General features: G+C 41.9%; 2 protein-coding genes across 2 annotated transcripts; one reads left to right on the forward strand and one right to left on the reverse strand.

Moving 5' to 3' along the window:
- Positions 1-19,114: 19,114 nt before the first annotated feature.
- LOC127226707 (activating transcription factor 7-interacting protein 2-like) lies at positions 19,115-59,580 on the forward strand. Its single transcript, XM_051191181.1, is given in 14 exon segments — positions 19,115-19,242; positions 21,294-21,385; positions 27,333-27,490; positions 29,774-29,895; positions 32,141-32,224; positions 32,226-32,276; positions 34,036-34,134; positions 35,663-35,817; positions 50,011-50,084; positions 51,562-51,614; positions 52,194-52,260; positions 57,512-57,597; positions 58,546-58,635; positions 58,637-59,580. Coding segments are annotated over 12 exon segments (1,350 nt in total). The 5' UTR covers positions 19,115-19,242; positions 21,294-21,385; positions 27,333-27,342; the 3' UTR covers positions 58,958-59,580.
- A 44,633-nt stretch (positions 59,581-104,213) lies between these two features.
- LOC127227531 (epithelial membrane protein 2-like) lies at positions 104,214-105,639 on the reverse strand (the record flags this gene model as incomplete). The annotated part of the gene is made up of 2 exons (XM_051192193.1): positions 104,214-104,362; positions 105,534-105,639. Coding segments are annotated over 2 exons (255 nt in total), but the record flags the coding sequence as incomplete, so codon positions are not given.
- Positions 105,640-107,302: the final 1,663 nt, after the last annotated feature.

The raw sequence follows: 107,302 nt of genomic DNA on the forward strand, positions 1-107,302 counted from the left end.
GACTGGGGTAGGCTGAAGCATTTTCAAATATATTCATGACTACACAAGTGAATCTCTGAATGACCCCAGATCCATAACATTTTCTTTTCCCCCAAGTTATGTTTTTAGCATTCTTTATCGGATATTAAATAGTTTAACTATGTATTAAACTACTTAATATAAGGAATCTAAAATGGCTGAAAGACACTTAAGAAAGTTCTCAACATCCTTAACCATCAGGGAAATGCAAGTCAAAACAACTCTGAGATACCATCTTGCTCCTGAAAGAATGGCTAAAATCAAAAACACCAATAACAGTTTACTGGAGAGGATATAAAGAAAGGGGAACACTCCTCCAGCTGGTGGGAGTACAAATTCATACAACCACTTTGGAAATCAGTATGGGCGGTTCCTCAGGGAAAATGGGAATCAGTCTGTCTCAAGACTGAGCAATTCCACTCTTAGGCATATACCCAAAGGATGCACATTCATACCACAAGGGCATCTGTTCAACTATGTTCATAGCAGCATTATTTGTAATAGCAAGAACCTGGAAGCAACCTAGATGCCTCCTATATGGTCCCCCCAGAGAAGGGAAAAGGGATAAAATCTCCTGAGCAAAATTGGGGAGCACTAGTAGGAAAGGAGAGAGAATTACGATAAGAAGAGAAGGGGGGAAAGAGGAGGGGAAAGGGAGGACATGGAGGAAGCAGGGGGTGGGTATAGGAGAACAAGAAAAGAAGTATCATAATAGAGGGAACTATTAAAGGCCTAAAGAGAAATCTGGTACTAGAGAAATGTCCAAAGATCTAGAAGGATGACCCCAACTAAGAATCTAGCGATAGTGGAGAGGCTACCTAAATGTCCTTCTCCTATAATGAGATTGAAGACTATGTTACATGCCATCCTAGAGCATTCATCTAGTAGCTGATGGAAGCAGAAGCAGGCACCCACAGCAAAACACTGAGCTGAACTCCTGGAATCCAGTTGCAGAGAGGGAGGAATGATGAGCAAAGGGGTCAAGACTAGGCTGAAGAAACCCACAGAAATAGCTGACCTGAACAAAGGGGAGCTCATGAACTCTAGACTGATAGCTGGGAAACCAGCATAGGTCTAACTCAGACCCTCTCAACGTAGAGTGTCAGTTAGGAGGACTAGGCAGTCTATAGGGCCTCTCGTACTGGATCAGTATTTCTCCCTAGTGTACTAATGGACTTTGGGAGCCCATTCCATATAGTTATAGCCTCTCAGCCCCACACACACAGGGGAGAGCCTAGTCCCTGCTCCAAATGATGTGACAGACTTTTAAGACTCCCCATGGTAGGCCTTACCCTCCCTGGGGAGTGAGAAAGGGGATAAGATAGGGGGTCAGTGGGGGACAGGGGAGAGAGGGGGAACTGGAATTGACATGTAAAAGAAGATTGTTTGCAATATAAATAAAAAATTTATTCAGTCCCTGTAAAATAGCCAATCTCTTTTAAAATCCAAAGTTAACTATGGAAAAAACTATTTAATATATAAAATATTCATATTTAATATAAATGTGTTCATATTTGGATCTTCCATTCTGTTTCATTTGTCTACATGTCTGTTTTTGTGCCAGATCTGCAATGCTGTTTTTTTTTCCTTTTTTATTTCTTTTGAGACAGACTCTCTCTATGTAGCCTGGTTGCCCTGGGAACACACTGCGGAGGCCAGGGTTGGGACCTCAAAAGCACACAGTTCTGCCTGTCTCCTGAGTGCAAGTCCTGGGTTTAAAGGTGGGTGCCACCATTCCTAGCTTCTGTGATATATCCTGAATCCCAGAATGGTAATCTTGCTAGCATTTTAGATTTTTTTTTTCCTCAAGGATTGCTTTGGTTATGTGATGTTCTTTGTAGTCCCAAGTGATTTTTAAATTGTTTTTTGTCTTTTTCCATTTCTATGAAAACAATTGGATTGCAATGAATCTATAAATGGCTTTTGGTAGAGTGGTCATTTTCACAACATTAATTGTATCAATCCAAGCGCATGGATGTAGTCACATTTTCTAGTGTCTTTCTCAGCCTCTTTGGCCTGAACCAGAAGGCTCTTTTTCAATGACATGTTCTTGAGAGGAAGGACCAGGGGTAAGAAATGATAAAGAACACAAGAAGGTTTAGGTTCAGAAAGTTTTGTACATGCTGGCTCATACAAACAAGTTTATTGAAAAAATCCAGCACCTTAGGAGCAGAGGGGGTCTAAGAGACTTTCTAAATTAGTAAGGCTATTGTTGCTGCTGGTGGTTGCTGTAAGACCCTAATTTCGGGGTCCTCATGGGCCAATGGGTGAGCCACTTGACACAAAACACCAAAACCAGGAGGATGTAACAAGCAAGAGGAGTTTATTGAACAGAGTGGACTCGGGGTGTCAGGAATCTCGGGAAAGCTGCACACCCTCAAAGGGTTCAGGCTCTTTTATACAGAAAAACTGCAAAATCAGCATACATGCATGGGGCACAAGGAGATTGATTACAAAGTATGATCTCATGTTTGAGAGATCACCCAGGTGTGACCTGTTTTTCTTAAAGGAAAAACCACAGAATGTACCTTGGAAAGTCCCCGGACAGTTGGCCAGGTGTGACCCAGACAGGGCTGTTCATCTGGAACCATTTGTTCCAGGGTTGGGGCCTATTTCCTTGCTGTGGGCCAAGATTTGTGGGAAACTTCAATTATTCCACAAAGGTTTAATGATTCAGTAACTAGCCCTCTTTAACAAGATCAGTCCAGCATATAACCACTAGTCCCATCACCATAGTAACCTTTCTTGTTCTCATAATTCCTGATCTTTCCACCCATGTCAATGTCCATTCTTTGTGATTTTCTATATTCTGCTTGCAAGAACTATTCTTCTTACCTCCTCCTGCCCCTTTTCTACATCCTTGCCTCTACAGACTAAAGTCTTTCAGTTGCCTCACAGAGGTAGAAGTTAAATAAATCTGGACCTTAGGGTTTTGCTTGCTGTGAATAGATGCCATGAATGAACATCTGGAAGAATATAGAACACTTTGGGATATTGCATTAGAAAAATGATTGAACACTTTGGGGGGTCCTTATGGGAGACACTAGTAGGAGCAGGGAAGACAGTGGTGATGGGGATGGTTTGGAACTGGGGAGTGGGGAGTGGCTTTGAAGTTTCAGGTGCTCAATTCAGGGTCAGTGTTGCTTTACTTCCTGCTACTTGAGGAGTAAGATATAGAGTTCCCAAACCCTCTCTAGAACCATGTCTGTCTATACCCTGACTGCCTCCCTCTGCCATGATGATAATGGAATAAATCTCTGAACTGTGTTTATATCCAGCTCTCAATTAAATATTTTTCTTTTTAAGAGTTGCTGTGGATCTGGGGAGGGTGGTGGCACACACCGTCAATCCCAGCACTGGAAAGACAGAGGCAGGAAGATCTCTGTGAGTTCAAGGTCAGCCTGATTTACAGAGTGAATTTGGGGACAGGATCCAAAGCTACACAGAGAAACCCTCTCTCAAAACACCAAAAGAAAAAAATAATGAAAAAAAGAAAAAGAAAAAAAAAAAGAGTTTCTGTGGTCATGGTGTCTCTATTGCTAAAGATATCATATACTCTGGCTCTGGACCTATACACCTCCTCCCTAAAAATCCCTTCCACAGTGCAGAATGGGAAGAAGTTTCCTGCCCTACCTGGTTGTGATGCCTGAGGAAGCAGAGCAGTGACCATCATGGCAAGATCCCTGTAAATGTGTAATAGTACCCCGTGTCTTGGTAACAACCAACTGCTCAGCTCAGGAAATATCAGCCTTTCTCCTTACACTGAACTAGATCACTTTTGTGTATAGAAAGAAAAGTTTATTTGAGAAATTAAACAGCTGGGCTGTCTCTCAGGGGGCAGAAAACAGCAAGCAGTGGGAAAAGCCCCTTGTCAGTTTTTAAGGTGGTAGGTAGAAGCTGGAGAGGAGAGTAAAAAGGCCAGGACAGCCTGGGAATTAGTGTGGACTGGGTTAATCATGAATTAGTTGCCCTTGTCTGAGATAGTTCACCATTTGGGTTACTGTTTTAGTTAGTAATTTATTGCTGTGAAGAGACTCCATGACCACAACCCGCTGTGTTTGGGCGGCATTTGTTTGTTTGTTTGTTTGGTGTGTGTGTGTGTGTGTGTGTGTGTGTGTGTGTGTGTGTCTGTGTGTGTGTGTGTTGGTGTTTTGCCTGTATGTATGTCTAGGTGAGGGTGTTGGGTTGCCTGAAACTGGAGTTATAGTTGTGAGCTGCCTTGTAATTGCTGCAAATTGAACGTGGGTTCTCTGGAAGAGCAACCAGTGTTCTTAATTATTGAGACATTTTCCATAGCCCCTATCCAAGACAACTCTTATAAAGAAAAACATTTAATTGGGGCTGGCTACAGTTTCAGAGATTTAGTACATTATCACTATCAAGGGAAACATGGTGGCACTCCAGGCAGATACGGTACTGGAGAAGAAAGGATCTGAGAGTTCTACCTTTTGATCTTCAGGCAGCAAAAAGAGGAGACTGTGTGTCACACTTGGTGTAACTTGAGCATAAGACCTGAAAGTCTTGCTCTAACAGTGACACATTTCCCCCAACAAAGGCCACACCTACTCTAAAAGGGCCACACCTCCTAATAATGCCACTTCCCTATGACCAAGCATGCAAAACATGAGTCTATGGGAGCTCTAACCTACTCAAACAACTAGAGGTATATGAGGGAAGTAGAGTCTTACCTGTTAAAACAGAGATCTACCTTACTCATATTCTTAAGAATGCTGAAAGGAGCCTTCTGTTTATCCAATAACAATCCTGCTTCTGTTACAGAGGCGTTTAGGACATTGTCATCAGCATTGCCATTTGGAAGACCAATTTGAACCTAAAACTGCTCTGTATACTCAGATATCCTGAGTGCATACTTAAATAGAAATTTATCTGAATTTGATCATTTCAGGGATTGGGAAAACGCTTATGCCATTGTTCAGGGATGGAAGTGGGTTGCTAGGTTCATTGTTAAGAGGATTGGGAGTATGTGCATGTAGGACACACATGTTAAGGAAATGGGTTGCAAAATACATTAGTACAAGGAAGTGGGTATTACAGGCTCTGGACCTTAGCACAACCTGACTCCATGATGGAAGCAGCATTCAGGTTGTGAAACTCAGTACACCTAGGACAGCACCACTGCAAAAAAAAAAAAAAAAAAAAAAAAAAAAAAACATAAACAAAACAAAGACCTAATCCAGAACTATGGACTTTAAAAATGTACTAACTTTGCCTTTTGGATTCTGTTGCTCTGCTTCTGGCTAACTGTTCTTGTTAGCTAATATGTCAACCCAAAATAAGAATTGAATGCTTAAAAGCTCACCCTAAGAAAGGGTTAGGGCTACAGTGGAACCAGAACACCCAGTTTAGTCACCAGCTGTCTAATAAAGACTTTTTATTGACCTAAATCTGTGTTCCATAAATCTTCTTTGGTGGATACCCCACCACAGGGGTTGTTTGTGACTATTGGGAAGAGAAGGCCCTTAAGTGTTGGATCAGGAATGAGCTGTGACAATGTGGGAAAGAAACAAAACACAACTGCAACATCAAAAGAAGCAGAGTGAGTGAGTGAGTGAGTGAGTGAGTGAGTGAGTGAGTGAGTGAGTGAATGAGAGTAACTACCTGATTTCGGCACCAAAATGTAAGTCATTGTGAGTGTTACAGCTGTTACTGCAAAGGTGTCCTGACTTGTAGGGAAGCCAGGCTACCTGAAAGCTCTGGAGTCTGGAGCTGCAACAGGACAGCTCAGCCCTAGATAAAAAGGGAGTCCTGACTTTTCAGGAAGCCAGACTACCTGAAGCTGGGTGTTCCTCTCCTGGAGACAGCCATGACAGATGAGCTCTGCTCTGTTTCTCTAAGGGAACATTCTATCAGAGCCAACCACTTTCTAGGCCCAAGATGTTACTTCTTCAGCTATAGTCTGCTAAAGGGGAAACCCCAGCAGAAATGTACCAATCTCCTGCTCCAGTAAAAGTTGTTACTTATCTCTGCTACAGCCTTGCTCCAATCCCTCTAAGGAATATCCCAACAAGTTTCTTCTGTTTCTGTTATCCTTGCTCAGTTCCCCTAACTGAATCTTCATCCAAGACTCTTTTGAGAAAGATTTATTTGGAAAAGCCGGGCATTGGTGGCACACAACTTTAATCCCAGCACTAAGAAGGCAGAGGCAGGCAGATCTCGTGAGATCGAGGCCAGCCTGGTCTACAAGACCCAGTTCCAGGACAGCCTCCAAAACAATACAGAGCAACCTGAGAGAGAGAGAGAGAGAGAGAGAGAGAGAGAGAGAGAGAGAGAGAGAGAGAGAGAGAGAGAGAGATTTGAGAAGGAGGAGCCTCTGTCAGGATGGGAAAGGACAGCCAGCAATGGAAGCAGCAGGAGGAGCTTATAGGGATTCTTAGGTGCAGTTTTCCAAGGGGAGTTTTTTTCTGCTCAGGGGGTGGTTAGTTTTTCCTGCTCAGGGATTGGTTAGTTTAGTGGGTCACAGGCATAGATGGCTCTTATTTCATGGCAAACTGTGTTTCTTTCACTGGTCCTTTTTAGCTTTTTGGCTCTGGTTTTAAAGACAGGGGTGTATTTCACTGGCTCTGATTCTAGGGAGGGACAAGACAAAGTGAGCTTCTTTGGCACTGGTTCAAAGTCAGGGTGTTTTTCTTTGGTTATGGGTCCAGGGACAAAGTGCTTCTTTTACTGCCTCTGGGTTCAAAGTTAGGGTGCTCAGGGGTTGGGTTGTGAAAGACCCCAAGAGTTCGGAGTCTGTCGGGGAGGCCTTTCCCCAAGAGACGAGACCAGCCCACTGGATGCAAATGCAAGAGGTTGTTCATTGCTCACACAGGTACCTGTGGATGCTTCAGTCTTTTGGGGGACTGAGCGTGCTGAGGTTAAAAACTCAGGCAGTTTATATAGGGTTGGGGTGGCAAGAAGCAGGCTTACAGAAGCAGAAGCATGTTACAGGGATTTCATTGGTCCATTTAATTCAGGCAATTAGGGTCAACCAAGAACAGAGTTGCTTATTCGGGTTGGGCACAAAGAATACAAAGAATTCAGTTATGACTATCTCAGTACCTGGTGGTCTCAATAGAATGCTCCCAGGACCTTCTGTTCCCAGATATCATCCTGCTGACCTTGCTTTGGTCCAAGCTGCAGACCACAGATATCTGGTAGGCATCAGAGGAGAAGAACATCTGGTTCCCTCCTGTACTTTCCCATAACTTGACCTTGGCAAGTTAGCAAGAGCAGCTCAAACAGGCAATATGCATAGTGGGGGTCTTTCAGTTGGTTTTGTGCTTATGTTGGCTCTGGGGCAAAGTTGGCTCTTGTGTCAGAGGTCTTGCCCAGACCTTTTACCCTACAGACTGTCCCTAATAGAGACAAAGAACCGCAACAAGCTATTCAAGGGAATGGAGGATTGCACTGTGGCACATGGGGTGCAGGGGGCGGGGGGTATAGGGGGTGTGAAATCAGAAATGCCTATGGTGTGGGGCCAGTGGAAAATGTATTGGCTTTGGTTCCTGTGGAGAACCTCAGAGCAAAGTTAGCATCTTAATAGCTATCTTTCCTACTACTCTCTTTAGATACTAACATACTGGTAATTTTCCATTCTCCTATGACTGTTTTCCTGTTAAGCATATGATGCAGCCTGACCCTGAAAGAGTCCCAGCTGCAGACTTATAGCAACTTATTTTATAGCAGGACACCTCACATCCTCCCTTTGGCCCATTCCCTCATTTCTCCACTACTTAAACCCTGAGGGTATATTCATTAATTCATTAAACGGGACTTGATCAGAATACTGTCTCTTGTCTCAAGTCTCTTGTCCCCCCCCCCCCCCCCCCCATTCTCCCTCCCTCCCTCAGGGTTCCCGTTGACTGACCCCGAGGGTCAGGGCAGGTTCCACCCTGCAGTTTCAGGTAAGGAGTATTTATGCTGAAAGGTATCTCTGAGCACAGGGGTCGTGGTTTCAGATAGGAACCATCTGGGCAAGCAGGTATCCTTGAGTGTGGAAGCTTCCATGTCAGGAACTGCCAAACAGAGAGATATGTTTGCCCATTAACAAAGGCCAGTTTATGTTTAGACAACATGATGCTGATGTGTCTGTCTGATGCAAGTGAGCTAAAACATGCTGACACTGAATGCAAGAGGCACACAAATCAGAAAAACAAACAAACAAAAAAACCTGACACATGTCCAGGGAGCCCCCAAATCAATACTGATGATCTGTTGCAGAACTACTCTTGGCAGAATGCCACTTTTATGTGGGTTCTATATAAATATGGGCATGAGGTCAGATGCCTTGGCCTGATTCTTTACCAGTTGCTACGATTAACCGTAGGCATGGCCTATACACTTGGCTTTGATGTGTGATTTCACTTTTTGAAGCAGGGTTTCTTGTGTCCCAGGTTGGCCTGGACCTTTCTATGTGGCCATGGGGTGAATTTGAACTTCTTTTTCTCTACCTTTTACCTCTCAAGTGTTAGGGTTATGGACAAGAGTCACCACGGCACATGATGTTATTTCTAACCATTGTCATGTCTGCAACCTCTTATCTGCCAACTAGTAAAAATTGAGTCTTAGCCGGGCAGGCAGTGGTGGTGCACTTTAATCCCAGCACTGGGGGAGGTAGAGGCAGGCAGATCTCTGTGAGTTTGAGGCCAGCCTGGTCTACAGATGAAGTTCCAGGGACAGGCAAGGCAACACAGCGAAACCCTTTCTCGAAAAAATCAAAACATAAAAATAAATAAAATAAAAAATAATTTCTTTTGAGTCTTAAGGGTGAAGAGTAGTATTCCGGTAACACTGGAGAGATGGCACTTCTACCCTGCACCACAGCATCTGCAGTTTCTGGATCCTGAGCTCCTGTGGCATTAATAATTTAACTGTCATCCTGGGCAGATCAACAAGAGCATACCATTCTGTTGCGCATCCACCTTATTGTCACCACGACTCAACCCATTCCAACCCAGGGCTCTCGTCTGCCTGATGTTGACGCTGCAGAATTTGCCTAGTCTGCGCCTGCGTACTTACGACATCCAACGCCTCTTCCTGAACACGAGGCCAGACCGGATTTCCGGTGGCCGCCATTATTCTAACTGTCACGCTGGAAGCGTTTGGGTACCTGTCCAGGGCTCCCGCTGTGCAGCGCTCGCAGGTGGGTAGGGTGGACTCAGGGCTGCTGGGTGGTCGCGGGCCGTGGCCTGGGCCGCACCTGAGCCACTGCCTCAGCTGTGCGGCTCAAGGCCTGTGCCTCCCTGCAAAACTATTTTTGTCTTCCGGCCCTTTTTATTCTAGGAAACCTGGTAGAGTTGGACGCTCAACTTGTGTCTACACCCTGCACACTCAGTGGAGGTAAGAGGAAACAGTGTTTCTCATATATCTATATATGCCCAAGAACTTCCTTTTTAGTTCTTGGTAACATTCTCTTAAATAGGTAAGTTTCATTAACATATTGGACTTTTATTACCTGAGTTCAGGTTGTAGTCCCCTGATCTTCCTGACTCAACTTTCCAAGTATGGGGATTACAGACCAAGTCAGTATAGGAAATAATATTTAGATGGTGTTTTAGTCACTGTTCTGTTGTTATGAAGAGACACGGTGACCACGGCAGCTATTACAAAAGAAAGCATTTAATTGGGAGTTTGCCTATACTTTCTGAGGCATCGTCCATTATCATCATGGCAGGGGGCATGCAGTTTGCAGGCAGGCACTGGAGAAGCAGTGAGAGCTACAACCAGATCCATAGGCAGAGACACAGACACTGGTTCTGTCATGGGCTTTTGAAAACTCAAAGACCTTCCTAATCCTTTTCAAAATAGTGCTACTCCCTGATGACTAAGCATTCAATTAGATGAGTCTGGGGGAGGGGAACATTCTTAGTCAAACCACTACAGATGGCACTTTAGTACAAGTTTTAAGAGATAAAATAGTTCATGATGAGTTCAGTGTATAGGAAAGTTATTTGGATGAAAGCATTTTTATGATGGAGAATTTCAGCTCCTCTATCTTTTTTAACTTTAATTTTTAGATTTTTCTTTATGTGTATGAGTGTTTGTGTGTGTATATACCATGTGTGTGTCTGGTTCCCACATTGGTTAGAAAAGGGCATCCGATCCCTTGAAACTGGCTTTAAAGATGTTTGTCAGCTGCCATGTAGATGCTAGGAACTGAACTGGAGCCCTGCAGAGAAGAACACATATTTTCAACTCCAGCTCTCTCTGGAGTTGTCTCTACTCTTAAAATATGCTTTACACTGTTAAATTAATTTTTCTTTTCCCTCACTGGCTAGATGACTGAACTTGATCAATAGAGAGCTTCTTGCCTCTTGGGACAGCCTCTTGAAAACTGAGATTAACAGCATGCACTGCCATGCCTGACTCATCTTTTCATTTCATAGCATACATGAATTATTCAAATAAAATTGAACCATTGCATATTTTCTTACTTTTTGTTTGTTTTTTGGTCTAGTTAAAACTATTTTTGGTACAAGAAAGTAAAAAGAACAGTAGTTGATAATTTTAGCACTCAAAATATTTTAAGCTACCAGCCAACGTTTATACACACATGCAAGGTAATACTGTTTGAGAAAGAATTTTAAATGCCCTAAGAATGAGGTTATGAAATTTTAACCCATGAGGCATGAGACTGTTAGCTGCCTAACACAACTGTTTGATACATGACGACTTAGTGAAAACCTTTTACCAGTTAGCAGAGTCTTCAGTGGAATGAATCAACTTGTAGAGCCTGCCCACTCTCTGTTTGTTTTCGTTGTTTTGTTTTTTTAAAGCAGGGTAGGATATAGCTCTGGTTGGCCTTGAGAACTGTATATTCAGTCATTGGTTGGATTCTTTTTGGTGATTGACACCAGTTTCTTGATCAACTTATGCTTGCTCCACTTGCTTTTCCTTTGAGTGCCTCCTTCATCATCATTTTCTGTTTTGTCTGAAAACAGGGTTTCTCTGTGTAACAGCCCCCAACTGTTGTGAGCGAAACCTGCCTTGTAGACCAGGCTGGCCTCAAACTCGCAGAGATCTGCCTGCCTCTGCCTCCTGAGTGCTGGATTAAAGTTGTGTACTACTATACCTGGGTACCATCTTTGTCTTTTGTTAACAACTAGAAGTTTTTGCCTTTCTCCTCTCTCACACAGTGTGTGCCTGTTGACTTTGTTCTTCACTATGGCTTCTCACAAGACATTCAGGATCAAGCGATTCCTGGCTAAGAAACAAAAGCAAAATCGTCCCATTCCACAATGGATTCAGATGAAAACTGGCAACAAAATCATGTACAACTCCAAGAAAAGACACTGGAGAAGAACCAAACTGGGTCTATAAGGAACTACACATATTTATGCTGTTTGAAGGACACCATTATCTTACTGTATCAAGTTTAAAACATTACCATTGTCTGGACACCTAAGTATGTTTATTGGGAGTATGAGTTTCCCCTTTGTTTCTGTGCTCTTGTGTTCATTCAGTAGTTCAGTAATAAATATGTGAAACCTTGTGTTTGGAAGAACAATGTTTGCAGTGTCTTACAACTTGTTTTGTGGTTCTGGAGAGCAAACTACAACCATTTCCATAATAGACGAGTAGTCTGTCGGTGAGCTCCATCTCTGGCTCTTTTCGGGAAGTTGAGGGTTGATACATTGCCTTCAAACTCACAATTCTCCTTTCTCAGCCTCTGAATGCTTGGAGGACTCCAGCAAACCTAAGTGACAGAAGTTGTAAAAAGAAACTTATTTGTTAAGACTCATTTATCATTACACATGACTGTTGAAATTAGATGACTTTTTTTTTTCAAACAATAGTTGCATTCTGGTCCTTTATATGTGTCTCATTTAACAAATGATAAAAAGTGGTTGTTGCCACACTTATTTCCAGCACACAGGAGGCAGAGGCAGGTGGATCTCAGTGAGTTCAAGGCCAATCTGGCCTAGCCAATTCTGGCAATTGAGGGCTACAATGAGACTATCTCCAAAAAGGGGGAGAGGGCTTTAAATCCCTCTGCATGTTTCTGACTTTCCTGTCTCTGTAAATGGTTTCGCTGCTTCCGGTGCTCTTTAATACCTTAGCAATTTTTTTTTCTGAGTGTTGCCAGTAGAAGTGTTTGTCCTACTTTTTTTTTTTTTTTCTTTAGAAGACTTTCTAGCACCTATGTATGGCTTCTGTTATACAGTTGCAGACTGTGTGTATATTTAAGGGTTAATGACCTAAAGCCTCTGGATTGAGAACTCTGGACAAGAAAAGTTGACTGATACCCACGGGTACATTTGTTATGGAGATCTACAAACCTCCTGGTATCTACCACTTCCAGACTGCAAGGGAACTGACCTGCACCCCTCATCCTTCATCCAAGGTTTCCCTTTTCTGTCCTGTTAGGAGACCACTGAGGAGACCTGAATAAGTCAAATGGTAAGGAGCCTGGACCTCCCAGTTTGAGCTTTTTAAAGGCAAAAACCTCAACTGTGTGATGTACTCAGGCAGCTGTGGACATCTGTAGCAAGTCAGCATTGTTTACAGAAGTAGAAAGATAGCAGTAAGCATCAGGCTGTTCTCAAAATGAGTTAGGGTTATAGTGTACAGAAATTTATGACTGATCTATGTGATCAGTGACCAGTTCATACAAGATAATTTTAGTTTTTCTAAAGAATGCTTTGACAAGATACTATAACTATAATTCAGTAACCCCTGCAGCTTGGATGGAAAAGTATTCTGGCAACTGGGAGCCAAGGAATACCACAAAATCACTGTAAGTACAGTAGCTTACAACCCTACCCCCAGGGAAAGGTTTCCCCAGTATAACAGCTCTGCCCCAGCAGGGGAGGGTTTCCCCAGCCCAGTTGTTACAGCTCTGCTCAGGTCCCACAGAGTGAACAATTCTGCTCTGCTAGTGCAAGGTTTCCCAAGTGAAAGTGTTACAGTCTTGCCTTCTGCTCCCCCCCCCCCCCCCCCCAAGCTCTGTCTCTGCACTGGTGAAAGAAGTGTGTCACCCAAACATTTAAGAGATTTATTGGGCCAGGCGATGGTGGCACATGCCTTTAATCCCAGAACTCAGGAGGCAGATCTCTGAGTTCCAGGCCACCCTGGTCTACAGAGCTAGTTCCAGGGCAGGCTCCAAAAGCAAAGAGAAATCCTGTCTCAAAAAAACAACAAAAGAAAACAGTCAATATGACGGAGGAATCCAGGAGAGTGGCTGCTTTATGCCAAAGGCAGCAGCAAACTGAACAGGCATAGGGCTTATATAGTGATTTTTAGGGGTGGAGTTTTTCCAGGGTGGAGATTTTCAGGATTAGAATTGGTCAAATTTCAATTCCCTTGCGTTTTCACAAGCTCAGATTGTCTAGATTTTGTGCTCAGGGATTGGTTGGTTTTATGCTCAGTTGATCAGGGTCAGCTTTGGCTCTCGTTTCAGGGCCAACATGTTTCACTGGCCCTTTTTAGCCATTTTGCTCTAGTTTTGGGGAGAGGGGTGTGTTTCTTTTACTGACACTGGCTCCAAGGCCAAGGTGTGGTTTGTTTTTGTTTTTAGCCCTGGTTTTAGGGTCAGGGTATGTTTATTTGGCTCTGGTTACAGGGTCAAAATATGTTTCTTTGACTGGCCCTTTTTCCCTACACTATATATCCCCAAGAACCCAATGCCATGTAGGCATTGCCTCTGCTATGGAGTGACTGCAACTAAAAGTTGTTCTGATTAAAGGAATGATTCTACTTCTGGAGATGCCTATCTTCTTTTTTCTATTTCCAAGTTGCCTCCATCAATCCAACATGTGTGAATAAACATGTTCTGTTATAATAAATTTTATTTACCAAAATTGGTGGTCATCCCTGGATTGTATTTTACCATACATGGAAGTCCTTATGAATCTTTTACACCTTCCTGTCAATACTTCCTACTCTGCATCCTTTGGTGTAAATACTGCCTATCAAGCATTTCATAACAAGCAATTTCTAATAGCCAGTTGTTATCTGATTGATAACACATTATGGGCTTTTACCAAAGAGATGTAAACAAAAGTCTTCTCATTCCACACAGGGCACCAACAATGAAAACAAACACCCCCTTAACTGGAATTACTTACAAAAGCACAGTGACTTTTGTGCATCTATACCACTAAAGAAAAACACCTCCCAGCAACTGTCAACTGTCACAATCCTTACAATGGAGTGGAGGCCTTCTAAGCTCTCCCTGCCCCCCTCCCTCACCCCCCATCCCAACTGTTAATTAACTGCCATATATCTTCAGGAAGGGGAGGGGCCTCAGGAATCCCTCTCCCCTAGCAACTGTTACTTGTATCTTGAGAAGGAGTATGGCCTTGTGAACTTGCCCAGTCTTCTACAGACTTTCTGCATGGCAGCAGCCATATCATACTTGGAGGACAATATACAAGATAGTGAGATCCATTATAACAAGATAGTAAAAAGAGGCTTGTATTTCTGGATACAACTGGATTTATCTAGGGCAAAGGTTCAGATCAGTCTTATCCCTTTACCTGCAATAGTCATTTATAAAATGACAGTTACCTTTACTTAGTTATTTAGAATTCTATCAGTTAATATATCCCAAAGAGTGTTAGTAAGATGGCTCAGTGTTACATGAGATTCTTGCCCGACTGGTCCTGAGGCCCTTGAGCCCCAAATAAATAAATGGATGCTATATTAGTTATAAAATTGTTGGCTGGTGGCTAGAGCTTCTTATTGGCTAGCTCTGCCTTAATTATTAACCCATTAATATTAATCTAAGTATTTCCATGTGGCTTACTGGAGAATTCCAGCTGCATCCTCTCTTGCCGGGCTCACATTCTCTCTTCCTCTGGTAACCCAAACTATCCATCCTGGTCACTAGCCACACAGTGCTTTATTCATCAACCAATAAGAGAAACATATACACATACAGTGGGTCTTTCCCCATCAGCTCAGTGAGTAAAGGCATTGTACTTCAAAAGTCTGAAGAGATGATAACCATAGGTTGTAAATCTATATAGTACTTCCATAGTAATATATGGATACCATAATTTTATTAACATAAAATTAACCACATTAGCCATAGCAATTATACTTTATTTCTATTCCATAATTTAATGCAATATTTATAAGGCCCTTGTAAGCTAGAAACATGAATGCTGGAACATAAAATTAACCATAATAATCATACATTGTTCTATTGCTGTCACTGTTCTATTGCTGTGAAAAGACACCATAACCAAGGCAACTCTTACAAAAGGAAGCATTTAAGTGGGGGATTGTTTACAGTTTCAGAGGGTTAGTCCATGATCATCATGGCAGGAAAATGACAGGTATGGTGCTAGAGCAGTAGCTGAGAGCTTTACATCCTGATCCATAGGCAGACAGAGAACTTGGGTCTGGCATCACAAAGCCCCACCCACAGTGATACACTTCCTTCAATAAGGCCATACTGCCTAATCCTTTTAATCCTATCAAAGAGTTCTACTCCCTGGTAACTAAGCATTCAACTATATGAGGGCATTCAGTTTCAAACCAACTCTTCATTTTGTCATATCATTTAATGTTGAACTCATTACAGTCTGTAAGCCTGTACATGGGTGCTGGGGAGTAAACTTGGGTCCTTTAGAAGGGCAATAGAACTTTTACTGAGTACCAGTTATATATAGGAAAACAGAAACAGGTACTATGTAAGGGATAATGGAAAAGGTATGGATGTAAGAGGGTGGTGGTAATTGTATTTGTGATAACTGAGCTACTGATTAATACTTTTGGGGTTTTTGCAGTTATGTTCAGCTAGTGGCTGAGGACTTTCAGCTTTTATTGCTTATTCTGATAAGACCTAGAAAATCTGGTCAGTTTTTAGAGACTTCCTGAAACTATTTTGATTTACCTTCCTGTTTAAGGAGCTTCTCTACAGGATGGAATCTTTCAATATGGGGAGGAAACTCTCATACAACAACTTGGCGGCAGGCCATAAGGCATGTCCTTCCCCAAAAGGACATTGTTAAGTACCAGGCTTCACCAAATATGACTCCACCTAGGGTAACAGATATTTGGGACTATGTAGAGAGCTTAAGTAAAATGTCAGGGTGCTAGGACTGACCAGCCTGTCTGGCAAGAACAAATATATTTTAGAAAGACACTTAAACTACAGTCTTTGGTTATACCACCCTGTGAAAGAATGGAACCCAAGAAATTAGAATTAAATCAGGGATGCGCTGGAAGAGAAAGGACTGGAGCTCCAGGGGGCATCCAGAAAATGTGCTTGTCTCCTGAAGAAACAATTGTCAGATGTACTACAATAGACAGAGATCACACTGTGGCCAGACTATTTCAGTTTAAACTCTATTGAGGAGACTAGGAGTTAGGCAGACTCCCTGATAGACACACAGATAGGGGGAGAGGCCATGACTGAGTAATAAAGGTGGTGAATTTACAAGATGGCCTGGGACAGGCTTCCTAAGGGCTCTCTCAGGGAAAGGCAGTGAGCACGAAAGGACCTGTTCAGCATCAAGTATAAAGGGAAGATAATACAAACAATACGAGGATTCTGAGCAGACTCTCAGGATCTGTCTGTCCCTTCTCCCAATTTTGGTTTTCTTAGTTGGCTTATTGAGGACGAGTGGCAAAACCCAGCTTGTTGCAGCGCACGGAATGATCCCTAAGGCTTTTATAGCAGGATCATGTTTTAAATATGCATATAGTTAAATGTGTATCCCTCCATGAATTTGTGTGCATCACGTGCACATAAGTGACCTCGGAAGCCAGAGGGAAGGGGTTGGATCCCTTGGAATTGGAATTATAAGCAGTTGTGAGTGAGCTGCCTGATGTGGGTGGAGCGCTGGGAACTGAATTCTCTATATGAGGGCATATGCTATAAATTGCAGAGCCATTTAATTCTTCGGTCCACAGGGCCACTCAACATAGCAAACTTTAAGGGACAGACATCTGAAAATTCAGTAATAAGGACACGTGTTACTGTACTGCGATATTTATTTATTTTGACTATCTATCTATCTATCTATCTATCTATCTATCTATCTATCTATCTGACATTGGTGGTTTGGAGTTCATTCAGACTTGCATTTAATCCACATAGATCGGCTAGGCCCTGCCTCAGGCTTGCTGAAATTAAAGGAGTGGGCCACCAGGTGTAGCAAACAAGACTTTCCCATAGTGGGCTATGGGCTGTGTGAGAAAGAGGAATTTGGAAGATAATCCTCCCCCACCTTAGCAATGCAGAGTAGCCGCTTAAGGACATTTTGCAAACAGCCCCCATTGGTCATGAGACCTTGTGTCTCCAGAGCACATCTGTTGAAAGTGATGAGAAATACTGTTTTTCGTGATTTCTCGGCCCTTTCTCTTCAGAGGCGCCACAGAACGTCAGTAAAGGCTCGCTGGAGCAGCAAAGCCTCAGTCCCCTGTGGTATCTCGAATTTACAGGTCTCTGGAGGATCACCATCCCGGGTTCTAACCCAAATCTATAACCCTTTTTCTCTGGGACTTGCTTTTGCGAACAAAGTTTCGTTAGTAAGAACTTCCTAAACACCACTGAAATCTTTGCGCAAGGCGGGCCCTCGCCCGCGCGCTCGCCCGCACGCCCGCCTCAGGAGCCGCGCTGAGGCCCCGGGCCAGCCCCAATCGCGGGATCGTGCGTCCGCGGCGCGCCTCCAGTCAGTTTACTTTCCCCTCAGCCGCTCTGCTCCCCGCCCACCGTCTCCGTGATTGGCTGGGTTCCCTGCCCTTCGCGCGGTCATTGGCTGGCAGCGGCCGGGGGGCGGAGGGGAAAGAGATTTAGTCTGGCTCCCGCTCCGCCGCGGGTCATTTCGTCTGAGGTGGCGGCTCACTTCTCCGTGGAAGCCGTCGGGGAGCGGCGCCCCGCCGCGGGGTACGTTGCGGGCGGCGGTGGCTCCGTGCGGGCGGCGGTTAGAGGGCCGGCTGGCTTCATGGCGGCGCTCGCCCCGCGGAGGCCGGCCCCGACCTGGAGGGAACCGGCCCTGAGGAGCGCAGGCTCGGCCGCGGGCGGGAGCGGCCGCCCGGGGCGGCGGCGGGGGGTGGGGGGAGGTGAGGGTCGCCGCGGCGGGAATGGCTGGTGCTGTGCACTCGGTGTGGGGCAGGTGAACTGATGATGCAGCAAATGTCCGCGTCGGCGTCTGTATCCGCTGGTCAGGGTCAGAGATGCGGTCGGCCTGTTGTAAAACACACAGGTGCCAGAAGAATTACCTGGAGCTCGCCTTGTGGTCTTGATCTGTGGTGGGCGGGCAGACCAGGAGGGAGAGTCACATCTGCTGACCAATTTGCTAAAAGAGACTGGCACCTGGAGCAAGCCCTTGGCGCCTTGAGCTTGCAGCTCCATAGTGTCATGGGGTACCTGTATAAACCCCCCGCCCCCCCCTCCATAACTCTAATTATGTGGAGTCCTTATTCACCACCGGCAGGGCTGTCTAACGCAGAGTAGCTGGAGCATCCCCACCCTTCAATTTGTATTAAAAATTTAAAAGTACTGTTTCGAAAGCAGCTATGGGTATCTGCAGGGAGCAAGCATTGTTTGCAGAAAGGAAATAAAATGGCAGTTAAGACCTCAGGCTGTTCTCATAACCTTAAGGTCAAAGTCACATTGCATAGAAATATATGATAGAAATATATGGTTGGTCTACATGACCAGTAACCAGTTTATCCAAGATAACTCAAAATTTTTACTTTAATTATTATTGTTGTTGGGTTTTTTTGGTTTTTTGTTTATTTTTTGTTTGTTTGGTTTTTTTTGTTTTGTTTTTTTGTTTTGTTTTGGGTTTTTTTTGGTTTTTTTTTTTTTTTTTTTTTTTTTGGAGACAGTGTTTCTCTGTAGGTTTTGGAGACTGTCCTGGAACTCTCTTTGAAGATCATGCTGGCCTTGAACTCAGAGTTCTGCCTGCCTTAGATGAGATCAAAGGCTTTTGTCACCACTGCCCTGCTCAAAATTTTTCTTAATTCTTTCACGAATTGTCACAACTACAGTGTTCAGTACTCCACTACAAATAGGACTCTGTGATTGAAGCTGAACACCATTCAGATAGAGGTTGATTTTAGTGACTCCTGAAAAAGACAAAAACAATTAACAGTTTCTTATTCATCTTTTTCCAGGTTTAGCAAACAAGTTAAAGAATGTGTCTCAACAAAGGAAGCAACAATGGCCTCTCTGCTTAAAATTCTTAAGGAAACTGACTTTTGTCTGGTGTAGTGGGGCACAGTTTAAATCCCAGCATTTGGGAAGCAGAGGCAGGAGCATCTCTTGTGAGTTTCCAAGGCCAGTCAGTGTGACCCTGTCTTAGTAAATAAATAAATGTGAAAAGGAGTGAAATGATTAATTACATCGTTGAATTTAGGTCTTATGAATGTTGCTTTTTATGTTAGTTGGTTTATCCCTCAATTTTTTTTAAAGAGAGGTTGAATCTAACCTTAATGAAATTTGTCTCCATAACTCAGTACAGATGTAGATGAGCTACATATTAACTTCTGTACAACAGAAATATGTAAGCAGTGCATTTAAAAAATACTTAGCAGCTAATGCAATTTAGCTACCACTTGAATTTTTTGGCTTTACTTTATCGACTCTGTACTTGTGTCAGTCTTGAATCTCTACTGTTTTCTTACTACTAAGTGTTTGGAATTTTGATATGGAACTTAAAACCGTCCCTTGATTTCTGCTTGCCTTTATATCATAATTCTCTGATGTATGTATAATGATAAAATTATTTTATTGTGTGGCATGTATATGCTCCTCCATTGGGTTCTAGAATTAGGCTTCCATGGCAAGTTCTTTTACCTACTGAGCTATCTTACTCTCTGAGGCTTAAATAAACCTGGACCCCTACTATAACACATAGCAATAATCTTGGATAACTCTTTAATCTTTATAATTACAGGTAAAGCATTCTGTACTTAAGCATTATCTAAAGAGAAAACAATGAGTTTTATAGCATTGAGGCTGTGCTAAGGGTGAGCCAGTAGGGTCACAACTTAAAGGCCTACAAAGGTGGTTCAAGGCCAGCTTCAGCATCTTTAGTGAGGTTTTGTCTCAAAATAGAGTAGAAAAAGGGCTTAGTGGTAGAGTAATTGCCTAGCATGAATGAGGCCATGGATTCAATGCCCAGTAGTATATAAACACTCTCTCCGAATTAAAAAAAAAATGAGATAATCATATACAATTTTAAAATTTGAATGTGAACCATTACAAATGTGAGTGAGGTTTATGGTTATAAATCTAGCCACCAGCTGGATAGAGCACTCATATTTTTACTGAAATCAGAACTCCAGCACTAATAAATGTCAGTACAGTGTGAGGATGTTTCTATAATCTCAGCAGCACCTGGGAGGTATAGACTGGATTCCAGGAGCAAGTAAGACTAGCCAAATTGGTGAGCTGAGAATTCATTGAGAGATCTTGCCTTAATATCTGTGATAGAGAGTGATACAGAGAGATGCTTAAAGTTAACCTCCCAAATTTGAACAAACACATGTGTATTCATACAAAGCTAAAAAACAAAAATCCACAGGCTTGGCAAGATAGCACCATGGGTACTTGCTGTTCAATTGACTCTGCAATTCCATCCCCTGGATCTACCTCCTAAAGGGAAAGGACCAACTCTCACAAGTTGTCCTCTGACCTCCCAATCCAAGACACACACACACAAACACATACTTAGGACATGTGTGACTCCCTCATATATCAGACAAAATCTTTTTCTTTTTAAATCCAGGCACTCTCTTTGTAGTCCTGGCTAGCCTGGAACTTGGTATGGCGACCAAACTGGCCTCTAACTCACAGAGATCTTCCTATCTCTGCCTTCTGAGTGCTGGAACTAAAGGTCTGAACCACTTAATCCCAGCATTTGGAATGCAGAGGCAGGCATATCTTGGAGGCCAGCCTGATGTACAGATTGCATTTTGTGAAGTTTTGCTTTTGTTTTTTCAAGACAGGATTTCACTATGTAGTCCTGGTTGCCCTGGAACTCACTCTAGGCAAGGCTGGCCTCTGCCTTCCCAGTGGTAGAATTAAAGGCATATACCCCCACTTAAATTGCACTTAAAAGAACCTAACTTGAATGCTGTTGAAGGGTTTCCGTTCTTGAAAACAACCTACTAAGAAAGTACTTCCTCAGAGAGTCACACCAAAGAAAACAGAGGCGACTACAGGTTTGGTACGGAGGAACTTTGCATTTCAAAGTGGTAGCAGAATGTGACAGTGTGGCATAAATGGTACTGATTTTGCAGGCATGTTGGGGTCATGTAGTCATAAGGCATGGTTAAAGAAAGTAACCTGTTTGTGTTGTTTTGTTTTGTAGGAATCCACAATTAAGAGATTGACTTGAGCTGGACATGTTGGTACAGCAGAGGCAGGTGGATCTCTGAGTTCAAGATCAGACTGGTCTACGTAGTGAGTTCCACATCGGTCAGGGCTACATAGTAAGATCTTGTCTCAAACAAAAGACAGATTGGCTTCAGTCTCAGAAGAGATTTGGACTTTGAAACAGTTTTTGAACTGTTAAAGACTATGGGATTTTAAAATACATATTGTATTATGAAATGGCCATAAACCTGTGGGTCAGGCAATGAGTGTTGCCATTTGAAATGTGAAATGTCCCTTATAGCAGTGGTTCTCAATCTTCATAATGCTGTGATCCTCTTACCTCCATGCCTTCCTTGACACAGTCTGCATCCTCTAAAACAGTAAGCCAAAGTAGCACTTTCCTTCCTTAAATTGTTTCTTATCAAGTACAGATTATAGCAACAAAAAAGTAACTAATTCAGACTCATTACTTGGCAAGAATAGAGGGGCATCAGGCACATGAGTGGTGGTGCACAGACATAGATTCAGGCAAAACACTCATAGAAAATTTAAAATTTTTTGAAAATATTTTCATGAAATACCACAGAATAATACAGGTATGTGCTATGCTATTACATGAAATAGGAAAACAAAAACAAAATTGAGACAAATTACTAAAACATTAGAAAAAAGCAAACCTGTGTAGGGCTCTAGCAATGGATGAGATTGAATTAGGAGAAGAGAGCCCAAATCAAATTATTTCATTGAAAAGTTTTACTATACCTCTTCCCGTTTGTTAAAGAAGAGATCTAACTATGGTCATTAAGTTGTATAGACTCAGTTTTTGTGTATGATATTTCCTTAGCAATGATCTCATGGCTTTGACACTTTAATATCCTGGAGTCTCCAGTGCACTCAGGCTTCCCTTTCACAGATTTTATGAAATGGTCCTCAGGGCCTCCATGTAGGTCTCCTTTGCCACATACCTGGACTCGTTGTTCTCTTTATAGCAGAGGAAGATTACACAACCTCCTTGTCTTAGTTAGGGTTTTAGTGCTATGTAGAGATACCATGACCACAGAAACTTTTTAAATGTTTTTATTGAGCTATACATTTTCCTTACTGCCCTCTCCTCCCCTCACCCCGTTTACCCTCCCCTTTAACACCCAGGCTCCCATATCTTGTTTCTCCTTAGGCAGATCCATATGTGTCTCGCTTAGGGTCCTCTTTATTACCTAGCTTCTCTGGGGTTGTGGCCTGTAAGCTGGTTGTCTTTTGCTTTATGTCTAATATCCACTTATGAGTGAGTACATATTATATTAGTCTTTCTGAGTCTGGGTTACCTTAGTTCTGTCCATTTGCCTGCAAATTTTAAGATGTCATTGTTTTTTTACTGCTGAGTAGTATACCTTTGTGTAAATGTACCGCATCTTCCTTATCCATTCTTTAGTTGAGAGGCATCTAGGTTGTTTCCAGGTTCTGGCTATTACAAATAATGCTGCTTTTGTGGTAAGTGTGCATCCTTTGGGCATATTCCCAAAAATGATATTGCTGGGTCTTGAGGTAGATCTATTCCCAATTTTCTGAGAAATCACCATACTAATATACTGATTTCCAGACGGACTATACAAGTTTGCACTCCCATCAGCAATGGAAGAATGTTTCCCTTACTGCACATCCTCTCCAGCCTAACTTTTCCTGTAGTGTTTTTGATTTTAGCCATTCTGACAGGTATAAAAAGGTATCTCAGAGTTGTTTTGATTTGTATTTCTCTGATGACTAAGGGGGTTGAACATTTTCTTAAGTGTCTTTCAGCCATTTGAGATTCCTCCGTTGAGAGTTCTCTGTTTAAATTTGTACCCATTTTTTTTAATTGGATTATTTGGTATTTTGATGCATAGTTTCTTGAGTTCTTGGTGTATTTTGGAGATCAGTCCTATGTCATATGTAATGTTGGTAAAATCTCCCATTCTGTAAGCTGCCATTTTGTCTTGTTGACCATGCCCTGGGTTTCAGAAGGTCCCTTTTATTGATTGTTGCTTTCAGTGTCTGTGCTACTGGTGTTAATACAGGAAATGATCTCCTGTGCCAGTGTGTTCAAGGCTACTTACTTCTCACTTCTATGAGGTTCAGTGGATCAAGGCAACTCTTACATGGGAAAACATTTAATTGTGGCTGGCTTACAATTGAGATGTTTAGACTGTTATCATGGCATGAGCATGGTGGCATTCAGGCAGACATGGTACTGGAGAAGGAGCTGAGAGTTCTACATCTTGATACATAGGCAGCAGGAAAAGAATGCCACTAACATTACTTGAACTGAGACCTCAGAACCCACCCTTAGTGATATACTGCCTCCAACAAGGCCACACCTAATTGTGCCATTCCTTGTGGGTCTATGAGGGCCATTTTCTTTCAAACCACTGCACCCCTTATCTCATGTTTCCTTCATGGCTCCAAAGCCAGAACCATATGGCCAGCACTGCCAAGTTCAGCTGCCTGCTTAAGGTGAATAATGGGCCCCTCCTTGAATTACTTTGCATAAGCTTTGGTTTGTTGTTGCTTTTTGAAGCAGAAAAAAAAAAAAAAAAAACAAAAAAACCCTCAGTCCTTTTCCTTTTACAAGTTGCAATATTAGATGGATGGGGTCATAACCTGAAGAGGGTAGTAGGACTATTCATAGTAGACTATTTTTCAGCTAATCCTTGGCTCCAAAATTCAATTTTCTGGTGCTCTTTTTGATTAACACTGTACATTTTTTTCCTTTTTACTCTGTTTGTGTGCTTTCATTGTGTAACCTGTATAAAAGTGATTACTGGTAACCACTGAACAGTTACTATTAAGCTGTCATGTAATCTTCTCGGCCAAAGAAATTAATCTAGAGCTCTCCAGTTTGGTCTCAGGCAGATACTTAGGACATGAACAAGAAGCAGCCACATTTTTAATCGTTGTATCACAAGAGTGGTCTCTGATCCAGGGCTAGTATTGGTCTCTGAAACCTCATCATCTGAACCTCCAGTAGTCCACATTGATGTCAGCACTACTGCCTTCCAAGATCCTACTAGGATATTTTGATAAGCCCTACTTAAAGCATTCACCTACCTTCTTGTTCCAAAGTCCTCCAAAGAGCAGCATGATAGGCCTGTATCATCAGTACCCCACTCCTGGTACCAACTTTTCTTAGTTGCTTCTCTGTTGCTATGGTAAGAAACAATAATAACCAAGGCAGTTTATCAAAGAAAGTGTTTGGGGAGTCCTTATAGTTTCAGAAGTTTAGAGTCCGTGACAGTCATGGTGGGAAAGCATGGGAGCCTGCAGGCAGGAATTGCACTAGAAGAGGCGAGAGAGGCCTATATGGAAATGTTTTGGACTTTTGAAACCCCAAAGCCCATCCCCAGTGACATATCTCTTCCAATAAGACTACACATAAGCATTTCCACCACCTGGGTACCAACTATTCAGACATACAAGCCTGTCGGGGCCATTCTTGTTCAAACTGCCACTCAGGTTTTTGGTGGTTTTTTTTTTTTTTTTTTTTTTGCCTCTTTTATTCAACAAAGGATCTTATGTGGATAGTTACATCTGAAAGTAAACTAAGAGAGATTAGAATAAATGTAAAACTTTTAGTCTTTTAAAAATAAGAACTAGTAAGTACACAATTATGAGAAATCCATAAAAATGACTGAAGAACAAATTAAGATCATCAAAATTAAAAGATAAAAGATTAGCATATAAAAAATAAGTCTGCAGTGATTGAGCTTAAATCCTCTTTTAAGTTTACACTGGATTTGTTGGTCAGCTTTAATCCAACATGGTAGCACAAACAAAACCCTGAGAATCTTGGGTTTGATCACTGGCACCTCCTAAAACTGGGTGTCTAGTAAATATCTGGAGTCTTAGAATTGAGATAAAGGCAGGAAGATCAGGAATGAGCTCCATAGTGAGTTTAAGGCGAGTGTGACTATATCAGTTTCTTTCTCAAAAAGTCAAGAAATGAAAAAAATTTGGCAGCTTTAAAAGTGAGCTTACTTGGTATATTAATTGCATTATAACTAGGGTTTATCAGAATATAACCCCATTCATTGTGGAACATCAGAACTTTAAATGAGTCCAAAAAGAAAAGAGCTTGTGTATAATAGTATCAAAAAGCAGTACAAGGCAGGAAGAATGGCTCAGTTGCTAACTTATTTCACTAAGACCTTAGTTCAACCCCCAGCTCTCATGTGAAAACGAAAGCAGTTGCCATGGACTGACCCAGTTAGGGATCTCTAGTAATCAGGTCGGTAAGGTAAGGATTTGGCAAGTGACAGACACAACACAAAGAGAAGTGGTTTGAATCTGTTGTAAGTTTACTCTAGTGAGAGAGCATCAGATATATACACATGATTTAGGAACTAAGATTTGACCCCATGTCAGGTTATACATAGTCACATCTAATGAGTGGTTACATGTTGACAACTTATCTTGAAACTAAAAGAACAGAGCAGAAAGTACCCTTTGAGTACCATCTGGCCTCTAGACAGTGGTTAATAGCCTCAGACCTGAGGTCAATTTTATTCTTAAAATTTTGTTGAGCTGCCTCCTATATAAAAAATGTAGAAGTTTGTAAAGCTTAATATATTTATGATCAGTCTGGCCAATTTGGCTCTTTTTGAAGCCCCCCCATCCAACTTTGGGGGAGGTGAGCATATAGTTTTTGTAATTGTTTTGTTAAACTAATTTGGTCCCTTTTGTCAATAAGCAACAAGGAGGCCTTGCTCTAGCTAATATCTACTAAGTGTGTGACACACCTTCTCTCCATCTATAATTACTCATCTATTTCCCTGATCATATACTCCTGTATCAGCACAGAAGGGGTTGTAGTCCTGAGTCTCTGTGGAGTTTCCCTGTTTATTGGAGGCACCTACCATTGTCCTTTGAGTAGGTAATGCCTTCTACCATAAATCGTAGTAGTAGGAATTCGTAGTAGTAGACTGTTCTTCCTAGCTCCTGGTGAACTCCCTGGGTCTTTTTCCTACTAGTCTTTGAACTTTTATCCGTTTACTATCTACCAAGACTTGGCCAGGACCTGTTGTATTAATTATAGCCATAAAAAAATCAAGAAAGATAAGGTATAGAACCCAAATCCACAGAACTTGGATCAGTGCACTGGAACAAAGCATAGGGGCAGGATGCCAAGGACCTCCGGGAGACTAAGTTCCATGGAACACATGCCCCTGGTCTGTAAACATGGTTTTCACCATGTCACACAGAGCCAACCATAGTGATGGTGCATGCTTATAATCCCAGTGATTGAGAAGAGAGACAAGAGGATTCTGGATTCTCTCAGCCAATCTAGCTTGGGTTTCTCTGAGCTATGATTTCCACCCTGGTGTTACCATGTCTACCTGTTCTGTGCCTGAGGCTTCTTTCCCACTGGGGAGCTAGATATACTGTTTCCTACTTTTTCTTTATATCAACTTTCTCTGGTACTTGGTTTTTAGTGAATATATGGACACATTTTTATTTTTATATTCATTTATGTCTTAGAGCTTTCTACAGAAATAAAATTTGCCCACTTCAAAGAGATATGGTCTGTTTTTTTTCCAAAAACTTTTACCATACCATTCATGTTTATACATGTGACCCATCTAGGGTTACTTTGCTATTTTTTTCTGTTACCTATTACTTTGAAATTTATTAGATAAGGTATGAGATAAAGAGTAAAGTATGTTTTTTTCCCCCATGTACCTATCTAGTAAACATGAATCCTGTATTAATACCAGTCTTTTTCTCCTTTGTCCAGACAAGTCAAATGGTTTTATGTGAAGCTCTTTCTGGTTTCTGTCCTATTAGTACCACTGTCTTTATTATAGTACATACTATTTAAAATCTTGGTTCTAATTGTTTCTATTTAGAATAAAGCTTCCAAATAGAAATGATCAATATAGAGAAATATTCTCAGTATTATTTTAATATTATTATAACTAACCGGGTAAATGCATTTAAATCTTTTTTTTTTTTTTTTTTTTTTTTTTGAGGCAAAGTATCATGTTAAATATATCTTAAACTCTAGGATACAAATTATGGAAAGTCCAGACAGAAAAAGACAGAAGGTTTTAAAGGCCAAAAAAACAATGCCTGCAAGTTGCCGGAAGCAGTTGGAGATCCTGAACAAGTCAAAGAATGTTGAAGCTTCAAAAGCAACAGTTGGAACTAATACTGTTTCAAACGGTAATCAGAGCTTAAGTCCTGACGTTCTAGCTAGCAAATGTATACATTCTGAACATGCTAACTCCTCATTTGTGTAGCATTCTTCCAGACTTTAAGCATTAGAAGAACTGTTTCAGAAACAAGGTCAGGAACCACTGATGATCAGGGTGTATGTTCTTACACAAAGCCAGGGACACCTAACTCTTCTGTCAAATACTCCACACAAGAGCTGACAGAATTGCAGAACAAATGTATCAAGATCATTTTCTAAACATGAAGAGAATTACAATAACTTTATATTAAAAAGTTGATGGTGTTAAATAGGTGTTAAATAAGTGCTATAATCCAGAGTACTTTAGATGATAAGAGAACCCACAAGATAGCTTTTAATTTAGAAGCAAACTTTACTTCAGAGCCTAAAGATCAAAGTTATGTTTTTGAGTTCAGACTTTATCTCTTGAGAAAAAACCTAATTTGGTAAATTCAGTCTTCTCTAGTAATTGTGCTGATGCTATTTTGAAAACCAAAGAATACAGTGGGACCTGTCACTCTGGTCTTTTTAATTGTGAATGTGCATACTCAAGTGGTAGTCATTACTTGGCCTTGATAGTATAGTAACTCTATGTCTTTTGGAGAAATTCAAATAGTGACTTTCCTAAGGGTATTTTAAAGTATCAAACATGACAAAAAATAGAGTACATATAGATAGGACAAAAAATAAATGATGTCTATGTTTTCAAACTGTTTTGTTTGTAAATTGTTCTTGATTCTGAGATGGCAATATACATTGTTAAAGGAGAAAATTATGGTTAATTATTGGCTTTATTTGTAGTGCTAGGATTGGGCATCAGGCAGGACTAAATTCTGTTGAAAAGAGTTATGAGGCTGGGGACGTCTATGTAGCTCAATTGGTAGAGTGCCTGCCTAGTGTGCTTGAAACTCTAGTTCAGTCCCCAGTACCACATCAACTGGGTGTTGTGTGTGCATACTGTTATCTGGAGCACTAAAAAGGTAGAAACAGAAGGATCAAAAGTTCAAGGTCATCCTTAGCTACAAAGCAAATTTGAGGCCAGACAAGGCATAAAGGATCCTGGGTATCTTACTGATGTGGATATACCAGTAAATTGAATCCTTCCCCTTCCTTCTGCAAATATTAACCGCCAATAGCTACTTGGGAGGTGGAGCTTTGTAAGTCTCCCAAAGGACAGGTACATTAAATTGTTGGTGAATCTATTTTTTCCATAGAATTGATTTATAGATCATATGCCAAATAGAAATGAGAGATGCAGTTAATTCATATGCCCAACAATGGAGAGCTACTTAGAAAGAAACCAAGTAATTAAAAAAGGAAGTGCTCAAGTTATAAAATCATTAAATAGCAAAACAAATATCATTAGAAGTAGGATCTTTATGTTGGTTCATAAATGCTGATTAGGGCCAGCAGGATGGATTAGCAAATAAAGGTGTTCTCTTCAAAGCTTGGAACCCACGTAAAGGTGGGAGGAGAGAACTTCACAAGGAATGCCTCTACCCTCCACACTCACTATTAGGGCATGCTCACATATACACACAATGTAGACTATTTTGTTTGTATTTATCATTTCAAAGATAATTTAAATTGCTGAATAACTTAATGAAAGTAATGAATTCCTTAAGTGACTATATACAGTTTATTTAGGGTTTTGTTTGGATTATGTGTTCAGAAGGATTTGTTTTTTCATATTTTTTGTTTTGGTGAGAGAAGGTCTCATAGCCCAGTCTGGCCTTGAATTTTTTATTGTCTTTTCACCTCCCAAATGCTATAATTTGAACTGTGTACCTCCTTCTCCTTTGGTTATCCCTATGAAAAAAAGACTGAAATGGGTTTATATCTGAGACCCGAATCCTACCAAGATTTCTTTTTTTAAAGAAAGGAAATGTTTTTTATGCCATTATATTTACTTGGTTTTTCAAGATAGGCTTGTAACATCTGGCTGTCCTGGAACTAGCTCTGTAGACCAGGCTGGCCTTGAACTCACAGAGATCTACCTGCTTCTACCTCCTGGGTGCTGAGATTAAAGGTGTGTGCTACCATCACCCAGCTCAATATATGTATTTTTAAACTAGGGTATTGCTATATAGTACTGAGTGCTAGGATTAAAGTCATGCACCATCATGCCTAGCTAAAAAATTATTAATTAAAACTTTTAAGCACTGCTGTTGGCATATTTTAGTTTTTCCACTTGATTAGACTTCCTAAATTAGAGTTTTTAGTTCCTTCTTAAGAAGGAATATTTTTACCTATAATCTTTCTATCTCCCCAAGGCCATAATCAAAAGAAGATGTTTTCAGAAAACAAAGAAAATGTTAAGTTCATGGAAGCTTCAGAGCAAATTAATGAAAATGGTTGTGTAGCTCTGGAAAGGCATACAGCACTGCTAGAACAGGTAATGTTGGGCTTTAAATATTTGCTTTAGGAACTTACACTTTGGATGTGTTGAAAGTGCAGGAGAGAAAGTAAAGGTTAAGAGCACTTGCTACTTTTGCAGAGAGGACCTGAGTTTAGTTCCCAGAACTTACTTTTGGTGGCTCATAACCTATAATTCCAGCTTAGGGGATCTGATATCTCTTTCTTCCCTCGAATATATCTCAAAACACAAACACACACACACCTTCACACCTTTACAATATCTCTTAGTTATCTTAGTTAAGGTTATTGTTATGAAATACCAGCTGGGGAGGAAAGGGTTTATCTTTCTTATACTTTGATATCGTAGTTCATCATCCAGGAAAATAGTCAGTGCCGGAATCTGGAGGCAGGGGCTGATGCAGAAACCATGGAGTGCATACTGGCTTGTCCTCCATGGCTTATTTAGCCACCTTTCTTTCTTTCTTTCTTTTTTTTTTTCAAGACAAGTTTTCTTCATGTATCCTGGCTATCCTGGGACTCGTAGGCCAGGCTAGCCTTGAACTCACAGAATTCCATCTGTCTTTGTCTCCTGAGTGTTGGGATAAAGGTGTGTGCCACCACCAGCCAAGGGGAGGCCCAACCCATATAGGCTGGCCCCTCCCTCATGGATCACCAATTAAGAAAGCCCTGTATTGTACAGACTTGTTTGTCTACATCTCCATCTTATGCAGATAATTTCTCAGTTGAGGTTCCCTAGCTAGTTTAGTTGATGTAAACTAGCCAAGTCATAATTCAAACAAAAACATTTAAGAGTGAAATTGCTTATATTACCAATATATTTCTATTTTATGGAATGGTTCCAGACTGGGTAATCTACAGAATTATGAATCTATAAAAGTCTTGTAAAAAGAGATAGACTTTTTAATTAATAGGCTACCCAATGTATAAGTCAAACATGGGATGACCTTGAGCTTTACTTGATAGTGCAAAATATTTTGTGTTAGTCATGGGTTTTTTTTTTTTTTTCTTTCGATTGGCAGCAATAGCTGTTTATTGATCACATCACAATTATTATTTTGTAGACTCAAGCAACCCTGTGGTCTATTTTAGAGTCTTGATGCATTCAAATTACATATCTCCTCTTCCAAACTTACCTAGGAATACTGCTTTTTAAAACTTTTAAATATACTTATTGCTTTCAGTTTTGCCCAATTATGTTTATTCATGGTCCATCTGTCTGATCAACTAGGAACTGAAATAGGATCTTCCAGACTAAGCATGGTAGTGCATACCTTTAATCCCAGCACTTTCGGGAGGCATAGGCAGATGGATCACTGAGTTTGAGGCCAGCCTAGTTTTTGGAGCAATTTCCAAGACAGCCATGCAGGACTATAGAGAAACCCTGTTTGAAAGAAACAACAAAAGACAAAAACAAAAGGGGGAAGAAATATAATCTTTAGTACTAGTAGGAAAGCTTTACTCAGAAGTTCTGTTTTGATGGGTCTGATTATAATTCATTATAGTTATTGTGGTATTCAATTGTAAACAGTAATCAACTGAACTATATGAATTGAAGTCAATGTTTTGAGGATGAATTTAATTTCTAATATGTCTATTTGTGTACTAAATATTAAACGTGGTATGCAAAATTTAATATCCAATTTTTATAAAACTTACCGGTATGGTAATATGTAGCAGTTTTGTCATTATAAAACATTAAGAAGGCTGAGCTGTGGTTGTGCATGCCTTAAATTCCAGCACTTGGGAGGCAAAGGCAGATCTCTTGAGTTTGAGGCCAGCCTGGTCTACAGAGTGAGTTCCAGGACAGCCAGGTTGTTACACAGAGAAACCCTTCTCAAAAACCACAAAAAATCAGGAAAGAGTACAGCAATTTTCAAGCAGTAGAAAATAAGCTGTGCATGGTGGTGTACACCTTTAAACCAGCACCTAGGATGCGAAGGTATATGGAGCTCTTTGAAATTGTGCGTAGTCTGGTCTATTACAGACTAGCTGAGACTACTTAATGAAAAATACCAAAAAAAAGTAGGAGTGGATCAGAGAGATGGCTCAAGGAAGACCCTGGTTCAAGTCCCATAACCCATATGCCAGCTCATAACTATCTATTACTCTAGTTCCAGGAGCGCTGATGTTCTCTCTGGCCTCTGCATGGTGCACATACATACATGCAGGTGAAACGTTAATTAATACACATAAAAATAAAAAGTAGGAAGTAAAATTGTTTTGAAGTTTGCATGTTTTGGCTTTGTTTTTTAAACTTCTAGGTTAAACATTGGATTCGACAGGAGATCTACATGATAAATTGTAATCTATTTGATAAAAAACTGAATGAACTGAATGAACGCATTTGGGAAGACCCAGTGCAAGAATAAGCATGAAGCAATAGCTGGTGAACTCTTTGTAAGTTTCTGATTTCATTTTCTTCCTTTTCTGTGTGGAATGTATTCGGACCCTGTATGTTGGGAATGGGGTTAAATAAAACAGTTCTCAACCTTCCCAATGCTTCGACCCTTTAATACATACAGTTCCAGACCATAAAATTGTTTTTGTTACTACTTCATTACTATAATTTTGCTATTGTTATGAATCGTACTATAAATATCTGATATGCAGGATATCTAAGATAGTATCTGCAGCTTAAGAACCACTGCAATAAAAGAAGACCTACTAGTTTAATTTAAGGCTTGAGAAATAATCTTAGTCCTAGTAGACATTCTGTGTCTGATGGTTATCTGTAGTATGTAGTCATTTTCTTTTCATTCTGATACATGCTTTATTAGAGCTTACATAATCTGTTTTATTTTGTTTTTTAGTTTTTTTGTTTGATTGATTTTGGGCTTTTTGGGGGGGGGGGGTTGTTTGTTTTTTTGGAGACAGGGTTTCTCTGTGGCTTTGGAGGCTGTCCTGGAACTAGCTCTTGTAGACCAGGCTGGTCTTGAACTCATAGAGATCTGCCTACCTCTGCCTCCTGAGTGCTGGGACTAAAGAGGTCTGCCACCAACACCTGGCTTTTTTTTTTTTTTTTTTTTTTTTTTTTTTTTTAAAACCTCCATCATTTTTATTGCAGACAGATTAAATTTCTTGTTTTTTATCTTTCTTGGTTTTTTTGTTTAGTTTTTGAGGTTGGATCTGGGTATGTGTAGTCTATGTTGGCTTTGAACTCTATATCCTCCTTCTTTAAAGTCCTCTTAAGTTTGGAATTGGAACCATGAACCATCTAAACAAGCCCCTTCCGTTCTTAACTATCTTAAGTGGCTGACTGCCTCATTTATCAGTTATCCACATTTTGAGTTCTGTGTCTGTTCTTAACTAACTTCAGACTGATTTTTCTTTTGTTGTCGATTTGGGTTCTCACTACCTAGCCTCAACTATCTGACTGTCTTGGAATTCACTATATAGATTAGTATGGTCTCTCAATTCCAGAGGCTGTCCTGCCATGAAATTAAAGGCATGCATCACCACAGACAGACTGAAAATATTTTGGGGAAAATGTTTCTATTGAATGTGTACCATCTTTTTGTCTGGATATTATTTCCTGAACAGTACATTGTAACAACTATGTAACAGCATTCCCATTGTATTAGTCCTTGTAAGTAATCTAAAGATAATTTAAAGTGCACAAGCGGATGTATGTATATTTTTAATGTGTGCTGATTTTCATATTTATAGGACCTGGGTCCATTCCTCCATGGATAGCAAGTGTTGATGGTATAAGAGTTTATCACTGGGGCTGGTGATGTAGCTAAATTGGTGGAGTGCTGGCCTAGCTAGCAGTAAGTCCTGAGTTTGTTCCCATGTTTTACATAGCATACATAAGCAGGATATGCTGATGTACAACTCCATTACCCAGAGATAGAGACAGGAAAGCTAGGAATTCAAGGACATTGTTGTTAAGGCCAGCCTGAAATACATCAGACCATATCTATAAATTAATAAGTAAAATTTAAAAAGTAAAGATGCTAGCTAACGGAATGAAAGAATCGAAGGCATTCCCTACTGAGAGTGATTGGGGCCTGGGATCATGAAAAAAAAATGAAGGAAAAGAAGGCCTTCTCATTTATTTGAGTAGATTTTACAAGACTACTTGCTCAAATAGTTTTCATTCTTCACTTGTAGTATTTAGTATCCTGGTGTGATACCTAAGTTTTCTTTCTTCTAGATAAAAATCAGAAGACTTCAAAGACGTATCAAAACAGTATTATCATCTCAAGGAGATTGTTTGGAACCAAACACATTACCCAATAATACAGTCTGTAAGGTTTGTATAAATACACAGAAGTTATAAAATTTTTGGCTTGTAGGATCATAAGATGTGAATATACTTCCAAACAAGGACAGAAGGCTTAGATAACAACGGTGGTTTCTTGTTTTTTTTGTTTGTTTGTTTTGTTTTTTGTTTGTTTTTAAGTTAAATGTGAAAATACAGAAGTGCTATGGAAGGAGAGACTATAACAAAAAGGAGCCAGGACTTGATCTGGGAAATTCTTAGCATATCCAGGGTACAACTCAAAAATTAGGTTCATGACCGGAAAAACAGTTCTGGGATACAAGGATACATTCAGCTACCACCTTTTGCTAGTCTTTATAAGGACCAAAAATGTCATGGTATTTGCCACCTTTTATGGGTACTCTACTTAGGCTTAGTATATACATCCTGGCCTCCTCAGAGCTGCAGCTTCAATAACAATTTACTTTCATGGCTTTTGTATGCTCTTTTGCTTGGCTTTGTTCTTTGGGCTCCCCATGGTTACCTGTTGGTCCCTGCAGGTACTTCCTAACTGCCCACTGCTTTTGGTCTGTGCTTTTAATCACAGTAGATTTGGTCTGCCAGCTTGCTGGTGAAGAGCTAAGTGTTATTGCTAGTCTATGCCCTGATGATGGCTTACATGTGGGAAGAGGGCAATATTGCCTTTGAAGTAGATTTGGCTAGCTACTGTTCTGGGGATTGGTCTGTGGTTAGACTCTGCTTGCTATTGTTGCTGCAAGCAGTTAGACTTCCACTGCCCCAGTGTTCACCCAGGAGCTATTATGGTTTATGAAATTGGGGTCAAGTCACCACCGACCACTACTACATATTTGGAATGGGGAATGGAGAGATGTCTGGTATCCTTACAATCTAGTATGCTGTATAGAGTATATTCACTGTGGTCATGAGGTCTCCGGCCAGTCTCCCTTCATTAAATTTTTTCCTTTGCTTTATGATTATCCATTGAATCCTTTACATGTCTATAATGTTGTTAAAGAGTGTAGAGGGAGAAAGTGAATCCATGTTACCTTGCCCTGGAAATGAAAGGAACACTGTTCTACTTTGCTTCCCAGTGGTATGTGAACATACTCACATGTAAAATTGATTTACTTAGTATTAAATAGCACTTCAAAATTCTGCCTCTCTGTGTATGTGTGTGTCTGTTTCTGTGTGTCTAGCTTATTTTTCATGCTGCCCCTTACAAAAGGCCATGTTTGTTCTCAGTTGAGGCATGGAGTCAATCATTTTACTCCAAGGTTTAAATAAATTAACAACTAGAAGTTAAAGTCACCCTTTTATTTTTTAAAACTTAGACTACTAGAAATAAGGTGTTGTCTAATATTTCATTATTTGTCCTGTTTTGAAAGTGTTAGGTTTGTAATGTCATTGTTTATTTCCCTGACTCATTTTGGCAGAGAAGTCAACTCTATGATCATCAGTCAATGAAGTACAGAACATTTAATATTTTACTTATATGCAAGATTCTTCCATGTGAAATTTTACCTTCCTTTCACCTGCTTTTTCCTCATCCATTTAACAGGTTACAGATGCAGAGGTCATGAATTCAAGTGTGAATCAAAAGTCAGTTAAAAGCCTAAGTAAAATAATGCCTTCTGTGAATCCTGAGCCTTTTAAGTCTTCAGAGAATGCAAGAATTAATTTGTCATCAGCTTGTGTTGAGTTTGTTTCTGAAAGGTAGGTATTGCTATAAAAATGCATAGTTATTTATCTTAGTTATATTAGTTAAACATAAAGTAGCTTAAAACTTCATATCCACATCTACAATCTGAAGGAATTCAATTGGTTCTCTGAGCTTCTATTGTTGTTTGAGCAGCACTCAGGTTTTGAATTGTCAGGTAAACAGGTTTTGTTGTGCTACTTCCCATTTCTATCATGTGATTAGTGGTTGGGATTGGTTAGGAAGAGTGTTTTTACAAGCACAGAAGCATGAAGTCATTTGGCTTAGCTCAGTGCTTTCCCCCAGTAGAACATACTGATAGTCTTTTTGTTTTTATGACTTTGAGACAGGGGGGTGTGTTACCCTGGCTGGCCTGGGTATTTGGGACTTAACATACAGTTTTGACTTTTTAGGAGCTACCCTAGTAACCCATACTATTTAGACCTGCATTTTCATTCATTCTTAATGATTTTAATTTTATGTGTATGTTTGTGTGTGCACATGATTGCACTTCAGCAGAGTGTCAGATCCCCATGGAGCTGGAGTTCCAAGTAGTGGTGAGCTTCCCAACATGGGTGTTAAGAACCAAATTCAGGTTCTTTGCAAGAATAATAATTGTTCTTAACCTCTGAGCCTTCTCTCCAGACCTTGTTTTTAAGAAGCATTTTTATTATTAATCATGTGTAGAGGCCTGCATTTTGGTATTAAGTGGGGAATCTATGAAGAAAACATTTAGATGATGAAGGCAAGAGTCACTGAGTCTGCGGCTGCCACTGTTGACAGCATGTTCTGAAACCTCTGAAGTGACAGAAAAGGAAAGTGCTGCTGATGCCTGTAAAGAAGCAGAGGCTTTGCTGTACAGTCACTTCACAGACAACTGTGTCTATGTACTTAACACTCACTCACTTTGTGTTGTATACTGAAACAACCTGCAGTTTATGTTGCTGTTTATGGCAGTTACACATCCTTTCCAAAGTATGCAGATAGTGTAACAAACATGTAACTTGGCCATGATGATTTGTTTGCTTTGTTGTTTGTTTTTTGAGACAGCTCTCTATAGGCTGGCTAGCTTGGAATTTGATGTGTAAATTGGGCTACCCTCTTGCTGGAATACTAGGTTTAAAGGCATGTACCACTATATCTCACCTTAGAAGGTGAGTTTTAGAAAACATGTAAGGAGGAATGATACAAACATTAAACTCTTACCAAAGAATATGAAAAAAAGCTTATTAAATTCATTTTATGAGAAATGAACCTTGATGCTAAAATCAGTGTTAAAGTATTGTATAAATGAAGAATTACCCGCAAAATTCTAATAGTTCAAATAGAACGATCTTGTAAAAGTAGTAGTGCTGGTCAAACCTTTGGGTTAGTTCAGCTTGAGTTAACCTCCGCATGAGAGACCCTGAGCCAGGATCCCTTAACTGTAGTACTCTTTACTTCTATACCCATAGAAATAAGGATATGTTTTGTTGAAAGGTGATTGTTATACAGCCTTAGATGAGTTAGATGAGTGTGATAGATACAACACTCAGGCATCAGGGACTGAGCACAATGAAGCTGATCTATAGTCTTTATAAGACACACCTAAAGTTTCACTTATAATCCCAGGTATATTCTGTAGCTTCTCCCCACCACTATCCCCCAGATATTTTATTGTGATTTTGGTCTCCATGCTAATCCACTGTAATTTTTGAGCACCTTTGACCTGTTTCTTAGCATTCCTGCATGGCAAAGACAAATGCCTTGTGAGTGGCAACAGTGATGGGCATCAGAGCCTTACTGCTGCACCCTCTTCTCAGGACCTTGGCCCTTCAGGCATCAAATATATTTTTGTTAATTGTCTTAGTTGAAAAGTTTTTTTTTTTAATTTATTTTATATAACAAAGTCCATTTAAATGAAAACAAACATTTATAGACAATATTTGGGAATTTGGGCATTGTTCTTTCCAAACTACTTCCTGCTGATAAGGGGCGCTGTCATGGGGGATTCGAAGAAGATTCAGAAATCCTGGCTGTAGTCTGTAAGGCTGTTTTGTCCAGCTATTTTGAATGTAAGATCACCTGGTACTCTGTTTCAGGTGGTCTGGCTTGATCAAACCACATTAGTCTGGAAGGAATCCACATCTTTTCATTTTCTGTGGAAACAAAAAATAGAAATCCTTTTCCCCAGTAACTTGTCCTTGAACTTAAATTTTGGAGTCAAAGCATTTTTTTTTAATTTATTATTTTACATGTCGATCCCAGTTCCCTCTCCTTCCCTCCCTCCCTCTATCCATCCCTTCTTCCCTCCCTTTTACCCTCTCTGCCCTCTCACATGCACTCTAACCACCCTCCCATCCCCCCACCCCAATTCCATATGTAGGGGAATGCCATCCAGTTGGGGTCATGTAGATCTGACAGGTCATTTGAAGTAGGGACTTCTCTCCTGTCTCTAGATTAAGGCAGTTATCCCTCCATGGGGGATGTATTCGTAAAGTCCTTTTGTGCACCAGGGATACATCCTGGGTCCACTGTCTGAGGTCCCTTAGACTGCTCAGTCCTTCTGGCTGAGACCCATATTCAGGGGGGCCTGAGTCAGTCCTATGCTGGCTTCCCAGCTATCAGTCTAGTGGCTGTTAGCTCCTCCTTGTTCAGGTAAGCTGTCTCTATGTGTTTCTGCAGCCTGGTATTGTCCTCTCCATCTGCATCTGGGTTCTAGTTCGACTCAGTGTTTATGTATGGGTGTTTGCTTCTGTTTCCAACAAGCATTAGTTGAGGGCTCCATGGATAAGTTCGTTGTTGATCTCACTCTCCAGGAAGGGCATTTATGATAGCCTTTCCACGGAAGCTCAAATTGGTGGTTGGGAGCAGTCTTGTAGTTCTCTAGACCTTTCTTTGTGTTCAAGTTTATCTTCAAACCAGTATTGGCTCCCTCTTTTATGTTCTCTCTCTCTCTCTCTTTCTCTTTCCTGTCTTCTGTTCCTAACCACGCTCAATCTTCCTGGTTGCACATGTTTTCCTTTCTTCCCCCTCGTTTTCTCCTACTTCTCTCTCCATTCGCTGCCCCCCCCACTTCCCCTGTGCTCTGGGGGACTTGTCCCTTCCAAGTTCTGTGAGGGACTTTATATGAATTTCTTAGAATACACCTTGTATCCTAGTTCCTCTGGTGGTGTGAATTATATATAGGCTGGTGATCCTTTGATCTAGGTCTAAAATCTATATATGAGTACATACTGTGTTCCTCTTTTTGTGACTGGGTTACCTCATTCAGGATGGTTTCTTCAAGTGCCATCCACTTGCCTGCGAATTTCAAGATACCATTATTTTTTTCTGCAGAGTACTATTCCATTGTGTAGATGTGCCACATCTTCATTAATCATTCTTCAATTGAGGGGCATCTAGGTTGCTTCCAGGTTCTTGCTATTACAAATAGTGCTGCTGTGAACATAGTTGAACAGATGTCTTTGTTGCATGGATGTGAATCCTTTGGGTATATGCCTAAGAGGGGGATTGCCGGGTCCTGTGGTAAACTAATTCCCATTTTCCTGAGGAACTGCCATACTGATCTCCAAAATGACTGTATGAGTTTGCACTCCCACCAGTGGTGGAGGAGTGTTCCCCTTTCTCCACATCCTCTCGAACATGAGTCATCATTGGTGTTTCTAATTTTAGCCATTCTGGCAGGAGTAAGATGGTATCTCAAAGTTGTTTTGATTTGCATTTCCCTGATATCTAAGGATGTGGAGCATTTTCTTAAGTGTCTTTCAGCCTTTTTGATTTCCTCTATTGAGAATTCTTTCTTCAGTTCTGTACCCCATTTTTAATAGGGTTATTTGGTGTTTTGTTGACTAGTTTCTTGAGTTCTTTGTATATTTTGGAGATCAGCCCTTTGTTGGATATAGGATTGGTGAAAATCTTTTCCCAGTCTGTGGGCTGCCGTTTGGTCTAGTCCACTGTGTCCTTTGCCTTACAGAAGCTTCTAAGTTTGAAGAGGTCCCATTTATTAATTGTTGCTCTCAGTGCCTGTGATCCTGGAGTTCAGGAAGCGGTCTCCTATACCAATTTGTTCAAGGGTACCTCCTACTTTCTCTTCTAAGAGGTTCAATGTGGCTGGATTGATGTTGAGGTCTTTGATCCATTTGGACTTCAGTTTTGTGTATGGCGACAGACATGGGTTTATCTGCAGTCTTCTACACTCTCATCCAATTGTGCCAGCACCATTTGTTGAAGATGCTGTCTTTGCCCCATTGTATAATTTTAGCTGTTTTGTCGAAAAGCAGGTGTTCATAGGTGTGTGGGTTAATATCTACCTGTCTATTTTTGTGCCAATACCAGGCTGTTTTCAGAACTATAGCTCTGTAGTAGAGCTTAAAGTCAGGAATGGTGATGCCTCCTGAAGTTCTTTTATTGTATAGGGTTGTTTTGGCTATCCTGGGTCTTTTGTTTTTCCATATAAAGTTGCTTATTATCCTTTCAAGGTCAGTGAAGAATTGTGGTGGGATTTTAATGGGGATTGCATTGAATCTGTAGATTGCTTTTGGCAAGATTGCCATTTTTACTATGTTTATCCTACCTATCCAAGAGCATGGAAGGTCTTTCCATTTTCTGGAATCTTCTTTAATTTCTTTCTTTAGAGCCACAAATTTCTTATTATATAGGTCTTTTACTTGTTTGGTAAGTGTTACACCAAGATACTTTATGTTGCTTGTGGCTATTATAAAGGGTGATGTTTCTCTGATTTCTTTCTCTGTCTCTTTGTCGTCTGAAAAAAGTAGGACTACTAATTTTTTTTTTTTTTTTTTTTAGTTTATCTTGTATCCTGCTAGTTTGCTGAAGGTGTTTATCAGCTGTAGGAGTTCCCTGGTAGAGTTTAATGGGTCGCTTATGGAAACTATCATATCATCTGCAAATAGAGACAGTTTGACTTCTTCCTTTCCAATTTGGATCCCCTTGATCTCCTTTTGTTGTCTTATAGCATTAGCTAGAACTTCTAGTAAGATATTGAAGATATATGGAGAGAGAGAGCAGCCTTGTCTTGTTCCTGATTTTAGAGGAATTGGCTTAAGTTTTTCTCCATTCAGTTTGATGTTGGCAGTTGATTTGCTGTATATTGCTCTTATTATGTTTAGGTATGTTCCTGTTATCCCTGACCTCTCCAAGACCTTTATCATGAAAGGGTGTTGAATTTTGTCAAAGGCTTTTTCAGCATCTAGGGAGATAATCATACGGTTTTTCTTTTTCTGTTTGTTTATATGGTGGATCACGTTGATAGATTTTCGTATGTTAAACCATCCCTGCATTCCAGGGATGAAGCCTACTTGGTCATGGTGGATGATTTCTCTGGTCTATTCTTGAATTCGGTTTTCCAGTATTTTATTGAGCATTTTTGCATCGATGTTCATCAGGGATATTGGTCTGTAGTTTTCTTTCTTAGTTGTGTCTTTGTGAGGCTTGGGTACCAAGGTTATTGTGGTCTCATAAAAAGAGTTTGGCAATGAACCTTCTGTTTCTCTCTTGTGGAACAGTTTGAGGAGTAGTAGTATTAGTTCTTCCTTGAATGTCTGGTAGAATTCTGCATTGAATCCATCTGGCCCTGGACTTTTTTTTGGTTGGAAGGCTTTCGATGACTGCTTCTATTTCATTGTGGGTTATAGGTCTATTTAAGTTGTTTGTGTGTTCATGATTTAATTTTGGTAAGTGATAGTTATCCAGAAATTTGTCCATTTCCTTTGAATTTTCAATTTTTGTGGAATACAGATTTTCAAAGTATGACCTGAAAATTGTCTGGATTTCCTCTGTGTCTGTTGTTATGTTGCCCTTTTCGTTTCTGATTTTGTTAATTTGCATGTTCTCTTTGTGCTTTTTCGTTAATTTGGATAAAGAAAGGTTTGTCTATCTTGTTGATTTTCTCAAAAAACCAACTCTTCATTGCATTGATTTTTTTTTTCTTTTTTTTTTTTTTTTTTTTTTGTATTGTTTTCCTGGTTTCTATTTTGTTGATTTCAGCCCTCAAGTTGATTATTTCCTGGCATCTACTCCCACAGGGTGAATTCGCTTCTCTCTGTTCTAAGGCTTTCAGTTGAGCTGTTAATGCTCTTATGTGACTATCCTCTATTTTCTTCATATGGGCACTTAGTGCAATGAACTTCCCTCATAGCACTGCTTTCAAGGTGTCCCATAAGTTCGGGTATGTTGTATCCTCATTCTCGTTGAATATTAGAAAGTCCTTAATTTCTTCCTTTATTTCTTCTTTGACCCAGGAGTGGTGTGGTTGCACATTGTTCAGTTTCCGTGAGTTTGCAGGTTTTCTGCTATTTGTGTTGTTGTTGAATTCCAATTGTAAAGCATGGTGGTCCGATAAGATGCAGGGGACTATTCCTATTCTCTTGTATCTGTTGAGGTTTGTTATGTCACCTATTAATGTGGTCGATTTTAGAGAAGGTTCCATGTGGAGCAGAGAAGAAGGTATATTCTTTTGTCTTTGAATGGAATGTTCTATAGATGTCTGTTTACTCCAATTGAGACGTAACTTCTGTTAAATCTTTTGTTTCTTTGTTGAGCTTCTGATTTGTGGTCCTGTCTTGTGTTGAGAGTGGTGTATTGAAGTCTCCCACTATAAGTGTGTGAGGTTTTATATGAGCTTTGAGTTTTAGTAGTGTTTCTTTTACGAATGTGGGTGACTTTGTATTAGGGGCATAGATGTTCAGAACTGAGACATTGTGTTGATGGATTTCTCCTGAGATGAATATGAAATGACCGTCTTCATCTCTTTTGACTAATTTTGGTTTGAAGTCTAACTTGTTAGATATTAGGATAGCTATGCCTGCTTGCTTCTTATTTTCATTTGATTGGAAAATCTTTTCCCAACCCTTTACCCTGAGGTAATGTCTATCTTTGAAGCTTAGATGTGTTTCTTGTGTGCAGCAGAAGGATGGATTCTGTCTTCGTATCCATTCTGTTAGCCTGTGTCTTTTTATAGGTGAGTTAAGACCATTAATGTTGAGGGTGAGTAAGGACCATCGATTGTTGATGCTTGTTTGATTTAGGTTTGTTGTTGGCAGTGGTATTGTGAATATATTAGTTCTGCTTTACCCTTGGTTTCTGGTGTAGTTGCATTATCTGTTGCCTACATTTTTGTGGGCGTAGTTACCTTCCTTGGGTTGGAGTTTTCCTTCCAGTACTTTCTATAGGGCTGGATTTGAAGATACGTATTGGGGAAATCTGGTTTTGTCATTAAATATCTTGTTTTCTCCATCTATAGTGATTGAGAGTTTTGCTGGATATAGTAGCCTAGGCTGGCATCCATGTTCTCTCAATACTTTTAGAACATCTATCCAGGACCTTCTGGCCCTGAGGGTTTCCATGGAGAAGTCAGGTGTAATTTTGATAGGTCTGCCTTTTTATGTTACCTGTCCTTTTTCCTTCGCTGCTCTTAATATTCTTTCTTTATTCTGTATACTAGGTGTTTTGATTATTATATTTCGAAGGGTCTTTTGTCTTTGGTCCAGCCTATTTGGGGTTCAATATGCTTCTTGTACTTTCATGGGCATGTCCTTCTTCAGTTTTGGAAAATTTTCCTCGATGATTTTGTTGAATATGTTTTCGGCACCTTTGAGCTGGGCTTCCTCACCTTCCTCTATGCCTATTATTCTTAGGTTTGGCCTTTTCCTGGTGTCCCACATTTCCTGGATGTTTTGTGTTAAGGATTTGTTGGATTTATGATTATCTTTGGTCGATAAATCTATTTCTTCTAGTTTATCTTCTGCGCCTGAGATTCTCTCTTCCATCTCTTGAATTCTATTGGTTATGCTTGTGTCTGTAGTTGCCGATTTTTTGCCCAGTTTTTCTATTTCCAGCATTCCTTCAGTTTGTGTTGCCTTTATTTTCTCTATTTCAGTTTTCAAGTCTTGAACTGTTCCTTCACCTGCTTAATTGTTTTTTCTTGGCTTTCGTACTTTCCTTAAGGAATTTGTTCATTTCTTCCACTTTTTTGTTTTTGTTTTTCCTCCATTTCTTTAAGCGATTTTTCTCACATCTTCTTTGAGTTCCTCTATCATTTTTATGATGGTAATTTTTAAGTCGTTCCCTTCTGCTTCCTCTGCTTTGTTGTTGTGTTCCATTCTAGTTGGTGTAGATTCCCTAGATTCTGGTGGTGGTAATGCTTGTCTTTCTGTTGTTAGGTGTTTTCTTGTATTGCCTTTTTCCCATTGCTTCTTCCAGTAGGTGTTGTTGGGGTCTCCCCCTGTCTCTATGGTACATCCCCGGTGGGCTTATGTGGGTCAGAGATTCAATATCTGTAGTTCTGTGTGGTCCAAGCTCTCTAGGAGGTTTCTCCGCAGACAGGGACCAAGGGATGGGGTCAAGGATGAGGATCCAGTAGAAGATGCCAGCAGGTACTCACAGTGGTCCCGCAGAGATAGGCAGATCTCTGGGAGGGGCCCAGGACTCCAGCAGAGGACGGAAGGTGGGGTCAGAGACCAAGCTGGTGGAAATTACGGGTGGTCCCGAGTGGATAGTCAGGTCTCCTTTGTTCAGAGTTGCTCCAAGAAGTCTCCCAAGTAGGGTGGACTGTTGGCTCCACCCTCTGTCCCAGTGCTCAACCAGAGCGGCAGGACCGTGGGTAGGGTAGGGCACAGGGTAGGGGGGATAGGCTCGCGGTGGGGATGGGTGGGGGTGTATCAGAGCTCCAAGGGTGCTCTTGATGGGGACAGGGAGACAGGACCAGCAGGATCCAGTTGAAAAGTTTTTAAATATAGCCTTTTAAATTGTTTGAATGAGGGCCCCAGCATAAGCTGTCCTACATAATAATTTATCTTTTAAATTATATTTAAAAGATAATCTTTTAAACGTGTGCCCCATAGAATCATGCTGCTACTAGAGAAGGCCAGAGGTTTCTGGTTGTTTTTGTTTCTGATTAATTCTGTTATTTTTCTGTGCTTCTTAGTGATTAGCTTAAGCGTTTTATGTTTAGAATGTGAAGAAACTATGAAATGCAATAATAACTGAGCTGAAGAAGCTCATAGGGAAGACCAAAGTACGTATATCTTTAAGAAATTTGAGCCTGGCGGTGGTGACACATACTTAATCTCAGGTTCAGGAGGTAGAGGCAGGTGACTCTGTGAATTTCAAGGCCAGCCTGATCTACAGAGTGTATTCCAAAACAGCCAAGGATACACAGAGAAACCCTGTCTCAAAAAAACAAACAAAGTCTAGGATGAAAATTAAGCATAAACATTACTCAGTACCACATTGTTCATTTTTTTTAATTAAAGCACCTTACTAATTTTGATTAACAAAATTTTAAAATGTTAGTGTTGCTTAAAGAAGTAAATCTTGCATTAAAATGCATGTGCAAACATTTCTGTGGAAATTCAGGAGGGCCAGGGCTACAGAGATTCTGTTTCTAAAACAAAACAAGATGGTGCTCATTTAGAAGCCAGTGAAATGGCTCCTTAAATAAAAACATGCTTGGCTGAAAGCCTGGCAATATGAGCTTCATTTTGGTGCCCACATAAAGGTGGAAGGAGAGATCCCATTTTATAGAGTTGGCCCTCAGACTTATATGCACACCATGGCATTCGCATGCATACGAACACACTCACACAATAATAGTAAAGCTTTGGGCTAGAAAGATGGTTCAGCAGGTAAGAGATTTTGCTATTCAGAGAACCGAATTCATTTTTTCAGCACCAACATATGTAGTTAAAATTTTGGGCTATTAACCAGCTCTCAAAGACACTGAGACTTATTAGTTATAAATGTTTGACCTTAGTTTAGGCTTGTCCCACTATTTTAACTTAATTTGACCTGCTTTTATTTATCTGTGTTTTGCCTTAGGGCTTTTTACCTTTCTTTCATTCTGTATGTCCTACTTATCTGCTTCCTCTGTCTGGCTGACTAGACCTAGGAATATCCCTGTCCTCTGCTTTTCTTTCTTCCTGTCACCTAAATTCCTCCTCGTTTTCTCTGCCTGGAAGTCCCACCTATACACATCCTCCCTCATTTATTGATGTTCAGCTTTTTATTAGACCAATAAGGTACCTTAGGCAAGCAAGGTAAAACAGCAACATTTTTACATAATTAAACAAATGCAGTATATCTTTATATAAACAAATATTTTGCAACATAAATGTAATACATCTTTATGTAGTTAAACAAATGCAGTACATCTTTGCATATTTATATTCCACAACATACAGTATATCTTACAAATATCTGTAATTCCAGTTTTAGGGAGGTCCCTCTTCTGCCATTCACAGGCACCCACAGTATATACATGCAGGCAAAGCATACAAACACTAAAAAAAAAAAAAAAAACTTTAAAAATTTATAAAGTTTTAAAACTACTTATTTAAACTCAATTCTCTTTTTGTTAATTCCTTCTCTTCTTACCACCTTGCTGTATATGGAACCAAGGACCTTGATTATGCTAGCTAGCCAACTACTCTACCACCTAGCTACATCTTCAGCCCTTACTTAATCTCTATAAAATTTATAACTGTTTTACAAAGAAACCAAAGTATACTAGTAAATGGCAAGTTAAGATTCAGATGCAGACATTTAGTCTCTAGAACTGATAATATTTTTATCTACCATATAATAACATTTCCTAGAGAAATTATTGATAAAATGTAAATAGAAAAAATATTCACATTACCATGAAAACCATAAGGTTATCTAGTTTTTCTTTTAGCTATGGCCCATGCACAAAATCCTATCATTGGTAACAATCAATAGTACTGCTTCATAAAGGTTACATGTCATTGTATTACATCTTTTCATGTTTGTGTGTGTATATGTGTTATGGTTTCCATTGCTGTGAAGAGACACCATGACCATGGCAACTCTTATGAAGGAAATATATTTAATTAGGGTGGCTTACATTTCAGAGGTTTAGTCCATTATTATCATAATGGTGCAACATGGCGGTATACAGGTAGACATGTACCCCAGCCCTGGGGGTCAAGACAGGGACCCTGAGGTAAGGAGTGAGAATGAGGGGACAAGAGACTGGAGAGATGGAGACAAGACAGTGCTCTGACTAAGTCTCGTTTAATGAATATAACCACAAGGTTTAAGTAATGGAGAAATGAGGGAATGGGCCAAAGGGAGGATGTGAGGGGAGCAGAATGTCCTTCCAAGAAGGATGCAGGTGTCCTGCTATAAGACAAGTTGCTATATGATAAGACTGCAGCTGGGACTCTTTCAGGGTCAGGCTGCATCATATGCTTAACAACAGTCATAGGGGAATGGAAAATTACCAGTATGTTATTATCTAAGAGAGTAGTAGTAAGGTAGATGGCTGTTAAGATGCTAACTTTGCTCTGGGGTTCCCCACAGACACTGGGTGTGGCTTCAGCATATATGAGACCTCAAAGACCCTTATAGTAACACACTTCCTTCAACAAGATCGCACCTACTCCAACAAAGCCACACCTCCTAATAGTGCTATTCCCTTTGGGAGTCATTTTCTTTCAAACCACCACAGAGGACAACTTTCAGTAATTAGTTTTATTCTGCTATCCTATGTATCCCAGGGGATATAAGGTCATCAGGCCTGCTGACCATCCCAGTGTCCCAAGTTATATCTCATTACATGAATACTAGCAGAATTAACAAGAATTTTGAATTCTCAGAAATACCAGGGGTTGTTTGGCATGGTGGTATATACCTGCAGTCAAGGAATGAAAGCAGGAAGGCAGAACTACAGCTACATAGCAAGTCCAAGCTAGCCTGGACTACTTAATTGGTCAGAAACAGAAACAGAGAGGTCAGTGGTACCTTACCTGCCTTAAGCCTTTTCTGCCAATTACCACCAGTCTTACCATTGCTACTATAACTGGTGGTGGTCCAGCACCATGAACTGCTTTTGCATGTGTCTTGAATTTGTAGACATAGGATTATACTCAAGGAATAATTTGTCTCTTGAGCAATGATTTGTTCTTGATACTTTTGTGGATGCTGTTACTTAGCTGCAATGATTTGCCTATGATAAATTATGTCTTTGTACCAATAGACCATGATTAATCCATTTAGTTCACAAGAATATGTGTTGATTGCAGGTTGGGGAAAATTAATATATGTAGAACAATACAGATTTCCAGAATTAGACAAGGATGGGTAAAATATTTTTGGTTTCATGTATAATGCACATGGGAAAATTTTTCTTTTGGACAAGGTCTCACTGTGTAGCTCTGGTTGAGCTGAAACTTGTTATATAGACCAGGCTGCCCCTGCCTCCTGAGTGCCAAAGTTAAAGGTAAGCACCACCATGTCTGGTCTGAAAAAAAAAACTATTGTGATTTAAAACAATACTGTTTTACAGTACTATCAGTGAACATAAGGGGTAAACCAAAATATTCATAAGCCCTAACTAGACCATAAAGTAATTTCAAATTATAGGAGACCTAAATAAATGATGTCATATTCATGACTTAAAGAGATGATTATTGTTAAGATGTTGTTTTACACGTATACGTTTGATGTACTGTGGTTTTTCAAGATACGGTTTCTTTTGTGTAGCCATGGCTGTCCTAGAACTCTGTAGACCAACCAGACTGATCTCAAACTCAGAGATCCTCCTGCTTCTGCCTCCCAAGTGCTGGAATTAAAGGCATGCACCACTACCACCTGGCTCTATTTAATATTATCTTAAAAAGACTATGGTATATATTTTGTAGAAAGGAGCAAACTGAGTAAAACTTGTGAAAATAAGACCTAAATTACTAAATAATGATATTACAAAACAGAAACAAAGTTGGTAGACTTCACTTTCTTATATTCAGAACCTGCTACTGCTATAGTAATTAATTAGGACAGTGTTTGCAAGGAAAGGTACATAGGTCAGTGTGCAAGCTAGCATGTACCTATGGAATCCCTTGGTTTATAAGAAAAAATGCCATGGTAATTTATAAAAAAAAAAAAATTTTTTTTTTTTTAAATGTTGTATAGAATAAATGGAGGGAGAAAATGGTGTTTGCCTTTACTCTAGGGATTTCAAGGTCATTCTTAGCTATGTAATGAGATAACCCAGACTACACATAAAATCCTGGCTCAATAATAATAATAATAATAATAATTTTAAAAGGTAACTCTTAGGTGGTTCTTATTTTCTCTTCTCAAGACAGGGTTTCTCTGTGTAGCCCTGGCTGTCTGGGAACTCACTCTGTAGACCAGGATAGCCTTGAACTCAGATCCACCTGCTTCTGCATCCTGAGTGCTGGGATAAAAGAAGCACACCACCATGCCTGACCCTCAGCTCTTTATATGTAAATTTTAAATCAAAGTGAATCATGAATATAGATACTAAAAATATAAGAAATCTCATAAAATGTTATAATTTTGAGTTATGAGAAAGTCTAACATTTTAATAATGCACTTTGTACATTTTCTTAATAAAATTCTTATTTAAAAGCCTAGGTCTTTAAAGTATGGTGAGAGTTGAAATAGCAACAAAACTTGGCCTTTGGGCTTAGGGTAAAATAGTGGCAGCTATGCTTTTATAATTTTTGTTTCTTCCAGTCTTGCCTCCTGGGATCACAGGTGTGTGACTTCATGCCCAGCCTCAGAGTCATGTATCTTTTAAGAGCCAGTGTCCTTATGTGTCTTAATAGTTTTTTTCAGGTATAAATGTTTTTGTGAACAGAACTATATGCATTGAAATGATACTTATTTATTTCATATGCTTGTGTGCTTGGTATATTTGTATATTATATTATAACTATTGTGACTATAGCCCTACTAAGTTTTACTGGATTTCCCTGTACTTTAATTAAAAAAAAAAATTGTGTTGATGTGTACTATGTCTATTGTGGAGGTCAGAGAACAGCACATGGGAGTTAGTTCTCTCTTTCTACCATATGGGTTCCAGAGATTGAATTCAAATCATCAAGCTTGTCATCAAGTGCCTTAACCTACTGACCCATCTTGCCAGCCCACCTTGTACTTGTGAATCATGAATGAACTTTGTTAAATATTTGATTTTATCTCTCTTCCCACAGTTGTTCAGTTAGGAGCTGCCCTGACAACTCAGCAAGTAGAAGTGCTTGTTGCCCAGCCTGAGTTTGTGCCCCAGATCCACATGGTAGAAAGAAAAAAATTGATTCTTACAAGTTTCCTCCAATAAATAGCATTATTAAATAGCACTAAAATTAGAGGAATCCTAATCATTACTAACAGCAGGGTTTTTTTTTTTTTTTTTTTTTTTTTTTTCTTTTTTACCATTCTAGTAACACTGATGATGTTATGTTAATTTCCGTGGAAAAACCTAATCTGACAACTCCAATTACATCAGATCCAACAGGTATCTTTTATGATCTATCAAATTAGGAAACATAGAATGAGCAATGTCTTTTGAAAAGATTTTTATTCTCATTATTTATGTGTTTGTGTGACTGTATACCTCAAGTATGTGGATGCTCAGAGAGGCCAGAGTGGACACTGACCCCTGCAGCTCTAGTTATAGGCAGTTGTGAGCCTCCTGATGTGAGTGCTAGGAATTGAACTCTGTTTCTCTGCAAGAGCAGCAAGTGCCTTTAACCCTGAACCATCTCTCCAGCCCCATTATCTTTTAATAAGGTACAAAATTGTGTACTTAATCTTCTAGTTTATATCTAATATTACAAATTATTAGTTTATTAAAACAGTGGTTCATTAATAAAATTGACATTTCTTTTAATCTTGGTATTATCAGCTTAAGGCCTTTTGGTTCTTTACTGTATTGACTTGTATTTACAGCTTAAATCAAATTTTCTCTTTTGTTTGTCCTGACCATTTGTTTGTGGTAGCGGTAATTTGTCTTTATGTCTATTAGCTAATAACCTATTTTAGATTTAAAGTTTATTTTTGATTAACTATTTTTAAATCCTTAAAAATTATTTATAGTTTTACAGTTTTTCAAATGTTTTGTTTAAAAGAAACAACTTTTTAGATGAGATGTATTGTTTTTGTAGTGCACAGCTTAAAATGTATTTGCTTTTTGTGTATGTGACATCTCATTCACAGGATATGAACACTGTGGAGATAAGGAAGAAATTGAATTTCTGATTTTTTTGCCTTCATTTTCCAGATGCTGTGATTATAAGCACATACTACCACACCTGGTTTTGTAGAAAACTTTTTTCCTAACTTAAATATGGCTGTATTGCTTGCCTACAATTTCTTACCCAAAATTCCCTTTGTAACCAGGTAATGGTGGCATGCCTTTTGTCCCCTCCCCTCACTAGGGAGGCAGAAGCAATCGGATCTCTGTGAATTGAAGATCAGAGAGAGTTTCGGGACAGCCAGGGCTACACAGAGAAAACCCTATCTCAAAAAACAAACAAAAGAATTCCGTTTGTATCATGTTTTGCTGTTTTGAAATATTTATATCTTAACATCAGAAAGATTTACACTCCTTCCACCCTACATATAAAACTATCAGTTTGTAAATTAAAGAGTTCCCAAGAAGTGGGGAACTCTGCATTCCAGGAAGGTGCTCCTCAGGCACTCTTAAAGATACTGTGAATAACAAAATGTCACAATTTCAGATACTAAAATAGTTTCAGACATTGAAAAACAGAGCTACTAATATAGTTGTAAAGCAGCTGAAAGAAAATATATATTTAATCCCAAATCAAAAATTTAAACTAGCTTATCAGTTTTAGGGATCTATAAATTTATACAGTGTATTAGTATCCCTATCATTTTTTGTTGTTGTTTCAGTGTCTTGTATTGCAAAAACCATGTTTAATAGTTTAATAAGTTTAATTGGATTTTTTTTTTAATTCCCTTTCTTCCAGAAAACAAATCAAGGAAGTTCAGCAACTCGCCTAATACCATAATTGAAGTTGGGGTGGGTAACAGTTGTTGTCTCTGAATATTTCACCTGAATGTTTATGTATAGGAACTCCAGTGTTTCAGCATGTTGTGGGGACTGAGTTTTGTCATCCACTCTTTGTCTAGGTGCACTGAAAGTCTCCAGTGAATTGTCCCTTTTCTGCCCCCCCCTTCATTGGGAGTGGAGAGTGACACAAACAAATATAGGGGTATTTTGCACATCCAGATTCTAGTCCAAGTTGCTACATATATTTCAAAACAACATAGATTTGCCAATTCATTGAGATTCTTAACCATATTTTTAGGTACTGAAGTATCTTATTTATGAATGTCTTTCATAGTAGAACTAATTTAAACCATAAATTATTTAGCGAATGTTGAGTTACCAGCTTCTAAGGTTGGGGATCATTAGTGACACACTTGTGAGCATGATTGTGAACAAGCCCCAGGTTCAGTCCTCAGCATTGAAAAATGTGTTTCCCTATTTTAAAAAGATTTTCTGCTATTAAACTTGGGTTTTTTTTTTTTTTTTTTTTTTTTGTTTTGTTTTTTGTTTTTTGTTTTGTTTTGTTTGTTTTTTTAACAAAACTTACAGGCTGTGGAGAAGAAAATTGATTTTGTTATTGACTTGACAAGAGAAGGCCTGTCTACCTACAGCATAGGTAAAAGATACTTTTACATCTTCCTTTCTAAGAAAATATATGTGGGTTTGTGTGACTATATCAAAAATTATAAAATTGCAGAATTGTCCTGTCTGCATTGTGCTAACCCTTAAAAGCACACATATGGTCTACCCTAGTCCCTGAGCCCTGGCAGCTATTAATCTGCTTTCTTCTCTATAATTAGGTAATTTCAGTGTGATTATGCAATATCCATCCTTCTGAGATTAGCTTCTTTCAGTGTGGTTCGTTGGCAGGTTATTCATGTTGTTTTGTATTCCTTTTTGTGGAATATATTATTCCCAGGTACAGTTGTATCATAATCTCTTTATTCATCCTTTGAAGGACATTTAGTTGGGACTACTTTGAGTCTCTCTTCTCCCTGTGGCAAACATTTTTCTTAACCATAACAATAGTGCCTAAGAGGAAATACCTAGATTCAGGAATAGAGGAATGTTATTCATACAAGATACGAAACTGAAGAATAGTGACACCAGTTTCCTGTTTCTTCAATATGAGCCAAAAGATATATAATTTTCTGGGATTGGAAGTCAATCATACAGTCTCATTCTGTTACTAAGAAGTATAATCTGATATCAAAGAAATTCAGTCAGCTTTAAGCAGAATCAAAACCAAGAATCCTTTGTCAGCATATATAATCATTTTCTTGAAAACAAGTAAAAAAAAATTACACATATTAGCACTGAACTAATAACAAAAATGATTAGCATGGTCTCTTTACAAGGATAGCGTGCAAATATGTGAAGTTTCCATACTTATAAAATATCTGGACCAGGAAGTTTATGACCAACCGTCTTCTTCAGAGCAAAGAAATGTCCTTCACCCTGGGAAGACAACAGGACTGACTGAACACAGAAATTCAGGAAAAGAAGCTAGAATGTACAAAGCCACATCAGATGCTATCTTTGTATTTATTTGGATTCAGAACACATTTTGGTGGAAGAAAGATTGCTGACTTCAGCATAATTTGTGAATCTTTGGATTATACAAAGAAAAACAAACCCAAACACAGATTTTCAACTTTTCAAGACATAGCCTCTATGAGCAAAAAAGAGACCTCAAGAAAACTACAAAAGGAATGTAAGATCAGAATAAAAGGAAGTCGGGGTGGATACAAAGTCCAACACTGGTGCTGCAAAAAGATGAGAAAAGACTTTTCAGTGACTTGATCTGCCATGTTGGCATGATGTCTAAGGAGAATGTTGTGGGATAGAGACCCAAAGACCATTTAGCATGACCATCTGAACTAAGCATTGGTATTAAGCTGACCAAGACCATCTAGAGATAAACAATTCTCACACAACAGCCTTAAGAAAAGAACATGGGAAAATGACCTCCCTAGTTGTTAGTTTCGGGGGTAAAGCAAGCAATTTAACAGAAGCCAAAACCATGCAGTTAGCTGAGGCATATCAACCCTGAGTTTATGGAAAAGAGTTGAACACTTTACCACAGGGCTTTATTTACATGATGGGAGCAGGAAAGCAGGAAATCATTTCATGCTAAATCAAAGAAAGCTCCAAATGTGACAAGATGAAGGAACCTTTACCTTCTATGTGATAACATAGAAGACTAATGAACTGGAGAAGTTTTGAGGAAAAAAGTATTGACCTTGAATTTTTAATCCAGTAAATATTTCTTTCAAAATATGAGACAGTATCTGGGTGGTTTATACACTTTTAATCCCAGGACTTAAGAGGCACAAGAGGCAGTTTGAGGATAGCCTAATCTATAGAGTTAGTGCCAGGACAGGCTCCAAAACTACACAGAAACTGTTGTCTCAAAAAATAAACAGGGAAAAAAAAAAAAAAAAACAAAACAAAACAGTAATGGCACTTACCTGTGATTTCCAACACTTGAGAGTTGGAGATAAGAGGATTAGAAGTTAAGACCATTCTGAGCACACTGTCTCAAAAACAAAAATAGACTTTCAGACAAGCAAAATTTGTTGCCAACTGATTTCCATTATCTGAAATAAAAGTGTGTGTGTGTATATATACATACATACCTGTGAATATTATAGAGGCCAAAAGTTTGTTTATCTCAGGAACTTTTAAACAGTCTCTCATCTGCCCTACTCGTGAACTGCATGTGTCCTTGTGGAACGCACGCCTCTGCCTCTGCAGGCGCTGGTAGATGCATACATAGCAGATCATGATGAAGACCAGAGGGCCAGAGTACTGAAAGAGTAGCAGGAAGGTGGTGTAGATGAGACGGTGATGGTCCGAGGACCAGAAGACAATGCAGACCACCTTAGTTAGACTAACCATTCAGCAAGCCCCGTGAATCTGTCTCCATATCTGAAGTGCTAGGATTGATTACAGGTGCTCGTGTTCAGTTCATGTGGGTGTTCCAGATAAAGACTCTATATGCTTGCATAGCAAACAGGTTAAACTCTGATCCCCATGCTTAGAGCAAATAGGTTAGCCACAGAATCATCTCTCTAGTCCAAAAGGAAGTTCATTAAAGGAAATATAACTGAAAAGTGGTCCATATTAAAAAGTGTAAACTAGATTGTGATACAGCAAAGGTGGATATGGTAATAAATACTTCAAGTAGAAGAATAATAAACAATTGTAGCAATAAAATGGAGTTTTCAAGATAGTCATTCAAGAGACTCCACCACAAAACAAATCTGAATCCAAACCAGGAAGACCACTACTTTGATATAAATAAGGAAATAAGGAGTAGGCAAAAGAGATGTTCTAAGTAATGTTCTCATTGGGGAAGTAAAGCCATATTGAGATTTATGGCATACCTGATAAAATAACCAAACTAAACTGAAGGTATGATATGTTGGTGAGGGCATGTATCAACTTGGGATTCTTTGTTACTAAGAATGTAAAATGGATAAACAATTTAATTTGATACTTTCTTTAAATATTATTATGTCTCATTGTATGACTGGATTGGTCTTTTCCATATATTTGTCCAAGAGAAAAGAAGACCCACATCCAAACAGACATGATTTGACATGATTTCATTAAGTAGCTAATTTGTCCATTAACTTGAAGTTTTACCTCAGTTTCCCAAATGCTAGGATTATATGTGTACCATCACATTCAGCTACACACAGTAAAAACATAATTTCTCATAATAGCTTTATTTAGAAGTCTATCAGCTGATGATTACTTATCTTTATACCTTAACAATCAAGAAGCAAAATGTTTTTATATGCAGCCAATGTGTAACTACACATAAATAATCCTGCAAAATAATCATGCATTTGTATGATTCAATATAGGTGAAATTCTAGAAAAGGCAAATCCTTTTTCAATGCCAGATATTGATCCCTTGGCCTTGCATGTTAGTCAAGTCACTGAGATAAATCTAAATCTTTCTGCCTCTGTCTGTTTTGTTTTTGGTTTTCAAGGCAGTTTCTCGTAGTCCTGGTTGTCCTGGAACTGCTGGCCTCAAATTAAGAGATCCTTTGGTCTCTGTCTGGGATTAAAGGCATATGCCACCACCACAGAAACTGTCTATAGTCATTAGTGACAACAAATGATTGATTAAATGAGATAGGTTGATTGAAAAAGAATACTAAAGAACTTCTGTGGGTAAACTGGCTGTAATGGTGCATGCCTGTAGTTCCAGTACTGAGGAAGTAGAGCAAGAAGATCAGGAGTTCAAGGCCAACCTGGGGAACTTGAGACCTTGTCTCAAAGAACAAGCACAAACAAGAGAAAACTTCGGGGTGATGACATTTTATATCTTGTTATATTAAGTTTTGTCAGAACTTAAAAAGTGTGTATCTTGTTGGGTATAAATTGCATCTCTGAGTTAGATCATTTCCAAAACACAACATTAAAAGGTTAAGTGGAAACTAGGGGCTACAGTTTTTACCTGTTTAATGAAAAACTTAAAATAACGCTCTGGTTCCTGTAGCTTTGGGAACATAAAACAGTAACACCACTCATACATACATACATACACATACACACACACACACACACACACACACACACACACATTGGCATTACTAATGATAATACCAACACCAGTTGGCAGAAGTCCTATCTTACCACCACAAAGTTGGGTCTCTAGGCCTGTGTTACTTTTGTCCAGGGATTGTTGGTTATTACTTTGAAATAAGTGTTACTCCTTGGAAATTACGCTTCTTAGGGCTTTTCTTTGTGGTGAACTATTTACTTGAAAATTTAAAGGCTGTTTTATCACTTTATGTGATGATTAACCTGAAGACTTTGATTTTATCAGACCTAGCTTTGATTAATTAATGTATGGTTGAAAACCTATATAGACTCTCAAAATTAAAACCTAAAGTTTTAATTCTAAGGTTTTCTTAATACCTGTAAAATAGTCGGCCATGGTAGCGAGCACATTTGATCCCAGTACTTAGGAGCCAGAGGCAGGTGGATTACAGGGGGTGCATCAAGCTAAATAGGCCTCACATGGTGATCATTACTGATCTAGCCCTTGTACTTTCCAGTGTTACCCACCTATTTTAATCTTCTCCATGTGTTCACTACCTAGCTATGTAAAACCACCCGTACTCCTTTCCCTCTGCTCACCACAGCTTCTCCATCCCTCCTACCTCTTTTTTTTTTTTTATTTTATATAACCAAGTCCATTTAAATGAAAACAAACATTTATAGACAATATTTGAGAATTTGGGCATTGTTCCCTCCCTACCTCTTTTTCCTCCTCTTATCATGTCTTCCCTTCCTCTGCTTTCACATTTCCCACAATCCATGTCTTTTATCTAGTTCCCTCCATGTGAATACATATTTCAAGAGCATGCCCCTAGCTTGTGGGATTTTTGTTTGAATTTCTAAGGTTGTATATATTACATATTCATACATATTTGTAAACTTTGTATTTGTAGATATTTTTATTGATCTAACAGAAAAGACTACCTCTTTTATCTCTTGGATCCCTCTCTCATGTATAAATACCAAATTCCTAGTTGCATAATAAAGGATTTACTTTTAGAGGGAATTTTTGTCACCTTAGTGAAAAATTCTATGTATTCTGTAAAACAGTATATTGATATGAATTTTGTACTTGTAACTGTATTTACTACTCAAGGTGAATATCTGCTTAATCACTGCAGAATTTAAAATAAAAAAAAAAAAAATCACTGCAGAATTTGTTCCAGGTAAATTTTATTTACTTATTTTCATTTCCTTGTAGTGCTGGGGCCTTCTCACTTATGGTAGACAAGTGCTTTACCACTGAGATACACCCCCAGCTCTAAATTATACTGTCTTGTTCACAGAAAGCCCAGCATTCACCCTGAAGTCATCTTCGAAAGCTGTTTTAAGATCAAAAGAAATAATCCCAGTGGCAGAAAATGGAGCTGAGGTACTAATCTGAAATGCTGTGTAAAGGATGTACATTCCAACAGAGTGGGATTTATCTGTTTTCCTCTGGAAGCATCTGAGCCACATTTCAGCTTAGGAAAGACCTTGATGGCTTTTCATAAAGTGCTCTTGTGAATCCACTTACATAATAAAAAGAATTCAGTCAGCAGTTTACAGAAGCTATAGAAATGAAGACAAACACAATGTTTCAGTTATTTTAGGAGTGATAACCATTGTTGATGAGGTTTTTTGGAGAAATTACTACAGTGTTTGGAAACACAATGTTGAAACGAGATGGTTTGCTCTCCTGAAGACCTGAGACCTCCTTCGTTATGAATTAGCAATGTTTCACAGTATAGAAATTATTCTTCCGACAGCTTGGAATGTGGCTCAGAGGTGGAGAATTTGCCTAACATGTGCCAAGTGCTGGGTCCAGTTCCTAGGATCATTCAAAACAAATCTCAGCTCCTAAAAAACCTTCTGTTTTGCAAAGATTGGATCTAAAGGCCAGGAGATGGCTCAGTCACTAAAGTGCATTACAAACGTGAAAACCTGAGTTTGGTCCTGTAACCAATGTTTAAAAATTAAATAAGACAAGGTAGGTGGCACTCACATGTAAACCCAGAGCTGGGAAGGCAGAAATAAGTGGATCCCTGGAGTTTGCTGTCCAGATAGACTAACCTAATACAGTGAGGAATATAGTATGTGAGGTTGTCCTCTGCCCTTCCCATGTGTGCATACACTGACGGATATACCAATATACACTAACAGATGTACCAGCACATACACGCAAAACATCATTAATCTAGCTTCATTTTCTTGAAATAACCTTTCATTGCTTTGGTGAAGGATTGAAGAATGAGAAGTAGATTAGTATACCTGAGCTTGACCACTTTTGTCTATACTCACCAAATATTCTTGATGAACTTTCTTACAAATGTGTTTGTAGGGTTTTGATTCACTTGAACATCTGCCACCTCTCCCAGAACCACCACCACCACTCCCTGAAATGGCAGACAAAATCCAAGACACTCTTCCTCCCCCAAAAACCTGAGCTGAAAGTGAAGCGAGTGTTGAAACCCCCAGGCATTGCCCTGACATGGAACATCTCCAGCATCAACCCCAAGTGTGCTCCTGTGGAGAGCTACCACCTCTTCCTGTGCTATGACAACTCTCATCATTTGACTTGGAAGAAAATTGCAGAAATTAAAGCATTACCACTCCCAATGGCCTGCACTTTATCTCAGTTTGTAGCTTCCAGCAAATATTATTTTACTGTTCAATCAAAAGACATTTTTGGGCGATATGGACCATTTTGTAATATAAAGTCTATTCCTGGATTTTCTGAAAACCTTACCTAAAAGTCCTCCATGATTATATGTTGTGTACATGTCATGTTATCATATTTGAATGTTTACAGTGTTTCTCTAACATTTTACATTGTAACATTGTACAGTTCAGTTTGTAAACCCTTTATATGGGGACAATCTTACATGTATTGTGTCTTGGAATTTTGTGTATTTCTAATTTGCATTCAGTATGTACTTCCGTTATCTATGTTCTCACATACCCTACCATGGACCCATGTTGTCACTGTGTTCCTAAGGTGTCTCTGGGGTTGCTGCTGTGTCAGAAGCCCTCATGTACACTTTCCCTATTTCTGACATTTGTCTATAATCCTGGGAGAGGCATCCCTGCCATGTTCTATTGCACAGAAATTCCTTCCTCATATTTTCATTCTAAAGCAGGCTATTTGTGTCCTTTTGTCTTTGTGTTTGTTTGGCTAGCAATCATTTGAGAGAAACAGCTTGCTTGAAGGTTTTTCCTAAACACTATTTTGTTAGATCAGGCATTATGGGACATCCTTCTAATTCCAGCACTTGGGAATCAAAGGCAGGCAAATCGCGTAGTTCAAGCCAGCCTGGTGTTCATAGAAAATTCCAGTCCAACCAGAACTATGTAACAGGCTGCTTTAAAAAAAAAAAAAAAAAAAAAAAGTTAAACATTGTGCTATGTATATGAAATGAAAATGAATGGTGCTTCTTAAAACAAAATTTAACTTGTTTCAACCATGTAGTTTATCCCTTAGAAAGGCTTTAATTTGCTGATTCCTAGGCTCTCGAAATGCCTCTCTTTACAAAGTTCCCAGCTTCCCTCGGTACTCAGAGAGCATGCTCAAAGGCTCTAATGGCAGGGTCTTCTGCATACCTCTCCCCAAAGAAGAACTGCAGTGGAGCACAAACAGCCCAAGAGGTATTGTGCAAAGAGATGCTTGAGATGCTGGAGTCACCCCCTAAGACAGACAAACGTGAAAACCAGTAACTGGGATGTCAAAAAAATAAAATTCTGCAGCATGGTTTAAAAGTGTCACTCTTCTGGTGCACAGTGGAAGTTCTGAGGTATGAACAGAGAACAATTTCCCTTGGTGTTTGGAGTACCACTACATCTTCATAAATAAAGCTGTTAGTTTTGTCTGTTTTTCTGTCTATATGAGACATAAATGAGCCAGGTCTGTTGGTATACATAAGTCCCAGTTTTGAGGAGGTTGATGAAGAAGCAACCTGGTCTGTATAGCAAGTCTGAAAGAATCAGGTTTGGGTCCTGCATAATAGCCTTCTTTCCCAAAATTCAGGAGGCAGAGCCTTCTGAATCTTTATAGATCTTTATATGAGTTTGAGCTAGCCTGGTGTACATAGCAAGTTTCAAGACAGCCAAGGCTACATTTCAAGTCCCTGTCTCAAAGAACTAAGGAAAAAGAAAAAAGGCAGATTCAGAAACTACTTCCAGATTCCATGACTTGCCTGCTTTCAGGTATTTTGTAACAGATGGCACAAACTAGATGTGTCCATGACTGACCAGCAGGATAGCTGGAAAGCTAACAGCATCAAAGGATACCCAGAGGAAGGCTTCGGTCTGACCTTGTAGAGGAGGTAACTAAAACAGCATTACTGTTTCTTGTCCTTTGAAGGAGCCAGAGTGGAATTTGCAAGTGATGTCTTCATTGGCACCAGAATAGTGGCAGCTTAGGGATAAGAAATATCTGCCACACAACACAGAGAACTAGTACCCCATAAAAGTTGTCTATAGTTCAAAGGAAAGTGTTTCTGCTGCCAATAAGCAACAGCCAAACTTGCCAACCAGCCAACTCTAAGCATGTGCCTCAGAATTCCCAGGAAACCTGGAGACTTGGGCCTGAACAGTAGGCAGTTGGCGGGGGGGAGGGGCAAAGAACAGGTTGGTTCCTGAGTTCACAGTATGTGTGCCATACTGTTATACCTGGATGGATGAATCAAGATTACATCTTTCCTGCCATAGGGTCCTACAATACAGCCCAGTTACAGAAGCTTAAGTAACAATTCAAGTCTGGTATAGCCCAGGGTCTCCAGAACAGTGGTTCTCAACCTTCGTTGTGACCCTTTAACAAGGGGTCACCTAAGATAATTAATAAACAGATATTTACACTAGGATTCATAACAGCAAAATTACAGTTATGAAATAGCAATGAAAATTTATGGTTGGGGCTTACCATGACATTAGCATTTGAAAGGTTGAGAACCACTGCTCTAGAATGTGGGTGGCAAAGGGGATTTATTTGATTGGCTTAGATGATATAGATTAGGTAACCCAACAACTGTGGAGAGGCTACTGCAGCTTCTACCAACTCTGTACAAAATACTTTGTTCTAGTGGTGCCTGGTGGTTCATTACTGTAATCTTAGCATTCAGGAGGCGAGGACAGGAAGGTTATGTATTCCCAGATTAGAGACTGAATTTCCAACTCCCCCCCCCCCATGTTCTATAGCATTGGTTCGGCCCTGCTAAGTGAGGGAATCTCAAGATTACTACTGTGGGGAGCTGACTGGGATGGTGGGTTGCTCACCCTTGGAATGTATAAAATCGCACTGGAAGCCAGTCACTTCACTGGGGCATAGACAGTGTATTTCATCTTTCTGTGCCTGCTTTTCTTTAATCAAAGGCATTGCTGCTATTTCTTGACCTTGCCTTTTTGTCTTTTCTTGCTTTGTCCCTTTTCCTTAAATTAACAGGTTCTCCCAAATGGAACTTGGGACATTGACTGATACAGGATTGCTATAGTAAGCTTTAACTTAATGTCCTGGCACCCATTTTAAAGGTAGTTGGATTTCTCATACCAGAAGCAGATTGTAGTCACCCTTGACGCAGTTACTCCTCTCTACCTACTCCTAGTGTCTCAGTATTGTCTATCTAGTTGTGCTATATGACTACCTTCTGTGACCCCCCCCCCTTCACATGGAATGACAAGATACAACTCATTGGTCCTATACCCTGTATGAACTGTATAGATGCTCACAGCAGTCACAGTCTCAGAGTGTGACCTATAGAGCTTGAAATCCACTCCTTGAGCTAACAGATGCCAGTGAGGGCTTTAGTCCCTCAGAACATTGACTTCCTTTCTACCCACTGGCTGAGCACCCTGCTCTCTAGATTTCCCATCAATCCTGTGACCATCCCTCTTCTCTCATAGAACTATGAATAATAAAATATTTCTGTGTCATATGGTTTGTTGTGCTGCCTCCTTCAGGCCACAGTTGAACCTAACTCAACCAGATCATGACTCCCTTGGTAAGAAGCTGGTTATGGTACAGAGCCTTCTGGACACTTCATCATCTTTCAGTTGCTATGACCTTTAGATCAATTTAAAAAGATTGATTCAAGATGTTTTAATCTGTAGTTCATTGTCCTGTTGCTTTTTTGACTTGTTACCATGGTAAGAATATGTGATGGAAGAGGAGGCCAGGGTCCAAGTACCCCCCTTCAAGAGCATACCCCAATGATCTCCCTTCTTTCTACCAGGCCCTACCTTATCAAGATTCCACCATCTCCCAATAGTGTCATCAGCTGAGGACCAAGCCTTCAACACAGGGGACTTTGGGGGCCATTCAAGATCCAGACTGCAATGGGTAGGGACCAAGTCAGTCACCAGAAGAAAGACGTTTCCTGTGAGAGGTACACTATAAAGTTCCATGACTCTCCCCTGGGCCCTTGAGGCCAGGGCTGGAATTTATAGCCTTTCCAGGGAGACTTCAAGAGTGAATTAGAGGAGAGTGACAGTGGGAAATAAGCCCATACTAGTAGTAATGGTTAGCAAAAATGTGGGGTATGAGGACTAACGGTGAGAAATGTCTTGTTTTCTATTACTAGTTTAGACAAGGAGGACATGTGAGTTGGCCATCTAGCTAGAAAACACTTTACAAATCATAATACATGAACATTTTCCTAGTGAGAATTGTAGACACAGAGCACTGGAAGTCTTTGAACACTCACTCCACACTCAATTTGTGCTATTAGCAGTTTATTGTTTCCTTTTACAACCTCAACGCATTTATCCCTATAGAATCCCATACCTTCAACAGAACATACTGGGCTTATGGCTGAGGTGAGGCAAGATTTTTTTTCCAGTGCACTCTTGTAACACCTCATAATTTTCAGTGACATATAATTATATCTTTTTGGAGTGCAGTGTGATGATTTGATACATTTTTGTAGTGTACATCAGTAAGTCGGGGTAGTTGGTATCTCTATCTCCTTAAACATTTATAAAAATATACAATAAATTGTCACAAACCACAGTCACCCTATTGTACTGTACAACACTGGAACATATTGCTCCTATCTAATTTCAAACCACTTAATACTCTGGTGATCACTTCTCTCTCTGTTTCCATGAGATCCATATATGATTGAGAACTTTTAGTATTTACTCCCTAGATTGATTAATTGGTTGATTAATTTATCTGGAGACAGGATCACTGACTGACCTGGAACTCAAAGATTCACCTATCTCTGCTTTCCAACTGCTGGGATTAAAGGCATCTGTCACTACACCCAGATCCTGAGACTAACCTTATGTTGTACTACTTCATGGTTTCCTAGTAATTGGGTGATTGATATGTTGGTTGACTATATTTAGCAGTTGGTGACTGAACCTACAGGACCTTGCACATTTGACGCAAATACTCTTAACACTGATCTATATTCTTGGTCCTTGGCTTTCATTCAGTAAATGATTTTCCTCTCTAAATGTGTTTCCTAAACAATAATGAGAGCGCTTCATCAGACCTCCAAAGTCTCTCAGTTCAGGTTCCCCAAAGTTCCAAAGCAGAAAAAGCTGAGTGTTCTAGGGTCTCTGTAACATCTGAACTTACCTTGCTCTATTCTAATAGATTCCTCAAGCATCATTCATGGTAGCTACTGACATATGTGTACAGACTTATCTATAACATATAATTGGATAGATTCTGTGCTTATTCTTTTGTTTGTTTGCTTTATTCTGCTTGTATGACAGTACCCTTTTTTCTTTTTGTTTTTCTTTTGTTTTTTTTTTTTAGTGACTTTCCTCAAGTATCAAATTATATTTAATTTTTGTCATAGAAATTACCAAACATACAAAAGGAGAAAGATTAATGTAAGAAAGTTGCTAATGTCGAATAAGAAATTAATGTGGCCTTAGATAAAGAGAATGCATTAAAAAAGACTTTCTGTAACAAAAGAGCCTAAATAAAAGCTGTGAGTCTTATTTTTAAAAAATCAATTCATTACTAGGGGTAGGGTACATGAATGCCAGGCCTTTTGGCATATGAAGGTCAGAGGACAACTCCCAGGAGTCAATTTTCTTCCATTGTGGACTCCAGAGATTGGTCCTCAGACTTGTATTTTATCTGCTAAACCATTTTGTTGGCCTTGAGGGTCTTCTATTAGAGAGATAATTAAATTATCGGAGTAAAGATGAGTCTAGAAGGAAATTATGTTGACAAAAACAACATTTAAAGAACATTTCAGAGTAGATCCAGGAAACCTCAAGGTTCAGGAATTATGCACAACTTAAGCCACAGCCTGAATATGTGAATTGTTGAGCAGGGTATGGGGATGTGAGTTTTTAAGTTGTGAGGTCTGTTGTAAAGTTTGGCAAGTCTAGAGACTTTGCAAAGGCCACGTACAATATAGGATGTAGCTGCAGTTGTTCCAAAAAACCTTTTATCTCAGTTTGAGATGTTTTATTGTCCATAAAGTCCTTTTATTAGAACTATAACTACTGAGAATAAACTTGACACGTAGAATCCTAGCAATAGATCAAATATAGCTAAGTGTCAAGGTAACTTTATTGTTCCCATCACCCTTTCTTGTAACTTGTGGAGTCAGTAGCCTCTGTCTTCTATTTCTTTAAGAGTCCCATGCAACCCAAACCTTTGGGGAACGCTTGCTCAGCCTGTTTGCAATTTCCAAGCCCCAAATAAATTTCCTTTTTCACTCTTGTAGCCTCTGAGCTTGAATAATCAATACAAGGCAAGTTCAGTATTGTGACATCTATCACTCACTTTAATTTTAGGGTTAGGGATACAGCTCATATGATAGAGTACCTGCCTAGCATGCACAGGTCCAGCTTTTGATCACCAGTGCTACATAAAATAAGTGTGTAATCCCAGCACACTGGAGGTGGAGGCAGGTGGGTCAGAAGTTCAAGGCCAGCCTAGTCTATATGTCTACTCCCTCTCTTTTACCCCTCCCACAAATTTCATCTCATACTGACCTTATTTCTTCTAAATCCCAAGAGACTCCCTCAGTCACCTACCAGCCACAAAATCACTTTTTATAGAACCATGACATTATTTTATTCATAATATTGTTTCCAACAGTCTAAGAATTTTCTCTCTATCATACTTCTAAACAAGAAAAAGTTCTTACTGTGCCCTAACTGCAATTCCTCTGTCCTGGATACATGACTGTTTAATCAGGAGCTTTGCACCCATAGTGTTTTAAAATAAGGAAAAGCTAATTATGATCATCTTAGTTACTGCTCTATTGCTCTGAAAAGACACTTTGACCAAGGCAATTCTTCTTAAAGAAAAACATTTAACTGGGGTCTTGCTTGGAGTTTCAGAGGTTAGTCTATGATTATCATGATTATCATGAGGGAAGGAGGAAGGAAGAGAGAGAGAGAGAGAGAGAGAGAGAAATAAAGAGAGATGGGGGGGGGAGAACTGGGCCTGACATGGGCTTTTGAATTCTCAAAAGCCACCCCCAAGTGACACACTTCCTTCAACAAGCCACACTGACTCCAGTAAGTTCACACCTCCTAACCTTTCTCAAACATTTCTACTTCTGGCAACTAGGCATTCAACTATATGAGCCTAGGCAGAGCATTTTTATTCAGACTATCACATTTATTTCAATAGGTATATGAGAATATTGGTGACTGAGGTTATGACTTCAGCTTCAATAACTACAAATTACCTTGCACTAACAGGCAAGTTTATCCTCTCTTACAGTATAGTCTGTAGAGTTAGAACAGTTGAAACAACCTAGAAGGTGTTTTTGCTGGGAAGTATTGACTTCTCATTGGGGACCATTTCACAGGATAAAAGCATGGTATCTCTGCCTTCATTTTTTTGTATGTCTAGTTCCTATATAACTGAGGGCATAGAGAAAAGTTGTTGTTCTAAACCTGCCATTGCATTGAATTGCAGGAAAAAGAAAACCTTCAGGTACAGACTGTACCCTAGAAGAGGAGAACCAGATTGCTACAGGATACAGAAGTGAGGAAGTGAGGTCTTTCAAGAACTAGATTGAGTCCCTCAAGCAATGACAACAGTAAAAGTTTCACCACCATCTTGCAGAGTCAGAGCCAGACCATTGACCAGGGCTGCATAACTATGTATGTCCACAATAAAGCCTTTAAAAGACCACTCCATAATAAAATTCTACAGTAATTTTAGTACAATGAATGTTCTGTGTAGCTGTGACTAGAAATGTGTAGAGTTGTGTCTACCCCTAAATATACCAAATTTGAGTTAAAGGCATATGAGTTGCATATGTGCATAGTGGTCACTATGTGCTCTTTCAATGAGTTGTTCGAGAAGTGTGTGATGTAGTCCAGATTTGCCTTCACTTACTGTGTAGTCAAAGATAACTTTGAACTCCTAATCCTTTTGCTTTAATCCTTTTGCTGGGATTGCAGGTGTATGCCACTAGACCCAGGAAGTGCCCTCTTGAGAGTGGTGTGTGTATGTGCTTGCTCATGCACATACATGCATGTATATGTGTATGATGCTGAGGAGGAAACTCAGGGCCTCAACATGTTTTATCACTGAACTGCATCCCTCCTAGTGTTTTCTTTTCTAAACTTTGTATCATACATAATTGTGAACATGTGAATTAGCCAGTATAAGTTTTGATGTTTCTGTGGTCTATGTACCATTCTGATGGAACTCATCATTACGCAGCCTGGTAGCCCAGCAATCTCAGATATGGCTGCCATCTATTGGCATTGACTCTTTATGTTTCTTTGTGTAGCTTAGGTGCACTAGATGTCAGGTCTGGGCAGTTTGTGCTATTCCCTGAAGGTCTGTTGAGCCACAGATCCCAACTCTCACTTCAGAAGCAGAAGCTGAATTCATATAGAAAGAACTTTTGTGTACTGCAGTGCTGACTATTGCTGACTTCATCATATGTTGGATGGGCTTATGTTCCTGAAGTAGACATCCTTCTAGAGAGTGCAAAGCTAGTGTTCCAAAAAAGAACTGTTAGTGACACTAGTCCTCCCCTTCAGTTCAGTGGCATGCTTGTGTTCCTAACTGTATCATGCACATCCGCTTTAAGTAGAGTTAATTAGGCACTCCCAACACTGTGCCATTCTAAGGTTTAGACACTGGCCACTTAGTAGTATATTAGTAAACACCGCTATTCTAATTTATCTGGAAAACAAAATTAAATGGAGATTTGCACATTAAAATGTTATTGACAATCTATGTCATTCTTTAACCTGAAACAAGAATGTAAATGTATACCTGGGAAGAAAATGAGGACAACTTATTAGTCCTCACATAATTCTGCCAATCATAATTATTTTCTTCAAGTGCTGAGTGCCATGGAGATAACTGCCTTCAGCTGCTAATGTTCTGCAAGTCTATCTAGCCACAACTGTCATAAGTCTTTGTCATCTGAAGTTTTGATCCTTGTTTTACAATTAAACTCATAAAAAATTGGCTCTAATGACTATTTTTTAAACTAGCTTTTAAATGTCTATTCTCACAGTGTTTTGTGTAAAACTACCCAGTTCTTGTCTCTTGCCATTCTGCAAAAGAATATCTTCTAACAAATGTAATCTGAATAGGATTTAAACTTTTGTATTTTATAAGTATGAACCTTAGTGTAAGTGTACAAGTATGCCTGGTGCCTGGAGAGGCCAGAAGGGTGACAGATCTGGAATTTGAGTCACAGATGACTGTTAGCCACCATATATGTGCTGGGAGATGACATCAGGTATTCTGCAAAAGCAGAAAAAGAACTGAGCTGCTGAACCATTACCCAACCAATGAACTATATTTTAAAGACACCAAGACACCACCTATAGAACAGAGTGAAACCTGGGAATGGACCACAGGGAAGCCAGGCCTAAGGACCATTCCTTTCACATCATTTAGCTTTTGAATTCCCAAAAAAGGTTTATTAGCACTGATTCCTTGGTATTAACTACTCCTCCCATTCTGCTCCCCTCCCCCACATATCCTATAGTGTGGGACCAGAAAAGACCAGCCAGAACAGATCTTACCCTGGTGACAAGGGACAGTGAAGACCAAACTACCAGAGACAGTTAACCAGGGATGTTCAGTCACAAGGAAAGTAGTAGTCAGAATCAAGGTGAAGTCTTGCTTGCTGTGGTGATACACACATGTGACCTCGATAAATGGAGGCTGACACTGGAGAATCGTTAGTTTGAGGACAGCTCAGGCCACACTATGAGATCTTGTCTCAAAGGCAGCAACAAAATGTGAAGTCACTTGTGCTGGATCTCCAAAAGTAACTAAAGCCAAGAACAGAAGTTGTTCTTATGTGTGTCTGATGCTCAGTCCCTCCCATTGCAACTCAGTGCTATCTGAAGGAAAGGATGGCTCCTGTAGGATTTATGTAATTGCTTGCCTTCTGACCTTGGCTTCTTGTGTATTCTGTGTGCTCTAGAATGCTACTTCTGCTTTTAGGCTTAAACAGCTGACTTTATACTTATGTGCTTCTGTCATTACAACCTGTCCCTTCTTGTATACTAGTTTATCATTAGACCAAATAGTCTGCAAAGCCACATGAGCTGACACCCAAATTCCCTCAAGACAGATGTTTTTGAGCACAGGGGAGAATTTAAACAAACACTTTGAAGGTGTTTTTGCTAAAAAGCATAAATTCTTCAATTTGGCCCAGTATTGGTAACTAAATAAAGGATAAAGGCCTGCCTTCACTCCTTCATTTTGAGTCTACCCATCTTTGTTTATTTATTTATCATGTATGCTTTGTTCTGTCTGCATGTATCCCTGCATGCCAGAAGAGGGCACCAGATCTCATTACAGATGGTTGTGAGCCACCACATGGTTGCTGGGAATTGAACTCAGGACCTCTGGAAGAGCAGCCAGTGCTCTTAACCGCTGAGCCATCTCTCCATCCCGAGTCTACCCATCTTTGGAAGGCACAAAAGTAAGTCATTGTTCTAAATCTGTAGTCATCTTGGATACTTGGAAGTACAAACCATCGCAGAATAGACCATCCACTTATTGATGAGGGGAAAACAGTACCTGGAGCAGGAATAACATCCCCTACCAGTTACATTATCCTCTTAAGCAATAATGACTCCTTCAATCTACCTTGCAGGCCAGGAGCTAGAAGGACCCCCGGGGATGGGCTTGCAAAACATTTCCCAGAAACACAAATGCAAATGCCAGATAAGGAACATGAGCCTGGCCAACAACCGGCCATGATCAAGCCACCTGTGCCCAACCAATCAGGAGCTTGCTAGAAGTCCCTAACCCCAGACCCCCTCCCTGCTTGCGGTTTTTGCCTTTATAAGCTCATTTTAAAGTTGGGCTCTGGGCTCTTCTGTCCTCCTTTGTGAGGTAGGAGTTGAGCCCCAGTCGGCTGGAACCTGAATAAAGCCTCTTGCTATTTTTCATCAAGTGCCGATTTCCGTGGTTTGTGGGTTGATGGCTGCATCCCAGGATTCAAGTGGGGGTCTGCCCAGTGTGAGGGCCAACAAAGCTATACTTAGGCCAACCAGTGTCAGTAAGACAATAAGGCTTTTAAAAAAAATCTTGAAGCATCCACAGACCTGCCTGACACCATGAGACTCAGGCAGGCAAAAGACACTCACAGAGCTGCCTGGATCCTCAGGGTCCTGCGTGTCTGAAGGTCCACAGGCCTGCCTGATGTGCAAGCAGTGCTGTTATGATGAGCAAGTATATGGCAGAGAAAAGGTGGAGAAAGAGGCAAAGTGGTTCATGCGCTGTGGTAAGAGGTGATTCAGAAGAAGTGAGGATGGTAAGGAATAGGCTGATATGGGCAGCCTTCTCACCACTCAGGACCATAGTGACATCCAGGCCTGGGCTGCTGCTGCCTGTATTGACTTCCATAATCCATGTTGCCACTAAGGCCACAGAGATGCCCAGGGTCTGGGCTGCCACCTGTGGCCATTTTGGTGTCCTAGGGCAGTGCTGCTCCTGTGGCCATGTTGATTTGAGTGGCCTGTACTACCACTGGTGGATGTGATGATATCCAGGCCTGAGCTGCTGTCAGAGGCCATGTTTGGGTCCATGGCCCTGCAACAGCTAGGGTCTGTATTGATTTCCATGGCTCTAGTAACCACCGAAGGCCGTGTGGATAACTGAAATCTGGGCAGAACCTGAGTCCGTGTTGGTGTCTGAGGGCTATGCTGCTGCTGAGGCTAATCTGGATGGCCTGTGCTGCCACACATGGCTATGGTGACATCCAAGCCTGGGCTGTGGCAAAGGGCCATGTCTGGATCCAAGCCCTACAACATCCAGGATCTGGGTTGGTATCCATGGCTCCTGATAACTACTAAAGCCCATGCAAATACCCAGGTCTTAACTATCACCTGAGGCCAGGTAGGGATCTGAGGGTCATGCTGCAGCCAGGGCCATATAGATCTGAGTGGCTTGCAGTGCCACAAGGTGTCATTCAAGCCTAGGCTGCAATGGAGAACTATGTCTAGGTCTATAGTTCTACCACAGTTGGGGATCTATGTTGATATCTGTAGCCTATGATACCACCAAAAGCCACATGGATGCCCAGGGTGGTAGCCTGTGACCATATTGGTGTCTGAGGGCCATGTCACCCACTAAGGGCCTTGCCAATTTGGGCGGTCTCTGTTGTCACATGGGGCCAAGGTGTCATCTGTGCCCAGGCTGATGCCCTAATCCATGTCTGGGCCTTTGGCCCAGTAGCAGCCAGGGTCTGAGTTAATGTTCATGACTCCTGAACAGACCATGGTGGTATCTTAAGGGCCTTGCTGCCATCAGGACCATACTGATCTAGGTGGCCTGTGTTGTTCTTTTGCTGCAGCTGTTTCCTATGAAACACAAACATGAGATTCAGCACCCACATGGAGTTTATTGGTAGAGGGGAGAGAAGAGGGGTAGCTGGTGGCCATCAGAAAGCTGTAAAGAGAGGGGGTAAGAGAGGTGGGGGAGAGCAAGAGAGAGAGAGAGAGAGGAAGGGCAGAAAAGAGAGGGGGTAAGAGAGAGGGGTGCACTTGGCGCACTTGCTTTAAATGGGAAACTTGACCATGCGTAACTGAGTCCTCTGTGCAGTCAGGTAACATGTGAGGTGGTGATGACATGGACATGAGCATGAGCATCCAGCCCATCATCGGGGTGGGGTCAGCAGACTGCTGGTTTCCAACAGCCTGTGCTGCCACCAGAGCCATGGTGATGTCTGGGCCCAAGCTGCTGCCACAGGCATATCTGGATCCATGTTCCTGCTGCAGCTGGGGTCTGTGATGATGTCCATTGTAGCACCGGCGCTACCATCTCTTCCACGAATCGAATCGGGCGAAGGCCTAGAGATTGAAATAAGGACAAGACAGCGGGTCATTCGTTCTCAATGGCAAAGTCGAAATGCCAAATGCCGAATGCCCTTTATTGAGGGGCAAAAACGGACTTAAATACCGACTTATAGCACAGTGGAAAATTACAGGAAGTTTTTGGCTTAGCTCCTCCCTGTGTTGTCACGAGGTATGGTTGTCACGGGGTGTGTGTCACGAGGTGTGTGTCATGGGAAGAGTACCAACAAAAGCCTTGGGGCAAAGAGTTCTGGCCAACAGCTTCAGGCTAGCTTAAGGTGCCTCAGGGGTCCATGCAGGGCCCTACAGGTCCCCCCTTTCTTTTAATATAAACTAACACCTGCCTTAGGTGGCAGAAGACGTCAGCATAATTCCTTACCCGTCATTGGAGAGGTCACCCAGGCCCGTAACCTTCCTGTCTTAGGTTGGATATTTGACCCCTCTGCCTTACCTGTCACTGGTGAATAGTTTGTCAGCACACATGGGCTGAGGCATTTTCTCTTGAGCCAAAGACAGTATCTGTCTTGTTTGAAAGTTGGCCTGGGCCTGTTTAATGCTGTGGCAAAGTAGCACCAAGTGCAAGGGCTACAAACCCCAATGTCCTGCCCACAAGTTGAAGTCCTTGTAAAATGCCTGCATTGACAAGTGGCACTCAGGTCTCATAGATGTTAATGATCTGCATGGCTAAAGCATTTGTATAAATTAAAAACTCATCACTCCAGGATTTCTGGAGAAAAATGATGCATTAACACAGGTATGTGTAAAAGATGACAAGAAGCCATATGAGCTTCTCACAAAAATTCAAGTGTTCCTATAGGAGGTTAGTTTGTAAATTTAGTTTAAAAATGCCAATTTGTACTAGATAATTAAGTGTGCTTTGGGTAGCTAAGGCTTAAGCCAAATCATCTGCTAGTTGATCCACTGTGCTTGCAGTATTTACAGATTGGGAGAGGGCTATGGTAGAAACTGTTGCTTCAGTGGTGAAGGTGGCACTGGCAGCCGTGATCCTGGTATCTCCTTTCCTCTCTGCTGCACACCCGGGGTAACGTGGCCCACCACAGCTGTTACAGTCGGCAGACCTGCTGAGAACAATTGAAAATTTCTCCAAAATTAGTAGCATTGGTTACAACAAAAAGAATGGAACCAGAATACAGTGCCTAAGATGAAGGTGAAATTCTTGTCCTTTGGATCAAAGTGTAAATTAATAGCCGCTTGATCCAAACTATAATTACTGGTCAGGAAAAAAGGCCACATATGGCTACTCAGATGCACAGGCATCAGGATGGGTAGATTCTTGAAGACAAATCAGACCTTCTTTCTGGCTGTTACAATCACCGCATATGGCGAATCAGCTGCTCAGGCACCCAAACAGGGTTATCTGCCTCTTGTGGAAAGACACAAACTGACCCTCGGGACCATACTAAAACTGGGTCAGGGCCACACCATTTTCCAGTAGTGACATTCTTCCACATAACTGAGTATAGTCAGATGACCGAAGGTGCCAATGCCTGTCGGCTGCAGATCGAGCAGCACCATCAATAGTTAAAAAAAAATTTAAAATATAAAGGACAAGAGAAAGGTGATTATGAGGGAGATCCTCTAAACTCCCCTTTTTTGTTTTATGAAGATAGGCTTTAATTGTGTGATGTGCATGTTCCACCATGGCCTGAGGATTATAAGGGATACCCGTCTTATAAAATTTTTGCAAAAAGAATTAAAACCCTGACTAGTATAAGCAGGGCGATTATCAGTTTTTAATTGTCTGGGAATTCCCATATAAGCAAAGGCTTGTAAACAATGGCTCTTAACATCTTTAAGCCTTTCTCCAGTATGAGCAGAGGCAAGTACGAGATGAGAATGGGTATCCACAGATACATGAACAAATTGTAGTCGACCAAAGGAAGGAACATGGGTAACATCCATCTGACAGATATCATTAGGTGTGACACCATGGGGGTTAACTCCAAGGTGTGGAACAGGTAAGAACTCTGTACATAGGGGACAATTCTTAACTATATAAATATCTTGGTCTCTTGTAATTTAAAATTGAATTTAAGTGACCCTGCATTAAGGAGGAAGATTGTATGAGCTTTGCAGGCTGCTTCATAACCAGACTCTCTCATCATCATGATAGCATTATGTTTTTTAGTATTAAAATCAGCAATGGCATTTCCTTCACTTAAAGGGCCGGGCAAATCAGAATGCGCTTGGAGATGTCCTACAAAAATTGGATGAATGCCTCCATAGTAGGCTTTGTATGGCTAGTAAATGTTCTTGTACACGAGACACTGGAGCTATATAAGCAGCAGTTTCTAAGGGAACCAGTAGATGATACACATATTTACCGTCCGTGTATAAGTTAAATGTTGAAGGGCTAATTGTACTGCAGCTAGTTCCGCAAATTGTGCAGACTTCACTTTAAGTATAGAGTGTTTGATGATGGCAAAAGAAACAACTACTGCACAACCATTTGAAGAGCCATCTGTAAATACATTGCGGGCCCCCTTCAGAGGATTTTGGGAAATAACCTTGGGGAAACACACAGGGTGATTTAAAAAAAAAAAAAAAAAAAAAATGAGCTCACTTACTGGAAGGAAAATGACTATCAAAGCGGCAGGGTGTGGAACACAAGAAATGTGCCCACTCCTCATCAAATTGTTGAAGCCATTGTATCTGTTGTTGAGTATAGGGAGTAACAATTACATCCGGCATCTTGCCAAAAACTTGAAGACTCATTTTGTATGCCTTTTGAATAATAGAAAGCATTGCCTGAGGATAAGATCTAACTGTCTTTCTTGGGGATGCATGTTCATGTGCCCATAATATAGGACCAGTTTGCCAAAATACTGCAGTAAGGGAATACGCTGAAGCAAAGACTAATAACATCAAGTTCTGAGAATAGTCAATATAATTTAAATGTGCAGATTGGAGGCATTTTTGCACAAGCTGTATACATTCTCACGTAGCAGGCATTAAGATGCGCGGAGAAGTGGGATCAGAATCTCCGTGTAAAATATCAAATAATGGTCTAAGCTGCCCAGTGGTTAGGGCCAAACTAGATCGAACCCAATTTATGTCTCCCAATAATTTTTGAAAATCATTAAATGTGGTCAGGTTATCCAGCCTTAAAGTAATCTTTTGAGGACAGATACCAGAAAATAACAATTGATGACCCAGGTATTGATAGGGATATTCTTGTTGCACCTTTTCTGGGGCTAATCTTAAGCCCGCTAGTTGAAGATTATGTTGCAACTCCCCAAAACCCTCATTTACTTCCTTAGGATCTGGGCCGGCTAAAAGAATATCATATGTATAATATATAGGGATTGAAATTTCTCTCTAATGGGGGCAATGGCCAATGATACATAAATTTGACAAATAATGGGACTATTGGCCATTCCTTGAGGCAACACCACCCATTGATATCTCTTATAGGGCTCTTTAAAGTTAATAGAAGGAATGCTAAATGCAAATCACTCACTATCCTGAGGATGCAAAGGAATGCTAAAAAAGCAATCTTTTAGGTCTATAACTAATAAATGATAGCCTTGAGGAATAACCACAGGGGAAGGCAAGCCAGGTTGTGTTGCTCCCATAATTTGCATACAATCATTATCAGCTCGGAGATCTCATAGGAGTCTCCATTTTCCAGATTTTTTTCTTTATAACAAAAGATTGGGGTATTCCATGGGGAAGAGGAAGGAACAATATGTCCTGCCTCTAATTGTTCCTTTACAAGTTGATGTGCAGCCTGCAACTTCTCAATAGATAAGGGCCATTGCTCCACTCATACTGGGTTATCAGTTTTCCAGATAATAGGAATGGGAACAGGCTGCACAGCATTAGCCCCTAGGGAAAATTTCCCTGCCCAGAGCGATCTCTGGCTCTTTTGATAATTAAAATTTTGGATGCAACAGACTGAGGGACACCTTATAGGAATTTACCCAGTCCTTTTCCTTGTACATAACCTTGGTCAGCCAGCATATTTTTTAACAGGCTCAGTAGTAAAGACTGCTCTCATGGCCTGAAGCACATCTTTCCCCCAAAGAGTAATAGGTATATGACTTAACACAAAAGGCTGAAAAATTCCTGTATGTCCTTCATCATCTGACCATTTAGAAACTGGGTACTACATTCTGGAGCCACAGCAGTTCCCACTCCTTGTAAATGAGTGGAGGCTGGCTGAAGAGGCCATGCTTGTAGTCAATGTTTTTTTTTTGCTATTACTGAGGGAGTCAGCTCAGGTTCCCCAATTCCAGAAAATCATCTACCTTGTATGGTAAGGGTAAGCATGGGGCACTGTTCAAGACTTGATACCCAAAAGGCACCCATGGAGCCTGTGGACCCAATACCAGCAGATCCCCTGGTATCCTATAAAAAGGGATTGTTGGTTTTGAACATAGGGAGAACAAACAATTGCGCTGTCATTAACACCCCCATTTCTGCCCTAACCATGATTTTTATTTCTCCTTGAAAGTCTGAATCTACTACTCCTGAAATAACTCTAATTCCTTTCAACAAGGCACTACTGCATCCTAACAATAACCCTATTATTGCTCCTGGGGGGAAGAGGCCCAAAGACTCCTGTGCTTAAGGCTTGAGTGCCCATTTGTGGTGTTAATATTGCTCAGGTGTCCAAACAGGTCCAATCCTCTGCTTCCTGGGGTACCTCTGATAAGGTCCTGGACATAAAGGGATTTCTCTGAGGGATCATCTGTATTGGGCGGGTTACAGGTGTATCCATTGCCCCGTACACCTGGGCTTGAGGGGCCCGAGGCTGGCCCCCACTTCCAGTTTCCCTGAGCTGGTAAAGGATTACCAAGGGCATCTGTCTTTGACCTACATTCCTTGCTCCAATGATGACCCTTACTGCAACGTGGGCAAAGCCCTGGCCTAGTGCTCAATTGGGGACAGTTCCTTTTGAAATGTCCTGGCTGTCCACATTCAAAGCAACTCTTTGGTCTGGCTCCTCCATTGTTCTCCCCCTCTTTTTATGACTGAAGCTATAACCTGACCATCTATGTCCCGACATATGCGTATATAGTCATTAAGACTTTTGGCCTTATGGGGACGTAAAGCCTCTTTACAATACTTGTTTGCATTTTCGAATGCTAATTGTTTAACTATGGACATGGCATTTTCAACATCACCAAAAATGCGGCCTACCAGCTGTAGGAGGCGGTCTGCAAATTCTGAATAGGGCTTAGACAGTCCCTGCAATACCTTAGATATTTGATCTCCTGCAGCCTCATTAGGCAGGGCTTTCCAAGCCCTAGTAGCAGCAACAGCAATTTGTGCATAGACTGCTGGTTCAAAAAGAATTTGAGCTGCAAGGGTAGCATATTGACTTCCACTTGTAGCACTCATGAGCATATCTAAATTCCTAGCAGGAAATCCGGCAACAGCATTACTTTGCGTGGTTTCCTTGCAAAATTCTTGAAATTCACCTCTCCAGAGCAAATAGTCTCCGCCACACAGCACGGCTCTACAGAGCTGCATACAATCACTAGGGGTACAATTTAACACTGCGAAAGACTCAAAAATTGTCTGAGTAAAAGGACCATGGGCCCATAAGCAGTGACAGCCTCTTTAAGCTGTTTTATATCCTTAAAATTTAATGGGCTGTGCTCCCTAACCCTATTATCTGAGGATCCACTGTGTCAATCACTGGAAACACCTGTCTTTCCTTTTCTAACGCTTCTACCTTGTTCTAAATCTTGTACTTCCTCAAAAGTCCTATTCATCTATGCCATTTCTTTTACTTTATTGCAATGAATTCTTTAGCTGTCTTGTTTTAATCCTGGTGCCCTGCCTTTTCAATAGGGCCACTAAGTGCCCACTGAACATTTCCTTACAGTTACTGGCACCCATCCTTCAATACACCCTCATTCATTTACTTTTGCCGGCCGGCCTTTGAGGGCGATCTCTTAGGTGATCCTTTCTTTCCCGATCTCGGTGGAACCTCCACTGGTAGCACCCGCGCTACCATCTCTTCCACGAATTGGGCCAAGGCCTAGAGATTGAAATAAAGACAAGACAGCGGGTCATTCGTTCAATGGCAAAGTCAGAATGCCAAATGCCGAATGCCGTTATTGAGGGGCAAGAATGGGCTTAAATACCAACTTATAGCACAGTGGAAAATTACAGTAAGTTTTTGGCTTAGCTCTTCCTTGTGTTGTCACGAGGTGTTTTGTCACGAGGTGTGTGTCATGGGAAGAATACCAACAAAAGCCTTGGGGCAAAGAGTTCTGGCCAACAGCTTCAGGCTAGCTCAAGGTGCCTCAGGGGTCCATGCAGGGCCCTACAGTCCATGGCTCTTGTTACCACAGGGGCTCATAGAAACCATGTGTGTTGAAATTCCAGGGCCTTGCTGAACCTGCCCCTCCTATCACTGGCTTGGGATAGCTGGCCCTGCCTCTCAATGGATATTGCAGCAGGTGAACTGGTCCTGCCCCACCATGGGAGGACTGGTCCCATCCCCACACTCAAGAGAGACATCCCACACCTCACTTTGGGGCTAGGGGAGCTGGCTCTGCCTTTTTCCTGAGGATGCAGTCCCAGTGGCCCAGAGTGACCAACTCAGCTACCACCAAGACCCACATCCTAGGCCTTGGGTTGGTCTACTATAATATATACCCCATCTATGACCTGCTGGAGTGTGAAGGGTCTGGTCCTATAGAACGATAACCATAGAATCTCCGTGACTCAGGGCAACAGAAGGATATGTGAATTTCGGTGAGGATTCAGTGATGATAGTTGCCAGAGACCATGAGCCAGACCAATCACTCATTACAAGGAACATTTTAAGGGTAGGGCTGATTTAACAAAAAGGTACACTTCATGACACACTGAGATATTGGAAAGATGGAGGAGTGTTGAAGACTGGTGTTTGTGGGGTCATAATCGGAACCAGCCGATCAGCCCTGGGTCTGCTCCTGAGTCAGGGAGTGTGGATGAGGGAAAGTCTAGCTATCGATAATGAAAGGAGGACAGAAACAAAAGATAGTATCAGGAGGGCAGGTTCAGTCCATACTGCACTCCTTTTTATTCATACACCAAACTTACGTTATCACCAAAGGACAATGGCAGAAGACGTCTGCTATCAAGTATAAAGGGCAAATGGCAATTACTTCTCTTAATCCTAAAGACACTGCGGGTACTCTTTGCTTTCAGGCACTCTAAAACTGCACATATCATCTGGCCTTTAGGGTGAGTGTAAATCCATCTGAGCCCAAATCTATTGTTATTTAGATAGGAGCAATTTGCCATCTAGGCCCAGGCATCCTATAGCCAATAAGCTAATGTTTAAGGACAATATGAGTAATTTGAGCTCTCTGAACTTGTAACAAGATGGAATGGGACCCAACAGAGAAGCAAGGTGGGGTTTTGTTGTTGTTTTGTTTTGTTTTTGTTTTTTTTTTAATTTGGGGGGGCATAATGCAGGGCTGAGGGACTGGGAGGTGAGCAGGATCAAATAATCAATAAAGAATATGTATGTTTTATAAAAAAGGAAAACAATCTCCAAGTAAGAGGAGAAAAGGAGTGAACCCCCCCCCATAGGGAGAGTTAGGCACCTAAAAGACAAGGAACAGTGTCACCATAAGGAACTGGGAAGATCAAGCAGAAACTCCACCCCAGGGAGGGTTCTGATAGCGTAGAAGCCACAAATGCATAGAGAAGCTATGGACTAATCTGGTACTCCCAGGGGAGGGCAAGGGAAATATACAATGTACAGGCCTTGAAGGGCACAAGGAGAGATAGAGCAAGTGGCTCCAAGGGGAAGAGGCAAGGAAAGGATCACAGAACCCGGAGAGTGTAGTGAAGCTGTGGAATTTAGTAGGCAGCTCCTAGGGAGAGGAGGAAGTTCCAGGAAGGAAGGAAACATGAGGGAGCAGAGTGGGTAAATGTCATGGTAATCAGAATTTCAATTCTGGTGTCCCCAAGAGGATTGTAAGACTTGTCAGAGAAAAATGTCCCAAATCACAGAGGAAAGGCATCCCTTTCCACATGATGGGGGCCTGGTAGGGTGAAATGAAGCCTCTTGGCACACCAGCATGGCTTTCATCATAAATGTAGACAAAGCAGGGAGCTCCATAGTAGAAGGAGAGAGGCAAGTGGTTAGTGCAGGTAGAGGAGAAAGTAGCTGGAGAAGTGCAAGTGTCTTAGTAAGTAGAATTGTCCATTTGTTGGTGCCTCAAAGGGTATAGCAGGGAGATGATCACGTGGTGGGCAGCCCAAAAGGAGAGAGAGGACACATACTGAGTAAGTAAGGAGAAATGGATGGTTAGGTAAAGTAGAGGAAAGAAACAGCTAAAGAGGTGGACTCTAGAATCACATTTGGTAGTTGGCAAGAGCCAGCAGAAACTAATGATCCGTACACACGTTAGGAGACTCAGCTTGGCTCAGAGTGGTTGAGGTTTCAGGAAGAAAGCTCATTTATGCTACTCCCGTGATTTCAGCACCACATGAAATAAATAAATAAATAAATAAATAAATAAATAAATACAAATAAAAGGAGAGGACTGTTCCCATATATGATTGAAGATGAAGTTTATTATAGATAAAAGGGAGAGTGTATTAAGAGACAGAGACATCTGGAAGAGTCCAGAGTGGACATCAGCAGAACGAGCTGGGCCATGTCAGGAGTTGGCAGAGGGGATGGAAGAGGGGAGAGAGAAGAATTGGGTGCTGTAGCTAGGAGGCCAAAGGTACAAAAGGAGTGTCTAATCAGACTAGCCCAGATGTTGCTTGGTGAGTTGGATTTGTAAGACCCTCAGAATGAGGAGTCTCCCAGTTTCGGTCGGTACCCTCAAGAACTTAATGTCCAGTCCAGTTGCTGCAACACACAAGAGGCTTTAATGAACAGGAAACGTTTGCGCAAACGGGCTCCCTCAGCGCTCAGGCTAGAGAGAAGCCCCATCCCCCAGGCACAGGTGTCTTTAAAGGCAAAACCCACAAGCTTAGGGAGGGGATGTGACCCTCTGTCCATTGAGTACGTGACCCTTTGAGGCTGGATGGTCTTGCTGTTAGGGTCAACAGACCTTAGGGCCTCAGGGTGTGCTAATTAATCTTGTCTGGGCAAACCAGAGCAGCTATCTCTTTGTTTTCTAAGGACCCTATTTACCACCTGTTGACTCACAGAAAGGAGGGGCAGTGTGAATTCTTGGTATCCTGCCATTTCAGGACCTTGTGAGAGGAAGTTAGCAAATTCCAGGTCAGTCTATCCTTTATTTCAAGTGGGGGGGCTCTTTAACTTTACTTTTTGTCTTTCAGATTGTAGCCCCAGACAAAAGATAAGTTAGCAATTGAACTGAGAGAATTAGATTTGAAATGATTTTTACATTGACTGGTTGACTGAATTTGTGCCTGTGTGAGTGTGAGTGTTTGGGCACCAATTGGGAGTCAGCAAACAACTCTCAGAACTCAGTTCTCTGCTTTCACTATGTGAACCCAGAGACCAAACTCAGGTTGGCTTCCTTGGCAGCAGACACCCATTACCCTCTTGCTAGCCTTAGCTGAAAGAACTATAACATAAGTCCTGTCACACATACAGACACGCTCGCTCACACACGTGCGTGCGCCACAAACACACACACACAAAACTCAGGCAACCTAAGCTATACTGTCACTCATGTGTTGAATTTTCAGAGAGATATCTAGGCAGTCATTTATTTAAGGGATTATGGGATGTCTACGGCCAGATGTTGCACCAGGCACTGATGTGGAGAATAGTAGGTAGGCTCTACCCTCCCAGAGCCTGCCATCTGCTGGGACAACAGAGCTAGGACAACTAGAAAGTGCACACATGACTGTGCAGTGAGTTGTGGTTGGTGAGAACAGTGACCAGGGAGGCAGGAACTGGAGTTGGAGACCAGGATGGCCAGGAATCCTTTATCCCCCTGCCTCTACCTCCCCTTATTGGGATCACAGGTGTGCAACTCCATTCCTTTTCTACTTAAGATTTTAATTGAAAACAGAAAATGTGAATCTCCCAGGTCAAGATCAGAGGCACAAAACTCACCTAGGGCGTGGATGGGCTTATTTACGAGTCTCATACACACAGCCCAAACCCCCAAACCCCTGTTTTCCTGATATGCAGCCACCACCATACCATTTTTTGGGGTTCTGTGATTAAACGCATGGCTTTCTGCTCTAAGCCTTGAGCCACATCCCTTGTTTCATATTTACCTATGTACAGTGTAGATTTAATATCCTGAATTTTGTCCCCAGACTAAGAGAACAATTCTGGCAAATGACCACCAGGTGGCAGCAGCACGTTTCTCATTTCTGCAGCCAAGCTCAAATTGCTTTTGTCTTGCTGTAATTGGTCATCACAGTGCTGTTAAACAATTCCATCATGCTAAAGGAGCTAGACATCTCTCAGCTGACATCTCTATGTAGCATTATCTTCCTCCACACAGGTCTCCACACAGATCTTAGCTGCTTTTGTCCTTTGAATCCTGAGTCTTGCCTTACAGACCTTGCTGTAGCTTCCTGACTATAGGCTCCCTTCTGGAGCCTGTAAACCAGAAACAAATTCTCAAGTGTAGTTCCCGTGCTACCATCTGCTCTAGGAATGGGGCGAAGGCCTAGAGATTGAAATAAGAGACAAGACAGCGGGTCATTCGTTCAACAGCAATATTGGAATGCTGAATGCCATTTACTGAGGGGAAGGACTGGGCTTATATACTGACTCATAGCACAGTGGAAAACAACAGGTTTTTCAGGCTTAGCTCCTCCCCAGCAGATGCGTGTTAGCAAAACAGGAAGAGTACCAGTGACAACTCTGGGGGAAAGATGTTCCAGCCACAGCTTCAGGCTTGCTCAAGGTGCCTCAGGGCTCCATGCAGGGCCCTACACTCAGGGCTGGTGGGTTCTAATTTCAGGCCACACAAACGTTCTTGCCCTCTCATCAGATCCATGCCTGAATGACAAGAATCAAACTGATTCACTGAAGATCTACCAGGAGAGATTTCTCTGAGAACTGTATACAGGGATGACAACATGAGCCATCCTGTTGGCGGTGGTGAACAAAGGAAAAGTAATTCAGGAAGGCAACTTCTTTTTGTAAAAGGGACATGCTAGAACCCAAACACTGATGGCAATCAGGATGGCAGACCAAGATGGGCTCTGTCTTTTATCCCTGCCATAGGTAATGGTATCTCACCCCACAATGGGAACTCTACAGTCTGACAGAATTGACAGAGGGGAAGGGTTGGGGAGGGTTCAGGAAATAAGGGCATGTGTTGGGTTAACTATCTCTGAAAGGAAAAATGTTTCCCTTCTTTACATTTTTACCAATTACCAGTTTCTCTTCTTTACATTTTAAAAATCCCTACCCTCAAGAGATGCCATTATGGAACTGGGTCAATGACCAGTCTGGCTTTTTCCAGTTGGATGGAGTATTCAGGCATAGCATTCTGGCACTCCTCTAGGGGACATAGCTAAAGGATCCCCAAAAGTGCACTGGTAATTTTACTTGTGTAGTAGCCAGGTGTGAAGAAGAAAGGACGTCCTTGACTGGCATGAGATGGGGAGGGCATTATATTCTATCTTTAAAGGATCCATGAGGGGGAAGCTTATATTCTATCACTTCCCATCCCTTTTGGTTTTTGTTTTAAAGATTTATTTATTTTATGGTGTTCTATCTATATGTACACCTGCATGCCAGAAGAGGGGTATCATATCCCACTACAGATGTTTGTGAGCTACCATGTGGTTGCTGGGATTTGAACTCAGGACCTCTGGAAGAGTTGCCAATGTTCTTGAACACTGAGCCACCTCTCCATCTCCAGTTCACATCCCTTTAAAGGGATATGAGGAGGAAGTTTATATTCTATCAGTTCTGATCAGTTCTGTCAAAGCTCTAAAGAACCTGACTAATCCAGTTTTGAATGAGTGCAGCAGAGAAAGACATATAGCAGGATATCAGCAAATGGATGCTTACAGCATCCACCAGAACCCAGCTAAGGAAGCCCTTTTAAAACTATGATGAGGAATTAATGGGCTTAGAAAGAGGTGGTATCAGCCTGTTCTGACCATAAAGCTGTAACTGAAAAGTAAAAACAAAAGCATGGTGGGGAGGGCTGGAGAGATAAAGAGTTCAGTGGTATAGAGTCACTGTGGCTCTTGTAGAGTTAAGCTCCCAATACACACACACAGAGAGAGAGGGGGGGGGCATCCAGGGCTTAGTAGAGAAGAAAGAGAAGTAGATAATAAACATAGAACAAAGGAATCTGGAGAAGAGAAAGAATGCTCTAGCTTAGAGAAATCAGGGATGGAGATGTGGACAGAAGGAGCAGGAATGAAGACCCAGCAAAGCGCCCCCTGGTGGTAACTTGTCTCACCCCTGGTGCTCTGTCCTTAAGACTCCAGTTGGGATGGTACTTTTCCATGGTCTCCCTGGGTTGCTGCAAATTCACAGCTCTCTAAATCTACAGTTCATAGTGTTTGTTCCCTGCAGATGCACACGGGCTGGGAAAACTCTTAAGTTCCCTCTAGAAACCAGGAAATACATCATGTGAAATAGTGTGCAAAACTAAAAGAAAGAAAGGAAAACCAAAAACCTACCTGGGAGGTCTGGTGTTGCCTCTATCATCTGAAGTAAACTACAATGCAGCTCAGATTGTAGTCCCTCCTGGCTCTCCCATCTCATGATCCCATTAGGCATCCAGCAAGGTTAAAACCACACAGAAAGGAGAAAGAAAGGACTGGCCATGTGACTATGCCTGTGGTGCAGGAAAACCTAGGGTATGGTGATCCCCTAGGAGCACAGTGGTACCAGGAAGTCTTATGGCTACCACCATTTTGGTTAATACCATGTGTAAGGAATATTGTTTTTATGCCCACCGCTGGTCTTGTCCTGCTGCCACGCCAGCCCCAATTAACACACCGAGACTCTGTATTTGATATAATGTTGTTGACCAGGTACTAGTTTCTTATCAGCTAGCTCTGTCTTAATTATTAACCCATTTCTATGTATTTCCACGTGGTCTTATCTTACCAGGGAGAGGCAGCTGGCGGTTTTGCTCTCTCCAGACTCTCCATCTTGACTCCTCCTTACTACTTTCTCTTTCTTCCTCATCTCCTAGTCCCGCCTATCTAGCTTTCCTATTGGCCAACAGTGCTTTATTCATTAACCAGTATGAGAAACATATTTTCAGAATGACATCTCCCATCATCTCCTCTTTTATGTCTAAATAAAAAGAAGGGTTTTAACCTTAACATAGCAAAATATATTACACAACAGTTATCAAGTAAGAATCACAGTTAACAACATTTAGTTCATTAACATTTAGTAAGACTTAAAGAAAACACAACCATGTGGTCCATTAACCAAGCTGGCAGTGAAGTCACATGGCCATCACCATCTTGATAATATCACTAACCAAGATGGTGGCCAAGTGACATGGTTACTTTTCCCTTATGGTGAGCTGAGCTCATGATGGGTGAGCCCATCCCCCAGCAGGGCATATGTCCCTATGGATATAGGAAACAGCAGGTAAAGTCTAGGCAGATGGGCCAGAAAAAAAAGCAAAGCAAAGAAACAGAGGAAGAAAGTGGCCTTGGTGCCATTTTGTCCTACCGAGAATGATGTGGGCTGGGACTAGATGGATCTGTGAATATTGAATGGGGTGGGGAGCCTCTGGGACAGCCAGAAGTGCTTCCTGCTCCCTCAGCTTGGTGAGTCTGTTTCATTAGGGCTCCCTCACCCTCACCCCATACTGGCTATGAGAGCTAAGCTGTCAGAGGTTCAACTTCCTGTCAGGGAGACTTTTCACACTCTGTTAACCAGAGTCAACATCCTGCAACACAAGTTTCTTGTATTCTAATTCCAAATGTTTTATCTGATCCCTTATTGGGTGGTGGAGGGGGTTTATGTTAGGTGTTTCTCAATCAGAAACTACTCAAGACACCAACAGAGCTATGGCTCAGGATTCCATTGTATGTGCACTGTAAGACCCTCAGAATGAGGAGTCTCCCAGTTTCGGTCGGTACCCCAAAGAACTCAATGTCCAGTCCAGTTGCTGCAACATGCAAGAGGCTTTAATGAACAGGAAATTTTGCGCAAACGGGCTCCTCCAGCACGCAGGCTGAGAGAAGCACCATCACCCCCCCCCCAGGCACAGGTGTTTTTAAAGGCAAAACCAACAAGCTTAGCGGCGGGGTGGAGTACCCTCTGTCCATTGAGTATGTGACCCTTTGAGGCCAGATGATCTCATTATTAGGGTCAACAGACCTTAGGGCCTCAGGGTGTGCTAATTAATCTTGTCTGGGCAAACCGGAGGTACAGTTATCTCTTTGTTTCTTAAGGACCCTATTCACCACCTGCTGACACCCAAGAAAGGAAGGGCAGTGTGAATTCTTGGTATCTTGTTATCTCAGGGCCTTGTGAGGGGAAGTTAGCAAATTCCAAGGAACAGATATTGGTCTGGGTTAGCTTTCCAGGTCAGTCCATCCTTCATTTCAAGTGGGCGGTTTCTTTAACTTTACTTTTTTGTCTTTCATGCATATATCTAATTTACTCTTGAAGGGACCAGACCCTCACCTATCCCCCTGCTTTGGCAGCCATGACAGGCTGCAGAAAATATTCAGCAAGAAAAAGGCCCCTGACTCAGCAACATGTGTTGAACTCCTGACCTTGTCTGACCTTCTAATCACTAGGAGGTCAGATACTCTCCATGTGGCAAGAAACCAATCAGAATTTGGCTGGCAGGCTCTGGATGTGCTTTACCAATAACAATAAAAGGCAGACCACAACCGCCCTGAGAGGACCTTGAGGCATAGCAACCTTTCTGTAGCTGCAGTAATTGACCAATCAACACAGGACAGGTTTCTCAAACACAGAGGTGCACCAGTCCTGAGACTGTTGCTATACAACTAGCAAACCCCCAGACACTCCCTTTGCTCTGCCCCAATATATGCCCTGCCCCACTGTTGCTCGAGGTCCCTGCCTGCTTCACCCACTGTGTTGGATAGATGGGGGAACCAAGTTAACTGGTAAAATTAAAGGCTCTTTGCTTTTGCATCAGATGGGGGTTCCGAGGTTTGGGTACAATATTCTTTCTTAATCAACCTCCATGGACAGCCAAGAAGCACTTGGCCATTCTTCGTGCTCCCGATTTTTGGTCTCCTGCACAAGAGCTACCTGATTGTCTTGGCATTTTCTTGGCCCCTCCCTGAGTTGCTGAAAAACCTCTGTCCTGGAATCTTTATTGATCTGGAAGAATGTCATTCACCCAAGGTTCTGGGGGTCACTGCAGCAAGAATTGGGTATGCCTCCCCCAGGGAGAAGATCTGAACATCCTCAGGTGTATCTGAAATCCCAGAGAGCTTCAAAATCATTGGAAAGAAAATCTTGGCGTAATGTAAAGGAACATATGAGCTAAGCAAAACTAATTTGATAAGGTGATTTGTTCTAGCAATAGGCGCATGCCACAACCAGTATGGTTACTGAGCAGCACACTGAGCCAAAATGGCCTCTGTCTTTATCACTGGCATAGGTGGTGACTTCATCTCATCTCCTGAGTGGGAACTCAGAGTCACAATCTGACAAGGTGGCTAATTGTCACAAAGGAGAAGGAGGCTTACGTATGAGCCCTCATTAGGTTAAATGCCTTTGATGAAAAAAAGCAAACAGAATGTTTCTCATATCACAGGGGGAAAAATAAAAAAATTCTCATTCCCTGGAGAAAAATAAAGCAGGACAAATCCAGGTAAAATAGACCACACCTACAATTCCAGCACCTGGGAATGGAGTTCAAGATCAGCCTTGGAGCCTGAGCTAATTGAGACCCTGTCTCAAAAAACAAACAAACAAAACAAAACAAAAACCCCAAAACAACACAAACCAAACCAACAAACAAGACAGGAGGCAGGTGTCAGAACTCGAGTTATACAGGGGCCCAGAGCCTAATCAAGAAGATCAATTATGAAAAGGACATAGTCTATAAAGCCTCAGAGCATGCCACAGAAGGTTCAGGACTGGATGGAGATTCAAAGCAGGGGTGGAGGTGGAGACCCCACATCACCCCCCATCACCTCCTAAGAGCCTGCCAGGGGATGTAAGGGCCAGGCCTGGGTTATGTGCCATCAAACACTTTGACCTGTTAGGAGGTGACCTTATGAAGGGACAGCTAAAAAAAGTAGGGAGGGTTTAGCTGCCCCAAGTGAAGCAAATACACATTGGAGAGTTGGTATGCATTTTTAAAATTTCTAAACTGTGTCATTTGCTTCATGTTTATAAAAGCATTTTTGGCTCCACAATATTAAATTATTATTTTAATTTATTATTAAATTATTTTCTTTTTTTTTTTTCTATGAGTATGTGTGCTGAGATAGTCTCATGTAGCCCAGACTGGCTTCTAACCCAACATATGGCCAAGGAGGTGGCCATGAACTTCTTTTTACAAACATTTGTTACATGTGTGCATGTGTATGTGTGTGAGTGCCCTGGTACATGTAATGTGTTTCTGAGAAGATCAAAGGACAACTTGAAGGAGTCCATTCTCTCCTTCCACCATGTGGTTCTGGGAATTGAACTCACATTGTCAGACTTGGCAGCTAGAACATTTACCTGCTGAAACATCTCACCAGCCTGACCTTGAACTTTTGATCCTCCTGCCTCTACCTCCGAAGTGTTAGTGCACCGTCATGCCACCACTTAAGTCATCACATTTTTTATTTTCTGCTCTCTCTCTCATACATACACACACACACACACACACACACACACACACACACACACACACCTGGCTTCTGCATATGAGGGAAAAAACCTCTTTGTCTTTATTTCCCACGTTACTCTCCTTTGTTCTTTTCCCCTCTAAGCCCTTTCCTTCCCTGACACACCCCCCTTTCCACTCCATGCCATTTATTTGTTTGTATGTTCACAAATACAATCTATCATCCTCAGAGAGGAAGAGGTGTGACTGAGAAGGAGGCAAGTTCAGGTGCCCAGGGTTATAACTACCCTCTTAATTTGAGCCAGCGGGCTCATCTGCAGAGCTTTGAATCCTGAGAAGTGATTAGGACTGTAATCATCAACATCCTCCAGGAAGACTTGATAAGGCAGCAGATTTCATGTTCTCAGCCCCAAGGCACCCATATAACAAGGATCTGCATCTTCTACGTGTCCGGACAGTGAACTTAATTTCAGCAAGCAAATCTTGAAGATCCTTCTAAACACACGATGGGACAGGAGGAACCCACCCAGGAAAGGCTCTGCTGGAGTTGCTGCCTTGCCACTCGTCTGTCTGGCCCGTATTCATGTCACAAACAATCTGGCAGGCTGACTGGTGTGTGGAGGTATTCCCTCTAGAAGGATTCTGGTGGTGACTATGGCTTACAGCCAGGCCTGGATACAGCCTGCAGGCCAGGCCTCTCTAAGGACTGGAAAGGCTACTGAATTGTCTGCAGTCCTCAAGATGGCTGCAGATCCTGCTGGAAGGCCTTCTTCATTCAGCCCTCTAATTTCTCTCAGAGGCAGGGCCGTGGTCCTGGACCTGTCCACCCACCCGCCCCACACTTCCCTGTTCTGCTTCATCTGTCAGTGGTGAAGACAACAGCTGCCTCCAGGAAGCCTGTTAGATCCAAACCTACTGTTCTTGGTGTCCCATGAATAGCATGAGATATACATCAATAGATGAATGGGGGGAAAGAGATGTGGTTCAAAGCAGTGGAGACTGCTCACAAAGGGGCAGTTCTCAGAACCCATGTCAGGCAGCTCACAATCCTCTAACTCCAGGTTTAAGAGACCCGACACCTTCTTCTGGCCTCTGCAGAGACTACACACACACACACACACTAAACCTCATTGTAGAACCCATCCAGGACAACTGTGCTCCAGCTCCTTACAGGGGACATTTAACAATGTCTGAGGATGGTTTTGTTGTGGCACAGTGGTGTGGGAGAGTGTCCTGTGGTCATCCAGGAAGTCATAGATGCTGGGAGAGTATGGGGGTGCCTAGCACAGCCCACACCAGAGAAGTCTCCACCCTCAATTTCAGTGTGCAGAGGCCAAGAACTCTTCCCAGAGGGGCAGCATGAAGCACCTACAAGGACCCAAGAAAAATGCACAAAACACTCTTCACAGTGTGTTTATTTAAAATGGCTTCAAAGATGTTTGTATGAAAACCAGAATCCCTTGCATATATCTGACAAGAACAAACAAGCCAAACACTCAGACCCAAAGCCTACTCTGCTGGGACTCGATGAGCAGAGGTCGGATTCAAAGAGCATGGGTGCTCATGTCTCTTGTAGAAAACTGTGTTGTGTGTGTATCTATTAACTAAGCACACTTATATTCAGACCACTTTTTCCTTTTTTTTTTTTTTTTTTTTTTTTTTTTTTTTTTGTATCCTACCTATCCAAGAGCAAGGACAATCTTTTTATTTTCTGGTATCTTCTTTAATTTCTTTCTTTAAAGACTCAAAGTTCTTATTATATAGGTCTTTCACTTGTTTGGTTAGCATTACCCCAAGATATTTTATGTTGTTTGTGGTGTAAGACCCTCAGAATGAGGAGTCTTCCAGGTTCGGTCGATACCCCAAGAACTCAATGTCCAGTCCAGTTGCTGCAAAACGCAAAGAGGCTTTAATGAACAGGAAACGTTTGCGCAAACGGGCTCCTCCAGCATGCAGGCTAGAGAGAAGCCCCCTCCCCTGGGCCCAGGTGTTTTTAAAGGCAAACCCACAAGCTTAGGGAGGGGGTGGGACCCTCTGTCCATTGAGCACGTGACCCTTGGAGGCCCGATGGTCTGCTATTAGGGTCAGCAGACCTTGGGGCCTCAGGGTGTGCTAATTAATCTTGTCTGGGCAAACCAGAGTTGCAGCTATCTCTTTGTTTCCTAAGGACTCTATTTACCACCTGTTGACTCACAGGAAAGGAGGGGCAGTGTGAATTCTTGTCATCTCAGGGCCTGGTGAGAGGAAGCTAGCAAATTCCAAGGAACAGATATTGGTTAGCTTTCCAGGTCATTTAACTTCACTTTTTGGTCTTTCAGTGGCTATTGTAAAATGTGATGTTTCTCTGATTTCTTTCTTAGCCCCTTTATCATCTTTATATGGATAGTAGGGCTGCTGATTTTTTTTTTTTTTTTTTTTTTTTTGAGTTTATCTTGTATCCTGCTATTTTGCTGAAGGTGTTTACCAGCTGCAGGAGTTCCCTGGTAGAGTTTTTGGGTCACTTATGTAAAACTATCATATCATCTGCAAATAGTGAAAGTTTGGCTTCTTCCTTTCCAATTTGTATCCCCTTGGTCTCCTTTTGTTATCTTATTGCTCTAGCTAGTACTTCAAGTACAATATTGAAGAGATAAGACAGCCTTGTCTTATTCCTGATTTTAGAGGAATTTCATTGTGTTTCTCTCCATTTAGTTTGATGTTGGCTGTTGGTTTGCTGTATACTGGTTTTTATTTTTTTTAAAAAAATCAGGAATAATAACTTTATTTTCTAACAAGTCATTTTCCTACTGTTTCAGCATTTTCCTCTCAGAAGACATGAGTTTTAGAACTGGATCATTTGGCCCGTTCTCTTCTCATCTCCTCTCAGTTCAAAATGCTTGCACCTCTTAATGGCCAGCATCCTCTTCTATCTACAGTTGGGCTCCACACAGTCAAGCCTGAGCACAATCTTCTTTGTGGTTTAGGCCTTCTTTGGGAAAATTGGCTTTGTCTGCCCACCGTAACCACTCTGCTTCCGATCATAGAGCCTCTTTCCTTGGGCATGCAACGAATCCTTGCCCTTCTTATACTGGGTCACTTTGTGAGGCTGATGCTTGCCACATTTCTTACAGAAAGTCCTTTGGGTTTTAGGTACTTTTGAAAGACCCCAGCAGACCCCAAGAGTTTGGAGCCTGTTAAGGGGGAAGGCACTTGCCCCCAAGAGACGAGACCAGACCACTGGATGCAAGTGCAAGTTATTTATTGCTTACACAGGTGCCTGTGGATGCTTCAGTCTTTCGGGGGACTGAGCGTGCTGAGGTTAAAACTCAGGCAGTTTATATAAGGTTGGGGTGGCAAGAAGCAGGCTTACAGAAGCAGAAGCATGGTTACAGGGATTTCATTGGTCCATTTAATTAAGGCAATTGGGGTTAACCAAGGACAGAGTTGCTTATTCGGGTTGGGCACAAAGAATACAAAGAATTCAGTTATGACTATCTCAGCACTCTGGTGGTCTCGATAGAATGTTCCCAGGACCTTCTGTTCCTGCTGACCTTGCTTTGGTCCAAGCTGCAGACCACAGATATCTGGTTGGCGTTGGATGAGAGCAGCACCTGGTTCCCTCCTGTACTTTTCCCATAACTTGACCTTGACAAATTAGCAAGAGCAATTTAAACAGGCAATATGCATAGTGGGGATCTTTCACGTTGACCATCTTTGCAGTGGAGGCATCTATGAGATGAAAATGAGAGACTCTGAGATCGCGGCCTCCACCACACAGGCTGAACAGGAAGGGGCCTGGCCGAGCAGAAGTCAGAACTCTGTATATTGTTTTTATTATGTTTAGGTATGTTCCTGTTATCCCTGATCACTTCAAGACCTTTATCATGAAAGGGTGTTGGATTTTGTCAAAGGCTTTATCAGCAGTCAGTGAGCTGATCATGTATTTTTTTTTTTTTTTTCAGTTCATTTATCTAGTGGATTACATTGATGGACTTTCATACGTTGAACTATCCCTGTGTTGGATCCCCACACTGGGGAGACCCCCCACTCGAATCCCATATGGAAATCAGTATGATGCAAAACAGCAAGAGGCTTTTTATTCGGATTCCAGCCAGCTCAACTCGTACCACAAAAGGAGGAGGAGAGAGCAAGCCCCGAAACCAATTTTACATGAACTTATAAAGACAAAAACTGCAAGCAGGGGAGGGGGTCTGGGGTTAGGGGTTAGCAAGCTCCTGATTGGTTGGGCCCAAGTGGCCAGTTGTTGGCTGGGCTCATGCTCCTTATCTGGTACCTGCATCTGTGTTTCTAGGAAATGTTTTGCAAGCCCATCTCTGGGGGTCCTTCCTGGTCAGGAGTGCATGTTCTCAGGCTATTCTGGGACCTAGGGCAACTGAAAATTTTCCATCTTAACACCTGTCCTGCATCCCGGGGTTGAAGCCTGCTTGGTCATGGTGGATGATTTCTCTGATGTGTTCTTGGATTCAGTTTGCCAGGATTTTATTGAGAAATTTTGCATCAATGTTCATGAGGGATATTATTCTGTAGTTTTCTTTCTTAGATGTGTCTTTGTGTGGCTTGGGTACCAAGGTTATTGTAGCCTTGTAAAAGAGTTTGGCAATGACCCTTCTGCTTCTATTGTGTGGAACAATTTGAGGAGGATTGGTATTAGCTCTTCTTTGATTTTCTGGTAGAATTCTGCACAGAAACCATCTGTCCCTGGGCTTTTTTTGGTTGGGAGACTTTTGATGACTGCTTCTATTTCATTAGGGGTTATAGGTCTAATTAAATTGCTTATCTGTTCTTGATTTAATTTTGGTAGTGACATCTATCTAGAAAATTGTCCATTTTGTGGACTACAGGTTTTCAAAGTTTGACCTGAAGATTCTCTGGATTTCCTCATTGTCTCTTGTTTCTGATCTTGTTAATTTACATGTTCTCTCTCTGCCTTTTGGTTAGTTTAGATAAAGGTTTATCTATCTTGTTGATTTTCTCAAAGAACCAACTCTGTGATACATTGATTCTATGTATTGTTTTCTTTGTTTCTACTTTATTGATTTCAGCCCTCAATTTGGTTATTTCCCGGCCTTTGCTTCTCCCCTGTGAGTTTGCTTCCTTTTGTTCTAGAGCTTTCCGTTGTGCTGTTAATTCTCTAATGTGACTATTCTCCAGTTTCTTCATGCAGGCACTTAGTTAGAGCACTTTTTTAATTTAAATTTTTATAGGTATATATTTTTTTCTTTTTCTAGTCACATATTTCATATATTTTATTTTAGTCCACCCCCTTTTTTAAATTTAAATTTGAAACAAGCTTTTTTTTTACATGTCAATCCCAATTCCCTCTCCTCCTCGCTTGTTCACCCAACTCCCTATCCCACCCCCTTTCTGCTTCCCAGGGAGGGTGAGGCCTTCTATGGGGGGATTTTTTTTTGGACTGTTTATATGGCTGAGCACCAATTGAGTACCTGTTGTTCATTGAGACTAGAAGAGGATGTTGCATCCTCTGGAATTGGAGCCACAGACAGTTTTGAGCTACCACCTGGGAACTATACTCAGGTTCTCTGCAAGTATGCATTCTTAATCGACTTTAAATAAATTAATTTAAAAATAAAGGAGTGGAAAGCAATTGAGGAAAGACACATTGCCATCCACCTATGAACACACACACACACACACACACACACACACCACAGCCCACAAACTTACACTCCAAAATATATTTAATTGAAGAGTGACTGAATCTAGGACACATGGATGTAGAACCTACAGATAAATAGGGCCACTATTTGGTAAATTTTGAGTTGGTATCTAATCACAAATTGTAAATGTATCTCAATGCAGGACTATGCTACAAGGGGAAAAAATGGAACAAAACCCCATGGCTAACAATGAATACACTGAGATTAAGAGAAATCAGTGAAGGTTGTATCTGTTGGCATCAGACTTACACTGAGGCTCTTTCTGGGGGGGGGGTTAATTACTTGATTTGTTGAGGAGAATTTCAAGAGATATGTTCCCAAATAGCCCAGAGAAATTCACAGGCAGGACAACCCCAGAGAAATCTTGACATGATCACAGGGAGCGACCAATATGCCACCATCCAGCAACAGATGCAATATGATATTGCTTTTTATGCCCAGGTAGCCACGGTGGCGCTTAATGCCTGGAAGGCACTGCCCTCTAAAGAGAGGGACCAATTGTCCAAAATTATTCAAGGGGCTTCTGAACCCTTCCATGAGTTTGTAGATCATCTTACCCAGGTAGCAGAGAGGATTTTTGGAGGCTTCGGTCCTGCAATGCCTGTGATCAAACAGATAGCCTTTGAAAATGCTAACAAATATTGTAAGGAGGCCCTTTGCTCTCACCATAATAAAAGTCTAAATGATTACATTCGCATTTGTAGGGGCATTGATGGCAACTTCATTCAGGGGCAAATACTGGCCACTGCTATTAGACCCCCAGAAGGAAAGGGAAAATCCAGCCAGGGGGCGGGAACAAGGACATGTTTTAGCTGTGGGAAGGAGGGACATTTCTGTAGGGAATGCCCTCAAAATAATATCACCAGTCCTAAGAGACCCGGACTATGTCCCCGCTGTTGGCGGGGGCACCATTGGGCCAATGATTGTCATTCCAAAACTGATTTGGAGGGCAATCCTCTTCCTCCCAATGCCAAACAGGGAAACTGGAGAAAGACCCCGCCCCAGGGCCCCAGAGCCAATGTTTATGGGGCAATGACCCCTGCCCCAGGGAAGTGGCAGGATTCACTTTCTTCCTCAAAGCAACCCCTTCACCTCTCAGACCTCCTCAAAGCCACTCCAGGGAGTGAAGGACAGGACCTCAGTCCCTCCACCCAAGCGATTCTAACACCCGAGATGGGGGGTTCAGGCCCTCCCTACAGGGATATATGGGCCTTCGCCTCAAGGCACGTCGGATTAATCTTGGGGCACTCTAGTACCATCCTCCGAGGCATTCAGATACATCCTGGAGTTGTAGATCAAGATAGTGAAGGAGAAATTAAAATAATTAAAATAATGACATCAATGGCCCATGGAGTTGTTGCCATACCAGCCAGGGGACGGTTTGCTCAACTGCTCCTCCTCCCTATGGCTCCACATGAGACTCAAAACATTAGAGAAAAAAGGGGGAACCAGGGTTTGGAAGCTCCGGTCATGCTTGTTTTGAGTTGCCTCTATGTCAGACCGCCCCCAGCTTACACCAAGAATAGAGGACAAAACCTTTAAAGGTATATTGGACACTGGGGCAGTTGTTTCTGTCCTGTCAGAGAACTTAGGCCCTCGACCTGGCCTAAGCAGAGCGGAACTGCCACCCGTCAGGGGATTAGGCAAGCAATCCCTCAAAGAGCCTAAGAATTTTAAAATGGAGAGACACTAAGGGCCATTCAGGTCACTTCCAGTACTATATCCTGGCTGGCCTTCCCACTAATTTATGGGGATGGGATCTCTTACAAGAGATGGGAGTTATTCTTACTACTCAAACCCTCAGCCAAAAAACAAAGCTCTCCAGATGATGTATAAAATGGGTTGAGACAAGGGACAAGGACTAGGTAAGCTGGAGCAAGGAGAAGTTCGCCCTGTGGCCACTCTCCCATTAGACACCCAGGCTCCAGGGGATAGAAAAGGATTTGGGCATTTTTAATGAGGTTCACTGTTGTGCCGCCAGCCCCCATCTCCATTACATGGTCCTCCGACGATCCAGTGTGGGTGGAACAGTGGCCCTTACCAGCAGAGAAGTTTCAGGTGGCTCACCAACTAGTACAAGAGCAATTGGAGGCCGAACATGTGATCCTCTTCACCTCCCCCTGGAACACCCCTATATTTGTGATTAAAAAGGCTTCAGGGGAAATGGAGCTTGCTCCAGAATTTGAAGGCCATTAATGCAACAATGCAGCCTATGGGAGCCCTTCAGCCCAGCTTGCCCTCACCTGTGGCTATCCCTAAAGACTGGCATTTAATTGTTATTGATTGCTTCTTCTGCATTCCGCTGCATTCCTGAGATAGCCCCAGGTTTGCATTTAGCCTTCCTTCGATTAATTTTCCAGAACCTGCCCTTCGCTATCAATGAGTGGTGCTCCCCCAAGGAATGGAGGATAGTCTGACAATATGCCAAGCTTATGTGGCTGCCTGCCTGGATCCTATCAGGTGCAAATTTTCTGATCTCTACATTATCCATTATATAGACGATATTCTGCTGGCAGCACTCACTGAGGAGAGATGTCTTAAGGTGTTTACTAAATTGCAGGAGCTTCTGGAGGCCCGTGGATTTATTTTGGCTCCAGAGAAGGTTAAAAAAAAAAACCTCCTTACACCTATCTGGGCCACCAGATCCAACAGAAAGGCCTCCAGCCTCAAAGGCTCCAAACTGATTGTTCACATTTAAACCTCTTCATGACTGGCAAAAGTTTTTAGATGTTCAATGGATCCGCCCCTCACTTTCCATTAAAACAGGATAGCTTAGACCCCCTTAAGATATTCTTCCAGGGGATCCAGCTCCAACCTTTCCCAGACAGACTACCCGGAGGCCAGGGGAGGCCATCCAATTGTTGTTGAGGAGCATTGAAAAAGCCCATCTTCAGCGTCTAGATTATGGACAACCAGTTTTTCACCCACTGCTGTTTTTGGCAACAAGGCCCTATATATTGGATTCATTTGTCAGCCTCCCCTAAGAAAGTTGTGTTCCCCTATTATGATTTGATATTACAATTGTTATGGAAAGCACATAAAGTTAGCACCCAAACCTTTGGAAAGCCCCCTGATAATATCATTCTCCTCTATGATAAGGAAGAGGTTGAGCATTTACAAGCCTCTCATGATGGATGGATGTTCTTTATCACATCTACGGGAGCCAGATTTGATAACCACTACCCAAATAGTCCCTTGCTGTCCTTTTTAGGTAGCACCCTGCAATTTTCCCCAAGATTATAAAGGAGGCTTCCCTTCAAAGGGTTCACTCAGTGTTTACAGATGGGTCCTCTAAAGGTTTTGCTGAATTGGTTGCTTGCATAATGGCTTTTCAGTTGTTTGATAAAGAATCTTTTAATCTATATACTGATAGCATTTATGTTGCTAATATTATAAAGTCATTAGAGGCTTTTCCATATGTTCTTCCTACCTGTCAAGTTCATTCTCTTCTAGTTAAGCTTCAACATCTTATCTGGCAGTGGATACACCCTGCATTTGTGGGATATATACGTGCCCATACAGGCCTCCCAGGACCCCTTGCCCAGAGCAACTTTCTGATTCCTTAACTCGACCCCCAATAGTCATGTTCACAGAGGAACAACATGCTCACCAAGCTTCATGAGCGGTATCACCTAAATGCACACTCACTTAAGTTTCATACAAACTACTCCTTACCTGTTGCCACTCAATTACTTCTCAATGCCCTGATTGCGCCCCTTATCATAATTCCCCCCAATTGGGGGGTGAATCCCCAGGGTCTAAGGGCTAACAATCTTTGGCAAATGGATGTCACCCACCTGCCTCAAGCAGTAAATTTAAAATATATGCATGTTTCTGTAGATACATATTCTAAGGTGGTTTTTGCATCCCTACACTCTGGAGAAAAGATTAAAGATGTCATCTCTCATTGTTTACAGGCCTTTGCCTATATGGGTGTTCCTGATATCTTAAAAACAGATAATGGCCCTGCATATGCTAATCAACACTTTGAAGCCTTCTGCATCATATTAATCACTCCTTTGGCATCCCACACAACCCTATGGGAAAGCCATAGTTAAATGCACTCATGCCACCCTTAAACAATATTTTTAATAAAATAAAAAAGGGGGAATATAGGACCTCCCCCAATTCTCAATTATCCACTATACTTCATATTTTAATTTTTTTTTTTTTTTACTGTAGATAAAAATAACTTGTCTGCCATGGAGAGACATTGGAACAAACCCTCTCAAACATTGGGATGGGTCAGATGGAAGAACATAATTACAGGACAGTGGCAACCATCCACCCCCTATTATCTAGGGTCCGAAGGGCTGTTTGTGTTTTTCCCCCAGGAACAGAGAAACCTATTTGGATACCAGAACAACATGTTCACCCTGTGGTTCCTGATTGGGAATCTAGTCCTGCTTTACTGGAATCCCTGGCCCACGGAGGAATGGACGGTTTGGGCCTTGGTGAGAACTCCCCTCCCCCCATCCTGATGCCAGTTAGTCAGGAGAGCTCCCTGTTTCCCACTTTCTTTTCCACCAATCATTCCCTGGGACTCCGGCTGCTGATGTACCGCTGGAGACTTCATTACTTAGTAATTTGACCTTCCTGACATAGGGGATCCTTTGCTTCCAAAGGGTGCTTAATGTTTCCCAATTGCCCAATGGGTCATTCTCAGAGCCATGCATAGCTTTGGGTAATGCTTCCATTGCTGATTTTCACCCCAATGTCAGTATGAGCAATTGCTTGGGTCTTAGAGATGTCCTATACTCTATAAACTTCCAGCAGGAATAGGAAAATGCTATTACATGGCCCCCTAGACCGGGCCCCTCTGCTGGAAGCTCCCCAGAAACTATGACTTGCATAGGCCCTTGCCTTGGGGACACTGTGCACCACAAGAGCCATGGCGATTGAAGGGAAAAGGGTCTTTGTGGTAGTCTGGACATCGCCCTCCCCATAAGAATTCCACAGACAACGGGTTCGAGTTCCATTTTAGAAACCTGAACCAAGCAGGAGTGACCCCAACATTCTCAGGGATGTTTCTTTGTGGGCCGCAGGCCTGTACGGATGCCCAGCCCCTTGTTCTACAACAAGGAACCTCGTTTAACACCACGGCAGTTTGGAACCAGTCACAGGCTTTTGAGGACTCCTTGAGGGTTCACACATCCATTGGGAGAAATTTCTCGGTGGTCAGCCTGGTTTGTGTCTTGCCACCCTTTATGTGGGTGACCTTTAATGGGTCCTTGGGGGAGGGAGAATCTCTCAATTGTTCTTCCAGAACCTGCTCCCTGAGCAACTGCTGGTCCCCAATGGACTCTGGTGCCCTGTTAGTCCGAGTTCCGTCCTTGCCCCCATGGTGGTGGAAGACCGACATGGGGGAGAAAGATTATCCTCTACCACCCAAGAAGGGACTTTGGTATTACTGCTGCCATCATACTGCTATTGCCATGTCGGCGACTGCTGTTGCCATTGCAGGGATTGCTATCGCTTAGTCTGCCGTCAATGCAGAGACTGTTAATCAGCTGGCAGGCAGAGTCAGCGAAGCTCTGGCTATGCCGACTGCCCTGAATGCTCATATTCAGTTCGGACTCCTTAATCTAAATCAGCAAACTGCCTTACTTCAGGAACAAGTTGGTGTATTGTGGTTGGTGCAGCAGGCCTCCTGCTCACACTTTGTCATTCCTCTTGTGTCTCCTTGTTTGAAATGCTAATGTCTCTGTAGAGGTCAACCGCCTCAATGCATACTTGGCGGGGCATTGGAATTCTTTTGTAAACTTTACCAATGTTTTTGGCTCACCAGATAGTAGAGGTCAATAAGACTCCAGTTGCTCCTATTTCAGCGGAGGGCGGGTGGAATGCCATGGCCCAGATTGGAGGTTCGATACAGTGCTGGGGTGGTGCATTGTCTCTAAGGGTCTTGAGTCTGGTAACGGCTGGGGCAGGGATTCTTGTGCTATGCAAGATCTGACAGACCTTTTCACAAAAGGAACAGTTACATAGACAAGTGTTGCTCAGCCTGGCCCATGGCGCTCCCTCCCAGCAGTCATGAGGTCTGGTTACAGTTGCTGCAGAAATGAGGATAACCTATGATGGGCAACTTGTGGGGAAACCTCCTGCCTAAGATAGGGGTTGCCAGGTCCCCTGAGGACGGGTAAGGGATGGCACACTCTACACAACCTAAGACAAGGGTCCCTCATGGAAAATAAAAAAAGGGGGAATTGTGGGAATTAAGACCTTGGCTGAGAATTCACTTCCCCCTGCTGCCCCCAGGGCAGGCAGCTGTAACCGCGAGAAAAACATATTTACTAAGGCAAAATGTTCCTTTGGTTTCCAGAACCCTGGGATGGGCCCCTGAGAATACCCAAACCGTTCCTTAAAACCTGAGATGACTAACTGCCCTCCTCCGTTTCCTCCTCTTCCATCTGGTGCCAGGGTATAAAAGCCAGCCCTCGTCAAGCAAGAGTCCTGTGTTGTTAATCCCGACACCCTCCAAAGATTCTCAGTTCCAGGCTGTGCAGGCGGGGCAATGAACTGTCAGCCAGCCACGGTTGCTTGCCATAAAATCTACACACAGACTCCCAGTACTGAGGCCTGAACCAGCACCCTGTATGCTAGGTGAGTCCTTGTTTCTGAGCTACATCTCCAGCCCTCTTCTGACTTTTTATCTTTACCAGGGGGGACCTTGAACTTGACATATCTGGGATAGTAGGCCTGTACAGCTAGGTAGTGCTCATGTCACCTTGTTGATGGGATCTCCCATGGCTCTCCCCCACTCCAGAATCTGACTCGAGGTGCTGCCTTCATGGTGAAGGTGGCTTTGGGGAATTTGGTTGTACAGTTCTGGGTTATAGAGAACAGAAGCGAGAGTGTCCTGAAGGAATATTAGATAGCATCTTACTGCCTGAAATCATACCTGTCCCCAAACAAGAGTCAACACTAAGCCCTCAGCTTCCACAGAACTTCCCTGTCACCTCTGCTTTGCTCTGTGGTGACAACCCCCACTTGGGTGGTTTATCTGATAGAGATCCTGGGGGAGTGAGGGTTGCTGTATGTAGTGGGCCTACATTTGGGCATAGTGGGTACACTCAGGCAGTCTACATCTAGCTTCGGTTCACAGGGAACACTCTAGAATATCAGCCTGTTTGCTTGGGTATACATGGGCCCACAGCCCTTGGCAGACGGCAGAAGGGAGTGGCAGGCATCCTGTTTCTTCTGCATCCAGGGCCATGAACACACAGCACACAAACATTATCTGAATTCTTTAAACAGACCCAAAATAATTTTAATGCAAATGACAAACATGGGTTAGTCTGTCTCTGTCACATGCCCCACCCCATGAATTACAGTACTTTATAAAAATGTTGTAAGATGCGCAAACTAAGTTCCTTTAAGTACAGTGATGGGTTTGGTCCTAATACATGCTTCTTGGATATCCCAGCTGACTGTCATTGATCTTTGGTTAACTAGTGATAAGCACCAACTGAGAGCTGATCCTACATGGAAGGGTGGATCTGTTCTCCCTCCACACCCTCATCTCTTTCTAGCATCCCAAATACAGGGCACAGAGCAGAGGAGAGGCACCTCTCATGTCACAGCTAAATGTGGGCACTGGATGTTGGCCACAGTGGCAATCAGCCAAGACAACCCACAGGACCATCCCCATCACATTGGATGATTCCTTCTGCAGCTCTGGGTATCTGAGGTGGAAACTGATGCTGGCTCAGGCTAAACTTTCGTTTGTCTGTTTCCATCATGACTACAGGATGTTATGATAGAAAAGTCCCTGCAGGGAAGGTGTAGAGGACACTTTAGACACCCCTCCCTCCTTGAGTCTCACAAGACATTGTGCCAACCCTACAATCTAGCTAACAGTGAGCGGTGGGAAGTTCTCCTTGGAAGTTCGTCAAGGCATGAGGTGTCCACGGTGGCCCTAAAGCCACAGAGACCCAATCCCCCAGCCTCACTGGGACTGAGCTAGTGGTAAACAACCCTTCACAGAAGCTCACATGTGGAGATGTTTAAACAACACAAATCTACACACCCTGTCCCAGAATCATCTCTCCAACTTGATGCTCAATGGATGGGAAAGGGTACCAAAGGGAGAAGGTGGACATCCTAGGAGTTCTTGGGCCTTGGGTATGGCACATCACTCTTCCAGTGCTATGAACAACCTTCCCATGGCCACATTTATCAGGGTATCCTTGGAATTCACTGGAGTGAAGCTGGATTCTCCTTCGATGTGATGCTCATCTTGAGAGCCATGTTCTGGGAATCCTTTCCTGCTGTGGGAAATGTGGGATCCTCTACAGAAGTACAGATACCCCAAGGCACTTAGAGTCAAGTATGCAGAAAGTGGGCTTCCTATCATCTTGGGAGGTTTTGACTCTGGTGGGGTCCCTGCTGCTCCATCACAGTTGCTAGTTTTTCTAATTGGTTTCTGGTGTGTGATCTTCACCAGACTGAGTCTCATGAGGAATTGTTTTGAAAGGTATCCCTTGACCTGACACGTGGCAAAGTGCATTCATGTTGAATGATGGGTAGATGAATGAATGGAAGCTGGCTCTTCTGAGGCTCCAGAAATAGGGGTCTAGAGGAAGCACCCACCTTAGATGGAGGGGCAAGGGAGAAAAAGAGAGCCTTTCTAGGACAGGGCAGGGAAGAAGCTGCCCATCCCACCTGCCAGGTGGAGGCACGAGTGGCCCAGATAGAAGCAGCTGTGGGAGAAGCAGCAAGCACTGGTGCAGGCGAAGATGTGCTGGGAGTGGGAGTGGGGCCATTTCAGTGTGGTGAGACTGCTGACATTCACAGGTGCCTCTGCTCCCTGGCTCTAGCACTCTGACCCCCAATTGTTGTGCAACTAAGCATACTGCAGGCCCACCCCTTTGATGAAGGATCATGAGGGTCTTTGAAGTGTAACAGATGACCTAAGGAATTACCTATAGAGACTCAGCTCAGTTAAGGGACACTAAGCTTACGGCAAACAGGAGCCTGTCAGAGAGTTTGCATGATGGCCTAACTTACTGAGGGGGGACTGGGGCTCTGGGTCCCCTACAGACCGAAACCAGGGTCAGTGTGGCTGTCAGAGTAGAGCAGGCAGGGGGAGAAGGGCAGGGCAGAAACCTACAGGGAGCCTGTCCCTGAAGATAGGCTTTTCCCACTTTGGCCACACCCACCCCAGCTCCTGGGGTGAAAGGCATTCTGCAGATGTCCACATTGCTAGATTTTGCTGGGCCTCTTGGAGACTTTTGGTGGGCTTGCATTCTGAATGCCAGCCTTTGTGGTCTGGGCTGTGATCCCAAGAATGCACTCTTCTCTCTCTTTTCTTCTTCTTCTTCTTCTTTTTTTTTTTTTTTATAAAAGCTTTTTTAAAGGAAACAATAGGTTTGCTAGAAAAAAACCACAAAAACTGATTATATACAAATGGTTACGTGAATGTGGATGCCATACTGTGGGGGAGTGGCTGGGCTCCTGAAACCTATTTGCGCTTCCTCAGGATCATGTACATGAGGCCACTGATGAATGTGAAGGAGAAGGACACCCAGGCTAGGATGAAAGAGTGGCCATAGCTGCCTTCTGCATCAGGTAATAGATTTTGTAGTTCTGCTGGTGAAGGTCTTGGCGCCGGTCCGTATAAATGGAAGCCCCGATCATGACACACAGACCTGTCAGGAATCAAGCCAGGGGTCAGATATATTGCAGACCATGGTGTAACCTGGTACTAGCCCTAACATTTGCTAATAGAGTCCTACCAGCTTAGGACACGGACCTCCAGTCCCTCCCACAGCTTATGAGAGCCCATTTGTTCTGGCCCCTCCACATTCCAGCTATCACAGCTCTGGGCTCTTCATCCTGGCACACTGTTCTGTCCACTGTGTACCCAGCCAATCCACTGTGGACTGCAACTGTTATTCTCATAAAACCCAAGCTTGGGCTTCATGCTTTGGGGAACACCTTCCCTTCTCCCACAACTAAAACTTTCTGGGTGCTCCCGACTTCCCGCCTCCATAAGAAGAAGCGTGATTGAGCACCTTTCTGTATGAAGGAATCTGTGTGTACATGCTGCTAATGGTCTGTTTGTTCCAAGTTAACCTTAAATCTAGATGTCATCCAAATTGGTGACTGAGAAGGAATGCAAGACTTTGTGGCCTTGGTGTCTGCAAGAGAGATGAGGATGAGGGAAAGGGGAATCTCAGAAACCAGCGACCCTGAACCTGGAATCGATTTTCATTTGCTCTGGCTCTGCATAAGGAGGAGCCCAGGAAAAGGATCGGAAGGCAGGCTTTGCTCTGGCCCCTGAGACTGCCAGCTTTCTGAACAACGCACAATTTAAAGATTCAGTTCTTGACGTTCTTGTTTCCGTGGCAGGCAGTAGGGGCTGCTTCAGTCTCACTTCATGACATGAGCTGGATGATGGCGGTCAGGGTGAACCTCTCTCCCTGCTTGAGGCGGAAGAGCTGAAGCAGAAAGACGAGGAAGGAGAGGCAGCAGAGGATGGTAGAGAGGATCATGGTGGCCTGCACGGCCTGCATGATGGAGTAATCTGTGGGTAGAAGGCGAAGTCATGTCTGAGGACCGAGGCATTACAGATGGGTCATGATACTGCCTACAGTCAAGCATGTCGGTCTAACCTTTGGACATGGAAACATAACATTGTCATGTACAGACGTCACGCTGAGACCTGTACAGTCAAGGGGAAAGCTCTTGTCTGAAGCAGATTTGCAGCCTTGGTTGGGCCCTCTGAACACTAGTTGTGGTGGGCCACAGGCCACAGACTAGATACACCCATCCAGCTGAACACTAGTGAGTGCTGCTATGGAATCTTCCAGCCCACCTCCTCTAGTGTCCAGCCAGGCACTTGCCCAAAACACCGCTGTGGCCAGAAGATGGAGCCAGAACCCATTACTCTGACTTCTTCCTGCTCTGGGTCATGGCTCAGATCTGTTTGGCTCAGGCGTGAGGACTTAAAAGTGTACTTGGAGCTCAACCTGCAGCGTCATAGATTTGCCTGAAACTGGCTGCAGGGAGCACAGCTTGTTAAGGCCAATGAGAAATTTACAGCAAGGATCCCAGCTGCACAGCTGTGGCCCATAGAGAACACCTGGCCCTGCTTCCTTATTCTTTATGGTGAACAAATATGTTCTCCAACACAATCACCTGCCTGACTCCCACTTCTCTGAAGCCACCAGGGAGAAGTGAGAAATCATCCACAGGCAGGCAGGGCTCTCTGGGTAGGGATTGGGGGAATGGGCCAAAGGACCTTGTAGGGTGTTAAGAATGTGCTCTGCTTTGTTTTCAATGTGGTTTGCTAGGAGTATGTTCAATTCTCAAGGCTTTTTTTTTTCTTTGTTTTTGGGGATTTTGTTTGTTTTACAACTTTTAAAATGTCAAAACCATTCTTAGCTCATGGTTCATACCAAACAGGCTGAGTTTAGCTGGTAGAAATAGATCCCTGATTTTAGAGCAATAACATGGAAATAATCCCACACAGAGAACACGGAACACAAACAGCAGAGGCCCCAAACCACCGCCTCTGGGCACAATGAGCTGTCCTGGTTGACCCTGCTCCCAGCACAGCTGACTGTTCCAGGGCTCATGCCCTGACATGCAAGGGACAAGGGCAAGTGGAGTGACCTGGGCATGCTGGGGTGGCCCTGGCAGAGCCTGTTCTCAGGGAGATGGGGGCTTTTCAAGCTCAGCTCACACACACTCACCTGTAAACATGTCACTACTGCTCAGGTCGTTGTGTTCTGTGCAGTTGGTGCTGTTTGGGCACACTCTCCAAATGTCTGCCGAGAAGGTTTCTCCTACCCACCAGGCCTGCAAAGGGGCCTGAGAAGAATCACTCAGTAGGGGACACAGTTCCCGAGTCCTGCTGAGTCCAGGAGTAAATGTGGCCCCTACTCAGCACTCACAGTTTCTTAGAGGGCAGACCACAGGCAAGTCTCTCTGAATCAAGGGCCTCAGGTCAGTTTGCAGGTCTGCTACCCAGACCCACATGAGATGCCAGGCTGCAAACCTTCAGAAAGATCTGAGGTGTTCCATGCTCTTATGACCCATGGGGAAAACATGCTAGGTTAGCAGCCATCAGAGTAAACAGAGGAGGCAGGTTCATAGAACATCGGGGACAATGTGTAGAAGAAAGGATGACATCAAAAGGAGACAGTCTGCCCAGTAGCTGGGGAATGGAACCAGCCTAGATGTCCACATATAAAAATGTGGCACATGTACACAATGGAACTAAAATAAAATCATAACATTGCAGAAGAAAATGGGTGAATGCATCAGGCTCAGGAAGACACTCATGGTTTGTCTCATATGAAGAACTAGCTTCACAGTTATGTGTATGTGTGTGTGTATGTGTACGTGTGTATGTGTGTGTATATGTGTGGTGTGTATATGCGTGTGTATGTGTACATGTGTGTGTATGTGTGTGTGTGTGTTGTGTGTGTGTGTGTGTATGTGTAGTGTATACATAGGTGGGTTCAACATGTGTGGTTATATATGTGGTGGACAATAGACATGTGTGGTGTATTTGTATGTTATGAAAGTGTTGTGAATGTATTTTATGGTATAAGGTCCAGGAACAGGCAGAGACAGAGGACTTAAGAGAGGTGAGGGAAATAGAAGGTAATGGAATTCACATAGTAAGACAGCAGAGAGGGGAAACTAACTGGGGAAGGAAGGAGGAGGAGCCAGCTGGATGGGAGGGGCAAGAAAGGGCAGTCAGAGAGGGGGCCAATGAAGACAAGTATAACGTCACACACATATGAGGATGCCACTTGTGAGAGCTGTCTGTACAACCTAAGAAATTAATTTCAAAAAGGTCCCATGGTTGGTGAGACAGCTCAAGAATGAAGACTAGCACTTCCCAACCTTGTGACCCTAAAATAGGTCCCAAGGTCTACTCGGTGGAAGGAAGAGAGACCTCTCTGGGGGTCTAAAGGACTAGATGCACACACACACACACACACACACACACACACACACACACACACGCACACACGCACGCACGCACGCACACACGCACGCACACACCTTGACCTTCTGAGCAGTTTTCTTCCCCTAACGGTCTCTGTAGTTCCAAAAAATGACCAGATGAAGCCAGCCTTGGGCACAAGACCAGGTCTCTGTAAGAAGCATCACCTCCTGCCTGCGACAGGGATTATAAAATACTCTCTTGCTAGCTTGTTAGCTGGACTGAAAAGGGAACAGTCTTATGTCAGGGGGCCTGGGGAGAATTTACAGAGCCCCACCCCCTAGCCCCGAGCGCCATGAGATCTGCCAGGGAGTCTGCAAGTCACCTAGTAACACATGAGTGCCTGGCTAGTAAAAAGATGCAGGGGACAGAGAGAGGGTGGCCTGTATGGGTTTTCCAGACTCCACTTTGCTCCTGTAGACAGCTGCCAGTGAAAACACCCCTTCAGCTGTGAACAAGACGCTGACATCTAATGACAAAGGCCAGGATGTTACTAAGCCTTTG

Source organism: Phodopus roborovskii, unplaced genomic scaffold (genome assembly GCF_943737965.1).
Source record: "Phodopus roborovskii unplaced genomic scaffold, PHOROB, whole genome shotgun sequence".
Lineage (NCBI taxonomy): Eukaryota > Metazoa > Chordata > Mammalia > Rodentia > Cricetidae > Phodopus > Phodopus roborovskii.